The sequence below is a fragment of the Sturnus vulgaris genome, chromosome 1 (assembly GCF_052056855.1).
Source record: "Sturnus vulgaris isolate bStuVul1 chromosome 1, bStuVul1.hap1, whole genome shotgun sequence".
NCBI lineage: Eukaryota > Metazoa > Chordata > Aves > Passeriformes > Sturnidae > Sturnus > Sturnus vulgaris.
Genome location: NC_142243.1, coordinates 57,779,259 through 57,898,004, shown reverse-complemented (window position 1 = coordinate 57,898,004; position 118,746 = coordinate 57,779,259). Strand labels below are relative to the sequence as shown.

The 118,746-nt window shown below is 42.0% G+C and overlaps 2 protein-coding genes and 1 long non-coding RNA gene across 6 annotated transcripts; 1 reads left to right on the top strand and 2 right to left on the bottom strand.

The window, feature by feature from the left end:
* Positions 1 to 1,095: 1,095 nt before the first annotated feature.
* LOC148225222 (uncharacterized) lies at positions 1,096 to 3,006 on the bottom strand. Its single transcript, XR_015803448.1, has 4 exons — positions 2,890 to 3,006; positions 2,243 to 2,459; positions 1,972 to 2,070; positions 1,096 to 1,827 (listed from the first exon to the last, which is right to left on the bottom strand). It is a non-coding gene; the product is annotated as an uncharacterized LOC148225222 (long non-coding RNA).
* A 13,386-nt stretch (positions 3,007 to 16,392) lies between these two features.
* Positions 16,393 to 79,006, top strand: VOPP1 (VOPP1 WW domain binding protein). Of its 4 annotated transcripts, none has more exons than XM_014887655.2 (5): positions 16,393 to 16,652; positions 61,998 to 62,056; positions 74,107 to 74,184; positions 76,159 to 76,295; positions 78,547 to 79,006. In XM_014887655.2, the coding sequence occupies exons 1-5, from the start codon at positions 16,602 to 16,604 to the stop codon at positions 78,726 to 78,728; spliced, it is 507 nt and encodes a 168-aa protein (XP_014743141.1). In that variant the 5' UTR covers positions 16,393 to 16,601; the 3' UTR covers positions 78,729 to 79,006. The 4 variants fall into 4 exon arrangements, with proteins under 4 accessions (XP_014743141.1, XP_088023606.1, XP_014743142.1 ...); XM_088167480.1 differs by lacking the exon at positions 16,393 to 16,652 and adding an exon at positions 24,213 to 24,236; XM_014887656.2 differs by lacking the exon at positions 16,393 to 16,652 and adding an exon at positions 61,801 to 61,851.
* Positions 76,158 to 117,865, bottom strand: LANCL2 (LanC like glutathione S-transferase 2). The gene is made up of 9 exons (XM_014887651.2): positions 117,539 to 117,865; positions 106,864 to 106,981; positions 100,881 to 101,088; positions 98,524 to 98,671; positions 97,776 to 97,922; positions 93,954 to 94,136; positions 91,500 to 91,676; positions 88,176 to 88,248; positions 76,158 to 86,499 (listed from the first exon to the last, which is right to left on the bottom strand). The coding sequence occupies exons 1-9, from the start codon at positions 117,737 to 117,739 to the stop codon at positions 86,384 to 86,386; spliced, it is 1,371 nt and encodes a 456-aa protein (XP_014743137.2). The 5' UTR covers positions 117,740 to 117,865; the 3' UTR covers positions 76,158 to 86,383.
* Positions 117,866 to 118,746: the final 881 nt, after the last annotated feature.

The following is a 118,746-nucleotide window of genomic DNA, read 5'->3' as shown; positions in this document are numbered from 1 at the left end:
GATTGGACCAACTAATAAATGCTCAGCTGGATTTAAGCTGAGATTTTTTTCTGATCCATGAGGAGCCAGCTCAGGTTCAGTGCATGCAGCTTGCAAGGCTTCACTGAGCAGCAGTGCATGTGTCCAACAGTGCCAAGTACACAGTCAGGGAGATATTCCCTGCAGGCTTGGCCTCTGAGGAGACCTGTTTGAGTGTTTGACTGTGCCTTTAGAAGTGCATCTTCCAGTGGGACATAGCTGGTTCTTTTCTGTGCAGGGATGAGTGGGGCAGTTTCAGACCAGCCTGAGGTATATCGGCCTAGGGAGTGACAGAGGGATTGCACATAGTTTAACAGGCAAATGTAGCTGGAGACAGGCTGTAGAGTTCAGTGTGGGAGACAGGACAAGTTTGGTTTTAGAAGCCTGGGATATTCATCACAGTATTTGCACTGGCAAGAGAAGAGGAAACTCCTGTAAAAGTAAGGAGTATGGGACCCCATTACAGTCAATGCTGTAAGCACAGGGCTGTGCCAAACTGGGTGGAAAAGAGGGATTCTCATTTGTTTTATGATGCCTGCGGCAGCTAGAAAGGAGTGTTAGAATTGGTATGTAAAAAAGAGTGTAAAAATTGACAAAATTAGTCACAGTCAGGAGGATTGATTGAAATATAAAATAATCCTGGAATAAGCATCACAAGCACTTAGGGAAAAGTCCTTCAAAATAATGTGGAAAATAGGACAGATAGAAAGTAAGGTCTTGCTTAAGCTGAGGCAGCTAACAAACTTGACAGCAACCTGGTTAGAACTTGGAGCCATGAAATGCACAGGAGTTTTGGAGTCTTACTTATATACATAGATTATTGTGACAATACTAGGAGAACTAGAAACAAACAACATATTTATCTGCAAGGGGAAAGAGTGAGTGGGGATTTTGAGTCTGCTTTAAAAAAGGAAATTGCACTAGGACTGTAGGCCTATGTCAAGTGAGAAAGAACACTTGACAGACAAACAGTCAATCTGGACTTCATTAAAAGTGAAAAATGTACAAGATAGAAATGCACTTGAGTACCATATGGTTTGTGGCAACTTATGATAGCTCCCTTGGTCCTTACACAAATCAGGAAACAAATGCTTTATTCACTTTTACATAACAAGCCAAGATTCATTAATCATCTCCAACAGCAAAAGGAGACAAAAGTATCTTGGAGGTGTCTCAGACGAATTATAGCTAAATTTGCCATGAATTCAAACACAAGAAAGTTGTTAAGAAATGATTTTGATAAGGACAGATGACTCTCAGTCTTTCTCCTTTGCTCCTCTGTCCAGATCAGCTATGGATTATCTCCTAGGGATGATGGACAATGGCATTTCATTACTTAAGAACTAACTTGTGGGATGACTCAAAAAATTAATCAAGCAGGGCCAAGCCCTCTAGCACCTTCAAACCATTAATTCTTTTACACCACATGGGAAATAGTATCCAATTGTCCACATGATGAATTCCTCTCTTCATGCAACCAGATGTAGGGCATTAGGAGGAAGAAGAATACTGCAGCCTTTAAAAGGGGGAAAACCTCCATCAAGAGGCCATTTTAGGCTAAATCCAGAATACGAATTTAAGTGAGTGGAACTTCATAATGCTCAGCTAAGGACAGAAATGTGTCATACCAGTTCTATCACTGGTTCTTACTGAACAATTAAAGTCATGCTTTTTCCCCCCTCTTACTCCTTTTCCCAAATCTAAGGGCATAAACTTGCTGAATTAACAAAAATGCTGCTCAGTCAAAAGGATGTCATAAAGATGTCTGGATTATCTGTGTAGCTAGTCACCAGTTCTGGTCATCAGGAACTGAAAGAGAAAGAACAGGATTTAATTTTAGGGACTTCTTTGAGTGGTGTTAGAACTTCTTGAAATTTATGTAACTGCAAAGTACTTTATTAAACCTCTAAGCTTCCCACCCAGGTGTCATGCCGTTCAGTTGCAGATTCTTACCAGATGGATTTGCAAGTATTTCTTGTTGGTTAGCCAAAGGAAAATGACTGAACAAGCCAGTTCATAAAAATGGCTTAGGCTGATTGTGCTCTTCCATTGCTGGAAAAATATGGGAGACAGAACAACTGAGAAGCAGACAGTAAATGATTGTCAAATAAAAAGTTGAAATAAAGATAATGAGAATTCTTGGCACTTATAATTCTCTACTCCAAGAGTTTGATGGTTATATGCACTTAGAACCACAAAATACGTACATTCAAAATACACTTACAAAGGCTGCTCTTGGCTTTCTGGAACATGGCCTCCTCCTGCTTCATTGCTCATCCACTTTTCTCCTTCCTCCTAGGAAACTTTTGCAAGTTCTTCCACTTCTCTATGCCATATCCTGATTCACCCACACTTTGACACTGCACTTGGGTCTCCATTTCTTTCCAGCATCCAGAAAAGTTTTTGGCTCTTCCTTCCAAACTCAACACTTGGATACGTGTCTAGAAATACAAGAATGGTCCTTAAGGGGACATTGCCAACAGCTCCAGAGCAGAACCAAAATATTTTCTTTCTACCTATATCCTAGCATGTGCTACACCTGGGAGTAGGAATAGATATATTTACAAATGGTGAAAAAAGTAATGGAGTTCTTCTGAAAATGAAATCAGAAATGTGAGAGCTCAGACAGTAAAAGTTGCATATCAACCATGATCAGTAAAGAGAGACTTTCTACCATTAGAAAAAAAAGCAAAAATGCACAAATTACTCCAACTCCCTAGATACTTGCAGCATATACATACAGGGCTCACATCTTATCACAAGGCCTTTGCCAATATTGCAAAAAACATTGTGATAGGTTATAAAAAAAACAGAACCCAGAATTTACCACAGTGAAAAAAGCCTCTTGATAAAGTTTTCATTTTAACTTACCCATATTTCAAACTACTGGGTGAAGATTCAGGAAAAAAAACCAACTTAGCAGACTGTGGGAAATCTCAATTCAAGACCTCAAACATTTCCAGAGAATGGAAAATGTTTCAGCTTCCTGCAAATGAAAATTGACAATGCAATGATGGCAGCTCAGGTTGAAAATAGGCATGATAATTAGGAATTCTTTCAGTGAATTCTGAAAGAAATACTGAAAGAAACCCTGAAAATAGTGGATGTGGCAGAAAGGCATCTTCTCTCATTATCTGAAGCAAGGTTATATGTAACTGCTGTAATGTACTGGGTAGTGCTAATACAGGTATGTTCTGGACTGTGAACTACAGCCCACTTATCCCCACCTTGGCTGAAACACAGAATGGTCGAATGGCAAAAAGTTGCAGGATAATTGTTTTGAAAGATAATTAAGATTTGAGGTGACTTTCCTAACAAACATCAAATGATGAGTTTGTACAAGGTTTTAAAATTACAGTTCCTTCCCTGTTTTTCAACATAATTTGACTTGAGGAAAGATGTCTTTTGGAAAATTTATGGTTGAACTGAGTGAGATTCCTGAAATAGCAAGAAATTACGTTTGATAACTCAGGAAATCCCTTTTAGATTAACAGTTGTAGCCCATACATATTGATAAAACATGGCATATAAATAGATAAATGACTTCTGGTTGATGTATGAAGCCATGCTAAACCTGACAGTGAGCTGTCTTGGGAGCTCCTTCATTTGGGTGGATGATGCTGAAGACCTGTAAGGACAGCCAGTGGGTCGGCTGATGTTTAAAGTGTAGGAGCTGCAGCTTCATTTGACTCGTTTGGGTATGTAGAGGTGGCAATGGAGACCTTAGATCCAGAGGCCAAATAGCTGTTCTTTCAGGCCAAACAAGTCCCTTTGTGCAGTAAAACCAGCAAGGGCTGGGAGAATACCAGCTAAAAGCTGACCTAACCAATGATGACTGAGGTGGAGGATGACTGGCTGCAGGTGAGTGTGATGGAGAACAAAGGGCAAGGAGGGTGTGACCTCGAGAGGAAGTAGAGAGAATTTCTTGTTCTCAGCACTGATGGAGTGATAATCAGTTGTGACACCAAGCACGCTAGAGGAGGCAACTTTTCTGCTTTGCTCTGGAAAGCAATCTTGGCATACAGTGTTGTAATGAGACTAGATTGAGAATACTTCTGCTTGGTGTCAGGTAAAAATCTGATCCTTCAGGTACATCCCCATGACACACATACGGAGTAGCTAACTACATTCAGGTGAAATGAGGTGACAGTGCTTTCCATGTGTACCCAGACTGCAAAACTGTCTATTTTTTGATGACTCTGTTTTTTGTTAGAGATGAAAATTTAAATAGTGTGATGCATACTGTGTGTGGCTGTCAGGACAGGGAGAAGTTTTTCCTGGGGTGCCCCTCATGTGATTTTCACATAATTTCTCTGGAGAGTGTGTCCCCCTCACAGAAACAGTGCCATTGCAGGAGCTGAATACCTTATGAAGCCTTGCCAGAGCACCAAACATCTTTCTAATTACTTCACTGCATAAACAATAATTATAGAAAAGAAGGATGAACGCCTAAATGAAGTACAGAGGCCCTTGAAATAATATCACCAGGTAAAACACTGCTGCCATCTCCTCTTCTTTTCCTGTTGACCTGTCCTTTCATCTCAGAATTAAATGCCTACTTCCTTTAAACAGCTTTTTATCCTAACCAACTCTCCTAATTCACAATGCTTCTTGAAATTCATTTTTGTTGACTGCCTGCAACAGAAAGCTTTAATGTTTCATTCCTTGTATAACTAAGTAAGCTTTCAGTACTCTGCTTGCATTGCTTCAAGCAGTCAGGCAATGGTCATCTGCCCTGACAATGCTAACCTGGCATCTTCTGCCAGAAACAAAACAGACTCCATGAGTTTTAGGTGTAAGATGTGTGAAGGAGAATAGTCGTGGTAAGTAAGACATGGTCTGTAAGGGAGAGTGCATATTAGTAAGCACAAAACCGGAAAATTTTGCATCATTTATCTGCAGACTGAGAAAGATGCCTGATATTCTCCCTCCTCAGCAACAAATGACAGCACAAAAAATGATCATGTTATTAATTCAGATGAATAGTACCACACATCCCTGCCTCATATAATTATTTCATTAAAGTGAAAGATCAGTTTAAAACATCATTAAAATCTAACCAGCCAAAAATAATGTTATTCCACTGACATTTGACTTAATTAAAATCTGAAAGTTAGGAATATTGCAATAAGTATTAGCTCGAAAGAGTCTCTGGAAGAAGCAGCATCAGGTACCTTACCCCTTCCTGCATTGTGCTTCTCAGAGAGCAGGGGGTAGCAGAAGGAGCGAGGAGTTCTTGGGGATTCCAACTCAGTAAAGATCAGCGAAGCCAGCATTAGAGGTGGGATGCACACAGTTGCTCTAAACATCCTCAAATCAGTCAAGCAGACTTTCCAGATTATCAAAATAAGTATTACTCATCCAATTCAGTCTCAAGAGTCAAAGAACCAAATTGATTCTCTGAATTTCGAGAAACAACAACTGCAAGCCAAAAGCCCGCTGAAATCAAGACAAAGATTCCCTGCTGAGTTCAATAGCTTGCTGGATCTCACCCAATGCAAGTAATTCCCTTTTTCTTTCTAAAGTGAGTTTCTTTTTACTGTGGCAGCTTCACACAGTATTTCCATTGTGGCTACCTTTATTCAAACACTGCTCTTCTCTTACTTAGACTTCAGATTTGTATTGTTTCCAATACTTTATAATTTTGCATTGTCAGGATACTTTTCTCCATGGTTTCAGAGAGTGAACTGACCTAGTTAAAATTAAAGGTTGCCAGCATAAATTAGATTAGGATGGTCTAGTGGTCTGAAAAAGTGCTGTAACAAACTGTGCTTGTCTTAATTTCCTTCAGTAAGAATGTCTGGGTGAAAATACAGTTATTAGAGCTACTTGGTTTACACTGTTATAACTGCAGGTCTAATGATATCCTATTAGGATGCAACAAGACCAAATTATCAGCTGTTTCAACTAGAAACATAATAATTTTGTTTTATTTTTAGCTATCAGATTTCACATTTCATTTGAAATGCATATTAATCTAGTTAGTAATAAAGTAATAGCAAGGACATTTCTATCTACTTAAGACTGTCTATACTGGAAACTCTCAAGCCTGAGATAAAAAAAAATCTTATCTTAAGCTTTGGAGATTGCAAGAAGTGAATAAATCGCTCACCATACCTGAGCAGAGGCCCAAGGTCTCTGTCAATAAGCTATGAATACAGCAGACATCTGAAGAGTGATTAATGTTACCAGCCTCATCTACCAAAACATCTTAAGTCTGACTCTTCCTGGGCATAGTGCAAATACTTTGATGCTGAGCTAGTGCTGGAATACCATCTGGCTCAGACTTCATATGCTTGCCCTTAAACCTGTGGGAGCTTTCTGTACAGTGAAAAGCAGACTAATGTCTCCTTAAGAAGGAAATTGTCTCCTGTCAGTCCTATTGTTCCTGTAAATACCTCTCATCACTACTAAAAAGGGACAAGAGGATAATGGATATTCATCCTGATGGAGCCCAGAAGCACTTCACCCTGGGAACTGCATCACTCTTTGCAGGCAGAATCCTTGCAAATGTCAAAGCCAGGCCTATTAACAATAATGCATAGATAATAATTAGTAAATAATTGATGTTGACATTGCCATTTGATGCTGTGTATGGCTCTGCTGTGTGCATGGTAAGCTGAGTGGTTGGCTCCTCTGGTAAAAGCTGCATTGCTCTTTGGCTTGTTGATATCCAGCTGTCTGTCACTCCAATATCTAATGGATGGGTGTGCAGTGATTGCTATGCTGAGCTGCAGAATACCAACACTTCTCTGGTATGTGGGAGCAATTCCCCATAACTCTGTATCAGACCATAACTCTCTCTTATCAAGCCAATTTTTAACACAGCTGCAGCCCAAAGAGACTCACTTTTGGATCAATGTGTAAACTGCTGTTGTTTTAAACTTATTTTCTGCTCTTTTGCATACTTTGCTGTTTGTTACTAAGAATTCAATCTGTTGCTCAAAAATGCACCTCGAGATGTTTTTTGCATTGTTTGTGGGACGGTTTTCTTATTTTCAGGGCTATGGCTGCATTATAGATGTCATCTTAAAGGTATATTGGGACACTTCAGATCTGTTGTTTTCTTCCTTCCTTGTGTATGGTCAGCTGCTCTTGTGAAAAGAGAGTAGGGAGAAAAGCATGGGGTAAGTGAGGATAAAAAGGCTTGTGACAATGAACAGGGAAATAGTTTTTCTTGCTTTTTCTTTTGGAGGAACCGATCTTGTGTTTGTACCATTTCTGTGTGGCTGCAGAAGAAAGTTTTTGCTTCTCCATGCATTATATATGTATCATGGGCTTCTGCCTCATGTGTCCCACAAATTTATGCTCCTGGGATATCTCTATGTGAATGCCATTTAGTTCTTACTATTAGAGACAAGCACTAATGAGATACTCGTCCCTCTTACCATCCAGCAGGGTGTAAGAGTGGTTGCTACACAGTGCTTGGTAAGATTATCAGCTTTCCCTGGCTTTTTGGAAAGACCATTTTGTTTTCATCCCCCTATCCTAGCAGTGCTATTTACCTCCACCACGTTCTGTCCGCTATGCTCCAGAAAGAGCTTGGTTTCTAGAGATTAACACAAATTTCCTCTTCTTAAGTATTATAAAGAATTATAAAGACATAAAACATAAAGACGACCTGAAGCATGCTCATAGAGGGGTTTCTCAAGCTGGGCTAGCTGGAAGGGGAGGCATTACAAGAGATGGGCATGGGAGCACAAATACAGATTTTGATGAGGGGACTTGAAATGGACTGAGAATCAGGCAAATGTGTGCTAACACAAGGCAAGTTGTGCAGCTGAAAAATCTAACATAGGTGAAAATAGAACAGCTTGAAAGTTATTTAACAATGCAGAGCACACTGCAGTGGTTCAGAACAGTCAGAAAGGAGTGTCTGAGATAATAAATGCTGTAGTGGAGTTTAGGTAGGGGTGAGATGTTTGTCCGTGCTGAATAGCACTAGCAGCTTGTTAAGGCCAAGGAAAAAATAAATCACTGACTTCAACAGACTTTACTATTACTAAGTCCTTACATTTAGATTTACAAAGTGAACCAGACTGCCAGAGTGCATCTTGAGTTAGTGAGTTGGTGTTCCTCAGCTGAAGGAATTATCTTGATTTATGTGATAAGCAGTAGGCACACTTTAAGAAAACCAAGGCGGTTTCCTCATGCAGGGCCTTACAAGGTTCAGTGCCTGCACACACTCTCCCTTTTGCACTTTTGCCCGGGAGGAATTCTTGGCTCTGGTCCTCAAGTTTCCAGAAGAAGGTATGGCAGACAGGTTGCAGTTATTTATTCCTTTTAAGGGTGAAAAAATCCTACTATCTAGCATTTCCTCTGAAGAGATCTTACACCTATTGAATCTATCTATTGTATCTTTCTTCACCCTCGACATAGAAATCACCTCACGGCTCATATTTCAGCAAACTCAAAGCTTCTTATCCACAGCCTCTCAGGATCCATTTAGACAGTGAGACCCATTCAGATGCCAGCACTCATATCAGTACTGCATTTTGTGCTTGAATGATTTAGCACTATGAAACTTAACTCTGAGACAAGCGTTTGAAAACCCTGCCCAAGGGACAAAGCCTACATTCAACCTCCTGTATTCCACATTTGCCCTCCTTGACTCATCGTCTCTCCTGAAAATTTCTTTGCCTGTCAGTTTATTACCTTACATGAGCATATGGTGGACAACCCTGTACAGAGTTTAAAGAGCATGAGTCATGACTCTGCTATACCTCATGCTGTCTATGTCAGCCAGCTTTGCAGATCTGTCTGCTCTAAATTTTTATTTAAGCTATGCCATCAAGACTGTTTTACAACTTTAGTTGGTAGTTAGATTTTTATTATTGAAGGGCTTAGGGTCACCCCATGGGCACGCTTGCAGATTATCACTGAAGTGAGAAGGAAAGGTTACTCATCTACCACCAGCAAGTTTCTGTTTTCTGTTTTAGTCCCTGAGGAATTTTCAGGAAGACAGGAGATATGCTTGATCCCCTCTTTTGGTTTTGTATGTAACTGTGGTAGTGAATTAGCAGTAGTAAAACATGGGAGAATAGGGGGATGGAGATGGCACTAGGGGTACCAGTAATTCAAATATTTCCTGCCTAGCCATGGTAAGTGTGTGTGTGTGTGTGTGTGTGTGTGTGTGTGTGTGTGTGTGTGTGTGTGAGAGACTGTAGATGGAGACTTCTCTAAGAAGGTTGATGAAAGGTTAAATAATCTTTCTTTTACTAATGGCCCTCATGAGGGTCTCTAAGGTTGCTACAACAGACTAAGTGAACAACATCATTGCACAGTTCTTTTAACAGCTCTTGTATTTTCCACATAGAAAACTATTTGTTTTACAGGTCAGATGCCCTATTAGTATTGTTAGGATTTCTTGTCATTCTGACATCAATTGTATTTTATCCCTTGTGATTTCTAGAATATATTCAGTGTTGATTTTTTTTTTCAGTACAGCAACAGCTTAATCCTCTTGCTATCTCATTACAATATGAGAAAATTGAGATTGCTTGGGAGATGTTAGTTAATAAACCCGTTGCCTGTAATTCCTAGACCATTGATGCATTTTTCCATCTTTATTTAATGGGATTCTATTTTTCACATTGAAATATCCAGGCTCTAGCAGTGAAGAAATGCTAGAGATAAATTCATGCTGAAGGGGAAAAAATCCAACAGGAAATGGTTACTATTTTAAAAAGTTGCCTTATTAGGCAACTTAATCTTTTTGTTTGACTTAAAGCTGAAATCTAAAACCTGATTCTTCGCTTGCACTGGTTTTATAGTTGTCTCATTGACTTAGTGAAATTAATCCTAATTTACACTGGTATGAGAAAAACTGGATTGCTGAGGTTTCATTATTCTGGACTATAACCAATGACCTGGTAGAGCTTTTAATTTTCTAGCTAGGGGGATGCTGTAAGAGTTAAGAGGTTCCTTGTCGCACAGACAGGAAGATAAGACAAAGCAAAAATAAAATGCTTCAGACTATCTCATTCCAGGGGGCTTGTCCTCACAGGCCACAGGGGATGGCTTTACATTTCCATTAAGCGACCATGTTCTTGGAATTGCATTTCCCAGGCATTTTCTCCAGAGTGCTAAGAGAGCTCACTAACAGTGTCCAGATGCACAACATACTCCTGGCAGTGATCAGTGCTTGTTCTTAGTCTCTGCCAACACCTCTTTCCTCTCCTCATCCCTTTTATTTTAACACTTGGGGAGAATAACCATATTTTAAAGTCAAGTGGCTTCTCTGCAGAAGAAATTAGTGGTGAGCAATGCAGGAGGCAAGCAAACACTGATGGGGACACATAGACATTCAGCCAGACCATCCCTTTTTCCATTTGCAGTTGACTATGCAGCCTGATAAGGACTCTGGAACAAAAAGCAGCTTGGTATATTACATATTTACATATAAATTACATCTGACCTACTCCACCTCAGTGATGGCAGGCAGGAGCTCTTGGTTCTGTCCTTGGCCATAATGGGAGAAGCACTACCTCCTCTTCCCTTACTCTGCCTCCAGAACAGACTCTCACATTCCCAAGGGAGGACACAAACTGCATTTATCTGCCCCACACCACTACTCCCCTATGGCTTGGAGACCATCAGTGGTATGCATATCACCACTAGGAATCTCTTCCTCAGTCCATTTCCACCCTTGCGCTCCACCCTGCTTATGTTCACTGTCCTCTGTTGTGCCGTGTATTCCTCCTCCTGACAAAATCATACTTGTTTTCTGTCTCTGATTCTGCCTGGCCAAAGACAGGTTTCTTCATCTGATCTCCATGTCTCCTATATGTGCAATTCAGCACTGTCCTTCTCACCCGCCCAGAAGATATTTTTCTTCAGTCTCGTTACAAACCATCTATAGGCAGGTTGGGAAGTTACTGCTCTAATTTGACAGTGTTTTGTACTCACCATGCTCAGGTCTGAGGCAGTGCACGCTACACCTAGATTCACCAGCATGTGTTTAGACTTCCAACTCTTCACTGAAATCAGTAACAGGAGCCCAAACAGGAATTCAAAGTCTAAATGTTTCATTGGTGACGAGCTTTGGTGCTGTAACGTTACTCTGAATGAACTTAACCTTCCTTAATCCTTCCACCAAGCACGTTTGCCATTTCACTGTGGACTGCAAACAAAGAGTTTGCATTTACAAATGATTCATCTTCTAGGAAAAACATAATCCCTCTCAGCTCCTGAGTTCTCTAACACAAAACATTAATATCTTTGCTGAGGGGATAAAACTTCATTCTTTATTGAGAAAATGGAACAAAACGGCATTTGATCTGATTGACACAGCTATTCAGGTTGAATTGGGTAGTATGTTTAATCAATAAGCTTTGCCCTTCAGAATACTAATGCTTATTTTGTAGTTGCTGCTTCTCAAAATACTGTTTGCTATAGAATTATTTGTTTCATATGCTGGACAAATATCCGACTCCATCAAGAAAGCCTGAAAGTCATATTGTGTGACAGTGGGGCTGTTCTTTGGGAGCCCAGGTAGAACAGCTTATAAAGAACCACCCTACCCTTCCTTTCTTAGCATATCTGTTAAATATGTTATATTTTCTTTCAAGTGGACACAGACTTCCAGTGTAGTAGTGACCATGGCTACCGTGGAATTTTATTTGGAGGTCTTAAGGTATAATCCAGTAAGCAGTCATTCTGTTTCAGTTCAGTGAGGTGTACTTAATGTCATTAGTTATGGAAAAGTGACTTCTTCATGCAGTTTTCAGATATTAATGAAGATCAATGGATGTATTAGAATACTAAAATATGAATCTGGCACATTTTTTTAAAATCAGTACCACATAGCTCAGTAATATCCTTCCACACAAAAAATAAGATGTAGGAGGTATAAACTCTTACATTAGCATTGGAAAGAGGGCTACTACCTCTGGATCATCTCTCTAAACCTCCACAGACTCTTACGGAAATATAATTATTGAAGACAGAGGTACTGGTATCAATATGCTACTGAATTTTTGGAGTAGGTTGTTGAAACTTCAATAAGTCCTGAGGCATATTCCCTTTAAAGTTTCATTTATAGTCAATCACAGTGATTGCTTACTGGTGCAAGTGATAAAAAAAATTAGCCTTTATTCTGGGATGTTGGACTATAATTTAACTATTATTCTGAGAGACTACACCTTTATGTAAGCTGCTAGATAGTTAGAAAAAATAGTGGGTTTTTTTTTCCCCTTTAAACATATCCTGGATAAACAAATTGCTTTGAACAAGATATGGAAGCTGCAGAAATATAACGTTGTGTTTGTCTTGGCTGGCTATTGCTGCACTCATGAATATTTTTCCTACCTTTTTTAAAATGCATAATGCTAGTGTAGGTCCTCAACAGATACCAGTGAGGATTTTTGAAGGCTTTAGACATTTACTGAATATTTTATGCACTTTTAAAGGGCTTTATTTAACTTACTCATAAAAGCTATTGCCATTAACATAATTATAAAAAAACTCCAAATCCTCAAAATACGTTTGAGATGATCCTACACTTAAAATAGAGAGTTTGAAAAACAATTAAGGATTTGGCTAATTTTTAATATCACCTGTTTAAGAAGGTAGTGAAATATTTTAAATACAAAATTGTAGAGGTACATAATTATTTACAGTTCATGCAAGGAACCAAATGAAAATAAATTATTTGTTCATAATAAAGTGGTTACCTACTTCACACACAGCCCTTGTGGAATTGAATATTTCTTAATAGTATTAGAAACAACACAACTGTTTCAATATAAACAAGAAAGCATTCAATGCAACCAGTTTACTTTTTATTTATTTAAAAATATTCAGGTGTTCAAAATAAATAAGGTCTGCAAAATACATGCATCTCTATGCACAGTGAGTGCCCCCCTAGGAATTTTTATACCTGTTACTCAGTTTGAAAAAGAAAAATTGACAAAGGAGTGGCAGTCTCAAAAATGATCATGCTTTTATATTACAGGAAAGAGAGGTAGCTGAGTAAAAGAAATACACTAATATTGGCAACCTCTGCTGAGAGAATTATGGCAATATTATTGAAGAACACCTAAGATTCCACAGAGAAACAGCATATTATGAATATTTCATCTGCAGTACAAGCCTCAATCAGATAAAATAAAGCTTTGTTACTGTTAGTGCTCCTGAAACGATTTTATTTTATTTTAAACTGTATTTATTTCTATACACAGATTCTAGAAACTCTGGCGTTTTAAGCTTTTTGAACACGGTAACTGAAGAGAGACTAGAATCAGGATGTGAAGGAAGAGGCTGTTTTTTTTAGCTAGGGACCTTGCCTCCCACAAAAGCCTTATCTTGTTTCACTGTTGTGTCAAGCTGCCTCACCATCAAGCTGCAGCACTGTGGAGGGAAAGTGTTCATTTCTCACCTAGGCAAGCTCTAAGGGGTTCTGCTGCAACTCACACTTTTGCTGAGAAAATGCCACATGCTGAGCCAAGTTCATTTGTATTTGAACTCCATTAAAGCTAATGGGCTTTCCCTGGGGGTGGTTTCTTGAAGCTAGGTGGAAATGAAAGAAGACATCACTTAGGGGAGCTAAGTTATGATTGAAACAGAATATGAAACTGTTTATTCCTAGGTCAGGAGATGTTTATTCTTTTTCACCTTATGTCGGCCTAGAAAGAATGTTATAGCATGGGATATCCATACCCTTATCTAGGCTGGATAATAAACTATGCACTGGGAACCACACTGGGCAGCTTCCTCTTCCTCCAGCCCACTGCTGCTTCAATCTCACTCTTGCTAATCTGTCTATTAATTAAAAAACTGTCAACTATTTTAGCCTTTCTTGTTTTAGCTGAAATCTCTTTTTAAGAAAAAAACTCTAACACTTTATTAGTTCTCAAGCTAAAGTCAGTAGTGATATATGTGTTAATTAACTGAAACGATTTTAGAGCTTGCTCTTGCCCAGGTGCATTTAATAGTGAGCCATCAGCTGAAAGTTTTGGCAGGGTCAGCCTTCAAAGGTGCTAGTGTCTTAGGCTGCAAGACTCCAGACTTCTTTCCTAACTTTTATGTATGCCTTTGTACTTTCTCAGTTCCCCCAGAATTTGTGCTGTCAGGATTTCTGCCTGTCTCTGGGCTGTAAGAGCACCCTTGTTGGGAAACAGAGCAGCAGCACAGAGCACCGACATTCAGATTCATTTGATGTCCCTAAACATCTTCTATGGTCTTCTTCATCTTCTCTTTGAAGAATCATTGTATCTCCCAAATGCTGTCTCCTAGGTCATGCAATACAGAAATTAGGAATGGGAAGGGTGTTTAGGGTTAGCCATACATCAGGACAGAGCTCTGAAAACCATCCTTTTCAAACTTCTATAAATCGGAGTCTTTTTGAAGTAATGCCTGACTTTGAATTGTTATGTTGAGACAATATTAGCTGATCCCTCTTAGTATCAGTGTAGAATTCTACAGAATACTGTAGAATGTGTCTTTCTCAATATGCCAGATGTAAGAAAGTGCAACTTTGCAACTCAGAATACAAAGACACCAGTCTGTATAATTGCCTTTTTCAGACTTCACTGTTGGACAAAGCGATGGCCATGACATTTCCTTAGGCACCTTCTAGCAAATTCAACTAGAGATGTAAGCGTTCATCTGAAAAAGTCATCTCACAGCTTCAGATTGGTTGGCATCAAACAGAGACAAAAATAAGTATCAAAATGAGTGGCCCTCAAGAAGGACCTGTGCAGGCTGCCTCTGAGTATGCAATGTCATACAGTGTGCGGGAACCTGTATACAGTTACTTCTTACTTAAAGCATATGACCCAGGCCTGACAGCACGTATGATTAATGGTGCCAGCTGGAAGACACTTGTAAACTCACCCAAAGTTCACCATATGGAAAAAATAATCACCTGATGATGTTTTGCTGCAAGGTGGCATCAGGAGATGGCAAGTTTCCTGCTTGAATACTATGACGACAGGAAGTGGTGAATGAAGGAGCTGTGAGTTGTGAGGATGTGCTAGTAGTTTTTTAATAGGTACCCCACAAAAGGACAGTGGGAGGTGTATCTCCTTCAGAAATGCTACTGGGAAAGGTCTGTCATTCAGAGGGAAATGGGGCAGTTCTCCCCCTTATCTATTTTGATTTTGCCCTGAGGAATAAGTTGCTAACTTACCTACAAAGCAAGAGACCTCTAACCCTCCTTAACTCAGAGAAGAGCTGTGCCTCCCTCCAGCTGCATACAGTGTCCAGCTGTGGTAAGGGTGCAACAGGCTTGGAAAAGGAGGCTCAAAGCATCAGGACAAGATGGTCATGGTGAAGGAAACACCTAAGGCATAACTATACCAGCCACCTGAGCTGGAGAGATCAGCACCAGAGTCAGAGAGTACCTCCACTCCAGTTTAGGGTTTATCATGAGACCTTTACAGGTAGATGTCCCAGGGCTATTACCAAGCATGCTTGGTAATAAGGAAATTAAGGATCAGACCTCTTCTCCGAAATGCCAAAGGTTACCGCATGGGCAAGGGGGGCTAAGCCTAGACACACAGCTCCTGTTGCCACCCACCAGGCTGGCAGAGGGAACATCTTATAGAATCACAGAACCACAGAACTATTTGAGTTGGAAAGGACTCTCAAAGATCATTTCATGGGCAGGGACACCTTCCACAAGACCAGGTTACTCAAAGCCTCAACCAACCCAGCCTTGAACCCTTCCTGGGATAGGGCATCCACAACTTCCTGAGCAACCTGGTTCCAGTGTCTCACCAAAATCATAGTAAAAAATTTATTCCATGTCCAACCTAAATCGACTCTTTCAGTTTCAAATCATCGCCCATTGGTCTATCACTACAGGTAAAAAAATCCTTCCTCATCTTTCTTAGAACTCTCCTTTAGGTGCTAGAAGGCTGCTTTAAAGTGCCCCCAGAACCTTCTCTTCTACGGGCTGAAGAGCTAGAACTCTTTTAGTGTTCGTAGGAGAGATGCTCCAGCCCTCTAGGCATCTCTGTGGCCTTGTCTGGATTCACTCCAGAAGATCACCCTTCCGCGGAAGGGGTGTGGTGGTGACGGATAGCGCGGCTCCAAGGTGGAGCCCGTTACTGTTCCCTCGGGCCGGGGCAGGTGCGGTGACAGGGGCAGGGGGAGATGCGGGGGGCAAACTCGGGGACACTCGCCCGCCGCCACCGCCCCCTCCCGGCCGGGCAGCGGCGCGGGGCCGGGGCGCTCCTCTGCCCGCCCCCGGCGGCGCCGGTGCCCGGCGTCTTTGTGCCGTCCGCCCCGGTACCCGCTGTCCTCCGCCTCTCCCCAGCCCTGCTTCGCTCGGCTCCGGCCGCCGACGCTGCCGCTGAGGGGATCGGCGGGTCAGTCCGTCCCCGCCCTACTGTAGAGCTTCCCCGCCTCCCTCCCCGCCCCGCCGCCGCTCTACCCCGCCTCGTCCCTCTGCCCCCGGTGCGGGCTGCTCGCCGCCGCCTCCCCGGGCTGCCTGTGAGCCCCGCCGTGCGGCTGCCGCCCGGAGCTCCGCCGCCGTCGGGGATGGCGTGGCTGGCAGCGCCCGTGAGCGCCTGAGGCGGAGGGGCGAGCCCGCCACCGCCGCGGGAGGAGGAGGAGGAAAAGGAGGAGGAGGAGGAGAGATGAAGCGCTTCCAGCCTGGGGTCGCGCTGCTGCTCTCGCTGCTGTGGGAGGTGAGGTGGGCCGTGGGGGGAGCGCTGCCCTGCGGCAGCCCTGGGTTCACCCCGCGGGGTCCGCCATCGGTCGCGACCTGGAGCTGCGCGGCTGGCGGAGAGGAGCTGCAGCCCGCACCCGGCCGGGCGGCGTGCGCGGGAGGTGATTTATTTTGGGGTTAATGCCTTTGCCGGAACGGGCTTGGCTCCACAGGCAGTGCGCGGTCAGGAGTGCGGGGGAGCTGCGGGGCCGAGCTGGGCGAGACCCGGCGCAGCTGCGGCTGCGATGGGCACGGGCGTTCGCGATGTGCGCGGCTTTACTGCTGGAGCAGAGGAAGATTATCCGCGGTGTGATGGAGCAGAGTAACGCGGGACCTGTACTCAGGGGCACGAGCTGCCGGAAGCTGCCTATTCCCAGCAGACTGGCAGACTGTCCAGGGGCGCAAAGCCTGCGCCTGTCAGTAAGGGTTAAACGGAAGGTGCATCTCTTATTTTCATTTTAAGTGGCCTTTCGTGAGCAAAGCGTCCATTGCGAGGTAGGTAGAGGTGCGGCATCATTAGCTCACGAGGAGCCGTGGCGGTACCGAGCAGCGTGGTTAAACTTCTGGAAAGCCTGGATAACGCAGCTTTCTTACTTAGAAAAACAAAACAAACAGTCAATTAGGAGCTTTCTTTAATTGGAGGGAGGATTTGTGCCACGCAGTTCTAGAATCATAGAATAGTTTGGATTGGAAGACACCTTAAAGATCGTCTAGTTTCAACCTCCCTTCCCTGGGCTGGGATGACACTGGATCAGGGTGCTGGGAAGGCGGCTCACTTTGACAGCGGGCGGATCGGTAGGTGTTTTTTAGGGACGAGCTGTCTCTTGGTCTGTGCTTTAACCGTGGGGCTGGGGGCGGGCCGGGGGGCAGCAGTAGCGCCGCTGGGACGGAGCCGTGCGGGCACGCTGCCATGTGCAGCTCCCGGTGGCAGCTTTGCCAGCGTGCTGGACTCATCGCCGGGACACGTGCGGTGGCAGCGTGCCGGGGTGACTTCGGAAACACCCGTGGGCTTGTCTTAGGCACATCTCTACGTTAGTAAAGCCCGGAGGCAGTGTTGCTGAAAGTGTCAGAGAGGTGAAGGAGCTGTGTCGCCTCTGTGATGGAGCAGTTTAGACAGAAAATGAATTTTTTTAAAAAAACCCATACGTGAAAACCAAGTACTGACTGTGTAATTACTGCTTTTGGTAATGGATATAATTCATGAAAATGATGTTTACTACAGGTTTATGCCACCTACGTAGATGAATGATTTCTGGTGTGTTGCCCACTATGCCATCCAGCACCATCCTATTAAAACACTCGGATCAAAATCATCGCTTAATGTAAATAAGTGCAACTCTTTACAAGTTAATTGATTTGCATCTCCTTACCTCGGCTGTAAACCTGGCCCTGATCCTGGCCCTCAATTGCTCTCGACTCCGAAGCAGCTCTTCAGAAAGCAGGAATAGCAAAATGTCGATTAAATGAAACAAACACCAGCATTTCCCTGAGGGATTGTGTTCATCTGAGACTGTGAAAGGTTTCGCCCCTCCAGGATCTCTTTGATTAGATGTCTCTGCTCTCTTAATGTGTATTCTGCTGAAAAAGATCATTCGTGCCTGAAAAAAGTAATTTGCATAAATCCTCATTGGATCTGGCCAGTATTGCTGTTATTTAAGCTTTTGTACTGGTTTTAATTGTGGGATTCCCCCCCCCCGCTCCCCTTTTTCTTTTAATCTAGAATGTTTGTTTTGCCATCTGTTTTTGTGGATTGTTTTTTTCTCTCTTGGAAATTCTTAGGTTGCCTATTAAAATGAGATGCTATGTAAATTAGGCTGCATTCTACAGGCCCAAAAACAGAGTGCTGGGGGTTCAAATAACTTAATCGGAGACATCTGGTTGTTTTGAAGGTTTTTGGTACATGAAACTTCCGCTGACTTCTATACAAAGTTCTGCACTGGATATTATCTGAAATAACATTGCTGCAATTGTTTTAAATCTGTTTGCATCTTCCACATGATCTTAGTTACTATTGAACAGAGCATGAACTGAGAAATGTGGTTTTCATTGGTCATTTTGCAAAGGGCTCTGACTGTTACCCAGGTACTGTGTGGAGGAACCCATTTAGTCTGTCAGAGCACTATGCAGTAGTTTACGGATTCTAACCAAGTTTTCCTTTGTTAGATTGCTCAAAATACTTGTTGTAAGATGTTCATGTATTGCAAAACCACTATTTCTGGTTATACTGGTGAAAGGAACGAGCTCCCTCACAATAAGTGTACATCAAGTTCATGGTGGGTGTGAGTTTGGGTGTGGGGAGTGTGTGTGTTTGTGCCTTTCAGGCTGAAGCCTAGTCAGTGGCAATTTCCCACGAGGAAGTGATGGTTTGCTGTTCCTGATGTAAAGGCAGAAGATGCAGAAGAGGGGCTGAGGGGCAGGGGAAGGAGCTTCCCTGTGCTGGCTGATGGTTCCATGAGGGTGACTAAAGGCATCACCATCGAAGCAGGATTTACACATAAGGAATTGTTGGCTCTTGATGCTAAAATGCCAGTCCTTGTTCTAGACAAGCTTGAAATACACTAATTGCAGAAACACCCAGAGCACTGTGACAGTGGGAGAGGTTTTTTTTTGTTTTTGTTTTTGTTTTCTTTTGTTTTGGTTTTGAGTTTTCTTGTGTGACGAGGGCTTTTTTACTGCAACCACAAAGACCGTGGTGGAAGAAAAATCTCCAGCCCCACGACCCAGAAAGCTCTGCTCTGAGAAGACCTTGTTATTAGGGGAGAAAATCCAAAGATGCCATGTGTTTTGCTCATGACTTAATTCCAGTTGAACAGTTTAACAAGTAAGGTAAAATGAGGCGGACAATTTGACAGGCAATTTTGATTATTGCAGGAAGAAATGAAGACTGTTAAATCTTTATCTGTCTTTTTCAAATTAATTTGGCTACTTGGAGATAGCAATGTGTTATTAACTGCAGTTGCTTGAAATGTCCTTTTTCACCATATCACCTGGATGTCTGGTATACCCACAGTACTGAGGTATGTGATTTCTGCACTCACAAATAACCAGTAGTCTTGCTTGCTAGCTTGGCTTGTAGTTCTGTCAACAGGACTGTATTTTGTCTCAGTTGGCTCTTATGGAAAGATTTGAAGAGGTCCTTGAAGTGATGACTGTTTGGGGCATATATCTCAAGATATTCTGCTTCTCTTTTATCAATGATCCCAAGGGCTTTGGTTGTCTGAGCTTAAATGTGACTTTAATGAATCGTGATGTCTTTGGAATGGAGAATAAAATAAAACTAAACTCCACCCCCCTGATGAAACAAGCTTATTTTCAGCCTGAATGAGGGCACCAGTGTCTCTGTGGGGCTTACTTCTCAGACTGAGTGCTTGTTTTCTCTCTCACAAGCTGTAGAAGTGATGGATGGAGGAGAGCTCAGTAGCTGAAGCTCAGCTCAAGGATGGGGAAGCTGAACAGAGCTGTTTCAGGCCGATAGAGGACCCTGTCTGTGCTGCAGTGGTAATAAAGGTGTTTTATTGTCACTGCTGCAGAGAACCGTGCTGGATAGCCTCAACTTTCAAAACTGTCAATTAATTTTAGATGCCTAAACCTCTGATTGGCTCCTATGATGTATCCAGGAGAATCTAAGTGCTAATGCAAATGTCTGAATATTTAGGTTAAGCTTCTTAGTTGAGCGAGGCCTGCAGTAGTTGCTGTAGGTGGTGAGAGGTGTTTGTGAGAATCCCTCTACAAAGGTTTCCATGTGGCTCTAAAAATTGAGAATCTCACTTCTGGAAGTACTAGTGTTGATATTTCTGCACACTGAATTTCTCATTGCTGAGAATTATAATGTGGATGCTGATAGACTGATTGGATGGTTGAAAAAAGTGATCAGTATAGTCCTCTTGTTAATTTTTCAGATGAAAGACACTGGGCAAGAGTCAAGTGCCTTTTTAAAAAAGAACAAGAAAATGGACATGCCATAGGAATGGCAAAATGTGTTATCTTGAAAGAAAATTGAAATACTCACGACAGTCTGTCATACAAGATTTGTTTAAGTAAAAGCAAAGTTGGCTGGTGCTCCTCAGTTGGTTAACTGCTGTGTTGAGTTTTTTTTATATTATTTTTGTAATATTTTTATATAATATGTTTATAATATTTAGTATTATTTTGTAATATTTTTGGACTTCAACAAGAGAGATTTTATCAAAGCTGAAGAACAAAATATTTCTGTCCTTCCTGAAGAGGTTTGTGTTTTTTCGTTAATTGTTTGGTTTTTATTTAATCTTTGTAGGAGCAAGAATGCTAAAATGAGTAATCCTACCAGTCTTAAAGAAAAAAACTACATATTTTTATCGTGGTAGGCAGAGGTGGAGTTCAAGAATTCGTGAGGATTATGAGGACCACTCCATCCTCCTGTCCCTCCCCCCCCCCCCCCCATTTTCTGGTACTTTTTTTATCCATCAGTGGTCAGGTTTTCCTTTATATAAAGAACTGTAAGAGTGTATGTACACTTGAATGTGTAAATGTGCATGCACACCAGTGTTGTTGTCTCTGTGATGTCCCTCTCTGAGGAATACAGATGCTGCCCTATTGGTGGTTTAGCTCTTAATCTTTCAGTGGGGGCTGGGGGGAATAAGGGGGAAAAAAATCTATCCCAAAAATTCTGCTAAAGACTTTTTAGTGTAGATGTGTCCACTAACCCTCTCCTGCTTTTTAGTTTTGGTTACATAATGAATTTAGCAGCTTAAACAATTTCTAGTGGATTTTTTTTCCCTTACCCTCATGCAGCTGGTTGCAAAGATCTATTGCATTGCTGAGTGAAGGCAGGAAAGAGCTTTCTTACAATTTATAGTTTGGAGATCCAACTGGTGCTGGCAAGCCTTCTCTGCCTCTTGACAGCAGCGAGATGGCTGTGATTTCCAGACGGGAGGACTGAGCTCACACGCTTTTCTCACTTTGCTCCTGTTGAGGAGGAGACAGATTCATGTTGATTGTGGGTAGGGAATGGGTGGCCGACTGCCATTTGCATCCTCTAAGAAGAGGTGCAAATGTGTTTTTTTGGGCTTGGTTGGTTTGGTTTATTTTTGTTTAAATTAGGAGAAGCATCTGTAAAAACTGTTTTTATTTTCTTATGGCAGTCTAAAATATTTAGCACTTTCCTTTATGCTTTCTTCACAAAAGGGAAGTTGTCTGACTCTCTTTCCTCTTGGTACTTTCCACTCAGCTAATGCAGGTGGCTGGAAGGTTAAACTCGGCCAAAGCAAGCCCTTAGAGTTCAAGTGTTCTTTTAAAATGGGTTTAGCTAAAATCAGTTTAAAAAAGGGGTCAATTGAAACTCTTTGATTCAATACAAATTCATTTTGGTTTTCTTCACTAAGAAGAGGCTTAGAAAAACTGCAATGAGTATGCCCATATAGAAGCTTTCTCTGGTCATCATTGTAGGCTGACTTTACAGGCAGAAACCGATTAATGTTTACCTTATGCTACAGAATTTAAAATTAAAAATATTTAAAATATTTTTAAATATCTCTTGCTGGGGCAAGGTGGGTATCAATTTACTTCAAATTTGTTGCGATATAAAGTAAAATCCATATGAAAAAACATTACATAAAGCTAGCATATTTTACTTTTTGTGTCAAATTTTTGACAACACTGTTGCTTTGTATCCTCAGCAATGCAGCTGAGTTTGTTTTGCTGAACGTTTTGTTGAAATCCTGTTAGAGTTTGTTATGGCAAATATAAACTCTTTGTACTAGCAAGGGGCAAAGCCTTTCTAAAAGTTTTTTCCTGTTTGCTTGAATAGTGTTTTTTGGAAAATGAATCTTAAGTTTGTCTGAAGTCTGGGGACACAGGCTGGGATCTTGGGCATTAAATAGTAGTTTCAAGACAAGGGAAAGCTAAGGTCTTAAATAGTGGATATTATCACTTTCCTGATATCAGAATAGTAAGATAAGGGATGAAATGCCATGCCTGGTATTTCAGAAAGACACAAGAGGAGAACCTGGGTTTGTTGAATGCTTTTTTCTTTTTTTCCTTTTTGAGACCAATGTGTCTTGACGTGTTTCTCACATATTAAATGGAAGAGTTATCGCTGCTGAGTTAAAAACGTCTTTCTTCAGAAGTGTGTCTTCAACTTTGTGTTAAATAGGTGTTAGCTACACCTGTGTTTTAAATAGCATAACTAAAAATCTCTTCTTTCTCAATGACTCAGCTTTCAGTCTGGTAGATTTTTTAAAGGAAAGGAGCTAGCAAGAAGTGGTTTCTTATCTATATCTCATGCAATGAAGGTGTGGGTTGTTGCTGGCAAGGGTGGTCTCTAATACCTAGTTTTGCCATCTCCTGCAGCTCTAGTGACCCTGGGACCATGAAAGGATCATATCAACCCACTGATGCTGTGAATGACTAAGTCACAAAAAAGAGTCTGGGAAAAAAAGTCAGAGGGAATAGTTTTCCATTGGTTCAGCAGAGGTTTGTGCCATGGTGCACGATGAAACTTGCTACAAGGGAGGAGAGAGAATGTATGGCTTGGAGGAGGACTGCTCATTTTGGTGGCACACTTCTTGTTTCAATACATCAGGTATTTCCTAATGGGAATCATAAAAACATTTTGTTTGGAAAAGACCTTTAAGGTCATTGAGTCTAATGGTAAACTTAACACAGCCGCATCCACCACTAAACTGTGTCTCTAGATGATGCTGCATTTGTACAGGAATGGAAGGGAATCATAGAGACATTTTCTGTGCTTTTCTGGAAGGGGAAACTACCAGGGTCTGATTTTTTTTTTTTTTTTCCCCACCTTTGCCTGAGAGATGCCATTAGATACTATTGTGGAAAAGTTAGTCTTATCATTTTCCCAAATCACCTGCCAAATATCTCTCAGAGCAGAAGTGCTCAACCAGGAGCTAATGGTCTCCCCAAACTTTCCTATCTGTGAGGCAGGAGAGGGTCATGGATGGAGACTGTACTTTTGGGGAAGGTCCAGCATCAGTTGCAGCATGGGAAGGACTATTGTCATTGAGTCCAGCCAAGGGTAACTGCAACCACAGCACTCTTCTGCTGCACCCTTCGCTCCACCTCTCTTCTTTGGAGGTTTAAAAAAACCTCCAAAACCTTGTCCTTTCATTGAAAGTGACTGTGAAGTGGTCTGGGCCTTAGTTTCAAAGTTCAAAGGTGGTGGAAAGTGTCTGTTTGCAAAGGAAGATGAAGCAGGGTGATGGGATTGTAGCTAGACTCCAGTCCTGGCTGCACACGAGTCCGCTATAAGCAGCTTACTGTTTTCAGCTGGAGTAGGAAAGATGCTTTGCCAGCTGGCTTGGTCTCCCACCTCTGACATTGATAGGCGTCAGGCAGCTAAAGAGCTGGCAATAGTTTTGAGAATGGATCCTTCCTTCCCAGGTCTTGTGCTGCTGGAATAAGATGTGAGGGCTGTGGACTCCAGGAATGTAGCTAATACCTTTAAAGATTTGTCCTTCTAAGGTAATTGTATTTAATGTTTTCTTATGCCTTTCTAGTTACATGCATTCCAGTCTGTTTGGATCTTCACTGGGAGTATGAAGAAGTGGAGAACCTTGAAATGAAATTGGTATGAGGAATGTGAGCGTGTGGGAAGGTGGCAGCACGTGTTATACTTGATGTGAGAGGAGCGTTTTGTTGTGCATGTTCGTCTTTTTGGGCCTCAGTCAGTGGCACTAACACCCAAGGGAGCATGATGCTTTTGGTAGACCTACTCTGCTTAGCTTGTCTTGCCAGCAGTGTAGTTACAGTGACAGGCTTGTGCTGCTATGGGATTAAAAGCAGGTAGTGTGCCTGTGATCCAGAGGGTTTGATTGTCAATAAATTAGGAGCTCTGTCAGGGAACATGTACTAGCAAAGAAAAATAAAATCAATGACTGTAGTAGCAAAGACGGGCTTCTTTTGAGTTGCTGCTAACTTGGGTTTTTTTGGCTGGCACAGTTGTGTCATTCTGCATGCATGTCTAATGACTGTAGGTAGACCAACAAAATTCTTCTGTGTCCCCTAGTTGGAGTTTGTGTTTCTCCCTTTCTGGACAGGAGATGCTCCTTGCTAGTTTTGGCACAGTCCCTTTAGTGTCAGCACAGGAGATTGATCTCCAACTGTGCAGCTCTATTTAGACATGGTGATATGACAACAGACACTGTAAGGGTCTGTACCTGGGGAGTTGCTCAGGTGTTGCTCAGTGTTTTGTTTCTCCCAATTTTGTTAAATCGCTTCACTAAAGTAGAAAACCTGTTAACTTAGTGAATTATTTTCTGCTTTCCTCATGATATTGTTAAATGTGGAAGCAGGCACTTCTCACTCTGGTTGGTGGGTAACTGTAAGTGCTTCAGCTTTTGATGCAAAACCCAGGGAAAAATGAGTCAAGCAAGTGTTTTCTTTCATTTCTGCTCCTCAGAGGGAAAAATAAATTGCTCATCACTACAGATAATTCTCTCTATACTAGTGTAAGTGAGATCCAGGAATTTACTGCTGGCTGTCTTACAGTGTGAGTTCCCAGCTAAGGGCCTTATTTCCCTGCTGCAATTGGAGGCAGGGGTTTAACCTATTACAGGAAGGGTAATGGGTATAAAAGTTCACCTTCATTTGTTCAAGTGCCATTAAGTTTGGCAGACTCATAGTCCAAAGGAGAGGACACATGATCTCTGAACATGTTGCTTTCAAACGATCAGACAATTGTCTAGCCTAAAAAAAAAGGGGAGAGGATGGGTGGGTAAGAAATTTTAAATCTACTTTTTCACAGTCTGCTTTTCTTTTTCAGGCTGATGTAAGATGCTCCTATCTTGAGTGCGGTCTTGCCTATCCCAAACATATATCAGTAATGATAATTATGATTTTCAATGTTGTGAGCAGCAATGGTACAGAGGATGCCTACTGATCCTGAACTATCAGGCAGTGCTGTCATGATGGGACCCACCATGTGCAGTGGGGTTTTGCATCAGGAACCCCAGCTCTGTTCTGAACTGCTTCTTGACTAAAGCAATTCATATCTCCTGGCTGTGGTACAGAAATGCTAATATCGTATGAGATTGGGTTAAAAGTCTTCAGAACTGGGTTATCCTGTAGTTTGACATAGTGTAAGATAACATTAGACTGCTTAATTTTTTTCTTCTGTATCTGAAACAATAGTGGTCTCTGTTCCTAAACTTGTATGCATGCATCCCTGCATAAAATATATTATAGTGCTACACTTAGGCTGGGTTTGCCTGTGTATTTCTTAGGATGACCTGTATTTCTAGGGAAGCTAGGGAGCAGGGGAGGCATAAGTGCCTAATAATAGCCAGATACTACAAGTTGCATAATGCTGAGGAAAACCTAAGGCAGTTTAGGGCTTTAGCATAATGTCAGCACCATGCAACCAGCTGAACTTAGTGCTGAACTTAAAGCATGATGATAGAGAAGTGTTTCAGGATCTGCAGGTGATCTATAGATCTTAGAGCTTCTGTTTTCTGAAATCCAGGTCTTAGATTTGTTTTTTCATGTGTTGTGGGTAATACTTCTGATGCTGACTCCTTAAAGCCTGGGGTGAATATTAGCAAGTTTGCTCTCAGTATACCCTGTATGTGACAATCGTCTGGATAGGTATCTGCAGTATTCCTAGAAGGCATTGGATGGGATCCAATGAAAATGTTGTAGGAACATTGGAATATGCCCAAAACCTGGCTGGTGAAACTTCCTAGCATGGCTATGCTGACCCACACTGCCAGCTCTGTGTGCATGTATTCCTGTCACAAGGCATCCTGTGGGAACACGTTTAGGTTGCAGCTTCACCTGGTTTTCCCTGTGGGTAAAAACCATGGGCACAGCTGTGGCATAAAGCCAGGGAGATTTGGATTAAGCTTGTTTTAATTCTGAAGTAATCTTGACTTCCTATTTTTATTAAATCCCTAATCCTGGGCTGTGTCCAACGGCCGTTAAAAGTCAATGGAGACATCCCACTTGCTTCCAGTGAGTGCTGGGACAGGCTGCCTGGAGGGTGCTGGGTGCTTTTGGTTTTGCTGTCTCAACCAGCTTGAGGTGCAGGTGGCCTTTGCTCTGTGCAGCTTCTGGAGCCCTGCAGGCAGGGATGGTGGTGTCTTCCCCAGGCTGAAGGCACACACTGAAAAGTTTGGTTGCCTTGAAGCAGCTCTTGCTGTCACTCCTCTCTGCACCTGCACTATGCAGCACATCCACCCATAGAGCTGCCAGTGTCGCTCTCCTTGGGGAAGCAGCTACTTCAGCAGGCCATGGTCACTGTCCATGTTGCATAAGGAGGAAAGCCTCGTAGTGATTATATAAAAGAGATTATGTAACTGGGTAATTTGGTAATCGCCTCTCTGGTGAACGCTAAGAATAGCTTGTGAATATGCATTTATTTCTATGATAGCCATCCACAGTGATGAAGCACTGGAAAAAGTGGGTGCTGGGCAGTGGCACAGGGTGAAATACTTGTGCCTGCTGTATGTGTGTTTGCAGAGATTTCACAGCTCCACTGCTGCTGTGGTGAGACACATCAGCTGCTGTTCTCCCTGCCTCACACTGTGGTGTGACCTGTTCCACAGGTGCACTGAAGGTATCCAACTGCTCTTGATAAGCCTGTGCCACCTGCCTGTGGCATCCTTATGAGGATGTGCAATGCATAGCCAGAGCGGATGGTGGAGGGGGGAACACATGTTGCTTCTCCACGAACTGGGACCATTTTTGCTTTCTTTTGCTTCCCAGAGCTGTCTGTTTTTCATGCTGAAGTTGCCAGTACCTCTTCCCCCTGCCTCACCCTGAGAAGTGACTGGGAGGTGCTGGACAATTTCCAGAAACCTAGTGAGGAACAAGAAGGCTCACTGCCTGCTTTGAGACAGCATGTGTGCTTCAGCCCCACTCTTACTTGCATCTCTGTTCATGGGTTTGTTCCTCTCTTGTGGAAGGGAAGGTGACAAAAAAAAAATCAGATGCTGCCAAAGCCAGCAAGAGCTCTCTGATGCTAACTGAAGTCAAGGGAGAAACTGTGGAGGAGATGGGTGCTGTTCCTTGTAATCTCTTAGTCCTGAGAAAGCTGTGCAGGGGTGAGCTCGGGATAGCTTGGGGAAGGCAGGAAGCTGGATCAAAGGCTGTGACAGGGGAACAAGCGGGCAAAAGAAACTCTCTGAGCACCAGTAGTTCATTTGGGAACATCAGTCCTGGCTCTGAAAATGTTCCTGCAGTTTTCAGATCAGCTTCTGGATTCTGGGTGTCTGCTGGCTTTTTGTTGTGGATTTGGGGTTATTTTTAATTTTTTCTTTTGTGTGGTTTTAATTTGCCTTCCCATTCACTGTCCTGAAGGTACAGTTTGCCACCTTTTCTCATTGCTACAGCTATGTCTTCTCTACCTTGAATTGCTTTTTCAGCTCTTCATCTTTTGCTGCCGGAAGCTCAAGCTCTTTAACCTTATCTTCAAGCTGCCACATAATCTTCTCTCCACCTATGGCTCTGACCTGGTTACCTCCTCCTGCTCCTCTCAGCCTTGCTCTGGGCTGTTGTTCCACCCTTCTTGGCTTAGGATGGCTTTCTTCTCTTTTTTTTCTGCGTTACTGATTTCATGATTTGCAATAGTTTCCACTTCCCTGGCTGCTGTGTCCCTGTTCTCTTTTTAAAAGATTTTTTTTCTTTGCTTTCCTCTTTTATTTCTGTCTCGGTTTGAAAGACAGGTATTTGTTAAGGAAAAGCAAGAACCCTTTTTTTGAGATGGAGAGTGCAACTCCCTCCCTTCTAATTATTATAGTTTGAAATTAGAGGCTTTCAGGTAGAAGATATGGGGATAGGGATAACAGTTCTTTGCTAATATATGTAAGAAGGCACACAGCAGAAACACCATCATCTATAAAAGCTGACCCCAGAGCAGAGCAGTGTAGCTCAGTTCCAGTCCCTTTTGGCCACAGGCTCCCTCTCCCTGCGCTCAGTTCCCGGTGCTGTGGGCAGGGCAGGGCTCGCTCAGCTGAAGGCGCTGGGTGATGGCGGCGGCGGCCCAGGGCTGAGGGGGATGGAGGAGCCGCTCCCCCTCACGGTGTCGGTCGTGGTGCTCGGCACAGTGCCCGGGGGCAGTAGGGTGAAGCGGGAAGGCAGCAGAGCGGTGTCTGACAGCAGGGAACGTGGCTCCCGGCCGACTCCACGAGTGAGTGAGAGCCCAGGCCCTTGTCCCACTTTTCCTTTTCTGCTATCACCCTGTTCCCCACCTCCCTGCGAGAGAAAACTATTACAACTAAGGTGTAGCCACAAATACTTAGCATAACAGTGGGAAAAATTCCACACAAAGAAAAGGGAACAATTCAGCTCCCAACAATTTCTTTTCTAGGCTTTCTTCAGTTCCATCTATGATTCAGTCCTGGCACAACCACTTCCCATGTGGGTTTTGCCCATAATTTCTTTGCTTTTCCCTACTTGCAGAAGGAAAGGCTGTACCATCTGCCCTTAAAAGTGTCTTAGAAATCTATTTCCCATGTATTGCAGTTAGGTGTTGGATGCAGATTTAAAAAAAAAAAAAAAAAGAAAATCCTTTTCCCTTGAAAGAAATACAGATTTCCATCCTGTCCTTTTTACCTGAGTATCTGTTCCCTGGCATGTTTTTTCTCATTTTTGTATGCTAGACTAGAGATTTGAGAGTTCAGCTTGCAGTTTCCCAAGAATTCCCTTTATGGAATGAGTGATTCCTTCTTGCAGTTGCCAACTTGGGTACAGACCCCTTTGCCTTGGTATTTATGTCTTCTCCTTTTAGTAGGGTATCAACCCTGGAATATGCTGCTGTTGCTGTCAGGGCAAAAGAATGTTAAGGGAATGTTTTCAATAAACATATGGATGTTGCATAATGTAGATGGAAAGCAGGCAGAGGAGACTGCATGAGCAGCACCCTGTGAACTGTAGAGGACAAGGGCAGGCACAGACCATGGGTAATATGAAATTATTTTGATGCCATGTAAATTCTCAGGTGCTTAATGGACTTAACTTTTCAGTCTCAAATTACACATTTGGAAAAAGATACGACTAAAGTCGAGATTTTTTGTGCAAAAGCATGTATGGATGTGTTAGAGCCATTACGGGAGCTTTGTGGTTACTGTGCTGCAAAGAGAGAGAAAGGACAGCAACACACACGGACCTCTTTGGGGAAAAAGGCCAATTTATTGTACAGACAACCCATATTTAAAGTGTGTTACGTGGAGCTAGGACAGGACAGGAGCTCATTGGATAATTGGGAAAAACATCCATGGGACAGTACCTCAGGATGTGTCCCATGGGAAAGACACCAGGTGTTAATCTTTATTATGAATTCCACTCTGTTTTTCACCATATTATCACCCTGGGAGACTTCCTCCTTAACTGAAGCTGTAGTCAGCTTGTCAGCCTGGGAATGGACCTGAGAGTCAGGAGAAATCCAGGCCTGAGAAGGATTTCCAAGCTGTAATTCCCTAGCTCTCTAAGTGTGTCTGTCCACAGAGCTTCTGCAAGGTGACAACTGTTTAATTTTCATCTGTACAGATACATTAAGAATAATCCTGTCTGGACTGATAGGCAAGTGTGAAGTAGTGAAAAGAGAAGGAAGCCTAAATTCATGTACTGTGTTAACTTTTTAAAACCAGTGGAATTGAAATGGTATCTCATTTGTATAAATTTTAATGAAAGGTATTTTTGTAAACTCCTGCCTAGGATCAAAGAAAACCATTAATTCTTAGTTTCATGTGGATAATATGGTTCAAGGTATGTAAGTATGGCATAAAAAGGTATGAAGGTAATTTTTACATTTGGTGCAGAGACACAATACAAGATTTTGCTTTACTTTTGTCTGCCTTGCCAGTGTACCATGCAGCATGTATAATCTGATTGACTTTAATAGTAATGTTACCTTCCTTGTTCTGAAACCTCCAGTTGCAAGCTTTGACCATGTGGGTTTCTAGTCTGTGACAGAAACCCTGGGGTTCATCTGGAGCATACCAATTGTGTTGGATGTGATGGCTGAACTCTCACTGGTAGGAAGGAGCAGAATGGGCTCCATGTTTTGGAGTCTGAACTGCAGTCGTAATTGGTCATCTGTTCCCTTTGAAGAAAATAGACTGTAAAGATTAAATTTCTTATGAAGGCTCAAGTTCAGTTAAATAGATTCAGTTAAAAAGATTTCCAAAAGCAAGTCCAACGGAGGAAATAAATGAGCAGCGTCTGCAAATATCCCACTGTCTGGAAGTGCCTGATGGAGCCAAATTATTAACTTTAGGAAGTTGAATTGGAAATGTTCCTGCAGCAAGCTTTTAAAAAAAAATCTAGAGGTTTGAAAGCAGGCACCCTTTGTAAAAAGTATTTCCTTCAAGCAAGAACATTTAGACATGATGTGAAGCAAGGTTATGAAGAGACAATTAGTACTGGGTTTCCTGATACTGCCTAGAGGAAGCTTGGCAGCCTTTTTTGCTGTGGTGGAGATGGCACTTGTAATCCCAATGTCAGTATTTGCAAGTGTTACCTTAGCCCTGCTGGTGGCTCCCTGGACATCTCCCTGAAGGTGACTGCCTCCTGTGTGAGGGTTATAAACACCTGGGTCTTGAGGAAGGACTGAGGTCTGACTCTGGAGCCATTTGCAGGAACAAATTACTCTTCCAAGGGGGTTGATCTCATGTGTGTGCAGGCTTGCCAGATGTGTCTGGACCCGACTCTCCCTCAGCCTGACAGGTTTTTGCAGCCATTTGATGGCAGGGATGTGCCACCTTTGTGCCTGTGGCACTGGTATGATGGTGACAGCTGGCAGGGCTGGCATCCTTCTGCTGGGCTGGGTACAGCTCCTGCTCTGCCTGCACCTGCAGGGACAGAGGCACTCACATTTGGATCCTCGTTCCTAGAGGATGTTCCTAGAACATGTGCTGGAGGTGGCAAAAGTACATGATGTGCCAGACTTTAATGCCTGGCTCTTCAGCTGCTGAAAAAAATCAATGTTCTTTTCTCTTTCAGTGCTTTACGTTGTTTTGGAGGAGAAATTCTTTCTTAATAATGTCCTAGGCTTTGATATACATTCTGTATTCATGGTAACAACTTCAACTATCCATCTTCCAAATTAGATTAAATCTATTTGTACATTTATGGTATTTCTTCATGCTTTATTCAAACACAAGTAATCAAATAAAGAACAATTCATGCTGTTATGGGTCAGAAATCCTTGCCAGTACTTAGATTTTTATGGGAAACCAGAATTTTTCAGTTGATTGTAATGCCAAAAGTATGCTTGGCTGCCATCTCTCACAGAAGGATTTCATAGTACTTAAGCAATATTAAATATGTCATAGCATGTTCCAGTCACATCCAGTCCAGATGTGTAGCCTTGTACAGATGGGTAAGTGGGCAGAAAATATTGAAAGTTTTGTGCAGGGTGTTTGTAGCAGAATTAGAAACTTAAGATTTCTGATTCCTGGTTTCCTATTCCAGTTCAGTATAAGGCAACTGCTTTGACTTTACTAAAACCACTTCACAACAAGCCCTTCTTTTTCATGAAGTTATACTCGTGGGCATTTTTTGGGAAGTTCTAAGCAAGGCATCTTGTCAATGGTATGAATCTCCACAGGCATGTGAGTGGCCTGGAGAAAAATTTCCGGGATTGGACTCTTCTCGCTGGGAATTATCAAATTGTAACACAATTGTTTGTTCAGTGAGTCCTGTTAGTAGTAATCTGGGATCAATAGATACCTCCAGATGCCTATCCTTGGTCTTTTGATTTTTATGCATTTGCACACTTATCACCCAACTGTACTTGTATTGGGATTGTATTCTAGACTTATTGAATTTCTCATGATCTAATTAGCCTCAGCCTGTTAGTGGTGCCAGTATTTATTTGTGTAGAATATGAATTAATGAAAATGTCCACCTGCATCTCTCCTCTTTGGATAGCTGACTAAATCTCTTTAACTTATTGTTGTCTTTATATTGCTGTGCCCTGAAATACCATAGAACAGGAACTAACACTTGTGTGAGGTTCTTTGTTTTCCTTTTTTTTTTGTTTTGTTTTTTTTGTTTGTTTTTTTGTTTTGTTTTAATCATTCATTGAATATGCAGTCTGAGACAGTCAATATTTTGACTTGGGTCAATGACGCTGAGTAGATTAGGTCAAAGTAGAAATAACAGCACATCAAAACAGTTTCAAACTTTCAAAGTTTTTCTATAAGCGTTTCTAAAAGCCGGGGAGTTGAAAGTCCAGGTTTACAATATGTGATGAGAGTGGAACTTCTCTGAAAAGCTTGGCATTTGCTCAGGGCGTGGGAGGCCAGTTTTGTCTCCTTTGTGTCCTCCGGATGAGTCCTTGAAAGAGTTGTTAATCTAGATGGGTATACTAGAATTGTTTTAAGTCAGTTGTTCACATTATCCCTCTTTTCCACTTATAAAGGAAATTTGTGCTAAGCTAGGTGTAAAGCGCTCAGTGGTTTAGATGCTCTTTGAAGACAGAGACCTGTATATGCAGCGTTTATTCCACTTATACCTCTTCAGAGAATGAACATAGAAAGTTTCTTCCAGGAACTTTCTGAAAGACAGAAAAGGGTGAGACATTAGGTCTACTGTTTGCAATAAAACAGCATGGCCTTGTCTTGGGAAGTGCTTACATGGGGAGTTTGAGGAATCTGCTTGTGTGTGTTGGAGAAAGAGATAATTCTGTCCTTGCTGTTTTTATATACAATGTCCCAAAAATTTTGCTGCTATCTCCTGATAGAGATAGGATGCTGTTGGAAATAGATCTTTGCACCTATATTTATGGTGCAAATGCATATAATGCATAAATATATGCATAATGTTGAAAAGAAACACTGCCAGCACAAAAGTTTGAGGTTCTGTCTCCTCCAATTGCCTGAAGTTAAATTTTGTTCACTTCCAGGAGAACGAGAAAGGCTTGAGTCCTTCTGGGTGGGAGATAGGAAAACAGACTTGCCATATCCTGGCAGAGCCCATTAGCTGGGTTGGGGAGATCTTGACTCAATTGCTACTGCACCCTTCCCCTTATACCTCTCTGCTCTGCAGATATGTCCTTTTGGACACCTAACAGATGCAAAAAACCCCAATGAAATATTTGGTTTGTTTTGGTTTAGGAATGCAGGATGCACAGTTTCAAGATCTGAAAAATACAGTTATGTGCCCAGCTCCCTGCTATGAGAGGGTTTCTCAGATTTCTCTTAAAGTTTCATATCAAGCTGTCACTGTCTGGAGCTTGTTTGTTGCTACATATTTAATTCATATGATGACATGAAATATTTATATTTAATAAATAGCTCATAAGAAACTGTCTTCCCTCCTTTTTGTATTGAGAGCGTATCATGGCAATGTCCTGAATGTTGCACATCCAGGCGAGGACTGTGGCAATACTGGAGAGATATATTTCAAATAATCACTATTCCTCTCCGGTAACTACGGAGATGGGAAGGTGGTACAGTGGAGGATGCAGAGAGGGCAATGCCTAGTATGCCTTTTCTAACCTCACAGATTGTTCTAAAACAGATCCATATAACATTTAGACTGAGAATATTGGTAGTATCTTTTCTAAGCAGCAGATTTTTTGCAAGGCTGTTTGTATTCCTGGCTGTATTGCTGTGCCAGTTCATGGTACCTTCCTCAGCTCTTTCCTGTCTGATAGGGACTAGGTTAGGGAATTTATGCTGAGGCTGGTTTTGGTGCTGTCCTTTTTCTTTAATGAATATCTTAAGGCAGTCTTAGATACTTATTTCAAATTTTATTTATATGGCCTGATGAAATGTCCATGGAGCTGGATGTTTGGTACATTAAGTGGGGAGTCTATACATTCCCGTTTGTCTTATGTCTGCTACTCTAATTTGCTTTATTTGGGGATTTTACCTGAATATTTTAAAATAATCCAATGATTTAAGGTGTGGTTTTTTTGGATACTCAAATTTTCCAATTTTATGTTTCTGTGACTGGTGACAGGGCTGATAAATCAGGATTGATTTAACACTACCACGTCTTTTGGTAAGAGACCATCCAAGTGTTCTAGGCAGTGAAACCAAAAGAAAAAACGTAAAGAGTTTTCAAATAAAAACATGCATATCAGCATTATCAGTCTAACTGTTCCTTGTACCAACGTGTAGAATTGGCACTCTGAGTTTCTTGTTGCACACTGTGGATTTAAGCTTGGAGGAAACCCTGCATCTTGAGCCTGTGATCACAATTTTATGCGCATAAATAGTGCTGGATTTTACAATGTCCCCCAAGAATTCTCTGTTCTGCTATCAGGCAGTCTCGAAACAAGCTGCCTACATGTGTGCCTTGCAAATAAGCCTCAAACCTGACCTGGAGGGAATAAATCTGTGGGTGGATACACAGCCCAAGCTCCCCACCTCCTCAGAGCTCTCCCCCTCAGATAAGGCTGTTGGTAAAGTTAATGATGAATCCTGGTGATGAGAATGACTTTCTGTTTGGTGCAGAAGAACCTAGTTTTAACTGTTGTTAGGGAAAAAAAAGTTACTTCTTCAGAACTTGTCTTATGTTAGAAAAAATCAGTTTCCTCATTCATGACTTCGTATATTTGAAGATATTTTTCCATCCAGTAGCGATCTACTGTACTCTGTAGGAAGCAGTAGAAAAGTATGGCCTCATGGCTAAAGGCAGTGGTCACTTAGGAAAGTGGGGTTCTGTTGTTGGCTCTGCTGTCAGGCATGGGCACATTTCTTTGTGATTTTTGTCCCATATTCTTCTTTTTGTTTAAGAAATTATAACTTCTATTCATAGCTAGTCTTGGAACCTGTGGATTAAAACCATGGGTTAAAAGCCATAGGAAAGACAGGTTTCAACAGATTGAATTGAGCAGATCCTACCATTAAGAGAAGTGAAGAAGAAGGATCTCTGATATCCTTTTCCTGAGTACTAAGGGTCATGACTAAGTACCACAGAATTACCTCTTGCCATGGAACATGTTGGTTCTCACATCAAACAATGCTCACTCTGACTGTGGGCTGGGAGTCCTCTTTCAGTCTATACTGTTTCATAGTTAGGAGGGTTTTTTTTAGCTAATGAACTTAAAGCCTTTAATAAAACCTTGTTTTACAAAAGTAAAAAGATCTGAGTATCAGTTTCATTCCCTCTATTGAGAAAGGTTAACTTCTCAGATTCTTTTTTCCACTTTGTTTAATGGCCTTGATCACATCTACTTTCCTCTTGGCCTGAAAAGCCTTAGGCAGTGCTTGACTTGTGATACAGTTGGCATTGTACCTTAAGGAGCCACAGGCATTGCCATGCAGCTGCAGGGTTAAGTATTTAACCCTTTAGATGCGGCAGAAATAGGACACAACTACATGGTCCCTCTCAGGATAGGAAAGAGACGTTTATTCAGAATACGATTCGTACTTTATGTAGTATGTTCCACAGAGCTAGGACAAGACAGTAGCTCATTGGATAATTCGGAAAAACGCCCGTGGGACAGAGCTTCAGAATGGGTCCCACGGTCCACACCAGGTGTTGATCTTTATTATGAATTCCATTCTGTTTTGACCAGACTATCATCTTGGGAAAAATTCTCCCTAACTGAAGCTGAACATGCTGTCAGTCAGGGAACGAAGCTGAGAGAGCAGGAGAAGCTCTGGCCTGAGAATGACTTCCCAGGCTGTAGTTTTCCTAACTCTCTAACAGTGTGTCCACATTGCCATTGTTTAATGTTAGGCTCTCCTCCATCATATGCCGGGGCTGGGCTATCTTTTTCCTCCTGCACCTTGATTCTGGAACCTGGGTACATAACTTTGGAAGAAATAAGCAAGTTGTATCTAAATCATGCAGCTTTGATCAGAGATTTGTCTTCAAATGAATTGTAGCTCCAAGCAAAGTTCATTCACAATGTTATCTAGAAATTACAGATTCACCATGGTTTTCCAGCTGCTTGCCTAAGTTTGTCAGAAAATGTTATAAATGAGAAATATCTTCCAGAGGTTTTTATTTCTCTGAAAGCCACAAAAAGTATTTTGTGTTTCATGCCGTGGTTCAACCCTAGTTGGCAACTAAACACCACACAGTTTCTTGCTCACTCTCTCCTGGTGGGATGGGGAAGAGAATCAGAAGAGTAAAAGCTAGTAAACTCCAGGATTGAGATAAAGACAGCTTAATGCGGAAAGCAAAGCGAGGAATTTATTCACTGCTGCCCCTGGGCAGGTGGGTGTTCAGCTCTCCCCAGGTTCCATCACACATAAAAGTTACTTGGGAAGACAAATGCCATCACTCTGAATATCTTCCCTTCCTCCTACACCTGATATTCTGAGCATGACACCATATAGTATGGAATATGCCTCTGGTCACTTGCAGTCCTGGCTGGCTGTGCCCCCTTCCCAGCTTCTTTTGCACCTGCAGTACTGGCTATCCTGGCTGTGCTCCCTCCCAGCTTCTTGTGCACCCCCAGTGTGCTCCCTGATGAGGCACAGAAAAGACCTTGGCTCTGTGCAAGCAGTGCTCAGCAGTAACTAAACTATTCCTGTGTTATCAACAGTGTTTTCAGCCCAAATCCCAAACATGGCCTCATACTAGCTACTGTGAATCAAATGAATGCAACTCCAGCTAAAACCAGCACATTCTGTACTGCTCATTCCATGCCATTTACATCATGGTCAGGTCCCACACTATCCAATACCTCCTCATTAGCCCTACCACCCTTCACCCATATCCTTTGGTATAAGATGTAGATGGTGTGGAGTTTCTTGTGTGGAATTATCAGGCACCACAACCAGCTCGGGTCAGGTCACTGCTGCACTTGCACTGCTTCTTGTAAGGCTTGTCCTTTGTTGGTTCACGTGGTTTCTGCTGTAGTAACTCCCATAACATGCAACTCAAATCCTGGGTTAGAACAACTTAAAGGTATTTCCATTATCATCTCCATCCCTTGTCTTTTTGGACCTGACCTTAGAGTTTAATAGTGCAATGTACTTGACCCCGCTGCAGCTTGGATTTATCCACAGACTGCAGTTCCTTAGGGCTGCACTTGGTCCCAGTGGAGCCTTATCTATGAGCCACAGTTTCTTCAGGGGTATACTTGCTGTGGTGTGGACACAGTTGCTTTGAGAAACACCTGTTTCATCATGGCCTTTTATCCATTGGCCACAATCCCTTCCAAGGTACACCTGCTGCAGCACAGACATAAACACAGTCACAGTACCTGCTCTGGCAAGGGCTTATCTGCAGCCACAGGCACTCTGGAGTGTTCTGCTCTGGTGTCGACTCATGCACAGGAAACAGTTCCTTTGACATGAGTTCACACTGGAATTCCAGCCTGTGCACCAGAGCAGTGATACTCTGGTCATCTGCCAGCCCAGAAAGGGAATCAGAGTGGTTCAAGTCAGAAAAAATTATGGGTTGAGATGAAAGCAGTTAAACCAAAGATTGCACACACAAAAAACAGAGCAAAATGAGGAATACATTCACCACTTCCCATATGCTTGCAGGTGTTGAGCCATCTCCAGGAAATAAGGGCTCCATAACACATAGTGGTTACTTGGGAAGACAGCTATCATCACTCTGAACATCCCCCTTTCCTTCTTCTCCTAGCTTTATATGCTCATCATGATGCTGTATGATATGGAATATCCCTTTGGACAGTTAGGATCAGCTGTCCTTACTGTATCTTCCCAACTTTTAGTGCACCCTCAGCCTTCTTCACTGGCATGATGGTACAAGAAGCAGAAAAGACCTTGAGGCTGTGTAAGCACAGCTCAGCAATAACTAAAACATCCTTGTGTTATCAGCACTGTTTCCAACACCAATCCAAACTAGCTATTGTGAAGAAAATTAGCTCTACCCCAGCCAAACTCAGCACATTTCATCATGATGCTTGCACGAAAAGCATCCTCAGTAAGCTGCCATACAGACCCATCCATTTGTTCTGTTGCTCTTTGGGAGGTGTTGGTCAAAATGGAACACCTTTCTAAATCCTCATCTAGCCAGTTCTCAGGCCATAAAGGTCAGTGGGACATTTGCAGGGGTGAGAGGAGATCGCTTCCTACTTGTCATGGTTTTGTGTTTAATTGGATGATTTGTGTCTTGCAGGCATAAGATGATCTTTGTGGTTGTTTATAGTTTTATAAATCTGCAGAATGATGAGGTTTGTGTTCTTTGGCTGCCGCTATACAGAGGAAGTCTAAATATTTAATGGAGTATTGAATACCGCATAACTTTCCCATGTATGAATTTGGAGGTGGTTTGATGGATTGGTTGGTTTGCTTCTTAAACTCTGTAAGGTCAGAGATCATGTGTCTGAAATGTTTTATACATCTTGTGTAGGTTTTAGGTAATTAATATTTCATGCTTGCCCCTAGATATGTAGTAGTGGTTAAAACTCAATTAAGTAGTGATTATACAGAATGATGAATATTTCATTTATTTAATATGAAATAGGGAAAAAAATATATTGCTGCCATGCTGGTTTTATTTCAAAAAACTTTGTCAAGATTAGCAAGATGGAAAATCTCCTTAGTGTCCTGAATTTGTTCTGCTGAAAGAATGCAAGTATTTCTTTAAGGACTTTAAAAAATGGATTCTGTTGTCCTTTATAAGGATGTTTCTTCTTGCACCTTTATAAAAGCTTTTGCCTTGTTCACCTTCAGTTGCAGACCAAAATACTGTTCTGTTCACACCATTTATTAATTGAGCTCTTGGTAATTGTATATTCAGAAATATGAGTGTCTGCAAGGCTGAAAGAAATCAGATGGGTGAGACAAGTGTCTGTCTGTGTCTGTAGTCTGTCTTGGATGGTGGCAGGTGCTGTGTCAGGAAGGGCCACAAGACTGCCCACTGTCTGAGGTTCGTTGCTTTCATGCCTCCCCAACATATGGACCACTTGGATCAGAGATACTAGAGTGTAGCTCCCTTTTTATTTGGTTTAATTACTGGTTTGGATCTGTCTTCCATGGATTTGTCTAGTTCCTTTTGAATCTGTCATCTTCAGCAGTTTCCTGAGGCAACAGATTTCAGATTTTGTCTGTGTGCTGTGTAGAAAAGTACTTCTTAAATGAATTTTTTGCTAGGAAAAGGGACACTAATTGAAACTATTGTTACAGGGCTTGGCAAATAATAATTCTGTATTGGCCTCATTCAGCTGTGCATTCAACCTTGTTCTTCCTCATCACCCAGGCATCTGTTTTCCAAGTTGAAGACTCCCAAACTTTTTAAACCCTTCTTGAAAGGCAGCTGCTCCATCTGATTATTCATTGTAGTTTTCCCTCCCTGTACATCTGATTTCTAGCTACGAGCACTTCTTGGAAAGCAGAAATAAGGACTTAGAGGTGTACTTTAAAATAGGAGAGAAATTGGTCACTAGTATCTGCTGAAAATTTGGGATTCACCTCCTGTACGGAAAAAGAGCTCAAACTGATCTTTAAAATACAGCTGATTTTAATTTCTAAGCTTTTAAGGAATTGTAATAAAGTAACTCATTGGTTTGAGTTGGATTCCAGTAGCTTTACTGACTTTTTGTTGTCTTTATTCTGCAAGGGGTTATTAGTGGAGTAAAGGACTTTTCAATACAGAGAGCTGAAGAGCATGAAACCTACCAGAAAAACACGTATTGACTCATGCCTCCTGAAGCTTCACTGCTTTTGATGGGACTGGCTAAGGGGGAAATTATGTGCTCACCTCCTCTGAGAGAAGCTAGTCTAGTTGAATTTTCAAAATTCAGTGCTCAGTGGCTTGCTGCAGTGTACCTGTAGGAGGAGATGGACAGATTTTAGCCTGAAGGAGTGTGGATAAGTGCAGCTGTCAGAAGACAGTTGGAATACATGTCCTGCTTCTGCAGCCAACTCATGCTCAGCTACCTTCTGCAGCATGAGCATAAGGGCTGCTGATCATCACAACTGGCTCTTTAGAGCAGTATTACACAATGGAAGTTCTATTACATGTGTTGTAGCTATTACTTAGGATTACATTTTGTTTCATATAGCTGTCCTGCCACTGCTGTGGTGGTGTCTTCCCGTGGTGTACCAAATGGCCAATGTCTGTTCTGGGTCCTCTTCCAGTGAGCTGAGTAGTTTTTATATAAGAGGCTCAGTTTTGTATCCTATGAAACTTTGTTGTAGGCAATAGAGAGAAATTAGAATTTGTTTCATTATGTTTGAGGTGGGGGGGTATGTGTGGGAGTTTGGGGGGAGTCAGGATGGGGTGTTGGTCTTCTTTTCTATCTTTTGGCCTGTGTTGTTGAGGAAGTGCCATTCAATGCTTGGTGCCTGTTGGATTTTCTGAGCCACCTGTATGGTATATCACAAACATCTGTTATAGTGCCACAGCTGGACTGAGAGATGGCAAAGGCACCCATTCCAAGACATAGACCACAAATTGGGACGTCCAGGCTGTTGAGGTCTCTTAATTGTGCTCTGCCCTTGAAATGGCAGGCAAATTTGACCACTTGTGGATGTATATGGAGAGTCAGAGATTAATGGAAGATACTCCAAACACATTCTACTCTGCATTTTGTCTTCCTTATCTAACCCTGTCATCACAGTAGTGCCACTGTGGTCACAGTGACGAGATGCAGGGGGAACTGAAAATTGTCTGCAGATTGTTAGCATTCATATCCCTGTCATTTTCATCCATTTCAGTATGGCTGTAAATAAAGAAAATGATCCTTATGAACATTAATTTGGTTGTCTGGACTCAAACTGCTGGTGAAGGAGCTGGATTATATGCTTTATTCTGTGTTGTAGCAATCAGATTATATTATTGGGGTGTTAACAACTAATGCTTGAGTGTGTCCTACATTAAATACTACAAATCAAAGTTCAGCTGCTAGGGATCTTACTTGGTGGGTTGGTTGGTTTTTTTTTTCAGGTGAGCTCCAGGTGCAGGCCTATAGTAATTGTAAGTTTGTTCATCAACATAGAGGTTTTTTGATAAATCATATGCTCACGATTTTAATGTTCCTCATGGGAAACCACAAGGATTTTGGGTGTTGCTATCTCAGAGACATGCTGCTTCTCTGAGTTGTCCATTCTTTTTTAATTCAAATTCATGCAGCCTGGTTCACATAGGTATTTGTACATTTTAGTGTTCATTTTAGTGTACATTTTGCTGATGTATGGCTAGTCATATATATTTTTTTTTGAGAAGACCAGTTTTAAGCACATCTGATTCTTAGAGTCAGTGATCTGTGCTTCTATGCCATGTAAATGAAGAGTTGTTTAATCCTATTCCTTAGACCTGAGCTAGTTGAATGAATGGCATGTGAAATTTAAGGACAGTAATTTTCAGTCACAGCTCTAAATTCTTCTGAGAATTTGAACCATAGGTATGCTTACTCTTCTTGTTTTCTTGTGAATTGAAAAATAGTGTCATACCACCAACCCTCTTCTTAGCTCCTAGATCTCTTCAAAATTGTTCTACAAATTCAAGAATGTCACTTGATAGAGCTTATAAAAAAAGAAGAGGACAAATTAATATTTGACAGCCTAATGCTAAAATTAAGTTCTGTTTATGTGGGGCTAGAAAATCAAGCAGCCAACTTGTCAGTGTAGATGGAATATAAAAAAAAAAATTGAAAAACGTAAAAATAGAATTTGCTGTTCTTGTAGGAATGTGAGCAGAGACTTGTTGAGAACGAAATCCCAAATAAAAATATTTGTAGGCTTGCAAGGCTAGTGCAATTACTGTGGGTACATGGTATTTCTTTACACTCCAAGGAAGACTTGCAGAAACACAGGGACGTGAACAGCAATATTTAGTTTGGTTGCTTGCAAAAGAAACTGGTATGAGATTCCTTGATACATCTGATGATTTCCTTGATGTTCATGATGCTGCAAGATTGTCTTGCTTTGCTCCTGCTTGGATGAAAACATAAATAGGTAGTCAGAATAAGACTTTTTGCATCTGTTTACTCTTATCCTGCTTCTAGTGTTTTCTTCCTAAAATCCAATCTAGCCTTCAAATAAATCTGTGAAATTCTTGATAAGCCTCCTTTGTCCTGCCTTTTCCCCAAACATTGGGAAAGGCTTTCAGTAAACACCTGCTGTTTAGTCCTTTGCTTATCTGCAGGTCCTGCCATGGACTCTCTGCCACGAAGGCAAAACATGGCAGCAGTTAAGTTGGCTGTATCGAGATCAGTTCCTGTCAGGACAAGAAATATTTCTTCGTTGTTTGCCCTCTCTTTGCATCTTGCTTTCTGTTGTGTCTTTTGTTTTATACTTTGATAGTCCTTATTTCCTTTTTGTGTAGTGATTGTGCAGCCATGTCCTGGTTCCTGATACAGGTTTCTGCATGCAGCCAATGATAAATGTGCAATAGCAGTCATCCTGGCATACTTTCTGTCAAACTCTACTTCTGGTGAATTTATTTCCCTTTTATTTTTTTTTCCATGGTTCTAAGTACAGCAAGCAGCTGTCTACCAGCAGAAACTCTGGAGAACCAAGTTTCACTGTTGATTTTTCCTTCAGTCCATATGGATTTCTCCTTTACAGTGAGGGGCAGGTGTACTTTGCCTGCTCAGTTGTATAACACACCATTGGTTGCTTTTCTGCCCTGAACTCCTAATAAAGTAACCTAAATGATTATAAAAGCTTTAGTATCAGCTTCATTTCATTTTAATATACCAATAAAAGCAACCAGTGTGCAAGCTGCTGGCTCCAGTACTCCTGCACAAACCATTAGCAAAACAATATTACTGGCTCTTGACAAAGGAAAATGGCAGTGACAAATCCAAGAATTTGCTCTGAAAAGAAGTCAACCAAGTGCCAGTAAATCGAATCCAGAGACGCACTCATCTGCACTGGCTGCTGTGAGCTCTTTGTTTGAGGTTGAGAAGTCGGCACTTTCTCATAATTTGCTTTACATTCTGGCATTGTCTTCTGTAAATATCCTTTGCAGTGTTTCCAGCGATGCTGGCAGCTGCCTAGGCACCAGGGTAGCTTTCCCAGTTAGCTTGCATGCACAGAGATCTGATGGGTATTGCATTTTATGTGTGAGACTGGTTCATCTGGCCACCTCATATGCTCTCCCCTGCAGTGCTGGCAGATTATGTGTTTGCAGCACTATACTTCACGTGTGTCAGCTTTGAAGAGCAGGAGTCTCCCCACAGGGCCCAAACGAGCCTCAGGATATCTCTGCTAGAATGTCTGTGGTTAGCTCACTGGTTGTGGGGGGTGGGAAAAGGAGCATCTCATGGGACCCAACATATGGAGCCTTCTGTACTGAGCAACAACAACAGAAATCCTGTGAGCCTTCTATTCACCTAAGGTTTGTTAAATGTGCCTTGAAGGATGCCTATAGAGTTGTTGTACTGTGTATTTCCAAGTGTGCAGAAACTGTAAAACTACCTACCAACTCTCAACTGTTATAAACTAGTACTGTCTACTTATGTACTATCCTCTGGTGTTTTACTGTGTCAGATAAACAAAAGCACTGCTCATGTTTGGGTACCTTCACGGACAGACAGTGGTCTGGTATCAAATGTGGCTGCCTGTGAGGGTGGCTGCACCCTGGTGCCTTCCCTCGAATGGTAAACCTCCCAAATGGACAGGTCAGAAGACTTCTGCTCAGCTGACACCCTTTTTCTGGGTGCTTTATGTTTAGGCTTTGCCTGAGACCTCTGCAAAAGCAATACAAGATTCTGAGAGCTTTGGTCCCCTCTTCACTGTCTCTTCCTTTGTTTTCCTTCTTTAAAGCTGAAAACAAAAACCCCACCTTTTTAATTTTACATGCTGAATTTAAAGATGTCATGATCATTCTTTTCCAGGAAAAACTCTCAGCACTTCAAACTTTCCTAAGAAGTAAAGGGAGTATGGGTGCTCCCCAAAACATCTGGCCAACAAAGCAATTTTAAAATGTAGTATCAGCTAGAACAAGACAGATGCTGGAAGAGGGATATAGATGACCTCAGAGACAGTGAGAGGAGAGAGGATTAAATTTTCCTAAAACAGAGCTCAGAAAAGATTAATATCTGTCTGTTATGTGTTATGTTCTGGGAGTTGTGCATTAAGTCTAATAAGGGAACTGAGGCTTCTTTCTGTGTCCCTGTAACCTAAAGGAGCATTTATTAAGTTCATATGGACTTTTCCTTTCCATCTCTTTGCTTTTGCAGAAGTGGGTGAACAGCCCAGCATCATCACCTTTCCTGCTTGTCCAGGTCTTGTTTCTCTCTTAGGATTTGTTTCACTGTCCCTGCAGCACATCTCCCAATCATCTAGATGGATGTGGTTTCATGTATACATTATTTAAATTTAATTATTCTTTGATTCATTTGTGTTCATCAGTGTCATTGGCAGCAATCTGGTGTGCTGGCATCATGTGCTTCTCTTCTTGCTTCTTTTTACAGATCTTTGTCTTTCTTCAAAGCTATTATCCTTTTAAGAGTGTTAGTCCTGTTGTTTCCAGTCTCCTGATATCTGCTGTGGTTTAAAGCAGATGTTTCTAACCCATTAAGTATGCCTTTACTGTGATAGCTAGACTTAAATTTGCAGAGCTGATCTGAAATAAAACAAGAATTTCCAAATGATCATCCTTAGTCTCTTGGTGCATTGTGGATTCGTTATTTTTAGTAATCTTTGCCATTTAGTTGTCAGTCAGTCTCACATTGGTGATCTTCCTTTCCTCTGCCAAGATCAGCTGCTAGAATCTAGGGGTTATGATTGCTCTAACGAATGAACAGGGAGCTTTGTATTCTGATGGCTGCAGACAAAAAAGTTTGATACTTCATTCTCTTTGAACAGAGTTACAGAAAGTCAACACAAAAATATGTAAAGGATTTCAACAGTATATCACTGCATAGCCTTGCTGATTCCAGTTTCAAAGTGAAGGATTTCTCCTGATGATGTTTTCTTTCTTTTCTTTTTATTTAAATGGATATTGTACTGTTCTAAGAGCAGTCCATGTGGATGTGCCTGGAATAAGTCAGAGTCATCTCACAGATCTAGTCATTCTGGATGCAGGGTTTCCTTTTTGCTTTTCCCCTGCAAAATACACAGTAACGCAAATTTTCTTTCCTTTTTTTTTTCCCTATCGCTTCTCCTACTACTCAAAAGAAAACACAGTTAGCCCTTTAGTTCTTACCTGGTGATGTAACTGCAAGCCCTGAAATCTCACTGAAAGCTTCTGGCTGGACTAGGCTTGAAGTGTGAAGAACGTCCTCTGGTCCCTAAGTTTCCAAACTGCCATACAAGCACTACTTGTACATGTTCATATTGGTGTAATGCCAGCTAAGTTCTCCTTGCCAGCTCTCTGTATTAAGAAGTTTGTTGGAGCTCAGCGATGAACAGGGTCTTGTTTCACCCATTCCACACATCACCTTCATGTTGCAGTGTGTGCATGAGCATTGCTGTGGTGCCAGGCGTGTGATTCTCTGTTTCTGGAGGTTTCCTCATTTTCCCTTGTTTCTCTAATTTTATCTAGTTTTGTAATTGCTCTGTGGCCAGGTCGTTGCTCACTCTGTTGGTAGCTTTAAGACTAGATTTAAAAGCTGAATAAAACCACTTCTGTGATCTAGTTTCTTTCTTTATAGAGAAAATGAAATATGTCAGGAAGCTAATACCTTCTCAGAGAATATACAGTGAATGATCCCTGTCAGGGACCTCTGAGTAGCAGCCACTCCTGCTTCAAACAATGAAAGCTCTGTCTTTTATGACTCCTGGCAGGTCTGTACCTGGCTGGATAGGTGCCTATATGCCTTGATACATTTACTGTCTTGTGACGTGACCTATTATGTGCAAGTATCATCTGTCAGAGGAGCAGCCGTACGTGCAGGAACTGAGCTGTGGACAGCCAGAACAAGTATCTAACATGAATAACGAGTTCAACCACGTTACTGCTGTCTCCGTAGACACCAGAGGAATATGGCTTTGCTCTGTTAAACAGCAGGGGGAAGGGATCAGGAAGGACACCTTATATGTGCAGGATGAAATCAGGGAGAGCCCAAAAGCCTGAGGAACAGCTGGACACCAAGCTGTCTCCAACAGGCTCTCCACAGCTCTCACTGTTGCTTTATCCCTTTGCAGAAGATTCCACCAAATCCAGTTGGTTGATCTTCTCCTTTCTTGAGCTGAGGGCAGGAGCACAGTGCTGCTGGCCCTGGGCGCCTGCTCCACCTGCCTTTAGGTGCTCAGCAGTGATGGCTTTGCCACTTCTCTGCTGTCAACTGCCTTTTAAAATGAGATTTAAGCTAATCTTGTTCTTTACCTGCAGGAATGCACGAGGCTATGTATGAAACTATTATTTATGTCTGCTTTTCAGCCCAACCAGGCCATTTTCTTCCCCACTTCAATCACATTCGCCAGACAGTTTATTTATATAGATCTATCTGAACCCGAGTCTCTGATCTGTTGAGTGTTGGATTGAGCCTTTGCTTTTGCGATTGGGCCAAGGTTGGATTGTTGGGGCCTTTTTTTTTCCTTCCTTGAGTAGATTAAAACTGTATCTGCGCATAATAGAGGGTTCTTGGCAATGTTATAAGCTTTGTCTTACTTTAAAATTTATTTTTCCCTCCTCTTTAAAACTGTTACTTACCATGTTTTAAATTTTGCTCTGTCAGTGGGCCCTTAATAAGAGGAGAATCATTTTTTTTCACTAGATGTTAACTCCTAAATGCTTTGGCTTTATGACCTCTAACTGTGCCTTTATACATGGGAATGAGGCAAATGAAGCCCAACAAAGATGGAAACTCTGTATTTCCAGGAGTAATCAGCCATTTCCCAATTTCGTTGTCATTTCTGAGCCTTTGAATTTTACTCCTATACGTAAGGTCTTCATTTTTCTTTTGTACTTCATTGCTCCTTATGGCTGTTGTGTGTGAATTTATAGGCATTGTCTCTTTGCTAATTCTACTCAGACTGGTTTGTGAGTGGGTATGCATGAGAAGATGCTTAGCAACTGAAGACAGAGCTTCAAGAGGTATAACTAAGAAGGCATTTCAGCTGCATCTGACTTCAGTGTTTCAAAAGTGGTTTTAGTATTTAGATTCTCCTTGCCAAGCTTAAGAGGCATGTTTTGTTTAATTACTTTTTTTCTACAAATACCAAGTACTTTATTGCTTTGTTCTGTATGAAATTTGGAAAATCCACTCATCCAGACTACAGACAAGTTGGTTTATTCAGGGAGATAAGTGAGCAAAACCTCCCTGTGTAAATCATTTCACAGCAGAAACACCCTATACTTAAAATAGAAAAATCAGCTCTTCAGCTGTAAAAATGTTCTCCACTTCATGAATTTTTATTAGGCACATTTTTTTCCTGCTAAGCATGCTAGTAACTCTGCAAGCCTGTTCTGTCCAGCTGGGGAGTCAACTAATAGCATGAAATGAGAAACAAAAAGCTGGAGAAAATGTTTGGTGTGGACATCCAGTGGTTTACATCATGTTGTCCTTCTTCCATTTCTCTACTTACTGTAGTCGTTGACTTGCCTTTAGCATTCACATGAGCTAAAATATCTGCCTGCTGTTCAGATAGCCTTGTGCCAGGACTGAAACTGGAGCATATTGTTCCATCATTAAACGGGCAACGTTGAATACTTTGGAAATTAACAACAGATGCAAGTTCTTCAGCTATTTTTATTTGTACTGTGGCTCTAATTTTTCTAGCGTGTTTGTGCTGAAGTCAGAAGAGGAAAGGAAAATAGATCCCCCAAGAGGCTGATTTTTTGTTTTTAATTAAAAAAAGGCCCTGCCTAACAAAAGCATCCATAAAACAAATAGTACCGGGGTTACCTAGCAGTTTACTCGGCATCCTGTGGGCCCCTTAATGTGATTGCTGCCATGAATTTCTGAGGACTTTAGTGGCACCTTAGTGCATAGTGAGGTAATTGGCACTTTCTGCAGTCAGCCTTCTCCTATAAAAGTCCTGCTACTAATAGCATCTGTCTTAGCCTTTTGTAAAGATTGCTGGCAGCAAATAATTTTCCATTTTATTTAAGTTTTATGCTCCTAGTCAGAGATATAAGCCTCAATCCCCAACAGCCACTCTGTTTGGTGGTCTTTGGATGAAGCCCTAAAGTCAAGCTAGGAAAGCTTCAGAGGATGATTGTTAAACAGGATTTCTTAAGTATCCTTCAAGAGCTCAGTGGCTTGAATTTCTTCCCATAAGTCTCATGATCATGTGTCAGGAATGACAAGGCAGAGCCTTATCCTTTCTGGAAGTTAAAGAAGATGCTCCTTAGAATAACTGTAGGAACCGAGCATAAGTGCATTGTTTCTGTATTTGAAAAACAATTTAGCAAGGATGTATTTTTTTCCTTTAACTGAAGAGAGAGGTGGTCCAATTCTTTTTTCTGGTTATGTGACCTAACTCACAGCCAGAGATCTTTTTATTAGGCTGGACATCATTTTAGAAGACTGCATACCACTATGGGAGTTTATAGGCATTCCTTTCAAAGTGTTGAATATGGGTTGGTATATTTCTGGATTCGAGTGGAAATGAATAAAGGCAATGGTTTGCTGTTCATATTCAGTAACTTAAAATTTTAGGGGAGAGGTAAACCTGTTCCCCCTAGCACAGGTGCACTGTGAATAGTAAGAAGAGTCTTCTTTGTATATGGAGTCCTATTGACATATTTGAAGGACTCAGCCTTTATTCAGTATCTGGTGTCCGGTTTGGGAGTCTTTAAACTGGTGAAAACTTCTGCTTCTTTAGATGAACGTGGCTTTGTTGACATGGGTTAGTACCCTTGCATTTAAGCTATTAGAAGTTTTCATCTTCTTATTGAAAAATAATGATAGCAAGTGTGAACCAAAGGCAAGCAACTTCTCAAGGGTGAGGTGCCAGGCTTTTCCTTTCCCAAATTAGAGGCTAAGCACATTACACAGAAAAGGATTTTTTTTTTTTTTTTGCCTTGCACTATGGGAAGATGATAAAAAGATTTCTGCCCTGGGCTCACAGGAGGAGCTGTAGCTAATTCATGGTGTCATCATTTTGTGCCAGAAAGGGCTCAAGGTAGAAAACTTGGTTTTAGGTGAAAAATTGGAACTGCTGCCTTGCATGGAGAACAGGTCCAGCAGATATCTGTCTGTATGTGTCTGTAGTATAAAAATGACAAAGCCAGTGGAGTTGTCCCTTCATCATTACCTTTGCAAGATGCTGTCATTCTTATATAGTGGCCAGTAATTCAGAGACTACCTCTGTGATTTCTTTGGCTGCCACCCTGTTGGTTTCTATCCTCTGAAGCCTACTGGGAAACGTGCTGGGAAGAAGGCTTGGCTGTGGCTCAGAGTCTGTGCCATTTATTCCAGTTAGCCCTAGGTTTTATTCCACTTCATATTGTTCAGGTTTTCTTGGGTATGTCATTGTCTTCCTTGCTTCTGTGCCCTGCTGCTCCTGTTCTTTCTTTCTTTCTCTCTCTCTCATCCACAAGTTTGCATTTATAGTTACAGTATAAAGGGTCCTTTGCCTGAGCAGAATTGCCTTGGAGAAATGTAGGAGCATTAGTGCCTTTATACTGCAGTGCTGTTTCCCCTCTGAGATGAGCCCAGAACTTGGAAGAGCAGCTGGCAGGCTTGTGAAGAGAGGGGCAGCAAGCCAAGCCATATCCTGTGAAAGCAGAAGCAATGCCCTTGAAATCTCTGGAATTGCCCACTTCATGCACAGGGATTAAATTTTCCCCGAAAGTTCGGTTCATGCAACATTATCAACACTGTCCACAATATGCAAGTGTGTCTGCGCTCGTCTCTGAGCTCTTGGTGCTATTTCCATCTCTTAGTGTGGGCAGGCACTATTAAAATCCTCAGCACTTTCAGTCTAGTTGAATAATTTTCTAGCTGCTAGGTTTATAAATTAAACATTTATGGCCATATCTCATGCTATTATCCATCCATAGCAACACCTCCAGGCAAGGATCTTGAGCTTTTTTGGAGTGTAGGCCATGTGTTAAAGAAGAGCGAATGTTTCATTTATGCCTCATCTTACCCTTGCACTTCTCAGTTGCAGAACATCCCTGAGGTAACTTCAGATATTTCTTGGGAGGAAATAACCTTAGTAAGAAGATTTTTGATGTCTGTGTTGTCTGTGTCAAAGGAAAGAGCAGAGTTCACTGCAGCATCCCAAAATTTTAATGTCTTTTCAAGTGACTTCCCAACACACAAATACGATCTGTCATCTGCAAGCTGGAAAACAGAAAAATATCACATGAACCACAGACCACAAATGTGGTAGCAAGAGGTCCAGCAGTGATAACTGGGGCATTTGCATTTTAACTGTTATTAATGGAAGCTGAAAGCTTGATGGTGTCCCAGAAATATCCGTGTATATGGACAGATGTTTGAACAAGGGGCATGCACTGATGAGGAGGCATGTAAAAAGCTACCCACATTCTTCATGTCCTTCATCAAGTTGTGAAGTGAGTGGTTTCAGTGGTCAAAGGAAGCTGTGAGCCAAGTTGTGGCTTCTATACATAACCAAAGAGGTTGTGGGAATTTGTCTGGTTATGTGTATCCAGTATCTCTAAACAGTTCTCTTACGAATATTTTTTTTCCTTCTTCTTCCTGGAAGCTATTTTGAGTGTGATAAAAGGTGATAACTCAAAGCAAGAAATTATCCACTTAGAAAAATGCCAAAACTTGTGTGCTTTTGGTTTAAATGAAGAGATTTGTCACATTCTTAGTGGTTTATGTTTAAATTGGACAGTCTGGGACATTGTAGACTATTGTTTAAGTGCAGGTTCCTAATAAAAGAAAAGCTAATATTAAGGTCTTATGTAGGAAGTTACTTCATTTGGAAAAATGCTTTGCCATCAGTAGGCATTGTTATTTACAAGAAAGAGTTATCTATTTATTTGCTATTCTAGTCCTTTAAAAGGAAATACTCCAAGGACAAATGCTTAGTGTTTCTTCCTGCTCAAATAAGTAGTTCTGAGGTACAGCTGTTAGATTTGTCTCACTGGAATTTAATAATCATATGCTATTGCTATGGCAGTGTATTGGAGTGTTTGAATAGGAGTCAATTTAGGTTGTTATTTTAAAATAAAAGGCATTGATGTTTCAATCTACCTGGTGAGCGTCTGCCTAAAAGCCACAGTACAGCATCTCCCTAAAAGCTTGAATTGACTTGTTAAACAAATACAAATTACATTCAGTCAACTCTTCTGCTGTTTCTTCCTGTGATGAGAGTTTTGGGTTGAGACAGAGATGTATTTGCTGCCAGTCACTAGGAACGTTAATAGACTGTTTTCTTGGTTGGAAAGAGAGGTATTTGCTAAAAGAGACGGGCCTCGTTTTGGAGAGTATAAACCCCCTTCCCTTCACTCTACTATGATTTTGAAATTTAAGGACTCTCAAACGAAGATACGGGGGTAGGAATAACAGTTCTTTACTGAGATATATATATATATATATATGTACGTAACAACGGAAATAAAACGCAACAACAATAACTGCGAGATCAACAGCAAGAGAGCAGAAAACGCAGTGCCCAGTTCTCTCGGCTGTGGCCACCTTTCCCCTGCGGTGCAGTCTCCGTTCTGGCGCTGCCGGCCAGCCCCCGGTGAGCAGGGAGGAGATGCGGGGATCCCACGGGGCTGGAGGGGCGTGCGGTGAACGGCGCCTGTGTCCCACATGGGAAGGGCGGAGGGGAGACGCTGCTCACGGATCTCGAGGCTCCAAAAGGGTGTCTGAGGTCAGCAGGAGAGAGAGAGAGCGTCCGAGCAGGGAGGTTGTGGGATCCCACAGCCAGGGAAAGCAGCTCCTGGGTCAGCGTGGCAGAGCCGAGTTTGTCGCCACCGTCCTTCTCCGAGCCAGGCGAGCGGGAGAGCGAGAGCCCGAGAGAAACAGGCCCCTATCCCACCTCTGCTTTCCCGGGATTGTCCCCCTCCTTCCCCCTTCGAGAGAAACTGCTGACTTAGCTATCTGAGCTTCTGGGTGTAGCCCCAAATACTTAGCGTAACAATGGGAAAGATTCCACAGAAAGAAAAGGGAAAAATTCAATCCTCAACAACTGTGTGCAAAAATAGAAAAATGTGATTGTTAGCCTGGATGAACCCAAGCCCATAAACTCCTCCCAGTGTTCCAGTAAATGAGTCCCAGAGCAAATGGGTTTCTGGACTTTGACATGGAGATGATTGTATGACAACCCTGTTTGATGAGCCAGCCTTGCAGACCAGACCATGCCTGCCTTTGCTGTGTTACTATCCGAGTTGCAGCATTTACTTCAAGGTAGTTACTCTAATGTGCTGGAAGGAATGAATGAAAGTTTCCTTTAGAACTGTTTCTCCAGTCCCAGTATGGTCATTAAATCAGATTGGATTTGTACCGTCAATTATACATCTACGCTTTTCCCTTGAGAGACTGAGTGGCCTTGTGAGAATGTGAAGGACACGGTAATGATGGCTGTTAATCCACGTGTGTAGCTAATAACCTACTTCACTGTTAAGCAGGTGGGAGTTGACCAAGTGGGAAGCCCCCAACAAAGCATTCAAGTAGATGCTTCTCCTCAAAGAAGTACCTGGATTCTCACTTGCCAGGGTTTTTTAGAAACTGCTTTTCAAATATCAGAATGTTTCCAAGGTAACCTCTTTAATATCCACTGTGTTCAAACGCTTACTAATTTAATATACATATGATGTGTGTAATCTGATTTAAAATTAACATATGCTCGTAAAAACAATCTAACAGTAAATGGGATGGGGCTCTAGAATAATCTCTTCAAGGTGAGAATTTGCCTTGGCATTTCTTAACTTTCAAGTAACAGGAACAGCACTTAGATAATATTTCATTATTATTTACTTCTTTTGTTCCGTGCACCACTGAGTGTGTGATTGGTCATGGATTCTGCATCTTTTTTTTTGTTGTTGAGACTGAGGATTTAATATCTTCAGTGTTACAGATGTTTTCAGGACTTCTAAGCACAAAGCATTTTGATCCAGTATTTGCAGTTTTGGAATAAATACCTCAGAAAAGTGAAAATATAAGAGTCTTAGTTGAATAAAAAAATGTTTTGTTTTCTGATAACTCCTCCTAAGAAGGATCTGAGGAAGGTGTGCATCCTTGGATTAAATGTCAAGAATGAAAAATAAGGGTATTAGGGAGGGGAGCAACAGTTGCTGTGATTATGCAGCTGCACTCTGTCCTCTCAGCTTGCGCTGTCTCTCTCTGCGGAGCAAATGAGCTTATGGAGGGTGCATAACATCAACAGAACAGAGCCTGGGAACTCCCAAAGCAGCTGCCCTATGTCTTAGGGACCATCCAAGGAATCTATTTTCCTGCAGCCTTTGAAGGGCTGTCACAACTTAACTAACCAGCATCTGTACTGCAGTGCTGTCAAGTGCCTCGATCTTGTCTGCACTGCGGATGGCTAAGAAAGTTGAGTCTGAATTCATCTTCTTTTGCTCACTCTCTTTGCTTTGGTTTTATTAATTTGGTAGATGAAAGACAGCCCCTGAGGTTTTAAGTACTAGGTAATTTAAAGGCAGTTTTCGTTCTTGGGATGGTAAAGTGGAAGAACAAAATGCATGTAGGAAACAGGCAAATTTTCTAGTTCAGCATGGACTGGCACGGTTTTAGATAAAAACTGGGGAAACCTAAAACTAGACTTCACCCTTAATAGCACCCTAAATAGCATCAGTTCCTGCCAGCAGAAAGTTCTCATTCAGGGTCAAGGCTGGAGATGAACCAAGCTTCTAGTTCTTAGTCAAAGAAAAGCTGATTTGGTGTCTCTGTTCATGGTGTTCATTAGTGGCATAAAAGTAAAAACATTGTGTCACCAAATAATTTTATAAAAAAAAATTCATTCAGGTTTGTTTCATTTTTAAGGAGACTGAGGGTGTAAATAGTGGATGTCCTCACTCTTGGCATGGTCTTCCTTTCAGTTTCTGACAAGTGAACCCTTCTTCCCATGTACCCTACTTTTTGGATTGTTTTATGGTGTGACTTGTTCTGTAGTTAAAGAATGCAAATAATAAAATCCTTGGGTTTATTTCCTATGCACATGTAAAAGGAAACAGAGTAATTGCAGAAGCTAAATTTAATTTTGGAGCTGTGGAACCTGCCCAGTACCATTTGGAATGGATCAACCTCTTCAAATGGAGCTGAGAAAATATTACATCTGTTTCCTTGCAGTTGGAACAAAGAAAGTCTGCCACCACCCCCTTGGAGCTGCAGAGACTCCAGTGGAACGTTGAGTCTGTTTTGCTTTTCTTGGGTGAAAATGCCTTCAGTATGTGGCATGGCTCATGCTTTCTTGCAGGTCTAACATTAGAACTTTCAGTGTAAGGTCAATTCCACCAGGAAGGTTTAAACGCCCCCACTCCCCAGCTTTTATGCTTGTGCAATTACTGCTGCATTCATGGGTGTAGAAATGAAAGAAAGAAGGTAAAGCAAGTCCTCGCCTTCTCTGATACCAAGGCTCTCTTGGCACTTTTGTAAGCATCTGGTTTGACATTCTAATGTAGAACTGAGCTGGGTATTTCACATAACTATGACAACTATTATAACTATAACTATGCTTTCCAAACAGTTTGAAAAAGATTGAGTACAGCTGTTCTATCCAAGGCAGTCTGATGGTGGTTTGGGTTGATGTGAAGTTGGATACGAGTCAACAGTATGCCCTGAAAGCCAAAAGGGTCAACTGTGTCCTGAATGCATCAAGTACAGCATTGTCAGCTGGTCCAGGGAAGCTGGTCCAATGTCCTACTCTGCACTGCATTGGCGCGGCTACGCTTGGAGTCCTGTGTGCAGTTTTGGGTGCCACAGTATTAGAAGCACATAAAATTATTGGAGAGCATCAAGAGGAGGGTGACTGGTGTGAAAGACCTTGAGGGCAAGACTTAATGAGAGGCGACTGGGATCACTCGTTTTGTGGAGCATAGAGAAAAGAAGGCTAAGGGGTGATCTCATTGAAATCTATAACTTCTTCAAGAGGGGTAGTGGATGGGGAGGTGCTAATCTCTCTCTGGTGACCAGCAGTAAGACATGAGAGGATGGAATGAAGCTGCATTGGCAGAAGTTCAGATTGGGCATTAGGAAAAGAAGGCTGAGAAGATCACTGGAACAGCCTATCCAGGGAAGTGTTTGTGGCACCAAGGCTGTTAGAGTTCAAAGAGCATCTGGTTGATGCTCGTAGCCATATGGTTTAATGGTAGGTAGTCCTGTGAGGATTTTTATGGGGCCCTTCCAAGTTGTGATATTCTGTGATTCTATGGTAATTATGCTTATTAATTTCTCATATTAGTGCTCACACATGCGAAGAGATAATTAGTAAGTGTGGCTACTATTGGTAGGTGTAGGTGAACGACAACTGAGAGCTGAGTGAGGTGATGTGAGTGGGTGAGGTTTTGTACAGATGGTTTATTGCCCCAGTCGGGCTGTGGGGAAGGTGCAGCAGCCCCGGGGCACTGCGGGGAGGGAGGACGCTGTCCGCGGTGCTGAGCGCCGGCCCCGCACCCTCCCTCTCGGGGGCTCTGGAAAATAAGGGTGCCTTGCTTTGCCTTTTGTTTCTTCCTTTTTTCCTCCCTTGGATATGGATGAAGGAATTATATTCAATTAAAATGGTATTATTCTGGGACTGAAGTGCGTTTGCAATTTGCTGCATAATGGCCAAAAAAGAAAAAAGAAACAAATAAATGAGTCAGGTTCCTGAAATGAAGTGGCACACAAGGGATATTTGTATTTCCTCTTTGAGAAAGGTTAATAGATCTAAATGTAAAATAATACTCTGTGATGGGAAGCTAGCTAATGCTAAACTCACATTAATTCTAAATAAAAATATGATAATACATGTTCTCTGAACAGCACAAGAAGTAATAAGAATTAGATGCTCGTGCAGAAATTTTTTACTGTTACAAAACACACACTGATTAAATCAAGGTGGAAATGTTGTTTCTTTTATGAATCTTGTTATCAGAAATATTATTTTCTTTCTTAGAGAACAGACAAAAAGTCTAACCAAAACCAATTGTCTTAACCAAAAAGTTTTAACCAAAACAATTTAATTCCTTATGAAATATATGAAAATCATTATTTATACTGTGAGTTGTATGACTTTGTTATCTTGGTGTTGGTGAAAGAGTTGTATAGCCGAAATAGTATTTGTTCTGTTTACTATTAAATGGGGAGGAAAGCTTGATAAAGGATTGGCATCCTTTTATACAGGAGCTTCCTGCTATGTTCTCATTACTTCATTAAATAAAAATATCTTAACATAATCCTGAGTTTTAGTAAAACTTGCTCCTGTCTTTTGCAACAAGGGTATATGTTGAACTCACTGGTAACATGCGAGTTCAGTGTCTTACAATAGTTTTGCAGATGGGCTACTTTCACCCTCAGCTGTTAGCATCACCAGGGAAGAAGTAGGGATGAATTTTCATGGATTCAGGAAAGGCTAAAACAAAATGTGTTTTCTCTAGCAAATTGTTTTCACCCTTAGGCTGCACTTTCCAGATTCAGGATATGCTGTCTCTTACTTTAATGGATAGTTTGCCCTTTTCTTGGAAATGGAAGAACAGGATGTGTCATATTCTTTTGTCTGCAAATACAGTCTTTCAAACTTTCAGCACACAGAAGTCCTTATGATACAGCCCAGCTTGTATCTCATAATGTTTCCATCTCTTCTCTAGGCACTGAAAGGGATAGTGTTCTGAAAACTGATGCAGTTTTAAAGGTCAGATCCCATAAAACATTGTGATTCGTAGCCAATAATGTGCCTTCTGGAACTGCTTATATAGTCTGGAGTTGCACCGTAGACTTTATCTTCATTTTGTCTGGGCTTCATCAAGTATTTACCAGGTGCAGTGACCAATAAAACCAGGAAAGATCTGAATTTTGCAAGTGGCTTTCTGTAAGAAAGGCAGCAGGTATAGACAGTTGTTTCTCAGATGCTGTGGAGCCATATGGTGAGAAAGATGTTGTCCTTCCCATTTTCTCAGTTATTAGTTTGATCCAGCAGTATGGAGGACAGAGTTCTGGCTCTGTGTTGGAATGAGATTGTGTGATGCTTAGAAACAATAAGATGTTTAAGATGTCAAAGATACTTCTAGCTCTTTCTTCCTGTTCATCTGTGTATTAATCCGAGCAGAACCTCAGAGGCTGTAGCCACAATGAGTGGCATGTGGATCATCTTGAATCCTACTAATGGATAGCATATACCCAGCTAAGTGGGAGGTTACAGCCACTAAGCAGGTCATCCCAAAATACCAGGAGCAATTTCCATCATATCAGTATGGCACGTCACTGTTAAATACCTGTTTTTGTTCTTCTGAATCTGCCTTGGATCCTTATAGCTGTAATACGTAATGGAAAAGAAAGGCTCCCCCTCAGTTGTGGGTGACTGATAGGTTTTCATTGGCCTTGTGGCTGATAGTAGCCTCGTGCCTCCTGCAGAATCTGGCTTTGAGCAGATGTCACAAACTCGCTCTGGATGTCCCTTCAGCATACAGATAGCAATTGCCCTCCATCTGCCCTCCACAGCAGGCTGCTGTTTTCACTGGTACCCATATTAAAAATGGACTGTACTCATACTGGAATATGCGTATGAGGCTATATTTGCTTTTACTTTTTTGTTATTAATTTCCAGACCTCCTCTGAAGGCACTGGCTGTGAATCCCTTGATTACAAAGAGTAATTAATTGATCAGATCTATTTTCTTTTCGTTGTCCTGTGGACTGAGAGATAATGATGTGCAATGTGGAGGATATTCCTGCTAGAGATAGTATTTCTGCACATCCTGCAAAGCCTATCTGTGGAGTACCACCCGACATTCAGTGAGCAGGCTGCCTGCTCTAGCATCCCCCACACCATGTGTGTACATATGCATCTTGTGTTCTGTATTTTACAGAGTGATCAAAACCAGTAACCAGTCTTTGGCTAATGTTTTAGTAACTCCTATTTCTCATTGTTCTTACTAGCAGCCGTAACATTTGCAATATCAATCTGTGGCAGAAGCAGGTTTCCTTTTTTAAAGGAAATCTGAAATAATTTAGAGGCTACAGAAAAGGACAGCTTGCAGTTCACATTGCTACAGTCTTGCAGAGGAAACAGGCTACAAGGCAGAAACTGATTTATTTAAATCAGACAAACAAAAAAACAAGTCTTGTGTTTTTTCTCTTTCTCTTCTTTTCTTTGCAAACTTAAGGAATGTATTCAAGCATCTGGCTAATTCACATACCATTAATTCTCTAAAGATTACATATGCACACCCAATTAGACCTGCATAATTTATTTTAAAAATGAATGTACTCTCATATTTATATTTTATAGCTGTGCCAAATTTTTAAAGGGCATAGAAGGGAGAATTTTATATGAGAAATGTGCAGAGTCCTTTCCCTAGAAGAGCTGGAAGTATCAGTAGGGCTGTACCTAAACTTAGTTTTAAAACCGTAGACAGACTGTTTTGGCTATTAGTGAATGGGTAAATGGCTTTTTAAATACAAGAATGAATGCTTGTTAGAAAATCTGAGACGGCCTGTCTTCGTATGGGAGCTGGCAGAGTGGGCACCCATCCTGATGTGTGAGGTCCTATTGTATTGCAGCAATATGACTAATCTTCCCTTTGCATCTGGTTTGTGGGCTGCAGCGAGTTCCTGCCAGCTGTGCTTTCTTGAGAGCTTAATAGTCTCAAACAACTACAAGGACATTGCTTTCCAAAGGCTGAGAGCCTGATGTTGATGGCATATGTCTCCTCTTACCCTTGTGTGGCTCTCCACCAGCTTAGCTGTTGAAGCCAGTACCACTCAGAAGAATAATTTGGATCTTGGCAAGAGGAGGATTATCATAGCCTTCTTCAAGGATGTGTGTGGAGTGGGAAAAGCTAATCTGTACCTTGATCCCCGTTCATCTCTCTGGTGCCTGAGTGCTAAAGGCACTCAGATCCTTAGAGGCAGTGACATTCTCGACTTATTCTCAGCAGCAGTGAGGGCTGCTAACCAGCAGTAGAGAGGGTGGTTAGTACCGCCTGCTTTGTGTCAAGCTTTACTGGAGTAAAGTTGCCATGGAGATGAGTGGGAGTTTAACTGAGCAGGGAGCTCAGCGGTTTGCCCTTGTGTGTGTAAATCTGTCTGACATGTCATGTGGATCAGATTTGGCTCTGCTGCTCGCATTTGAGGTCCACTTGCTTTTTTTGCCCAATTCCCATGCAGGAGAGCTGAACAACTGCCATGCAGTATTCATAGCACTGTGATATTAAAAAAGGCAGAACTGGGATTGGTGCCTGCTCTTCCAGGGCCAATTTAAAACTAAATCTGGGCAGCAAAGGATGTTTAGTGCAGGTATCTAAGCCCTGTAAGCTGGAAGGAACTTTCCCATGCTGGAGCCTTTCTTGTGACAGCAGTAAGCATATTGGCTGTCTGAAAAAGAGAGTTATTTAGAGGCAGAAACAGAAACCCTACAGTTAAGGAGATGTTGGAAGGTGGAATCTTCCCAATTCATTTTAGAACTTGTAAAGCAGATTAAAATATGGGGGGAGAGTGCTGAATATAAATAAATGTCTGCTTTACACTTTCAAAGGGTATGCAGGCTCCACGTGCTCAGAAACATTTCTGGGAAAGCATCAATTAAATCCTTGAGACTGACAAAAGGCTTCAAGGCTGTTGAGGTAAATGGTGACTCATACTGGCTGGAGAAGCAAGAAGGAAAAACATTTAATGGCAGTGCACACACCAAGCTGTACTCTGAAATGAGGCTTCCCAGGGGATTGACCTACAGGCACTGGAATTTTAGTCAACGTCTGCTGATCTACAGCCTTCAAAGGTGAAAAGCCAAAATATTTTTCAGTGACTTGGCAGCATGCCTACTAGGTTTTTCAATGCATGTAGATTTGCATGGTGTTATGAAGAGAAACTTGACATATTTCTAATTTTAGAGTAAGAGGAAACAGCCAGCTGGTGAAAATATTTGGAAGGAAGGGTTAGCAAGTTGGAAGCTTTGAAGGAGAGGGAAGAAAGCATAGGGCAAATGCAGAGATGGATCTTTGAACACCACTTGCTTCAGCAGAAGCTAAGAAGTCCTCCTGAATTTACTGCCTGGACCCTGGCATCATTTGAGAGCTGATCAAGGTTTCTGCTGTGTTCATCCTAGGGAAAGAGGACTGGAAGGATACCTTCCAGCATAAGCTAAAGCTTGTGCATCTTGAAGTCTGGTGTGAGCCTGTTGTGTTACTGAAAAAAGGCCTGATCACATGCATCAAAAGCATCTTCTCCTCCTCTTCCTCCTCCCCCAGTTGTAACCACTCGTAACAATTTAATCCATATCGGTTTGTCTTCACAGGCTGTAATTGATCTGTCTGTGATTTAGCTCATCAGACACTCATTAAAGAGTTTGCAGCCTTTTTTATTCATGAAGAATGAGAGTCAAGGATCTAAAACCATTTTGTCTTTGTCTTAACTGGATTCATTTAGTATTCTGGGATTTGGGAAGGCTAATAAACTTAAATGAGCTATTATTTAAAGGTGAGCTGCCAAGTGAACATGAAGAATGATCCAAGCACCGACAATATTCCAGGGGCTCGCTGTCATCAGGTGTGAGCAGCAGAGGGAATTGTTGCTAAAACCCCAGATGTTCCTCACTGCTCTACAGTGGGCGTCCCACAAGGCCCTGCTCATGTGTGATGGGATAATACAGCTTGCAAGGGAGCTGCTGGAGCTGTGTCTGCTGTGAAGATGGCATTTTGTGCTAGTGATGTCAGTGGGATACGCAGCTTTTTTTTTTTTTTTTTTTTTTTTTTGTGCGTTGTGTAGAGCTTGACATCTGTTTTTTTTATTAGGGGCTGCTATTGTTGTGAGCTGCCGCCTGTGCTCTGTCAGTGCCCGTAAGGATGAGCGCTTCTCACGTCGCTGGCACACACATGCCGAGAAAATGCCTCTCCTTTCACAGGGATACACCGGCAATCCGCAAAAAAGCAATGCCCCTGAGCTGCAGAGCTTTCCCCACTACCTTAATGAACACTTGAGACATTTCCAGGCTGTAGGAAGAGGAGATAAGATAGATGGTTCTCCATTCTGCTCCTTCCTGAACCTGGCTCCGCATGTCACACGCTTCCAGAAAGATGAATAATTCCCTATAACTGTTGAATTTACTGTGTAGTCATATGTGTAGTATCATCAAATTACTTGTGCCTCGGAGGTCTTGTAAGGGGCTATAACCACGCCTGAGCTCTTAAGTTGTCCGTGTCTTTTTAAGGCAGCAATTTTGCCAGGGAACACGTGCAGCTCGGTCCTGGGTCCGTGCCAAATGTACTGACTTTGTTCAGGAACTGCGGGAAGCTGGTGGGGCCCCACAGACAAAGCCCTCCCTGCGTGAGGGATCTGAGTCCTGGCAGGACATGCTGCTATTTACACGAACTGACTTCCCACTTGCTGTGTGTATCTGGATTGGGAAATCTTTGGGAATATAAACCTTTCCTAACTGCTCAGAGTCACAGTATTTATAAATACTCTAAGCTTGTGTTTATAACTGTACATGATCCTGTGTAAATATTAATACCATATTTTTCTTTCTTTGTAGTGTACAGAGGCCAAAAAGCATTGCTGGTACTTTGAAGGATTATATCCTACATATTATATGTAAGTAGTCATTGCTTTTCTTTTTTCAAAACAGTATTAGATTCTGTAGGCTCTTAGACTGTTATTCTTTTACTAATTATACTTTTTCTATAACTTCTGTGAGACTTTTGCAAATTAAAAAATGAAGATGCAGTAAACTTCCATTTCCCTCCTTCCCTGTAACCCATCTCTTCCCCTTTATCCTTATTAAAAAAAGTCTACAGATTCATTTTGCCACGCACATCAGATGACCTTTCCAACTGAAAACAAAACTCAAGTACTTGAACAGCTCTTATTTCAGAACACTGAAAGGAAACATAAGTAGAGCAATGTGAGGGCAGTTCTCCCTTTGTTTTGAACAATGACAGGTAATCAGACAGAATACCAAGAATGCTTTGAAAGTAACTCTCCCTGTGCTAATACTGTTGTTTAATTTGAGATGATTTGTTATCCATGGCATAATTTTCCTTGTGATGAGTGGCATCTACATTCACATCAGGCTTGTGTATGAACCAAATGTCAATGACCTGAAGGTGTGTGACTAAGGGTCTCTCTAATTGCAGTTTTCTGTTTCATACTGCCCACAGCAATGACAAAAAAGTTGAAAAAATATGTGGATGGGAGGTACATTCCATATGGATTTGGGGGCAGAAAGGAGATAAATGTTGTAAACCTTTTGCCTGGGTTGTATAACTTTAAAATTGCAAACAACTGTAAATGTAAGTTAAAAAAAAAGTTAAAATAAAGTGGGATGGAAGAGCATTAGGTTATCTGTTCCCTGAGCAAATTCTTTCTTGCTGAAGGATTGAAAATTACTGTAATCCTAATCCTCATGCTACCCAAGAATTTCTCTCCCTTTTCTTTTCCACCCCCACTTCATCTGCCAGAAGCAGGAGAGAAATGCTAGAGACAAAAAGCAGCCAGGAAGCCAGTTGTGAAACAAAGCCCACAGAAAGAATGAAACACCATGATTTGCTCATCTGTGATCCTCGATATTAACTGCTTCGGAAATGTTTCTGCCTAGAACTCACTGTCTTTTTTTCAGGTGACTGAAATGTTAAGAATTACTCATAAATGATTGGCCAGAACAGATGGGGGAATTTAAATAAGTTCATTTTCTTTGCATGCTAATAACAACAGACTTTGGTTCCACCTACATTTTATTTTGCTTTTCTGCAATGTGGGAAAGAAGCTGGGATGTTACAAAATTGTGAAAATCCCACTGTACCTTGACATTCAGGAATGTGTTATTCATCATCACCTTGGTGTTTTGGTTACATTTCTGCCCACATGCTTTCACAGATAGTGTTTGTCTCCCTTGGCAATACAAAGGGGTGGCTACTCGGAGACTGGGTATTGGTTCACACCCTTTGTGTACATACAGAGTCCTGCAAAAACAAGGGTTACAAAAGAGATCCTGTTCTATATTGATATTGTCAGGTCAATCAGAAGAGTGTCACTAGTCATTGTGTATTTTGTGGTGGTTACTGCAGCACTGTGTCATCCAAGTCATTGCATGAAAGTGTTGTGGTTGCCACTCTCCTAAATAGTGCAAGTAAATGGAAAAAGGAAGGGGGAAGGGGTGGGATGTGTGTGCTCAGCAATTGTCCCAATGCTGATGAGTGTCACGTTAATGCTAATGTTGTTGTTGTGGTTATGAGTTTAAGTGGGCAAGAAGAAAAACTAGGAAAAGATGATAAGGATTTGGGGGTAGTAAAGCTCAGAGGATCAATACTATATGTGACAAGTGAAGGAATAGAGAAAGGAGTGGGGAGAGGGTATTTGAAGTGCACAGGAGCCCAGTAGGGTTAAAGGGGGCGATGCATCAAAGCAATAGGAAAGTCATGCATGTCTGTATTGCCTGGGCATGTCCTACTTTGTTACTTCTGCAATTTCAGTTTTTGTTGTCTAGGGTACCCAGCTGCTTCCTACCTGCGCTGTCTTTTCACACCTGTATGGTGGAGAAGAAGCACAACTCCAATCTCAATATCTTAGGGGTAAAGTCCCATTGCTTCAGCACTTGTTTGACCCTTCACTGAGTTAATTCAATTTGCTATTCCCACAGAAAGTTGTTCATTTTAGCACATTCGAGTCAGTGTTGAATCAGCTTGGTATAGTTTTTGGCAAACACTGGTGAAATGGGAGGAAGGGAGTATTCTGCATATTGTGGGGGAAGAGGCATGAATAGCATTGAATCCATCAGCATATGGTTACATGTTAAATTATCTAAAGGCATAATACATAACTTTGTCCTGAGAGTGCCTCCTCTGTACAAATCTACATCTGAGATGTGCTGTAGTGAAACAGGTTTTATTTTATCTTAAAATTTCTGTAACAACAGTCCATATGAAGTAGATATATTTAGATGTATATTTAAAGGAGTTCACAATAGATTCTCTTTGTTTCTATCACTGGTTTTCTGAACAAACTTTTTTCTACCTAGTTAATATACTTAGTCTCTCCTTTGGTCTCCAGACTATCTTTGGAGACTTACAAAACCCAGCAATGCAATCCTTTTTAATGATTTCCCTGTGATTTCAGTCCCATGCTGACACTATGTCACATCTGTCACGGAGACAGTTGGTATTATAATGAAAAGGTTGGCATGTCAGCTCAGAAATGCCAAGTGCTGTGTCTATTCACAAATGCAGTGTGGCATGCTGGGACTGAGATATCCCTGAACTGGCCCATCTACACATCTTATCACGTCTGGGTAGGCACATCCTCCTAGAAGGTGCCTGCCTCTGTTTAAATTACCCAGAGTAATAGAAATCTGGTGGACTATCATATAAATGGTGGTTTGCTTTTATTGGAAGTTTAAAGGCAAGATAGCTGAGTTAATCTTTCTTGTAAAGGCTCTACTTCAGCCATCCAAAGACAGATAATGTGTCTGCTAAGTCAGAGGAACAGTGTGCCAAAAGAAATGTTCTGAAAATTCAGGTAGATTTTGGTGGGTAAAACTTGCAATTATATGACAGATCCTCTTTTGGAGCTTGAGGTTTTTTAGTTTTTTTTTAAATTCAATCTGCCTTCCAGTATAATAATTTTAAAAAGAAAAATCTGTTAGAGATTTTGTTCAAGCTTTTTAAAAGAGATTTCTTAAAACTTGTCTGTTATGCTTTCTGTCCTAACAGCTAGGGCAAAGATTGGAGATCACTGTTCCAGAGCTAATGACACATCTTTCTGTCCAATTATTGAATGTATTAGTATTTTTTAAAAATAATTATTCTAATGGTCATAATTATTCTATCCTTCATATATCATCAGTAAGCTTTAGTTTAATTCAAGCATGTTTCTTTCAAATGTAATTCCATTTCTTAAGGCTAGACTGAGGAATTGATAATTTTCCAAAATTTTTTCCCTCCCCTGTGTGAGAAAGATACAGCTTATTTCAGACCAGAAGTAAGCATGGAAAGCTTATCAAGAACTTGAGAGACTTACACTGGTCTTCTGTTGTTGTAAATACAGATAACTTCCAAGACTGCTCTTAACTTATTTTGCTAATCCATCCAACTGTTTCTCCATGTCCTTGTTGCTTGACTCAACAGAGACTGTTGTCAGTTAGATACTTTTCTCCTACTTCAGCAAAATATTTTTTTAATATGACCTAGAAAAATAAGTAAGCAAATATAAAGCAGAGAAAGGAATTAGTCATTGGAGTCAAATTATTATCTTTTGGAAAAGCAGGGAACCAAGTTGTTCCTGACTTTAAAAGAATTAGATCATACATCTCCTTGTGTAGATACACAGAACGTGTTTCAGAGTTTAAAGCTGTCTCAAGAAACTCGACTGATGCTCTACAAGGATCCTCATCCCACTCTCACTTAAGTAAGCCAGCTCAGCCTTATCTTAGATGTGCTGATGGTTGGCAGAAGAAACAGTCAAGGTACTTTTCTTCCATGGCAATAATGCGAATAGTAACATAGAGAATGCATTAGATTGCAAAACCACCTTCTCTATAGGCAGATGCCAGCAGCACTTAAGATACTCCAGTTGGTTTTCCACTTCTAAATTGGGCATGAATAGGAGAGGGAAGGCTGCCTTATGTTTTGCTGATGGGTAGTAGTTTGATTGGAATGGTTGTGAATGCCCCTTTCACTATAGGGTGAAGTATATTTCCTGGTATGACTGATCAATCCCATAGATATTTTCTTGTTTATTTTTCCTTTAGTTGTTAGCTACCATCATACCGGGCCTTTTAATGAGGTGATAAATTCCAGATGCATGTTTTTAATCCTCTCTTTGCCGGGCTTCATGCATATTTATAAAACAGCAGGAATGTTTTTGAGTATGAGGTATAGGCAAGTGTCCACAGCAATAGGTATACCATGGCTGATGTCACTGAGTCAGTGAAGGACTCACCCATAGGGAGGGGGACCCATTATCCTCTGCCCTCCAAGCCTCACCATGGTGTTTCTGTTTGTGTTTTTTTTAACCCATTTAGCTGCCTGCTTGTCCAGACTATAAGGTCTGCACTTGGTTATGAGAATATTGAGGGAGACAGTGTGGAAATCTGTGCTGAAGTTGGAGTAATGACGTCTCCCACTCTCTGGTTTGTCCACAGATGGCTTCCACTGCCAGTGTAGTGCTAGAAGCTCTTCTTGCTGGACTTGGTGTCCTTTCCAACTACTAGTTGTAGGTGAGGTTTGGCTATTCTGACATCACATCTACTTGTATATGGGATGACTTCTAAATGCCTCCTTGGTAGCCTGTATCTTCTTCTACCTACTAAATACTGACTTTTTGCATCTGAGTTCTGCCCTGAGTTCCTTGTCTTAAGTAGGTCTTGACTTCTCAACAGTGTGCTACTAGGTGAAAGACCTCCAGAAAGCAACATGGATATTTTCTCTAGAAGGAAGTGTTACCATTGCTGTTGGTAATTATGTGAAGAACAGAACAGAGACGACTGGCATCTCGTAGTATCTTCTAATTCTTAACCAAAGCAGGGCTTGAATTAATGCTGAAAGCAGGTGAAAGTGCTGTATTTTTAGGCTAATATGTTTCTGCCATAGAAACCCGTTTACTGCATACAGCAGACAACTGCACATGTACACATTTGTGTTCATGAAATGCGTTTAATTTTTCATTTAAAATTAGTATAAGTATACTAATGGAAACCTAAAAAATGAATGTTTGCTAATATTCTTCATCTTTAAAACAAGTTCTTGCCCTGCATGGGAAGAGTAATTTATTTTTCTTATTGCAGAGAAGAATGAAGAATATATTAAGTTTGTGGTTTTTTATGGGTTTTGAAAATAAATGTTTTGCACATTTCCACATGCTTCTCTTACTTTGCCGATTAAGTTTTGTTGTATTTATCACACAGCCATATTCATCCGGGTTTTGAATGTGAGTCCTTATATTCTTTGTGGTCAGCCCATAATAATTCTGTGCATTATCAAGAACCTGCAAAATGTCTCAGATGAAAATATGAAAAAAAGTGGTTTTCTCTTGCTGTTGCTCAGATAGCTCAGAGAGCACTTCTGTCAACATGTGTACAAGAGACTGGGAAACCACCCCAAAGCAGACACTGGGTGTGTTGCATGATGGTGGCTATTGTCTGTACTCCACACCCTGTTGTGTTTACTGCTGTTAATTAAGTTTGCTTTCCTGATGGCACACTTAGCTTCCCATTGCAATTACAGCTGCATGAAGTGTCAGCAGGTGTGTGCTTAGGGCAGTAATATAGCTGCTGATTTATCCTTTCATTTGATTTGAAGCCAGCAGGGAGGAGGGAGAGGGGAAGCAGTGTAATAGTTTTGCATGCTTCCAGGCACCTTGAATATCTGGCACTGTACAGAAGGAGAGACCTGGATTCACTCCAAGTCCACGACTTTTGCAGTGAGCAGCCTCAGGAAGGGCCTGTCTGCAGACGTAGTTCAATGCAAGAACAGTTTGTGTCATGAAGGAAAACAGCAGTAATTATCAGACCGTCCTTATAAAAGGCAACAGAAACCCACCACCATTGCTCAGTCCTGTGTGGCCTTAAACAATAACAATGCAAAATGTCACAACTAGCTCCAAAAGTCAGTGCCCTTGAAGTGGCTTACTCTGCTCCGAATAAGAGACTAGAGTTACCCAGCAGGTAGGTGCTTTGCCACAAACTGGAATTTCCTTTAATTAATCAGTTATCTAAAGCAATCTGGGGTGAATTAAGCTGCCAAATTAACACCCAGCTCCACTTGCTAGGAGTAGGTCCTGGAGAGGGGTCTAATATCTCAGCCTTCACAGACCATCAAACAGGTGATAGACCTAATTGAAATTAGATTAAAATTAGATTTAGAGCTTGGTTTGAAGTTGGAGACTGACCAGGTATGGGCAGCTAATTCTGAGAAAGGTGAGGAAAGTGGGAAAGAGGACATCCTCTGTCTCCTCTGAGACCAGACCCTCCCCTGGCTGAGGTGGAGCAGAGATCCCTGTCCCATCCCCTTCTCATTTCCAGAGGATGTGATGACCATAGTTGTGACTTACCGCGAGTGAGCCTCACTTTTGCCTGTAGAGGGTATTTGATTTGAAATACTCATCAGGTCTTCATTCTTCCATGTCCCAGGCAAGAACCCTAATGAGAGACTGAGAATCAGTTTCTTCTGGCTTCCTGTCTGTGGGACAGGAAGGGTTGCACGTGGTTTGAGCTTCAGTGGGCAGTGCCAAAGTGAATCTGACAGCTAAGTAATCTTGAAGTTCTAATCCTTTTGAAGTAGGGAGACCCTGAATTAAAGTTTTGAAAGACTTGATGGCACTTAACAGTTGGCCATTACTACCCATTACTACTTCTCTGCATTTGATCATGCCGTGGCTTGGTGCAGGAAAAAAGGTTTAGTATGGGTTAGAATCTTAAATTGAGGCAGACAGCAAATTCCTGGATACCCATCGCCCCCTGCCAGCAGACTGCTTATAATTTCCCAAAGCAGGGATGAGATGCAGTAGGACTTGCCCGCCCACTGGGAGCAGCTTGAGATATGAAGAACTAATTATCTGTTTAATAAGGGGTCTGATGATTAACTAGAAGTCCTCATTCCTGTTGATATGAGAAATCTACAATTCCACCTCCAGAAAATTCAAAACTGTCATACACGTTATCTGTGGCTTACTTTTGTCAGAGCCTTAAGCAATGCTCCGCTTTCTTCTGTGGAAGAAAAGCCTGTGTTGAAAAATGGCTGTTTAAATCTCCATATACTGCCAGAGTCCAAGCCACTGCATTCTTTCTAGGTTCTGCCACAAGGGGAGCAGAGAAAATTTCTAGATAGATATATGGCCAGAAAGCTATGCAGTGGTACTTTTACAGACAGAGAAGAGAGTTCCTCTGTAGGGTGGCTTTCTTCTTGGGATCTGGGAAGAGAGGGCTGGGGTTATGGTAAAACTTTGGGTAGCAGAAGATTGTGAGAAGGATTGGTTTGATAGGAATACCTGAGCAAATATTTCTCATCCCATCAGAAGTGGGGGAGGATTTCTGTATTCTGCTGAGCTCTTGCACAGAGATGGTGTTTATAGGCTCTTCACCTAAAGAGTAGTTGAGAAATAAGCCCTTTTTCAGCTGTTGCCTGCTCTTGTTTTTCACATCTGTATGAAGGACAGGAAGCAAGTATCTTACCTTGTGGGAGATTTTAGTTGTGTCAAAGCACACAAAGGACTCTAATCTGAGAAGATATTGTATCTGTCTCAGTTGTTTCTACTCGCAGAAAAAAATTACCTGTCAGCCTTTTTCCTTTTTTTTGTCTTAAATTTTCTTATGTAGATAAGGGCTGTGTGGTTTACCAAGAACCTGGATAATTATCTCTTTAGTGCTCTATGGTACCAGTAGCAGTGATTTTACTCTAAAGTACAGATGTACACTGAGGTCACAGCTCCATTCATCTACAAAACACCTGTATTTGTTATAATAAACTTATCTATTCATACTTACCAGACCTGTGTTTTACAAGGCACTGTTATTGCTCATGCTGAGAGATCTTTGCTATTTACAAGAAGACAAACGATTTTGGGTGCTGAGAACCTCTAACTGCAGGTGACTGAGGTGGAATAGTGTCTGCTGAAAATTAGGCCAAGGAGACACAAATTACCTTAAGACCAAGGTCAGAATGCAGGTGTTCCCTAAGACTCTGCTCCACCAGCCAAAAACCTTGCCTGTCTTACTTCTCCTCAAGCACTTGAGTGAATGCCAGTGGAAGGATGTGGCCTTTGTGTTGCAGCATCTTTCTGGAGAGAGATTAAACCACTTTGGGACTCAAAAACAGTTATGTAGGTGGGACTCCTGTGTGCAGAGTTGGACTCTGTTTTGTTTTCCATGTTCTGTGAGCACCTGTAGCAAAATAGATTCCTTGGGATAACCCCTCCATTGTGTGGTCATCTTCCCCATGTCTGCAGTCAATAGTCTGTATCTTTCCTTAGACAGCAGAACAAGCAATGGGTTTGCTTTGAAGACTGCTTTTTATGGAAAGATGGAAATGCAGTTACGGAATATTGGAAATGAATAAAATTTTAAGTAAGCTTGGCAGATAATAACTCTTTCTCAGGTACATGGTACACCTTCAGTTGATCTTCCCCATTTTTCATATACTTTTATGTGAAACTCTATGCTTTGATTGTCCATAAAGGAAGGAAGTTCAGTGCCATGATCTAAGTGTGAACCCAGAGAAAAATCTTGTCCCTGTGACCTGACACACTGTGTAATTTTAATCAGTGATACAGCAGTTCCTTGGTGTGCCGGCAGTTCAAGATATTGGACATGCACATACAGTCCTTTCATTCCACTGAATTATGAATGAAAAGATGTACCTACTAAATCATAAATCCCATTGCAGACAGTTTTTGAAAGAGAGACTTTATTCTTGGTGAAGTTGCAGATTAGCAAAGCAACTAATTATGTCTTATCCTGTGTCATAGGTTAACTTCTGATCAATGAAATGAGCATTGCCTTAGGGAAATGCAGTACTTGGGATCATCACTGATCTGTGAAAGAGGGAAATTGACTTTGGAAAAGTTTTCTAGAGATGGGATCAGTCCAGTTTTGATTGATAGCAAGGCTCATTCTGCTTCAACTGGCATTGTGCACACTGGTCCTTACTTGTAAAGCAAAGCCAAAGCTTAAGTTCAATTTAGAGAAAATGCATACCAATTCAATAAATAGATGTGCATGTGCCTAATTGTGGTTTTTTTTAATGGACCAGGGTCTTAATTCTTCTGTGATTTGCCATCAGGCAATGAGAGATAGTGCATCAAAGACTGATTATACTTAAGCTTGCATGTTACTCTGTTAATAAGCTGATTTTGTTGTTGACTTTTGCCAGCTAATAAATACGGCTTTTGTAAGTAAGTTCATTGTCATGTAATTGGAATCAATATTGCCAGGACTTGTGTTGTTTTTCCATAGCTCATTGAATCAAGAACAAGAGATCAGCAGAGCTTTTGCTGTAGCTGGATGGCAGTATCAGCAAATGGAAGTTTGCTCTTCCAGTCCTTTCTGGTGCTGCTATCAAGTGGTGGGGAGTACAAGCAGCAGGTTGGCATCATCCTTGATTCCAGCCTTGATTCCAGGCTCCTACATATAGGTACATGTGTGCATGTGTCTCACAGGCACACAGAATAAAGCAATTGTTTGGTTTTATGGGTACAGAGTGACAAAGTTACCAGTGTCAGATCTCAAAAGGTTGTAAGGATTGTGGTATTGGTTACTTTCACAGATCTACCCAGCAAATGCAGTGCTAGCCTGGGGTGAGCTGGCTCAGAAAGTTTACTGACTGCCAGGAGTTGGAGCTGGGATGAGAGGCTCCTCCATCCTTTGCATCATTGTTTTCAAACATTTGAAAATTCAGTCACCTGAAATTTCTTTGATGGCCTGTTTGTTTGTCAGTCAGTGGTCTCAGGAGCTTCATAAATATTCAGCAGTGTAGCCTTTCTGCCTTCCAGCTGGTGCTTTAGCCTTCTTTTTCAGGAATAAAAGCTAAGTCATTGAGACTTTAAAAATGATGCTGACTTGTAACCAGGATAACTTAAAAAATAGATTGAGGTACTGTATTCCTCTACAGATGCTCCTTTAATTTTGATGGTTTGAATGACCATAATTAAATATTTTAAAATAGCCATTTCCCATCTCTTTTGGCTCTGAAGGGAACAGGTGCAAAATAAGCAAGGCAGGGGTGGGCATGGGGGAGGTGTGTGTGCAGTCTCTGTGACGTCTCTGTTTAAGTTTTATTGCAGGTGAAGCTCTTGGGGCTCTGGGAAATGGTGCCTCCACTCTCCGTCCTGTGTGGTCAGATGTAGGTGTCTGGACTGACAGAGCCCCTATGTGGAGGCAGAGATTAAAGACTGCTCACATTCCGAAAATCCTTTTTATTTTTGTCCTAATGGACTCAAGAAGGGCTTCTAGATTTATGGGCTCTGTTTCTTCTCTTCTCTTCTGGCCCAACAAAATCCTTGCTGTGCAGCATCAGCCAAGGGGGCAAGTACCCATGACCATGGATGAAGTGCTCCAACCAAAGCATGCTGAAGAGCAAAGGGGTACCATGAGCACTGGTGTAACCAAAGGCAGCAGCTTCCAGCCCCTTTTGTAAGGAAACTGAATCTGTCCTTCAACATATGTCTTGAAAGCTCCTGTTGGGTTGAACCACTGTGGAAGCATGGAGGAATACTTAATTTCTTGTTCCCAAGGGGATTGAAGTTAATGCTGACTTGCTAAGTCTTGTTAGTAGTTATGTGATGTTTGAGCAGTTGTAAGGGTTTTAGGAAGCTTTAAAGAAGAAAAATTGCAGATGGGTCACTTTCAGGTTCAGTGACAGCAAAGTGGGTGTTTTCTCTTTTGGCATGAGCAATTTTCTTGGCCTTAGTCTCAAACTGGATGCCTGAGTCTGTTAATGAACCTTGCCATGATGATCATGTCAGATCTTCCAGCTTGCCTGAATAAACCCTACTTATTTGTCATCAGAAGAGCATGTAACCGTTTTCACTTGCAAAACAACTGATTATGTATCCATAGAGCATACTCCTCTGGCCCCAGTTAGAGGCTGAAGCTTATGTGACACTGTATTTTCTGAGTGAAGCCTTGTTAATTGAGCATGTAAATGTGTAATTGTCTGTACAGTTATTCAATTGACATGGTTTTAGTTTGCATACAAATATGGGAGCACAGCCATGCAGTTGAGCAAACCGTCCAAGATCAGATGCTTAAATAAATATGTGCATTCTGCACACAGATGTGAACACCCTTAAGATCAATCCAGTTGTGGTCACCTTCTCTTTTCTTTTTGTGTGTGGATATGCTAATCTGTTTATTTTCATCCAAGTCTGTAACATACCATAGATTCTGTGCTAACTTGGTCATTTTCCATATTAAGTAGACTTCATTGATGTGGAAATAGGAGTTACCATAGGAATTGTTCAGAGGTTGCCCTTAATGTATGTGCTTGCTTTTTTGAAGTGGTACCTTGTGCTCACAATGATTGTTGCTGTAATACCTTTAAAAATGTTCCGTGCATACGAAATATTAATTTGAAGTGTGGGGGTTTTTTAGAGGAAAGGCTGCTTTAATGTTGGGAGTTGTTGGCAGTTGCAGTCCAGTGCAACTTCTGGGAAGGAAAAGAGGGCATAAAAGTTGCAAATAATGGTACAATTGGAATTTTCTCTGCACCCAGTGGTTTCTCTGCTTGAAAGCTGCTGATTTCAAAGAAAGGGTGATCTGGCAGTTTTGTTCTGGCAGTTGTTGCCTGTTCCAGTGAATAAAACTCCAAACATCTGTTGGGGGTCTGCAGTGTTCATTTACTGTGAAAGAAAACACAGTGATACTGCTTTTCTTTGTACCTTAGCCTTTTTTATATAGAATTGAACACCATATTTGGTATTTTGAGGTATTTTGGAGTTAAGTATATAGGAAGGTAGTTTCAATAACATGGAAAAAGTTCCTGAATAGGGATAGAGCTGTGCCATGTATATGATTGATAGCTTTATCCAACCAAGGGTAGACTTTTCTTAAAATAATGCTTTGGTTGGGGGTGTGAATGGTGTCAGGGTTGGGGATGCCATTTTAATCTGGGCAACAACCACTCCTCTAACACCCCTTTCTCTTTATTTCTCTGCAGATGTCGCTCCTATGAGGATTGCTGTGGCTCAAGATGCTGTGTAAGAGCTCTCTCTATCCAGCGACTATGGTATTTTTGGTAGGTCCAGGGAATCTGGGAATTTTGTGTTTGTCCTCATCTTGTTGGTTGGACTTAAATCAGGATATTGTCAGCCCTGTTATTTTAAAGCACAGTAGGTGCAAGTATGTAAGAAGGTATGTGTGTACATAAAAATGCATAGATTTTGGTTTTCTCTTATAAAATTCTCCTGATGCAGTAAGAAAACTAAAAAAAGGAGGTTAATCATGTCAGGCTGACCTTTTCTGCTTCTGCATCCTCCTGCTTTGTACTAGCAGTGGTTCCACTTTTATCCAGAATTGCTGAATTCTTTATGGCTGTCCCAAGCAGTGACATTCTTCATTTTAATTTGGGCACTCAGTTTTAAAAGTAGATCATATAAGCAGGATTGTGCTTTTAGGCAAGGTTTAATATATTCTTGCTAGCTGAACTGAGGCTACAATTAAAAAGGAAGAGAAGTACATTTATGACTATGAGGATTTCACTGGAGATGACAGCAAAGGAAAAGAGGGCAGAAAGACTGAGTTTGTGAAACCAGAAGCTCAGTAATCTGGATAAAGCTTAAACTAATCACTGTTATATGCATAATGAAAAAATAAGGTAAATTCCTTTTGGAGTGGAATTTATGAAAGCACCTGAATAAAACCTTCTCATTACAGTCGAGAGAAAGCAAAGACTCTCCTAGAAAACCTGATTTCAGTCATTTTAATGTGGAATTTGAAGACTGATTAAAAAAAAGCCTTAGAAACTGCAACAAATAAACAGTGAAAAAACAGAAGCCTGATATATACTATAATACAGAGATTTCCCGAAGCTGACTGTGGGATTTCAGTGTACAATCCCTACTGGTATAAGTGAAGAGCTCTCTATCTCAATCCCTAGGGTGACGTCATAAATCTCTGTTTTTCTGTTCAGAAAAAAATCCTTTGCAGGAACACTGCCAAAGGGAAATGTATTTATATTGGCTCAGGGAAAAAGAATCTCCTTCTGCTCTCATTTCTAATGTAGAAACAAGAACAGAGTTTTGAAATAGAGTTATGAAATAACTCTTGCTGCCAGGCTGTGCCACATTCTTCCTCTCAGCCACCTGGGAATTCTCCAGAGGAGATAAGCATGGTGTGTAGGCTTGCCTCTGGCCAACTTCCTTCCCTTCCAAAAAAGCACAATTGCCATTGTCAGTAAAAAGCCATGAAACAAGATTGCAATTACAGGCAGAAGAACCATTCCTATTCACAAGAGCTTGCATGAGTCACTGGAGTGTCTGATAACTGATCAAGGAAAGCACAGTGAAAGCTGCTGTCTGAAGAACAAAACCTTATGTGCCCTTGCTGCATGTTCCTGTTTCCACCACACTAGGGCAAGGAAATGATGAGGACAGTTTAGTGAGGTTGGAAAAGATGCTGAGAGGAGTAGAATGGTAGCTAATTATGTCTTATTTATGGAGAATGTAATATCCCATGTAGGAAGCACAAAAGTTTGTTGCCATCAGTACTGAATGCTTTAGTCTTCTGGCTTGAGCTTAAATGCCAGCTACCATATTTCCGGTGGGAGATGAAATTAAAATGTTGAGTTAATTTAAGAATATCTAAGAATTTTCTTTTAATGGCAAATGCAGAATAGTATTCCTCTCTGTACTCCATAAACATCCTGAGCAGCCTAGATGCTGTAAGCCTGGAGCCTGCATCCAAGATATGCAGTTTGAAACTGTACTGACCTAAAATTTCAGTTTAGCATCCCAGTGGCCAAGGTCAGGTGTGAACCTTTTGAAAAGTTCAAGTGTTTTTACTTTTGAGTTACATGCCAGAGAACATTGAGAGATGTCCATAATATATCCATAAGTGCTCCATGAGTGCTATCCCAAATGACAGACCTGCTCTCAAGAGGCAACCTTAAGAAACTGTTAAAAGTTGCAGGCTGATGTATTCTCAGTGAGCAGCCTGGATTTCAATGCTTCCTGGATGTGCAGGTTTTGACTTCTCTCTTTGTTTTGCCTAGGTTCCTTTTGATGATGGGAGTTTTGTTCTGTTGTGGAGCCGGTTTCTTTATCCGGAGGCGGATGTACCCTCCTCCACTAGTAGAAGAACCTACTTTTAATGTGTCTTACACCAGACAACCAGTCAACACTGCATCAGGTCAGAGACTGCTCATACAAGTTTCACTAGTTTCTTACTTCGGCCAAGGCACTAAAAAAGGATGGGTTTTGAGCTTTTGTTTCATTGTTTTTTGGAAACTGATTTATACAAGGAATTGCACTGTACTAAAACATGCAGCCCCCTCCTGCAGTGAGTGATGTCTTCAGCCTTTCCAACAGTATAATTCAGCTGCAGTGTACGGAAGTGGTTTTGAAACACGTGGGATGACAGAACTTTCAGGTCTGTTTTGGTTCCTAATACCTTTACAGGTGTGTGTCCATGCATGGAAGAAACCTAGCAAGCTCTCGCTTTGCAGTGTGGACAAAATGATAGGTATCCAAACTCAACAGTCACTGGAAGAAAGAGTTTTAAATACAATTGATAACATCTGGCAGAGATGAAGGAAAGCCCAGCATTTTCTTCCACAATCTGACCATCTTACAAGTATTTTTGATTTGCCTTCAATGTTCCATGCTGCAGTCTTTCTATGGCAAAATGGTCTTTTCCCCCTTGTTAGTCTGATTGCTGTGTCCATGGTAAGTCATAACTGTGAGCATCAAGAGGACCTACTTAGTGAAGGCTCCTCTGATAAAACTGCTTTCTGAGTTTGTAATTTCTTCCCTTCTGGTAGCCAGTTGCAGTTGGGAACTCTCCAAGGCCTAAATGGTTAAAAAGATGTTACAGACACCAACTGACATTTTACTCACCTTCCTTGTTTAAGTCCTAAGGGTTTTTTTAGAGCTCCCCTTCTGCATCTGCATCTATTTTTCTCCTTGACTGAGCAGGCTGTTTTTCAGCTGAGGGGGAGCCAATCCAACTAGACTAATATTTTTAAGCCTGAAAAATAGCCTTGAGTTTATATGAATAGGGAGTGTCTTTGGCTGGATTGATAAAAACCAGATTTAAATTCAGAACAGTTTTACTCTTTCATGGTGCTTCATGGAACAGAAATTGTGGGCAAATATAAAATAAACACAACCTTTTGATGACCTGATTATGGCACCTGCTTCCAGACTGTTATTACTGTTACTTAAAAGCTTTGGGCTCTGAGCTAACTCCACCATTTATTTTATTTTTTAGTTTTAATTTTTCTACTGTTCTAGAAAACAGCAAAAGCAATGAGAATTAGTAGTCAAGCAAGTTCCCATTTTCCACTAGTTACTCTTTTAGGTTTGGTAACAGTAGCCAATTCACTGTTGAGGTGGAGCCCTAAAAATGTGACTCATTGCCTGTCTCGCTCCTTCCCTGCAGAGATAGCAGCAGCACCCTTCTGCCATTCCAGCAGCATCTGCTGGGAGTGCTTTTCTAAGACCCTGACTGGGAGAAGAGAAGCTTCCTTTAGTAGCTGTGTCATTATAGGAAACACAGACTGGAACCAAAAGGAGAAAACCTGTTGCTCAGCCATTATTTTTTTCCCAGTCCATCTTTATTTAAACAGACACAGAGAAAGAGAAAATAACTAACTTCCATCTTGAGATAGTCTGTGACTTCAGTTGCATTAAGTCATCTTCCACCACCCACTGTGATATCTGAGGAGGGTTACACACCAGCTTTGTTCTTACTGCAGCAATCTCTGTTACTCCTTATGTGTCATAGACAAGGAATTTTGTGTTTGGCCATAAATTTGCTTTCCCTGTCCCTGCAGGCTCCGATGTTATTTCCTAAATTGAATCTATGCAAAGCAATCTTGTCCCATTGTGTTAGCCAGCAGTAAGTGACTACAGCTTGGCTCTGCTTCATGCGGGTTCTAAACTGTATCGTGCCTAGGAGGGAAATTATCCATCTGAGCTTCACTCTGGCTTATCCACAGATCCAAGACACCACAAAATAATCTCTAAAGTCTTTTTGTAAGACTTGACACCTGAGTCAGGGCCACAGTAGAGACTCCTTTGTCCGTCTGGGATCCCACACCTCTTCTCTGTGCAGACAGAAACGCTTTTCTGTCAGAGCAACTGAACGGGGCTCACAGTTTTCCCTTTCAAATGGTAGTTGCTTGGGGCAGTAGTGCCCTTTGTTTCACTAAGTGATTTCCATTGGATGCAAAACTGAAACTTTTTGGTAGTACCTGAAGAGGTGAATGCAGTCCTGCCAGCCTGTTTTTTTTCTGGAAGGGAGAAAGTTACTCCTTGTCTTTGCTCTGATGAACACTATGAGAAGCCTTCTCTGAGTATGCAGAGCACAGGCCCTGGGAGAGCACAACCTGATGCCTCTGCTGTTGCTGATACCTTTCTTCTCCTTTTCTTTCTTTCAGGGTCACAACAACCTGGAGTGCCGTATTACACAGATCCAGGTGGACCTGTGATGAATCCCATGGCTATGGCTTTCCATGTCCAGCCCAATTCCCCACAAGGAAACCCGGTTTACCCACCCCCACCTTCCTATTGCAACACACCACCTCCCCCCTATGAGCAGGTGGTGAAATCCTCCACGTGAGGACTCTGGCTCTCTGACCTGACTGTGTGAGAAGAAGGTGCAATTGCAAATTGACCAAGATGGAAGGCACCTGCCCTTTTGAACACTTGCTAGTTCTCCAAGTACTCTCTCCTTCCCTTCCCTGCACCTTTCCTCATTAAAGTTACTTGCAAAGGGGTTAATTTTAAATTTTTTTCTTTTTTCTTTTTTTTAGTAGAAGTGGATTTTTTCTTTGTCTTCAAAATGAGAGAAGTTGTCTTTGTAATGCTTTTAATGGAAACCTATATTTAAAACCTCTATGTCTTTCTCTTTGTTGTTCATTTCAATCAAGGTTTTAATTGCATCATGGCAGGTTACTGATAGCAGTTCTTGCAACCTCAGAGTGATGTGCAGCTTCCTAAAACCCCACAGCAGAAATGCCCTCAGCTGTGGGAAACAGCAAAGAGGATAAAGGTAGAAGCAACAGGGCAATGACTTTACCAGAAATTGTGACTACCATCTCTTTCTGATGTATAACAGAAAGACGCTCTGATAAAAGTCACTGTGACTAGAGTACCAGTATTGGTTGAGTCGTGGCAGGGGCTCTGCCAAGTGCCCTAGTAAAGAGCGAGTTGTTACTTTAAATGATGCATCCAAAATTAAGGACTGGGACTTGAGTGTTTCTTGTTCATAATCTGAACTTTGCCTGTGTGATTGACTCTTGGCTCCCCGTGTTTTACCAGTGCTGAGATTGTATGGAACAGAGAATGATCTGGATGTTGGCATGAAAGGAAGGTGTTACAACTCAGAGCTACTTGTGCCTCTTGACAGAACAGTTAGAAACACTAAAATACGTAAGTTTTCTTCCCTAAATTGGAAAATATTTACAGTAAGAAGGGATGGGAGCATAGGTACACATTTACTCTCTTTGGCATTGATGGGAGTTTAGTCCCTGAGAAAGAGTATCTTTCATTATAATCTTATTGCTGCCACAAAGAGTACCAAGTAAAGTTGTCATCTTAGGTGACAGATCTGTAAACCTGCTCTCCTCTCTAGGTCTGAAAAATAGTAACTTTTTGAGACAGGCTTTTAATAGCAGTCTTTGACCTGATGCACAGATGGTTTGGCTTTCAATATCTCTTAGCTCTTCAGGCATTTTGCTATGAGTGCTCATGGCCAACCCTCTCAATGACCACAAATGAACATCTTCAAATAAACACAGAGCCCCTTTGCCTGTCAGGGCTCTCGCACCCATCCATGTCAAGCAAAAATTTGAAGTTGCTCTGAAACATGACTTTGTACTAATGGGACCTTCTGCCTTTGTGCATATTCAGTCGTGTCACTGAGCAATGACAAAAAGAAGATGCCATTGCCTCCTACTGCTGAAAATTAACATAGCTGAGGGTTAGGAGGCCCATGTGATCTTTTGGGTACTAGGTGAATGCTCCTGTGTGATGCCAGCCAGGGCACAGCAGTCTCGCTGAGGTGGTTTGGAGTAATCTGAAGACCTGTGTTGCACAGGAAGCCAAAGCTTTATTGCGCTGTTGTTCTGTGCCAGTGGCTTCTGAGAACTTGTTTCTAGGTGTCAGGCTGGATTTGCAAAACATCTCTCTTGCTGTGAATATGAGTGTCTAACAGAAAAACTTGTAAGGGCCGTTGTTTCTGCTGGTGGAGTCATCAGTAGCCATCTGGAGCAAAGTTCTGGAACACTGGAGGAGTTCATTCCTCCCTACCTGACTTGGGTGAAATTGTAACCAAGGCTTTCCCTTACTGTGCATCATAATAAGGGACAAAGCAAAGTACTTTTGTGTGTGCAGTCTTAGGCTTGAGGGATACTTCAGTGAACAAAAAAGTACATTTTATAGGTGAATATGAGGTCCATCTGCACATCACAACTGTATGTATTTTCTAAATTAGCTTGCACTTGAAGTGTAAAAACTGTGTATGTCACGGAGTCTGGTAGTGTTTACAAAACATAATTTTTAAAATGTAATTCCAACCTTTTCCTGTCAATAGAAGTGGCAACAGACCTCATGTTAATAGATAGATGTTGTTAAGTCCTTTTGTATTATGAAATGTATCTATGACAGCTGGCATTGTCCTGGACACATTGAATAGAAGCCTTTGTACAGTGAAATTCAACTTCAGGTGAAGTTTTCCTCAAGTCTGGCTTGTTTATTTCCTAGTGTTGATGGATGACACTACCTCGTACAACACAGGGAATTTTCTGCTAGCAAACTTGCTTGGTCTTATCTTGAAAACATAACACCTATGTGGGCATCCATATGCATTAATTGCAAATTGTTTACATGCCTTTCCTCTAGTTGCCTCGCCCATTCCAACAGGATTTTACTTAGCAGTGGTGATGCCCTAGGAGCTGCCAGCTGCTGCAACTTTGCTAATGTGAATTTCCCCATGGAGGTTTGGTGCTTTATCTGCTGGGATTCTCTGGGTGTAGCTACTGCATCCTCTCTCAAACACAAGAGAGATTTTGGTGCCTTGCTGATGAGGCAGGATGGTGTTTTGACTGCAAAATAAGGTTGGTTGTCATGGCTGGGAGCCTTGGGGATGTGTGGAGCACTCCCCTGCCCCGTCCCAGAGGCACTGTACCAGTGTGCAGCTGACTCCCAGTCAGCCTTTGAGATCTTCCCATCCACCTTAGGAAGGTGATTTTTGTGTCTTGTGCCTGTCTGTCTCCTGGTTCTTGCAGTGAGGTTTCAGCCAGGGGGGCTAAACCCCTTGACAGAGCTTGGCCAGAATGGAGATGCTTCAGTGGAGCCACTGAACCTGGTTGAGGAGCCAGGAACATGAACAATGTAACTCCCTGAGCTCCTTTCTTCAGCTGTGCATCCCCAAAATGTGTCTGGTGTATCTCTGAGGAGGCAGAGCAGGACACCTTTGAGGTCTCTGCCCCTGTGACTTGGCAGCAGGAACAATGAGAAGGGGATCAGAAATCCTTCTGCCCTTCTGCTGAAATCTCCAACTATGCTGCTTTATAAGAAGAGGCACTACCAGGTACTCTTGGTTCACCTTGCCTGTAACTCTGGTGGGGCCTGTGTATTTCATCACTTTGGGAAGTGATAATGTAGTGACAACTTTTTATGGTTTGTGGGTGTTTTTTGTTTTTGTTTTTTTCCCTTTGGAGCCTCTGTGACAGCTTTTCATTGATGTAACAACAGACAGCTGAGACTATATTTTCAAAAAAGGTATTCAGACCATGTGAAGAAGCAAAGGAGGTAGTCTTTCTTCCCTGCTTCAAAAAACCCATCTCCAAAACCTCAGAAAAGTTAGCTTCGTATACATACATCAAAACATCACTCCTTGGCACACAGGTTAACCAAGAAGCCATAACACATTTTCAGATAGTGAAGCCTAGCTTTTTTTTCTGATCTAATGTTGCTAATTGAGTAGGTGAGCCGGGATGCCTTTATAGGCCCTGTGGCTGTGGGAGCCCTCCCCTCTGATCCCCTGTCACCAGGAGCTGAGCTGCCTTACAGTTTGTACTGTTTTGCAGGGAAATGACTACAGAGACGCCATACAGAGGTGTCTCATCCAGCATGAGACAGCTTTTACAAAGGAACTGCTATATAATAAGGCAATTAAAGATGAGAGGTGCAACTCGCAGCCACTGTTCCAAGTTGCCATGTGCTGCAAGGTGAGGAGACAGCAGAGAGGGCAGAGGGAACAGTGACAAGTTAAGCAGCCCTGTCTTCTTGCTCAAATCTGTTATTTTAGCTTTATGTGGTGAGAGAAGTCACAAACATAGATGTCTCTTTACCTGTCCCACTCTGCTTCTCTCCTGTTGCCTAACCCTATCTTACCTAATCGCTACAAGCTGGATTTACCACAATCCACTTGTAGATGTCAAGGACAAGCAGTGGTTTAAAGTCAGGTCCCTGTGCACAAATCACGCTGGCCCTGACTGTGAATCGACATGAAACCAGTGAAAACACATGGGAAAAAAGTGAAGTTTCACTAGGAAAGGCTGCTGCACCAAAGAGCCTCCTGGGCAGGGCTCAGGCAGCACAGTGGTGCCTAGCTATGAGGTGACACGTAGCACATGTACTTCTTCCCATGCATCTCTCATGTGCTATTTAGATGTTAGAGATCTGCTATGCTAGAAAAGCCCCAATGCAGTTATCCACCTACACCTGAATTTGTATAGATTATCTACAGACCAGAACTGATCCTCTCCATCCAAAAAAGTAGCAGTTTCTCTTGGTGGCCAAAATGGCCATGAAAAGCACAAGGGGCTTTGTGAAACAGAAATACTACCCCTTGCCTGCAGCATACTTGATGTTTCCTTCTGTTAAAGCCTAGCTAGAGGAACATTTCAAGCTTCCTCAAAGCTGGAAACAGCTGTTACTCAGCTGGACAGAGATTTCATATATGTGTTTAAAAAACCAGTTCATCCGTAGTCTGGCTTTAGCTGCAAACTCTTCAACAGCATCTGTGTGGCCATAAAGGAAAGCAGAGCTTTGCACTAAGCAACATACACTAAAAATCACCTGGAAGCAGCAGCAGGGAAGGCAGCTGCAGTACTAACAAAATGTGAAGGTTACAAAAAAAGCAATCTGCCTTCTTTCTGGCATGTTTTTCATCATGCAGGACTAGGAGAGAGGGAAGCAGCTCAGCAGTCAGATCAGTGGGACAGCTATCACAGTGCTGGAGGGAAGGAAGCAGAACCACAGTGAAGAAAAAACAGACTCACACAAATTACCACCACAGAGCTTGATCTTTACTAATAAAGCCAAAGAACAAAACATCAGCATTTTTTTCCTCTTTTTCTGCCCAAAGAGCATTTCCATTTTTAACACTACTGCTTTTTGCAACAGGTAGACTATTACACACAGACAAAGCAAACCAGGGAATATTAAGACATTTTCTACATTTGTAGTTTGATGTCATTTCTGAAGACAATGCCTCGGTGAAATCACTTTCCTTAAGGGGCCACCTAGATATCATAACGCTGTGACGGACAGAGAGGAGGAGCCACGGGGAAAGTCATGTCAGGAAGATGAGTCAGATGCACTGTAAAGACACTTCCCAGCTTCATACATTTCCAGTCTTTCTCAATTCCGAGTGGATTCTGCAGAGAAAGTTGGTGCCAGGCCTGCCAGGCCCCACCATTGGCAGAAGGCTGGCTATGGTACAGAAGGGCAGCTAGCTGACTTGCTCATAGACAGGTACATGCCAGCATCTTGGGGATCTGCTCAGCATTCAGCTGTTCTGAGTGTGTATATATCTGTGTATTTTTAAAACTAGCAGGTTTTAATTCCCTTTAGGCTCCAGCCAGCCAAACTCACCTCCCACAGGAGCCATTCCAAGCACAGTAGCCAAGGCTAATATGCATATAATCACTGAATGAAAAACCTGCCAGTAGACCCCCTAGTTAAACAGTCCATACAACAGAGGCTTGGGATTTGCCAGCGTGGCCAGTGTTTGCAGGCAGTTCCTGTAAATGTGGTGAGCCCTTTCTCTATTAACACACCCAACATGCTCTGCAGCCACAGTGGAGGGGAAGAAACAATGAGGTGGGGGGTGATGTGAAACAGGATCAGAGCTGGCGTCTACCTCTGTTAGTATTTCTCTGAGACTTCCTGAGCAAGTTTCCTTCCTGGCTTTTCTATGGACAGGATCAGGGATACACAGGCTGAAGAAAGAAACAGTTAGCTCTTGGCATTCCTGGCATGGACGAATCTCTCATCGAGATGTTCTCTGCTACTGCACTGTGCATTGCCTCTGTGACCAGCTCTTCCTGTTCCTCACTCATCCCTCACATTAAGAACTCCCTCTCTTTCTCACTTTCTGCTCTTTGGCTCCTGTTTGTTTCAGCCCAGCTGCTTACCATGCAGCATTCCCCATTCCCACTGCCTTTCAGCATTTTCGCCCATCCCTGGCTGTAGAGATGCAGCTGGGTTTGTTTTGTCACCTCATCTTCTGCCTTTGCCAGAGGGGTGGAGAAGTGTCTCCTGCTGCTCCCATGTTTTAATCCTACCTGACAAACCAGCAGAGGAGCTGCTACACTGTAACATTAAGCTGTTTGTGCACTGACACTGCTGCTGTTGTCCAGCAGAACTAAATGAGGAAATTGTTAATGTCCCAAGGGATTTGGCAACAGACACTGGAATGTGCTTAAGGAAGTTACCTGCAAGGTGACAAATCAAGACCGATTTATACAGGAGCAACAATGCATCTCCAAGCCCAACCACAGACACTGGAACTCAGCAGATGGCCCACAGGTCACGGATATCCCAATGCATGCCCAAAAGGTCAAACTCTGCTATCTGTCACACTCGCACCTGACAGAAGATACCAGTTAAAATCAGCACCTGGAATGACAGAGCAAAAGGAGATCTGGGGGAGGATGACCACAGAGCCTGCTTGGGAGTGCACTACGCTTTAGGTACTACCTGGACACATAAGCCCACTCTAAGAGTACTCGGAGTATGTCCCATTTCTTCTCCCAAACCAGTGGCCTGATATTCAGGACCACCTGGAGGCAGGCCTAGTATTTCACAACCCCACCACACTACAGGGGGAAGCAGAGCACTAGCAGCAGTTAAGACTAAGGGAAAAGAGCTTTTTCTTTGTGGATTTGAAGATGAAATACACTTCAATTACAGCCACTAGCAATGGCTTCATATTGCTCAATAATCCTCTGCAGCCTCCAAAAGCAGCTGGTATTTATCACTCCTGTACTACTACGTGGGAGAGGAGGGCCCGGAACAAATCACCACTTCGGTTCCAAAGAAACAATTATCCTGATCTACCTGCATGAGAAGCTTGGCCTGGCACGCTCCCTTGCTCCTCTGTATGAGATGCTGCAGGACAGGTTTATTCAAAATCGAGGTCCAGGAAAGGAGAAGCAGTTATTCTGTCCAGACTCTGTTGTTGGTGGCAGAAGGAGGTTAGTCCAAGTGACTCCACCTCCAGTTTAATCTTATGGCATGGGATAGGGCTTTGCAGTGGTGGGGAGAAGCATATCCACCCTGCTATAAGCACCTAACACATTAACCAGTTGCAGGTATCAAAGAGAACCTTTCTTTCAGACTTTCAAAGAAGACTCCCACAACAGCAGCAAAAGACAAGTCAGATCCCTTCCAACCTGCTAAGTTTCTGAAAATGGAAATGGCCTCATGCCTCTTCATCAAAACAGGCTGATCTCCACCAGCTTAGCTTTTAAGGACTGTGGAGAAAAAGGCAGAAAAAAATGAACATAGAAACGTTTTTCATCTCTTTTTAGAGCTGCCAGCACACCAGTGAGGCTGGGCACTGTCCTGCAGCAAACTCTCTCTGCAGGTAACCACGCTGCAGAAAGCAACACAAGTCATGCACGAAGGTACAGGACGGAGATTCACACAGAGACCAGCTTTTGGCTAACAACAAAAGACTCAGATCAACACACAACACCAATAAACGTGCAGAGCATGGCAAAGACCAAAAAAGACAAATACAATGGAAAAGAGAAAGTTCAGAACTTGACTTTTCTGGTCCTACATCTTTAGGTATCATTTTAACAGAACTTAAGTGTAGCTTCTCCTGTTCATGCTCCAATGACTTCATGGTCCTCTGGGGCAGGAGGGGCGAGAAAAGGGCTTTATCCATCTGTCAGTTCAGCGTCAAGTTGGTTCACTGTCAGAGGCACTAAACAGTCTCATGTCTTTTGGCATCAGTTTCCTTTCAAAATGATGGTTTTAGCCATCTTGTTCCGTTTTGTTTTCCTTCTTTTGAGGTCTAAGTTCAAACGCTGGAAACTGGGAAGTCTCCGGTACTGAAATGTCTGAGAGGAAGTGAATAGCTCCAGCCATACCTAAAACATAACGACAAGGAGATCTTTGTGCACATTAAAATAGCACAGCTAACAGCAAAGGCAACAGCCCCCGTTTGAACACCTCCCTCACTAGGATCTTTTTTTAAAGAGGTGAACTTAGGCCCTATGGAAAGACAAGATCATGTGTACTTCGCCCAGGAAAGCAAATTTATTTGAAAAGATCAAAGGCAAGAACTGAGATGTCTCTGCTAACATCTCTTCAACTGAACAATCTCAATGCTATTTCAAATTAAGAAAATGTTAATCCAAGCTTAGACTATACTTCACAGTTTGAGCAGCTCTTGCTTGTCATTTCACTGTTTAAAAGAAAAAGCCAAAACTTCATTGAACTTGTGAAGTACAGATTCATTTCCTCACTATTCAAGTAGAGGTCATCCAGAGCCCAAAGTGCATCACCCAGCAGAACTCACAGGATGATACACAAGAGAGGCACAACAAGGAGATCATACAAATACAAGTTCAGTTTTATGATCAAGCTAAAATCCTGTTTTATAAACAGCTAAGCACATATAAAGGAATCTTTCAGAATGACACTATCTGATGGAAACAAAACACTTAGGACAATTCCATAGGATGCACATGCAACTTCTGTTCAAAGCATGCATGTACAGGCGGAATTGGACATATGCAAGCACAATTTTGGCTACAAAACCAAACAAAACCCAAAGTTAAGAGGATTTTTTAATCTCAAATATGAGACTTCTACAAATATGAGACTTCTATATTTTTCTAAAAAAAATTCCAGATAATTAAAAACTAAAATAAAATCTGTGTGTCAGCATTAAAGCACAAATCATCGTGCTGTTCACACTCTTTCACCTTCTCAACAAATTTCAAAGCTTTTATACAACAGATTGTATGCATGCTTTTTTCCCTCCCTGCAAGAGCATGCAAGGGTGCTCTCAGGAATAGGAATACTTATGCTTTTTTCCTTTAAGCATTAAGACGATAACTCTGTATTTAGAAGGGCTGCATATAAACTCCTGCTCTCTTGTGTTCATTCACGCCCTGACTTGTTAATTTGCAAATATCGCTGCTCGGCTGCTGTAATTTCAAATATCTGCGGCAGGTGGCACACGAGGCTCGTTGTTCATGGAGCAGCTGCGGCCCTACCTTAAATCCCACTTGGATCTCTAATTCCCTGCTACCAGTTCTCTAACATGAGGACGATACAGGGAATAGAAAATAAGGTACATTAAAAAAAAATACAAAGCTCTAGGAAAGTATCTGGTAATATCTTGAACTTACAGATAAGCCCTTAAGAACGCTTCTGTTCAAGTGATTCGGGTTCATATTAAAACTGTCTTTTCCTTGGTTGAATATGGCAGCAGAGAAGACCTAGTTCTGACAGCTAGCAACAGCTTAAGACCCCCTAGTCACAGCTGCTCCTCTGACCAGTCCCTCCAAAAACCACCTGTGACAAAGCTGTTGCCTGAACTTCCGTTTGCTTTAAACCAAGCTGCATCACTGGAGTAACACTGGCACTGGTTTTACATTCAAACTGCTGAAATGAAAGCAGGAGTGAAAGTTGTGACAGTGAATGATTTTTCTTTGTCCTTTTCTATGCCCTGCCTTCTTCTAGACAAAGGTGATGGTATTGGGAGGCTTTAATAGTGGAGGATCCCTCCAAAAACTTTGCAACACCATTACTTTACCTTCAAAGAGGGAATAAGGTCGGTCAGGAATACGACATCCATGTGCACCATACTCCAAACACCATTCAGCAAACTGGGGAACACATTAAAAATACATTTTTATTCAAGTCTGTTACATGCAAGCTTGAGTATCTGAATATCATTAATAGGTACAAAATGTGAAGCAGTGTAAGACACATAACACATAAATCACTGAGATCAATATGTCTTCCTTCAACCATGATAAGGCCACAATCAGGTTTTAAAATGTGTATTTGCATAGAATGAGTTTCAGTTTCATAACAGTGTAATGGTGGACTAGACATCTGCTTTTTGTAAATCAACCCTGCTGCATGCCAAGGAAAATGCTGTAAGAACAGATAAACTCAGTCAAAATTTTACTAATATTGCATCAGTCTCTTATCTCTCTTGGTGCTTAACTTATCCACAAACTCAGGACTTACAGCTGTTAATTGCATTTTGGTTTTCTATCATTTCTGTGCGCCAATTTAGAGTATTAAATCTTCAGCTGTCATTAATTAGTTTTATTATTTGCTCTCTCCAAGCCTTCTGAAAAATCATTATAAATACGGTTAGACAATTACGGACATCAATATTTTGTTGCAGGAGATGGATTACCATTAAAAAGAGTTAACAGTGTCTTTCTCACGTTTGATCGGCGCTGCTGCAGTAGCTACATTAGACACACATGACTTATGAACCACACTTGGATCAATTCAATAACAACTAGCTACTTCTCCTTTATGGCTCCCCAGAGCATTAGGGGGGCACAAATTCTGCTGGCATTTCTGTGCTTGGATGCAAACCACTGCTTGTTCAAAACACATGCATAGACTCCTGCAAAACAAACAACTGAGAGGTCTCTCCCTGTTTCCTGCAATGTGGACTACCTGCTAGCAAACATATCAGCCTAATGAGAGGGTGCCCAGCTGTAGAGCTGGGGCTCTATGGGGTATAAGCATGATGCCAGAGCCATTCTGTTCATTACAAGGAAATGGTTGCTATCTCCTCTCTTCCTCCGCTTCTCATTCTGTTTAAATATTTAGTGGGGGATGAATTTTTCTTCTCTTGATAGAGGTATGTGCATGTGTGTGAGTGTCTTCAGGAAACACAAGGAAAAAACACAAACACTGCGATTTACACTGTTATTAAGAACCAATTAAACATTTTTGGGCACCCTCTGGCTATAAATCTCCAAACTACGGTTTAATTCTCCCATGTAATCCTGTCTTAAATGCGAGGACCAAACATCTTTATGGCATGTTTCTAAGCTACAATCAATTCTTGCAACATCCACATCTGCTTGTACGCTAGCCTTTATTATTACTTCCAGCCTGGGAACTGCAACAGAAATTTTAAAAATGCACCCTAGGCTACTGAAACACAACCATCATTTGCAAGTTCATAGCTTCAGCACAACCCAGATCCAATGAGCCATAGTATCTTTGTTTAACTGCGAGGGGGGAAAGGGGGAAAGAAAAAATATCTTCGGGAGACATCTGACATTATTTGTCACACAGACTGGGCATGCTTGCCACCAACAGTGGCAATCACAAGGCTGAACAGCACAGGGCTCAATGGTCTGTTACCCGGAGCCCCAGATGCCACAGCCTCTATCTCCTCTTACAGACAGGCCAGCTAGGAGCACCTCAGCCTCCTAGCCTGTCTGATAATCTGAGAGGAAAGCTGTGAAGATGAATGTGTGAATCACAAAACAGGGGTCTCTTCTATTCAAGTTTCCATAGTTCATTTGTGAGACAGTTTCATGGCTTTCGTGAAGTAACCAGGGATTCCAGGCAAGACTCCTTCCCCTAGGCCTGATGTTTTCGGTGTGAAGAAGCACCTCTGGGAGGGAAGCCATCTCATTGTCTCAGTTACATGTTTCTAGATGCCAACATAACTGCATGTTTGCTTCCCTGCATGCTCTGACTCAGAAAAGATTTCAAGAATGCCAGACAAACAAATTCCTCTGCCTGTTTCAAGATTTCCCCTGCAAGGGGATGCTGGAGACGCTAAGTATCAGCGTGGCTGCAAATCCACTGCCTGTGGATTTGCATACCAAACCTCCAGCAAACAGTCTGTGGCCACTGCATCACAACTTCCTTCTTAAAGGGGTTTCAGATATGTAACTGAGTCTCTTCCTTTTTCTGGCTTTGAGACAGCTATGTTTGATTTTCTCTAGAGAGGCGTGGACAAACACCAGCGGTCTCTTGGGCCAGAAATGCAGCACCAACAGGAGCTGACAGTGCTGCACAGAGCTGCAGAAGGTGTGCTAGCATGGAGGATGATAGGGAGAGTTGACAGTCATGCTGCCAGCAATGCCTTCTAGGGTGCTATGGCTCACACATCAGCAGTGGGTGACTCCATGTGTAGCGAAGTCACACATTCGCTGTGGGAGTACTAGGGCTTTGTTTCAATCTCTAGAGTGCATGTATGTCTACAGGCATCCTCAAAGCATGATGCTTTGATAAATGTGAGACAAGCAATAGATTTTTAAAGCTCTGCTGACAGAGGACAGGCTGACTGCAGAGATGAATGCAATAACTTTACATATGGCAAATATTCATGAAAAGCAGCTAGGAAGCAACTCATCGAATTTCATTTGCAATACTTTGTAACAGGCTTCAGCTAAAAAGCTCTGTACACAACATGAAACCTCATGCCAGTGAATCATATTGGAAAAAAAACTAATTAAAAAACCCAAGGTCTTACAAGGTAAGGAAACAGGCAGAGAAAGCCTTCTCCTTCAGTAACTGCTAGCATAGTCAACATAGCAGAACTTGGACAATTCCAGTGGAGAAATTCTGAGTATGTCTTTCTCTGCAATTTGTATTAATAAAAAAACTCTAAATGAGCAATTTAATAACAGCAATTCAGAACTCTAAAAGCCCCAAATAGGCACTATTCTGAAAACAAATAATTACAAAAGACTACAAACAGTATTGATTGAGGACTTGAGGAGGACAATGGATCTCTCAGTAGAATAATTAGCACCACATAACATCAATCTGTTATTGTTCAGGCAGGCTAATTTTCTGGCTCTTATTTTCTTCTGAATACATTTAGTCCCTCCCCTCTTACAGATCATTTGTGTTTCACTCTGCTTATTAAGACAGTGCTTGCTCCACATGCACACAGGTTGAAGTCGTCCAGTCAAAGTAAGTAAAGTGGAGCAAGTGATGGGCCTTTGTTATCCCATCCAATATCCCAGCCAGTCCCAGTGCACATCAGCCCACTTCCACCCCAGTTTACTCTTCTACAGGACCCTTTCACACTGGGATGAGAAAGGGAACAGTAATTTTGCTGCGATGTTGCAGAGCTCACCTTGCAAGCTCGGTAGAGGTACTTTCTGTCTTGAGTTAGGTTATAGAGAGACAAGAAGGAGTAGCCATTGCCAGCAGTACCGTGGCAGATCCCATACCCTTTTCTCAATAAACCTCTCTGCCAGATGACATCGCTGCAATCTATAGCATCTTTCAAGTATTTATCCTCTTTAAAAGTCTGTGGAATAAAAACAGAATAAACACACATCAATTGAAGTACTAATGAAAACAAAAGGAAGCTGCTCCTGAGAGTTGTTTTGCTGTTTGTGTGGGGTTTTTCCATATAAAATTTATTTTGAATTGCAATAATCCATTCTTCATAGACCTGTCTTTCTTTTCTTACCACGTTGTTTCTCCTTTCCCTATATGGTAAAAGAAAAAACTTTTCAGGTTTTTGTTTCCGAAATTAGGACCCCAAAGATAAAACTCAAGTTCAAGGCCTTTGGTTCTAAAACATATCATCTATTTGGAGAGTATGTGGTCCTTTTTTCTCCATTTTCTCTTCCCAAACCAGAATTTGAAAATACAGAAATATGATGCTGCCTCCAAGAAATGTAAAACAGAATACTGGATATCAAATCTGGTCCTATATTGCTGGTCTGATCTTCATGACTAATTCTTCCTAGTTACTCACTGTCTACCTTAAATTCCACATCAAAAATGCACAAGAATATCTCTTTGCATAGCACAGGACTCTTTTCTCTGTCACAAATACAAGTAGGAACCCTACATTATCTTTATGACTACTTGTATTAGTATATTTATATAGTGTATACTCAGAAGCAGTGGTCAGTTTGAGCAAAGCTTATTGCAAACTTGCAAAGCTTATTGCAACTGAAATGCACTTTAAACATAGAGGGCTCATCCAGAAAGAAGCAAACAAAAGCAAGTAATTTCACTGATTAACACCAGAATTCCACCTTTAAAAAGCCACTTTGCTGGTCACCTTTGCCTAAGTCACTTTACAGATCAACAAACAAATGAAATCCAGAAGCAACAACAACAAACCCTACCAAAATAACCCCAACAAAACAAACCTGATGCACTCCTGTAAAACTTAGTCCTCTGGAGATGATATCCCCTGCCAAACTATTGAATAAGATAATAGAAGCAACCAACATGCAAGATTGTTAAATTCACAAGCTTGATAAAGGAAGTGCCTCTCTCTGAACAGGGTTTGCCAACTGCTTAGCTGTAACATTTTGAATTAAGGCATGGCGACAGGACTTGATTTCCAGAACAAACACTGCTGTCTGTTATCACAAATCCTATGCCTGGTATGAAAGCATAGCCATTAAAACATGCCAATTTTTCCTTTCAGCGCTTCAAAAAACAGAATATAAAGAATAGCAGAAAAACTTCATATGCTTCATCACCTTAACCACAGAAAGAGGCCAAAAAGAAGAGTGCTAATCAGAACTTGGTCCTATCCATCTCATGTCCTGCAAAACATTTTGTGCTGGGGAAAGCATCACATTGACAAAGAAGGAGAGAGTGGAGAAGTGTTAAGCCAATCTTCTACCACAATCCAAAGAAAAAGCAACTGTGACTGCTGTTACGTGCAGCAATGTTGTAAGAAATTTGAAGTTCACATTTCAGGTAGTATGATGAGTAATTATTCCATAAACCAAGCCTGCTTTTCGTCAGCCCACCCAGATGCCAACCAGAGAATCTGTCAAGGAAGGCTGTCAAAAGCAAGAATCGATTTGCATAAATTCAATTAAATAGCATACTTTCAAATGTCATGCAAATCAGAAACACACAAAAAGACAGGTAGCAAGCCTGGTTAAGAATGGAGAAGGGCAAACAGCAGGCTTGTGGTAGCTCAGCAGTTTTATTTATGCCCTGGAAGGGCCCTGGGACCATGGCTCTGACGTTAAGTTCTCAAGAGTTGTATTTTAATAAAGGAGTAATTTATGGAAGACGTTCTTTGGCGAGGCACACGAACCTATACTTTTGAAAACCAACATAATTGTTAAAACTCTTGGGATGAAGATTCAAAGAATTTAGGTCAATGTCCTCATACCCAGGATTCTGATGCCAAATTGTTTAAATATATGTCTCTTTTCCAAAAAACCTAGTAACTGCTAGTGCTCTGAGAAGCAATTTTACCCACTTATTTTCTCTTTAAAACATACCAATGTAAGTATTCTGAGATTTTTAGGTGTCTAGCTTGGGGTTCTTGTTCAAAAGCCCAGATCTAGAAAGATACTAAATTAAAGCCTTGCAAACTAACAGGGCCTGCACATAAGTCTCTCTATAAAGACAGAGGTATATATATGTGCACATGTTTATATATATATATATAAGAGCTTGGTGCTAATTACACCAAGGTTGTAGTTTTGATCCCCGCATGGGCCAGTCACTTGGGGATGGACCTGATGATCCTTGTGGGTCCCCTCCAACCCAGAACATTTGGCGAATCTATGAAATCTATGAACACAGAATGATTCACCTTATAAGCCTGCATGAGCATGTGGATGACTCCGGGGGCACCATGGCACCAGTGAACCAGTCTGTCAGTCTCATTGCTCAGTGATGACGGGTAATTCCCAGATCGGAATTTTTTATGACGCACGTAGTCAATGCTTGGCTTCACCAGCTCTGTCAGGGTCTCCTGGTCCACATTTGCAATTGGCTGAAGAAATAAAATAAACATCACTAAACACATCAACAGAAGTAATAACAAATTGTGTATCAACACTTAATTCGACAATCTGTTTTCAAGTATCCTACATAAGTGCCCTTGATCCAAATACTGTGAATCACATCCTACAGATTTAATTAACGTCTGCTTATTACACCCTTGCGAAGAGCATTTTTACAGTCATTGCAAGAGACAAAGAAATTGCGGCACCAAGTTGTTACCTATCTTAATGGAGATGACACAGAAAGACTATGGAAGAACTGAGAACAGAATACGAAGACTCCCAGACCTCTTTTTGTAACTTAAAACAGGAAGAACGTTTATAGGAGAAAGACAGCTTTGTACATATGGTGCTTATAGTACACACTTCCAACATATTGGGTTACACTTTTTGTTTTAAAAATAACTATTTCCCAGCAAATGAAGGAAAGTGTATATAGCAACATACCTAGCAAGATATTTATGAGGGTCAAAGTTTTCCATCATAAACAAAGTTCCCTGAACCTATGGACTATAAATCTGCATTTCCAATTTCAGAAGCAATAGCTACCTCACCAAATATCTAAACATCTTTGTACTACAAACTCATCCTTCAATTGCTCTTACGAATGTTCTTCCTAGGTTTTTTTGTTTAATTTACATGCTTCTCAAATGGAGAATACATTCATCATCCTGTATGTTCCTTGTAACTAAAGGTTTAGAAGTCAAGTAACTGTTGCTCTTGGTTGGCATTCCCTTCACTGCCAGCCCATTTTCAACCATTTTACCAGCAGAGCTCTGTATTTTTACGCAATCTATATGATTTCTGGAATTTCTGCAAGCTGTGGGAACGATTGCAGGCACTGGAGCCTATAGGAGCCCAATAATGAGCTTATTTTTTTAAATAACATGTCTTTATTATTGATTCAATGTTATGAAATGCCAGTTTCCCACCAGCTCCAGCACATTTGCATTCAACAGGTGAGCACACTCCCACAATTGAAAGTCTGACAGCCAAATGAAGGAAAAAACTTTCAATAGATGTATTTTGAGTAATCTGAAGAAACCAAAAGCCTCTATTTCCCCTCAGCCAGAAAACCTCTGCCAGACTTCTATCTACCAGGTCCCTCAAGCAGACTCCAGGTCTGCACTTTTCTGAGTGGAACAGAAATGCTCATGCTGCTCATCAGAAATACACCTGAATACAGAGCAGCTTGTCATGAAAAACACCCCAAAGCTAATCTGCCCTCACTCAGAACCCTCCCTGTGAAGTTGGGAGGCTTCACAGGAATGTTTGTTTTGAGGCTGTTGATTTCACACAGCACTCCTGCAGAAGAAGGCAAAGACAGTGGGCACCAGCAATAAATGTCTTCAGTCTTGAGCTGTGCAAGGCAAGCCCAGCCCAGCTCAGCTCAGAAATCCTTAGGAGGTAAATCCAAGAAGAGCAGAGCTCCTGCCTTGTGCTTCCATGAAGATTTGAGTACAAGTGAGTTTTTTGCCCAAGCACTGAGGTTCTCAGCACTTACTTCAAACAGCTCAAGAGTAACCTACAGGGGTGCATCCTGACTTTCTGGCTGAAAGCAATGGTATGCAAACACATACTTTTGCTTCAGGTTTAGTGAAAAGATCCTGGAGTAGAGACTTCCTAGCTAGCACTTCAGAATTCCCCCTCTACCTCCTGGATGAGTTACTTAATATGGCTAAGCTTTTATTCTTCCAGTAGCCTGTAAGTAAGTTCAGCAATACATGTTTCCTCCAGTTTAAGAAGTGTTTGGACAACGGTCTGAGCACATGGTGTGATTTTTGGGGTGTTCTGTGCAGGGCCAGGAGTTGGACTTGATGATTTGATGTGTCCTTTCCAACTCAGCATAGTCTGTGATTCTATGATACTGGTGTTGTACAGGAATTATCCTCAGTAATCTTCACATCTCAGATGCAATGTTAAATGTCTTTTTTTTTTGCTATCAAATAACCATTCAACAAACCATCTCCTGAATTCTTTGACGAAAACACAGCAAAATTCGCCCCATTTGGCGTAGGAGGGATGGGGAAAGGATCAGACTCTGATATGCAATCATCTTCTGCAGTGAGTGACTCAACTTTGGATGACTCACAATATTTAACATACAGTGAAAAGACGGCAATCTAATGCTGCATAAACAATGGCTTTCTGGTAATTCTTAAAAGCAGCAATTATATGTAAAGGAAAAATAACTAGGATTTTAACATGTTGACAGAGTAGCCTCGGCACAAACCAAAAGGCACTGTGCAATGACTTCTACTATGAGCCTTCAACAGTAAATGAAGGATAGAGCCTTTAAAGAGTCTTCTTTAGAAGCCTATATGTTTCTCTGAAAATCTAGCACTACTAGGGAAAGAAAAATGGAAGCCAGAAAGCTGAAGGAAGCTGAAGGGGTGAACAACCTCGTTGAAGAAAGCAGTAGGTAAAGATAGGAGCATGGTAAATCAGAGCAGCCTGAAGCCCCAGTGGGATGGTCACTGCAGAAAATGAGTGTAGTGAGGTTAAGACTCACCCCAGGTAGCAGAGCAGTAGCTACTTCTATAACAAAGTCAGCTGGTTTAAACAGAACTGCTGGTGGAACTGGTGTAAGGTAATCTGAAATGCAGCATTTTTTCTAAGCAAGGAATGGCTGAGCAGTGGCAGCACCAAATACCAGCTCAGTCACTTCTGCAGTGAATGTTTCTACACAGCTGCAGACTGTGAGGATGTATTGTCCTTCCATTTGCCTGAAGAAAACTCATTCTTTGTGAGCTGGCAAGGAAATTGATATTTACAAAGATGTACAGACTGGCAGCAGCACCTTCAAAAAACAGAAATGAATGCAATAAAGTTTTGCAGCTCTATGGCAACCTTCTATAATGAATCTTAAGGTTCCCATACTGTAGAACAGAAATAAGATATACAGGTTTGTTTGGAAAAAAATCATCATAATTCTATTGCAAATCTTGGTGGGGGGGATTAATTTAAGTGTAGAAAAGAGGAGGTTTACAGAAGAGAGGAATGTCACTAAGGAAAACAGAAAGAGGAAAGCAGGGGTCATAAATACACTAAAGAACATCAGACTTTTGTGTGAAAAATAGGGGAGCTAAGGAAGTAGAAAAACATCTAAATAATAAAAGCATACTGAAGACTAATATGTGATTAAGGATAGTCATCCAAAAGCACCACGACAGTGGGGGAAAAAAAAATCACTAGAGAAGAGAGGAAGGGCACAAGGGACAGGAGGCATCAGCACTGCAATCATTTAAAAATAGCAAAAAATTAAGGAGTGATGGATAGTAAGTGAATTTTCAGCTGTTCTAACTGGAAGCACCAGAAGTACATATGAAGATGAGAGAAAGCACTTCCCTGTCTTTGCTTAAGACAAGAAACCATATCGTGAACAACTGGTGCTCTGAACCACAACTCAAGAGTTAATTCATTCTAATGTGATGATATCCTAGTCAGTTTTCTTCTGCTATCAAAATCTTAGGCAGCTCTGCACAGTTCTGTGCTGCAGTCTAACTCCAAATTGTGAGACCCCAATCCAGCACAACCACTGCACATGCATGAAAGATGAAGATAAGATCCCCTGATGCAAAACAAAAAATCACTGCTACTTCACCCAAGCCAACAGAAGATACTCTTACCTGCATGAGCATGTAATAGATCCCAGCCACACCATGGGCTGCTCCCACATACTGCTTCCTGTGCCACTGGTACAACAGAGGACAACGGTCTTTTTTCCGCTCCTCCTTTGAAAAGTTTTTCCCCGACTCAATAATAGCATCTATTACCTAAGAAAAAGAGCACACCCTGATCACCTGTGCTGCTTACTTTGATTCAGAGGGTTTTGCTTCTGCATGACTAAACCCACAACAAACAATATGCCACAATACAGTCGTAGGATAACAATATTCAATTTATTTGGATTTGAGTGTAGAGGGAGAAAAGGTATTTTCCTTAATGATGAAATAATTTATATCTTAAGAGCAGAAATTTAATCTATCAATATTTCTAATTAGTTTTTTCCAGCCCTGGCTTCTGTGGTTCTCGTCATGAATGTTCCCCACATTGAATTCCCTTTCTTTGCACTTAAAATACTTCCACACTTCACTCTTAAGGTTTTTTTTAACAATGTCTCAAGTGGCCAAAACTAGTTACATAGTGACCTATTTCCTTGGCTAGACACAGACCCATCCACACTGGCCTGTCCCAGCCCCAGCTGGGCAGCAGGGAAAGGGGAAAGAGACTGGATGGACAGCTGAGACTGGGTTCCCAGCTCTAGATCCCTCTTCTCTCCAGCATCCCTCTCTTAAACTGCTTGAAATATGCATGAGAGTGATCACAGTTCAACCTCACTGATAATGTGATGCTGGAGAGAGAAAAGTGTCTTACCTCTTTGATAACAGACTGTGGGACAGTGTCTGGACCAATTTCAGTATTCAGATACAGCAAGGCATACAGGTAACCTGCTCTGCCATAGAGCAGCTCATCTGGAAGTTCAGAATCCATGCTGATGACTGTCCTTTGGAGTTGCAACAACCTGCATCAGACAAGGAAGGTGGGAAGAGAGTATTGTCTGTAGAGACCACAGCGAATTGTGCATTGTACAAATCATCAATCCAATCAGAAGCAGAACAAATAGTGAAGCCCCACCACTCCCTTTCATCCAGCCCAGCTGGCTGCTGGGTTTACTCGCAGGAGCTCTGCACGTGTGCCATCTTGATGAGCCAGAGCCAAGTCAGTATCAGCACAACTGTCAGGATTTGGTGCAGACAGAAACAGATGCAGGGCAGGAGACAGAGAAGCCCATAGAGCTAGCTACTTCAGCAAAGACAGAAACCTCCTGGAGCCTCTGGGAATTTCACCAAAGTGAGGAACACTTAATTGTACATGTTTAAGAGGGGAAAAAAGTCAAACACACAAAAAACTCCAATACCACCATTCGTCATTCCCTCTCCTAAGAAAACACGTGGTCTCAAACATTTAGCACTTCAGTTTTGCAATGGACATTGCTATAATGCACAAGTGTTTTGCTTGCCTTTTGCAATGTAAAAACAAGAAACATGAAGTGCTGGCCATAGTAACTCTCATTTTCTTCAGAATGACACTCTGCTAATACTCTACCACTGAGTACTGTGAGCACTGAGCACTGAGGTGGATCAGAGATCTGTTTCCCAACTGCGCCCTCCCTGTCTCTTCCTATCTTTTTTGATTAAATTGATAATTAGATGAAACCATGGTGATCACGACTTTTAATTGGGAGAGGGGCAACAACAATCTAGATTAAGACCAAATTCAATTCCCAGATTCCCCCAGCTGTTATTTCTCAGGAGAAATGTTAGCAATAATATCATTCCATACCAAAACCACTGACCTCAATCATGTGTTTATGCTGTCCCTGCTTGGTACTAGAGAAAAGCTACTCACAAAGAACAGTTTATATCTCCTTTCTCAGAACTACACTGGGTTTAGAATTAAATGATTTTCTTCTAAACTGTCCACTATTAAGTTTTATTGCTTCTCATAAAACTGGACAAGGTAGAAAGTTAAAAGTGAAATCACAGATTACATTTTGGCACCGATGATGTACCACTCAAGCTGCTGTCATGTACATATTTGTAAACAAGAGTTATAAAATAAACAAATAATCAAACTTAACTCTTTTCACTACTCCTCATAGAAATTACTTTCCAAGGAGAGGCAACACTAAAAGATTTACTGCTAATCTCATTTTGCTATACTCATGCTTCTTGCCTGACAGCAAGCAACACTGGTTTCTCAGCTGCATTCAAAATGACATGCCTAAGTTTACTGTCAGCTGTAAAAGTAAAAACCCCCAAACCTAATACTCACTTCAGAACTGAAATATTCATTCAGGAACAGCAGCAGAGATTAATCACATTAGGATTCCAGACTAGAAAGAGACCAATTACAGAACATTCCGAACATGAACCAGAATGGAGACGAGGACATAAGCCTCATGGCAAATGCTGTCAGCCAGAGGTATGCCACTGGACAGCTAGCAGGTGGACTGTGGTGCTGAATGCAAACCCCACAGGGTTCCACGGCTTCCAGCCCTTGCTGGGATAGCAATCACCTCTGTACCAGCAAAGACACAGTTAGCTCTCTAATGAAGCTACATCTAAATGGGATTTCTTGAGACATTTGTTCCATTTAGATTACTTTGAAAAGGGGCTGGGATTTTTTCAGGCCACCCTTCATATGCTCTGACCTAATTAAATCCCTTGCCTTTACAAATTTGCTCCTGCAAATACTTCCTCTCTGTTATATTAAATTTTTGTTACGTATCAATCCGATACACCGTGTTTCTATCTGGCTGCTTCCAGATCCTGCAGTGCACGTGTTTTGTAATGAATCTTCAATTAAGACCCAATTTTTACAGAAAGCATCACATACTGCACAAGCACTACATATTGCCAATGACAAGCATGTGGCTTTTGTTAAATGTCACTTCAACATGACAAAATCAGAATGTGCATGCACTACAGTTATGTCCAGGACATCCTGTCATAACAGTGATAGAGGACTCAAGATAACATAAATATGAATCAAGTACAAGCCAGCTTTAATAAAGATAAAGCCTGTTTTATATTCTTGTACTGACAACTTATCAGGGGAGAAAGTGTCCGTTCTTTAATCCTGTCCTCTAAAATTTCACTTGCAAAAGTTACTGAACCAATGTTCTCTACAAATGAAAGGCATGATATTTCCCACCATCAACCACTTACTTGGCAACACATTCCTTAGATTCACTGTCGTTTTTCAGTTTGTGGTAAACCACTGCACCCACTGCCAACGGCCCAGCATCACCACAGAGGAAAGTAACTCTTCTGCCATTCAGATTGCGAAGGATTCTCTTCACGTAATCAAGAGATCGCTGCAAATGGCTCTGATTTTTTGTGACACGGTACAGTTGCAGATATAAGAGGGCAATACCTGAAACGAATGCATGAAAAAGAGAGAGTTTCACTTACTTTTCTTTCTATGTGTATCATATCCCCCTCTTTGGTGCCTCTGAACCAGTAACTCAAAATGTGAACAGGTATTTTGGCAATAAAAACACGTCAGTCAAGGGTCCTAGCTTATGCAGTGTGAAGGCACTGGGCTACTATTTGGACGACATTTCAATTGGATTGTGACAAAAATAAAAATTACCGGACTGAAGCCCAATGGCAGAGTCTCAATTTCCAAAAAAAAAAAAAAAGAAAACTCATGACATAGGCTTCAACACTTGGCAAACTGTATTGGGTTTGCATAGCCAAGCTGCTGATGTGCACTGGTCAAGGCTGGGCCAATTAGAAATAGTGGTAATGCCTCTGTGACAACAGATTTGGGAAGAAGAGGAAAAAAAGTTATTGTGCAGTTGTAATTGGGGCCAGAGAAGAGCAGAGTGAGAACATGTGAGAGGAACAACTCTCCAGTGAAGAAGGAGAAAGACGAGGTACTCCAAGCACTGGAGCTGAGATTCCTCTGCAGGCCATAGTACAGACCGTGGTGAAGCAGCTGTGTCCCTGCAGCCCATGGAGGACCACGGGGATGCAGAGATCCACCTGCAGTCTGTGGAGAAGACTCATGAAGCACACCAAAGCAGGTAGATGCCTAAGAGGAGGCTGTGACCTATCAGAAGGAGGCTGTAACTCCTGAGGACAGAGGAGCCCAGACTGGAACAGTTTCTGCCTGAAGGACTGCACCGTGCTGCATCAGTTTGCAGAGAGATGCTGCTCATGAGATGGACTCACACTGGAGAAAAACTGTCTCCTGTAGGAAGGACCCTGTGGGGGAGAAGGGGAATGACTCCTGCTCCCTGAGCAGCAAGTGAAACCATGGGTGATGAACTGACCATAATCCATCATTCCCTGTCTCTCTGTGATGCTGGAAGATGATGTAGAGCTGGGAAGAAGAGAGAGTGGGAGGAAGGTGTTTTGAAAATTATATTTTACTTCTCATTATCCTGCTCTGATTTTGTTAGCAATAAATTCAATTAATATCTTTAATTCTAGCCCGTTTTGCCCATGATGGTATTTAGTAAGGGATCTTTCCTGGTCCTTAACTCATGAAGCTTTTGTTATATTTTTCTCTTCTCTGTCCAGCTGTGGAGGGGAGTGAGAGAGAGGCTTTCTGGGTGCCCTGCATTCAGCGAGCATCAACCCACTACACAAAGAAATCACTGAAGATTCAAAAATTTGAGCTAACAAGCACATGTATGACTGAGTACACTAACTGTACAATACTCATCCATTATATGCAAGAAGTGATTTCCCATTTGATTTGTAAAAGGATCTTTTGATGAGTTTTTGGATTCAAGTTGCCAAGTTCTTCATAACCCCTAAAAGTATTTCACAACAAGATTACAAGCTTGTACAAGTCAAACTGGTTTGTAAAAGCCAGAAGTCAAACCAGGGCTCGGAGAATGCCAGGAGGAACTATCAAGCTTTACTCCATTAAACGTATTACATAATTTTCCATTAAAACAAACCAAAACCTTAGAAATAAAAACAGTGTAGGCTGAAGGAAATGAAACAAATCCGCCTATGTGGATGTCTATTGGCCAATTGCAAGCACACAGGTGGAGAAGTGAATCACTTATCTCCACACCACACTGTAACTCAAATCCATATCTGAATGGAGACAGCACTCTCCTGAGCCTCATCCAAAGCTGAGTACATGCAAGGCTCACTTAGCTCACAGGGAGGCTACCTCAGTAGTACAAGAACAACAGCACCACAAGTGCTGGTACATCCTCACATGTTCCCTGGGCAGGCTCTGAGCAAGCCTTTCTAGGTGAATCTAAAAAGAAAGCTGCAGAGCTTGGGTAGCCCAGTTCAACATCATGGGAATTTGTGGAACCCCTTTTTATGCTGCAACAAATGTGTAAATATCTTGGCTTGATCAGAGGACGACTAGAAATGTAGCCACGAAGTCTAGTTCATCTAATCCTTCCTACCGTTTCTCAGTGCAATACCCTTAAAATGGCTCCTCCAAGAGGTCTGGGTTGTAAAAAAAGTATTTGTATAAGTAAGATAGATTCTTACATGTGTCCTACTTACATGTTGCTACATGCCAACAGAAGGTATTCCAAGATTTTAAACATGGTTCAAAAAATGCAAGCCAATGCTCATGACTCCACTGTCAATAGGATTTTCTAGACTTGGTACATAAAAAGCAGGGCAGTTGTTTACAGCACTACTTTAACCTTCTGATTTGCACACTAGCAAAATGCAGCAAAGAGCAAGTTTGGGGAAAAAGTATCTGCATTACGTATTTTAAAAACCAGATCATTTAAATACTTTTATTTAGAACCATATGCACAGGAGCCTTGAAAGACGTTAACAGCTTGGAATAGATGTAGATGGCAATCCTTCTACAGGATGGAAAAATCCCACACTCATTAGACAATATCACTTGTTCATCTATATTCCTGTTTCAGCTAATGATGGCTGTGTTACTTTTACCTTATGACTCATTTTCAGATGCTCTGGTTTATCAGCCGTAATTTCAGTCACTGTGTCAGAACACAGCTCCCCGGGAGCCATTCTATACTGTCAGCATGAGAAAGCCCACCACTGGAGATCTGCATGCACTCAGCAGCTGGTCCCTTTCAGACCCTGAAACATGTCTTATCTTTTAAGCCTGAGTTATCTAAAAGTTCCCCACCCATCTACCCACAGCACCATCTGTATTGAAACATCAAGAAGAAAGCAAAGAAATTTTACTCTTTAATTGCCTGATTTAAGCCTAAGGATGGATGAAGGCTGGAGAGCTTTTCCAAGCTACTTCCCCCTCACAACATAGAGATAAAAGAACAGACCTTCTCAGGACACATTTCAAACATGTGGTGCTAAAAGTTTAAATATGCCTGAAGCTTGAGCTGGAAGAGCAGGAACAGAATATGCCATTCTATCCAGCACAGTCCCACTTAACAGGCCTAGATAGACATGTGTTGGCAACTAAAGGGACAGTGGCCACATCAGATATGAAAACTGTAGGCTCTGCCTAAAGGATCCTGGTTTCAGCTGGGATATAGTTGATTTTCTTCTCTGTAGTGACATTGGTTTGGATTTAGTGTGAGAATAACACTGATAGCACACTGATGGTTTAGCTGTTGCTGAGCAGTGCTTATCCTAAGTGAAGGGCTTTTCAGTTTCCCATGCTCTGCCAGGGAACAGGTGCACAAGATGCTGGGAGGGACCATGGCCAGGACACCTGACACTAACTGGCCAAAGGGATATCCCCTACCACGGCACAGCATACTGTGTACTTATATTGGGAGGAGCTGGCTGGAAGCCACCAATCACTGCTCAGGCATGGGCTGGACTTCGGTGAGCAGGTGGTGAGCAAAGGCATTCTGCATCACTCACTCCTCTTGCATTTTATCCCTCTCCTCTTTTCATTACAATTGTAATAATTATTGTTGGTTCCATTACTATTTTTTTAATTTTACTTTATTTCAATTATTAAACTTCTTAACTCAGCCCATGGGTTTTATTTTTTTTCAAATCCTCTCCTTATGTAACTAAGGCAGAGGGGATGTAGGAGGGGCAGGGTGTGAGTGCTCAGCTGTGTGATATTTAGTTCCCAGATGGGGTTAAATCACACCAATTAGAAGGGCTCATTTACAGCTGGACAGCATCAGTGATGCAATGCTAAATGAAAAATAGTCCCTAGCAATAACCATCACCTGCACATGCCTAATTTTCTTCATTATCTTCACAGTCTTGGGACCATACCTCTGCACACCCCCTCCTCACACGATCAATGTTACCATTTCTGTACAGACAGAACAAGAACAGCCAAACAACCCAAATTCCAGATTTGAAGGCTCCAAGCTCCTGGCCACAGCACATATTCCCCCCATCTATGCCCAGTCATTACAGGATGCTGTTACCATTAGAAAACTGCTAACTAACTGCCTGTTGAACAGAAAAAAGTGAAAACTGACTCATTTTTGAAAGCAAACTTAAAGACACAAGAGGTAAGGTAAAAGCACAACCTTAGAATATCCACTCCTTTTGCAAAACAATTATCTCCATATACAAAAGTCAATTATCATTCCGTATGTTTGTTTGCTGAAGTGTGCTGGTTTCATCTGGGGAAGGACAGACTCAGAGAGGTTTTTCTCAATGAGAACTTCCTCTGTGAGTTGATGGGACCAACTGAAGGCTGGTTTGGTTACTGACAGCCTGAGAAACCAGGTGGAGAAAGTTCGTTCGCTCCGTAAAAACACATTTTGAAGGAGGTAACTCAGGGAAAAGCTCTCTTTTATTTCCGGTGGCTGGTCAGGTAACACCGGCCCGGCCCAAGCTCCCTTCCATGAAGCGGGGGGCCTGGGAAGCCGCTGGGCCCCGTTTGCAAACCAGGGGACCCGATGGCCCGTGGGGAGGAAAGGCTCGCTGGTAAGACCTTAGCCCTGCTTCCTTCCCTACGGGCCCCCGGCTCTGGGGGGGCCTGGCTCCTGCTGCTGGCTCGGAGCAGCTTTGGAAGGGCCGGGCCCACCCAGCCCCTGCACGGCCTGGAGGGGGAAGCAGCTGGGCCTGTTTGGGAGCAGGGGCGGCCATGGGCAGTGTGAGCTGCAGCCCAGCCCCAGAAAGGCTGATGGACATCTCAGCCACCCCTCACCCAGTGTGGTCTGGGCCTGGCCCAGCCCCTGCAGCTTCTGTGTGAAACTTCAACTCTTTAGTGCTTGGAGTAGACTTACAGACCTCCGATCTTCCTTTGAATGAAAAGGAAAAATAGAAAAGATACAAAGTCAGTGAAGCAAGAGCTAAGTTTCTTTAGATGGAAGGAGAATGAGAAGATGCTATGAAGGTTGGCTGAAAATCCTTTTGTAAAGTTGTAGGGGTGAACTGATATTGCACTGAATATTCCTATAAACAATGGAAAAAGACATGGGGGGGTTGAAACGTTCCATTTGACAGACTGCTAACCAAAAGCAGCTGTGTGGAGAATCCTTCACCCCGAGGAGAAAAGGAGATCTCTATTTCTGGAGATGAAGCATGAACAGAAAGAAAGATGAAGAGAATTTTTGGTTTGGAACAGTTCATTCTTAAAAGTAAATACCCCATAAGCACAGATTTGGGAAAGCTGTGAAGATGGGAGGAGCTTCACGATTTGCAAGGTTTTTCCTGGGTGGATGCCAATCGTTAAAGTGAAGCCACAAGAGAACTGTTTTTTTCCCTCCTTGTGGAGAAGTCCCTATGGCCTGACAAGAGGAAACTTCTCTCTCCAAAGTGACCTGAAAAGAACTATTTAAGTTGGGAACTGACTGAAATAGGTTTATGTATGTTTGTTTTGTTGTTATGAAGGTTGGGAGCGGGGAGGAGGGAGTGGTCTGAAGATCTTATTCTGAATTTATTTTTCTTTTTCTTTGTGTAGTTAATACAGCTTTTTATACTCTTTTTAAGTTTTAGGCCCTGTCTTGCTTTTGCTCCTGGTTCTGTCTCACAACAGAAAATCAGTATACTTAATTTGGCAAATCAAAACTATAACATTATTGGTGCGTTGGCCAGGAAATTAAATTAAACCAAAACATGAAGTCAATACATGTTACAGACAGCAGTGACCAAGCCTCCAGAGTTAAATGAAAAATCAACTCAAAAAAACACCCATAACAGAGTATTTCTGCCACTCCTATGAGAATATCAGAATCTTTTGTGAATAAATCCTATTACATCATTTACCAAATACATGTCATCCAAATTCTAGCTTTCTCACCAGTCCAGCCAGTATAGGCAGAGCAGTCGTGTGGATCTGCTGTCTTCAGCCCTTCCTCCATTTGCTGCAGAAGGTCCTTGATTTTTGCCTGGATCTGTTTTGAGAACCGAGCATTGACCTGAAAGCAGGAGACAAGGAATGAGGCAGAAAAGGAACTAATTAAAGAATGCAAAGTGCCTGCTCTACTTTCCTGTTGGGGAAGACAACCAAACCAAAACCAATCAAACAAAAAATAACTAGGAAATAAATAACACATACAGCAATCAGCAGCATCAAGGTGGTTCATCTTAAGTGTGTCTCGTGTAAATGCATCCTGACTACATTTTATGGTAAGTTACAAGAATCTACACTAGACAAAAATTACCTGTGCATTCTTTAAAGTCACACAAAGAGCAGCTATGGACACTGTGACAGTATGTATTTCTAATCAGGGTCCTGGCACCAAGACCATGTTATGGGCAAACAGCACAAGCCCTGTGTTATAGGTGCTTGCTCTCATCACAAGGTCCCTGCACACCCTTTGTAGCACTACAGAGCAGGAAATAGCCCAAGGAAAAGAAATGTTTATACTCGAGATAATCAAGCCAAAACAGATGAGCAGAAACAGATCAGCGTCTTCAGCTCAGCCACGAAAGCAAAGAAACAAGTCTTTGATTTTACTTTTCACCAAAAAAGTTTATATAGACGAAATGCATGAAATACAACAGGATATTTTACACTTGCCAGCACTTCTCTCTCATTATGCTCACTTTTAGGGAAGGTATGTTCCTGATTACTCCTTAAAGCCTATGGAACGTGGAAATTAGCACAGGAGTAAGGTAAGTTCTTGCTTGACTACAGCACATCCCAAAAGTGCGGGATTTGGATAAATTACAGGTCCTGGATGTGTTGGGGGTTGAATGCTTCGCTTTTCTTTCTGTGGAATTTCTCCCATTGTTATGCTAAGTAATTGTGGCTACACCTTAAAACGACAGATAATGTTCTCTCGTAGGGGGGTGGCTGGAGGGGGAGCGGGGGGGAACCGGAAAAGGAAAGGTGGGATAGGGGGTTCTGGAGCGGTCCTCGCTCTCTCGTTTGGCTCCTGGAGTGGGAAGACAACCTGGGCTCTGCTCTGGCATCTTCCCCTGTCATCCCAGCGCTGAGATCCACGCTCCCTGCCTTTGGACATCGCTCCGCTGCTCTCCCACCTCACCCTACTACCTCCGGACACTCTGCTGAGCACCACGACCGACACCGTGAGGGGGGAGTCACTTTCCCCATCCCTCTCACCCCTGGGCCGCGGCCGCCATCACTCCAGCCCTCTTCAACTGCGCGGGACCTGCCCTGCCCCCACAGCACCGGTAACAGCACAGGGAGACGGCCTGCGGCCAGAAGGGACTGGAGCGGAGCTAGACTGTTCTGTTGCCAATTTTTATAGCTGTTGTTGTTTTTTCTGCTTTGTTAAATACCAGTAAAGAACTGTTATTCTCATCCCCATATCTCCTGCCTGAAGGTGTCTGAATTGGACCTAAAATAATTAAAAGGGAGGGGGGTTGCACTCTGCATCGCAGAAAAAGGGGCTCCTGCCTTTCCTTAGACCATACCTGTCTTTCAAACCAAGACAGGATGCCACCATGAAACTGATTATTCAAGATGTACCAAATTTTGTACTCTTGTTCAGAGTGGAACTTCAAATAAAAATCAATGATTTCAAACATCCATCCAACAGATTCAGAAATCAGAAAGATTGTAAGAATTGCACAAGGCTTCTGATACAACAGAAATCTCCAAGGTGAATAGTTCAAATTCATTTAAGGATACCCATGGTAGGACAGGAAGGGCGAAGGAAATTGTGCCATTGTATCTCACATTGAACACATATCATTCTAGAAACAAGCTAGATTCTCCAATATCTCTAGAAATAGCAACCAAACACAGTAGGCACCTGAAGCCTGTAACTCTTCAGCCCTAATAGGATGTTAAGCACCTTTAGGTGTTAGGGAACTGTACTACAAGTCCACATCACCACCACCCCAACATCCTTCCTTTTTTAACAAGTTCAGTGAGGTCTCAACACACAGAGGAAAACCTTCTCCAAGGGCAGGGCTTCTCTCCTTCAAAAGACAGCTATGCCAACGCTAAGGCATATGGTGAAACAGCATGAGGATATTCACGTGGATGCACCCAGGCATAGAGCTCAGCTTATCTGACAAGAGTGAACTAAGGCTTCAGACTTCCCACTTATTTACCTACTGCACATCACAAGCGTGCTGGTTATCTTTTTGTTCTGACAATACACCTGCTGTTACCAAGTCAGGATCTTTTATATCAAACACCAGGCTAAATTACTTAGATTAGTAGGAAGGGAATACTAGGACATCAGGATGCCTGGGTTCTGCATTGAAAGCTCAGCCCCATACAAATAATTTAGCTCAGGTTGGTAATACCTCTCTCTAGAATTTGAATTGTAACTTACTTGTCTTGGTTCAGTGCTTGTAAAAGCACAGATTAAAGGATATTTTTTATTAATATTTTTATAATTATCTGTAAACCCAACCAAAGCTACTCCCAAGCTTATGTCAGTGTGAATAGGTTACAAGTGGCAACAGCTATCTACTCATCTACCACTGCCTCTCTTTTTCCCTAGCTGCTCTGAAGCTTTCACAGCCAAACACTGTCACTGATCATTTTATAAGATTCCCCTATAAGCTTGTAACAAATGCTTACATGCATTAAAATAAATTAATTACATGAAGAAATAAATGTTGAAAGGTGGCTTCAGAAGATTTAGAAGTTCCCTTCAAGTAATCTTAGGGTAGCATTACAACTGAGCATAACACACACACGTGCGTGGAGCACAGATTTGACTTTCATCAGAAGCACATTCATCTCAAGAGGATGTTTCCAGCTGGCATTCAGCCTTTTCTGCAGGTGACTGTAGGGACAAACAAAAACCAGGAAGCCTGATCTCTGATATCCAGTGGCCCATTTGCTTCCAGTTCACAACAGACTGGGTAATAGCAGGAGCTAGGAGTTATCTTTGATTAGAAAAGGCTCTCTCCAGGAAGTCAACTGCTGCATTACTCCTCTGCTGCTGCAAAAAGAGCAATCACTATCATGCCAAACACTGCTCAAGTTTTATACTGTCAAAACACGAAAAAAAAGAAATTTCTTTCCTCATTATATCAAATGCCCTTGTAGCCTTGTGCCATATTGGTTATGGTAACTAAAAAGGCTCATTATTAGCACAAAAGTAATGCAGAAAACACGAAATATGTTGGTTTGGAAATTAATAGTTTAATATCACTTTTTCCATTGCAGTGAAACAGCAGGAAAAGCTACATGCTAATACAAAGTCTTTGAAAGCCAACAAAAATGTAAAGAACATAAGTACTTATGTAACATCACTCACCTTTGGCAGTAATCACAAGATATCTAAATTATGCTGTCCTTGTTAGCAATACATGTTTCCATACATCTGCTTTCTTTCATTTGTAGGGTTTCTAAAGAGACTTTAACTCATCTTCTGTAAATTCAGCACTAGAACTACACACCTACATTAGACCACAGTGCTAATAACACCAAGATCAAGGGTTTGGTCCCCATATTGGCCATTCCCTTAAGTTGGTCTCAACGGTTGTTATAGGTCCATTCCAACACAGAATATTCTGTGATTCTGTTATTATAAAAAATACATCATGATACAAATAAAAATCTCCTAAAACCCCCAAACATTTCACTTGCAATCAACATTACAATAACATACCAATTTTTACTGACCATATCAGCCATATCCAGCTTTACAGTCAAGGCATTAAAACCACCAGAACCAAGAGCAGATCAGGCAATAAGCAGCTGCTATGTATTGTAAATCATTATTTCTGGTAGGTAAGAGAAATCTGTAACTTTAAAGTCTTGCATGCACATTTGGGCCAAATATCACAGTGCTGATGTAAGTCTGACAATGCAACCCTGATGCCTTATGGCACTCCTTTTGTCATGAAAAGCAACACTCTGGTTTGACAGACACGGGTTGAGTAATCTCATTTGCATTTGTCAGACATTTACATACCTTGCATTATTCAAAAACACCTCTTGGCATTTACTTGCTCATGACATCTATGCTAAGAACTTGTGCAGAGTCACAGTAGGGCAACAGAGACCTGAGCTCACAGCTTCTTCACAAGCTGCCTATGTACCAACCTTCCTTGCCACCACCAGCTCCCAATACAACCATCTTGCTCTTAATCCTGTTTGAATTCATCAGGTTTTGGGGAACTGATGCCATGTGCAAAACCAGATTGCAGAAGTAAACAACTGATTCTGCAAAGTAGAAAGATGACCTATACACACACTGCTACCTACCAAACAAGCGAAATACACTTTTCTTTCACCTCACTTGGTTGGTGGTGATGTGCAGAACAGGACACATAACACAATGCTGTTTTGTTTTTCAACCAAAGTGCATTTCAAAGAGAAGAAAATACAGCTCAAGTTGGTACTGCAGCAAGAACTCATTCAAAAACCAGACTTGCATAGAGGACAGCAGAAAAGACATGACAGACAATGGCAAGGAAGAATGTTGCAGGGGAAAACTCACAATTCTGCTGAAATGAGGAATCCTGGCTGTATTGAAGTCATTGGGAACTTTGCCTATGACTGTAAAGGAGCCAGGTTTCACACCTATGCATTGAAGCATGGGTCTATTGAAGCAGGATGAGCTCTCATGCTCACTTCCACAAGTTCCTGCAAAAGCAGACCAGAAGGGATGGCAGTAGGATCCCATATGCAGAATCTAGCAAGGTCTGCTAGGAGGTGACCAGCCTTTTTATACAGAACAAGTTCTACTTTATTTTTACCAAAGTCAAAAGACTCTTACAGCTCCAAGAGCAGCAGTATCTTCTCTGAAAATACCAGATATTGCCGAAGCTTATCACCTAGCCTCTGAAACACTCACAGTTACTTCTGATACTTCTCAGACAGGTCCTCTAGAAACAAATGTCAGTTCTGCAAAACCACATGCTTAATAAATGCTTTGAAACATTGCTGTCTGTAGAACACATTTCACTGTTTTTCAGTGATCTGTCACTTAGTGCCATACATGTGATAATGGGGAGAAAAGTAAAATTATTTTTTTTTTAAAGAGGGAGAGGAGAGGAAGAGATAGAGAAATAAATAGCTGTAGGCAAATTCCTACACTGCTACAAATGCCAGCTTAGGAATAGGCTTTAAACATAGTTGTTACCCTGTTTTAGAGGATATTAGGGCATGAAAAACATCATTAAAAGGCAAACATTCAAGTTATAGAAAGAACTACTTAAAGCATGTAAGAATAAGAATACATTTGTGTCTGAAAGAAGTTATATGTCTCATTGGTTATAAGACAGAAAAAATTCCAAAGCTTAAAGATCTAGATCACCACAAAAATCATCAAAAATCTCCAGATTATTGGCAGCAAAAATAAACATGATTAACAGATATCCTATATTTTGGGAAATGGAGACTGATAAAGCAAAAGAGCAATACTGAAAATTGCTGGTCCTCCAGGAAGCCTAACACCAGGATGCTACGTCTTGAAAGTTGGGAAAATAAGTCTGTTGTGAGTATGATTTAAAGGCACTCACTACACAGAAGTCTCTGGCCCAGCTGTGACATTTTTAGGTGGTCTTCAAGCTGTAAAAAACTAAAACCTCTACCAATTCTGTCTAAATTTCCTCAATGCTCAGAGAGCAGATATATTCTACATATTGAGGTTGACAGCAGATCAGTGCAGTTAGATCCATAGAAAATTTATTTTCACCAGGAAGCAAGAACGTGTTATTGCACTTGCCCACACAACTAGCTGGAGTAACAACTCATTAACATGCAGGTCTGCAAAATAAAACTGGAAACTGATGAAGAGTGGATGGATGTGAGAGAATTTAATCAGAATTTGAGGGTTTGATTTTACAAAGTATTTTCATTCAGAACTGGTTGACTAAAACTAAACAGGCTTAATTCTCTGGTCACCTCCTGAATAGCAGGAGAGGCTTTCACTACAAAAGCATCAGAAAAGCCCTAAGAGATGTTCAGTGCTGATCTGCGCTGTAGGAAAGAAGCAGCAGTTCTTCCTTTCAGGCTGTGTACAACTGCCAGGAGGGACAATGAAGTAGGACAAACTGATTTTCAGGCTCAGTTTTGACCAAGACTCTCAAAAAGCAAAACAAACTTTTCTTCTGAAGAATAACAGGGAATACTGCAAACCTTGTTTGTTTCAGAGTTCTCTATAAAAACAGAATATGCCTGAGTTGAGGAGCCAGGAACAGTCAAAAAAGTAACAAGCTCAAGAAATGCAGCTACCTCACCCCACATCTCTGGAAAAAGGTGGGAAGAATTATTTACTGGTTTTGGAGCTTGAATTTTGCCTCCAGTGCAATAAGTTGTATAATTCCCACTAGTATAAGTTGTTGCTGAGTCAGTCCCAGAATAAAGAGAACTTGCTGCTCCCAGTGAGATAACTAAAATGCCCAGAGAGACAACCCCAAAAAAACAAAAATCCAAACCCAACATCCAAAACCCCCCAAAACAAGGGAGAAAACAAGTAAGGCTATGACAAAAACCCATACATATATTTAATAATATATATTTCACAGGAATAGGAAGACTGAAAACCACATAAAGGAATTATCAGAAGCAACAGGAGATTGAGAAAGCATTAGGAAATTAAACACTACTAAATCACCCAAATGATAAATCTAAGTAAATATTCTATATCACTATTAATTCCTATCTGCCAATGAGCACCATTATCTTTGAAACAGGTTCCCTGTAAGGAGTCTCCTGCAAAGCCTAATAAGGCATTCTCAGAACATACCACCTTTTTCTAATAGTCTTAGAAGCCCATGGCAAGTCAGGAAAAAACTTATGAAGAAAGAATTAGCCTAAAAAAGAAGTTAAAGTCTGGGCTTTCTAGTGACCAACCCAAGAAGTTTGAATCTACTTTTGCTTCTGTCTTGTGATTCCACAACAAATTCGGACAGTCTTAAAGCAAAGGCTGGGATCGCATTAATTTCTTGATGACAAGGATGCTTCTTGTTTTTGCACAACACAAAATCCACATCATTGCCTAGGCTTCCACCTTCCTTCCCCTGGCTGAGCAGGTAATATCAGGCCTTTTTTTTCCATGTTACTGGCCTGTAGTCAGTGTGAAGGAGAATCCCAAATCACACCTGACTATACTATAAATGTAGCCACAGGGTTGTGGTGGCTCTGAGGACAGTGGGCAATAAAGTCCATGAACAAGCTATCACCACTCCTCAGCAGCAAGCTCTCCTCACCCTTTTCCTTCCCAGGAAATCCTTTAGAGCTTTGTAACTCTCTACCACACCAGAGAACTAAGAAGTAAGGAGTGTTCTTTGTTATCAGTCTATTCATTTCTCTGCCTCCCCTGACCATCTACATTTCCATTTTGAAAACTTTTGGACCTATAGGTACCTTTTTAGGCTAAGGTATCTCTATGGGAAAGAAAAAGAAAAAGGCTACAGGATATTTATTTATATATATATATATATATATTTATCTATTTATATTTAATTGAAAGATTCATCACTCAACAAACAAAGGTTTACATTTAAAATTATGTTTCTTATTAATCTAGAATTAATGCTGTCTGATGAATTATTACCTTGGCTTCCTCAGACAAGTTACAGAAGCAATTTAAGTTCATGATACTTTAATGGTGAAGAAACCTAGTTATGAAAACAGTGAATTTCAAGTACGTGAGCAGAGCGCACACAGATAGCTGCAGTGTTTACTGTGACTATTTATAAGAAAGCAAATCAGCAACCTCAAATTCTGCTTCATCTACTCCCACACCTTCAAGATTTCTGAACAATATTTTACCCACACACACTTCTATATGCAGAATTTTGTCCTAATTGTCTCATGTTTCAGACAATGCCTTGAAGAGCTTCTTGTCCTTTTATCAACCAGGTGAATTTTGGATGGCAATCATGACAGACAAAGAAATCAAATGAATTAATAATGCACTGCTTTCCATGACAACAGCAGAGCCCCGCACAACTCAGGCTGTCATTACATGAGTCACTCAGCAGCAGATGGGAAGAAGGAATTATGCAGTGCACTGAGGCCTTCTCAAAGATGCTCTCATTTTTAGGAAACCTGTGTGCTTGTGTTCAGAAATTTACAGAACAGTCTTCCTACCCCGTGTAAAGTCCTTTTGTCTTCACAGGGGCTTTAGGCAAAGATATTTCTCTGATGGAATGGGAGCCATTAAATGCAAAAATAAAACACTAAAACATAAACTGAAAATCACAAATAACAACAAAAGCACCTCAAAAGTACCCATCATTAAATCTCATAAAACAATAGTACTAGGAGCGACAGCATGCAAATACTTCAAAAAATATAAATACACATAAATATACTCACAGCTATATTCTAGCTCAGAAACATGTGAGATGACTCCTGAGATTTTACAGATGCAAAAGAAAATGTACACTTGCTTCTGCCTTCTCCTATGAAATGCACAGAATTGCTGTAGTTACATGGTTTTAAGGCAGTACAGAAGATTTTTTTTTCCAGAGGTGCTTCATCCTCTTCAACAAAGCCCAGACACAACCTTTTATCAAATACACAACTACTCAGGTGCTCTAAAATACTTTCTGAACATGCCTGCACAAATAGCTGCTGACTACCACTCCATAACAAGATATGTTATCCACCATTGATGCTGGGAAAAAAACAATTGCACTCACTGTAAAACACCATTCTCACGCATAGGAGAGCATAACATTGCATTGTGAACACAGGGCTAGAAATTCTTAACTAACCCATTTCAGCTGTGCCACAGAACAATGTCCCTGAATTTAGATTAATTCAAGAATCAAATCCAAAGTAAATTCGAATTGAACTATTCTGCAACTTAGTCTAGTTCATAATCTAAAACGTAATTTAGTTTATAGTCTAAAACGTAATTTTTAAGGATGTTCATCTTCTTTTGATATGTAACCATTCTTCTGGTTATCTCAGTTGAGAAAGCTTTAGACCATCTAGATTAGCAGTAAATGAAGGAGTATTTTCTCTTTTAAAAAAATGGACATGAAGTGTGGGATTTCAAGCAGGTACACAAGAAAGATGACTGGCCTAGCAAGGACTTGGTATGTTTTTTAATAATTTAACAATAATATATAGCTATAGCAGTTCTGCCATCTCCTCTCTGCCTTTACACTTGCACTCATCATACTTGGATGATTTTTATAGACTAAGCCAGGTACAAAAGAACAAAGAAATAACAGTTCTCTTCCAACTTACCAACACTCAGCATACTACCAGGGAGTTGTGTACAAAATAATGCAGACTTCACTTTTCAACCCACTCTTGCTTTTCAAACCTTCTCAAATGCTCTGCTTTTGACAGCTGCAACTAACTACAGCAGTTAAGACACTGAAGCCCCAAAGTATTCTCTTTTCTGCACCCTGCTTAGCCACATACAACTTCATAACCTCACGCATAAACAACTTTGTGAAACATTTCATTGCCTTGGACTGGTAGTGAGTTGAAGGTGTCCTGCTGGTGCTTACAATGGCCAGAGAGAATGTCCCTCCCACTCTTGGGCATCACCATCCTCGTCTCACTATATCGGTACGTTAAGGTAATTCCATATTGCCACAAGCAGAAAAATAGAGCTGATATCAACAGCTTTCCTTTATTCATCCCAGCACACAATCAAGAGAGTTAGGAAGCTAACTTCCACCCTCAGTGCATCCGTGGTTGTAGCAGTGTCACTATGCAGTATTTTCCATATGAAAGATGACAAAGCTGCACAGTACTGAAGGATGAGGCCGCACAGGGGCTAAATGACAGAAACTCCATAGTCTGGCATTCCTTCTGCAGCTTAATCCAACTTGCATGGTGACAGGCCAGACCAGAGCAGCTTCTCTATTTAAAACCTAAGACACCCATAGTATACCAAACCGGAGCACGTGGCATCAAGGAGATAAGCAGAGCAGGAAGCCTGCAAACCTTGTATGACCAGTCCTACCAGGCAGACGTTCTGTGGGAATGAACCGAGTTCCAGGTCATGGTGCACCTGAATCTATGAATGTGCATACCTCAGTAAATAAACACGTGAGAACAATCTATGTTCACCTAATGACTGAGCCTTGCTGTTACCTGGAAACAAACTCTCCTTTTCTAGATGGGTGCTTACTTTTTCCATTCCCTTATACACTTTCTCTGGTGAAACTCGAGCAACTTGTGCTGACAACTTCTGAGACACAGAACCACCGTGGTAAGAGCAGCTACAGCTGTTCTGCTATACAGCGTTCTATTACCTCCGTCTCCGGCACCACGTTCACTCTCGTACCGGTGTAAAACAAACAGCCTGAATTAAGAACCGCTGCTGCCGACTCCAAGCCAGGCTGAGCTCCCGCTCCTTCCCTCAGTTCAACCCGCCGCTGCCTCCCCTCGGGCGCCCCCGAGGCCGCGGCGGCCGCCCCGAGCTCGGCCGGCACGCAGGCCGCGGGCAGCCCTGCCGGGCCCGGGCCCCGCCAGAGCCGCCCCGGGGCGGAACCCACGGCGGAACCCACAGCCGCCCGCGCCGCGGGGCCGCCGCTGCCGCCAGGAGCGAGTGACCCGCAGGAGAGACCGGGCCCAGGGTCCGGGACGCGGCGCCCGCCCACCGCCTGGGGCTCACCTTCCCGTCGGCGCCGAAGGGGAGGGACTCCTCCTCCGCCGGCGGCTGCAACGCCCTGTCCCGGTGGGCATCCGCCGCGCTGGGGGCTGCCACGGCTCCCTGGGGCTGGTAGTCGGGGTAGGGGTTGGCGAAAGCCCGCTCCTCCATCTCCGCTTCACCGCCCAGCTGCAGCTTCAGCCTCTTGGACATGCTCTCTCCCATCTCAGCCGGCCCCCGGCCCGCCTCCCCGCACGGCGAGCCGGCGGGGACACACTCCGCCCCGCAGAGCAGCGGCTTTGCAGCAACGCGAGCGCCGCGGCGGCCCCCGGCTACAGCTGCCCCCGGCTACAGCAGCCGTCCCGCGGGCGCTGGGGCTGGATCAGGAGGGCGGCTGCGGTGACACTGCCCGCGGGCCCATCGGGGCCGCCCCAGGGCGGAGGCGCAGCTGCCCCGGCCCCGAGCCACCGAAGCCCAACTTTGGAAGGCGAAAGGGAAAGCTGCGACTCCGCGGCTCTGCTCGGCGTCCCTGTCAGCCGGGGCGGAGGAGCGACGAGCGCGGCGGCATCACAGCGCGTACAGGGGCAGAGCGCGGCCGGGGCCACGGCCGGGCCCCCCCGCGGCAAGAGGCAGCCCGCCCGCCGGCGCAGGCTGGGTGGCACCGCTGCAAAGCTCGTTCCAGCGCCTCATGCTCCCCCGCCGGGGCGTCAGTGCCTCGGGCTGCTGCTGCCGCCGGCCGCACGCCGGGCGGCGGAGCGGGGCTGCCGCCGGCTCCTTCCGCCCGTCCCCCCGCGGCGGGGGCGAGCCGCCGCCCGGCGCATCTCAGAGGAGCGGCAGCAGCAGCAGGAGGGGCACGGAGAGCCCCAGGAGCAGGCAGTACGCCACCAGCTCCTTCGCCCGGCTCATCCGCCGCCGCGCCGCGCTCATCCGCTAGCAGCCCCCGCGCCCGGCGCGCCGCGAGAGGGAGGGACGCGGCCCTCGAGTACCGCCCGGCGGGGACGGCGCAGCCAGCGGCGACCGCCCCTCAGCCGGAGAGAGGAGGTAGCGCCTGGAGAGAAGGGGGGGTGGTCTCCTTCCTTCGATCCCACCCACGAGCTGTAATATTGGCTTGGCCGCGCTCACCGTTCAGACGACGGAGAGCCGGCTCCAACATCGAAAACACCCCCTAGAAAACACTACTAGAAAAACACCCCCAAGCCCCCCAAAAGACACCAGAAAACCTCACAGCCCGG

Bases quoted from the DNA above. Each gene is read 5' to 3' on its own strand.
- VOPP1 (XM_014887655.2), top strand. From the start codon at position 16,602: ATGAAGCGCTTCCAGCCTGGGGTCGCGCTGCTGCTCTCGCTGCTGTGG. The intron at 16,653-61,997 runs GTGAGGTGGGCC...CTTTCTTTGTAG, and splicing joins TGCTCTCGCTGCTGTGGGAG to TGTACAGAGGCCAAAAAGCA. The intron at 62,057-74,106 runs GTAAGTAGTCAT...ATTTCTCTGCAG, and splicing joins TTATATCCTACATATTATAT to ATGTCGCTCCTATGAGGATT.
- LANCL2 (XM_014887651.2), bottom strand. From the start codon at position 117,739: ATGGGAGAGAGCATGTCCAAGAGGCTGAAGCTGCAGCTGGGCGGTGAA. The intron at 91,677-93,953 runs GTGAATCATTCT...TTTATTCCACAG, and splicing joins TGCTCATGCAGGCTTATAAG to ACTTTTAAAGAGGATAAATA. The intron at 88,249-91,499 runs GTGAGCTCTGCA...TGTGTTCCCCAG, and splicing joins ACCTCTACCGAGCTTGCAAG to TTTGCTGAATGGTGTTTGGA.